A 144,179-nucleotide genomic window follows, 5' to 3' on the forward strand; every position below is an offset into this window, starting at 1 on the left:
AGTCGAAGCAGAGCAAGATAACTTACAGCAGCCAATCCCATTGATGGGCATCTGACAACTTCCCTATCCAAGCAACAGTTCAAGGAGCCGCCTTCGCCCTCCCAGCCCATGTCCATGTTCAAACTTCCCTCTATAAATCCCTGCAGGTGAAGCTCAAAGGAGGCTCAGGGGAGTATAGGTTTGCCAAGCTTGTCCCCTGAGGTTCTTCCACCAACTCCACACTGATGGGACCTCAGGTGTTTCTTTCCTGCCAGCTTGCTGGCACTAAAAACTCCATCTCATGTAAAAGTGGTATTTAATTTTATTTGAAATTTGTAATTACTGAGCTGCATAATTTTATATGTGTAATAGATTCTATGAATTGCTGGAGGCTATTAAATTTCATTACTGTACCAAGAGTCCACAGGGACATTTGTTGAGTGTCAGATCACACCACAAATACCTTGTCTGGTCTCTCTCTCTCCCCCATTTTTTTTACTTAAATTTATATATTTAATCTGTGTAGGTGTGCATGGGAGGTGCACATGCAACAGCTGGGGAGCGGAGGTCAGAGGACAATGTGTGGGAGCTGCCGTTCTCCTTCCACCATGTGGGTCCCATGCCTTGAACTAGGGTCATCCGGCTTGGTGGCAAGCCCTTTACCCGCTGAGCCATCTCTCCAGCTTGTCTCACTACCCTTCTAATCTCCCATTCTATGTTTTATAAACGGGATACTGCTTTTGCCACGGAGGTGCTGCACTACCAGCCCACTCCGGCTCCCTTTTGTTCCACCCGGCTTAACACCAGAATCTTCGCCACCTGCCCTGACCTGGCTTCTCTTCCTACCCGCCTTTGCTCCTGGAGAGGTCGCATCACCAGCCCACTACCCTAGAATACACAGATAAAGAACACACAGATTTATTATTTTAGAACTTGCCGGCTAGATACAATTGCTGGGCACAGGAATCTCCTGCCTGGAAAGTCATGCCCTCATCGATTATTATCTCCGTTTCTCCTCCTGTCCTAAACTTCCGGCTTGTATCAGCTAGCCCCCACCAATCTCCTTGGCCATCCGCCTGTAGCAGAGGCCGCAGGTCATAGCTGCCTGAGACCTCACATGATTGCAGCATTCTACTTCCTCCAAAGCATGGCAGAAAAGCCCTCTTCCTCTTTCCCTGCGTCTCCTTTTCCCCCTGGGACCGGAAGTCCCACCTGTACCTTCCATCCAGCAATTGGCCCTGGACTTCTTTATTGACAAGTCCAGAACCAGTTAGAGAACAAGACCTGCTATAGGCAACACAAACAACTACTTTGAGTGAAAAGGTGGACGTTTTGGTTTTTGTTTTTCCTAGACAATCTTTATGAAGAATTGTTTTTTGAAAAAGTTTTTGAAAATACCTTGCATAGAATGGCTCAAGAGAGTGTCGCCCCTGCAGACTCTCGCCCTGCAGACAGCACTCATAGATTAAGCTTCCACACTGGGGAGACACACCACAAAAGCCCCTGCAGTGGTAGTCTAGAACCCCCGGGAAACCCCTGCTCACTTATCTAAGGTGGAGCCTATGCTTCCATACTCAAACCCATCACCAGCTCCATATTAAGTGTCCCACAGTGCCTGTGTCCTAGCTGTGAGGGAGGCTAGAAAGGTGACCCTCTGCTTTCTGTGGTAGATCCAAAAGACAGAACATGGGTTAACACTCAAGCTTGGAAAACATGCAAAAAAAAAAAAAAAAAAAAAGGGGGGTTGGGGATTTACGCCCAGGGGTAGAGGGCTTGCCAAAAAAGCGCAAAGGCCCTGGGGTCGGGCCCCAAACAAAAAAAAAAAAAAAAAAAAAAAAAAAAAAAAAAAAAAAAGGAGGAGGAAATGTTAAAAGATTAAAATATTTACAATGTATTGCAGAACCATCTCCAGTAAGAAAAATGTCTATATGTCCTCTGTATCTTTCTGGATACACTTGGGAAACATTTGACTTGTCGTAGGGTTGTTATTGCTAGCATCTTGTCCTAAGCAACTTGGAGAGGAAAGGGTGTGTTGGGCTTACGCTCCTAACCATCAAAGGAAGTCAGGACAGGGATCCAAACAGGGCAGAAACTTGGAGACAGGAGCTGATGCAGAAACCATGGAGGAGTGCTGCTCAATGTTTGCTCCACATGGCTTGGTCTGCTTACCTCCCACAAGGAAATGAGCGAAGCCCATCCACGTCAATCAGTAATTAAGAGGATGCCCCACAGGCTTGCCTACAGCCTAACTATACGGAGGCGCTCTCTCAATTGAGGTTCCTTCCTCTCTGATCACTCGCTTATGTCAAGTTGACAGAAAACCAGCCAGGACAATCCCTATTGTGGGGGTGGGGGATAATTCTACCCAGGATGCAAGATGAACATTCCCAAACAAATAGGACCCCCACCTTCTGGTGCTTAAACCATCAAGGGTCCTTGCTGAATTCTGAAGATCTGAATTTAATCCCCAGAACCCAGAGAGTAGAGAGAACTGACTCCCAAAAACTGTTCTCTGACCTCCACACATGTGCCATGTGCAGTCATAGACACACATGAACATGCACACGTAAATGTAAATAAAATAATTATAAATAAATGTAATTATTAATAAATGTATTTATTAATTATAAATAAATATAGTATGTTTTTTAAAAAAAAACTTTAGAAAATGGGGCTGGAGAGATGACTCAGTGGTTAGGAGCAGTGACTGCTCTTCCAGAGGTCCTGAGTTCAAATCTCAGCCACCACATGGTGGCTCACAAGCATCTATAATGGGATCCAATGCCCTCTTCTGGTGTGTCTGAAGACGGCTACAGTGTACTTATATATAATAAATGTCTTTAAAAAAAAACATTAGAAAAACATCAAAACTAAAAATAGAAGCTAAATTCTTCCTGAAGAATGAATAGGCTAAAAAAAGAATAGAAATTTGTCTGCTGATCAGAGTCCTTTGGTCCACCTTCCCTTCCTTTGGTCCACCTTCCTGTCCTTTGGCCCACCTTTCCCATCCTTTGGTCCACCTTCCGTCCTTTGGTCCACCTTCCCTCCTTTGGCCCACCCTTTCCCATCCTTTGGTCCACCCCTTCCCGTCCTTTGGTCCACCCCTTCCCGTCCTTTGGCCCACCCTTTCCCACCTTTGGCCCACCCTTTCCCATCCTTTGGTCCACCCCTTCCCGTCCTTTGGCCCACCCCTTCCCGTCCTTTGGCCCACCCCTTCCCGTCCTTTGGCCCACCCCTTCCCGTCCTTTTGCACAGGGCTAACAGAGCTTCATGAAGGAGGAGTATCTTGTGACGCTGATGAATGTCTTGACAAATGACAAATGTAGACAGGTGTGACGTGTTCTCATGTTTTGATATGTTTATATACACTCAATTTGTTAGAACTCTTCTATGGAGACAAACGTGTACTCCAGAAGCTGAAAAAAAGGGCATAGCGGGGTGCACACCTGTGACCTCAGATACGGGAGAGGCTGAGGCAAGGGGGTTGTAGGTTCAAGGCTCCTCTGAGCTACACAACGAGCTGTGATAAAGTCAGGCCTGTTACTGTCCTTGAGGACTTGCAGTTTCCCTGTTGGTAGTTAGGGCTCATCCAAGCCAGATTCACCTGTAAGGGACAATCAGGTGCTTTACCAACAGGATGGCGGGAGGAGCCTCTGTCCCCACCCCGCCAGCAGAGTCAGTCACACTACAGACTCCGAGTGTTGAGATACGTGGGCCCCGCAGGCACACAAGTATGGAGAAAGATGTACAAGAAACGTCAGAAGTGTAGCCCTAGTTCTCTGGGGAGATCAGATTAACGGGACTTCTCTCAGCTTTGTTTTGTTTTTCCGACTGATCTACCATGTGCACACACTTCCTTGGAGGTTTTGTTGTATGTGTACATGCGTGCATGTGAGCTCACATTAGTGTGAAACTGCACGTGTTAGAGCTGAGGTCAACCGCAGGTGCTGTTCCCCAGGTACCACGTACCTCATTTTGGACGTACGTTTTGTTTGGTTTGGAGAGCACGAGTAGGCTGTGCTGATTGGCCCGGGAGCGCCGGGTATCCTGCTCCCTCCACCTCTCAAGTATCAAACGCCATGACACCACACCCAACCTTTTTACGTAGGCTCTGGGGACTGAACTTGGATCCTCACACTTATGTTCCAGTTTCCTGACTGAACCATCTCCTCGGTCCTTAGTGCTTTTATTTTTATTTAATATTTATTTTTATTGTACGTGTACCAGTTTGTCCGAATGTTATACATGTATGCAGTGCCTACCAAGGCCAGAAGAGGGCGGCAGAGAGACACAGTTTAACAGACCTCCTGGTTCACCAGGGCCTCTGGAAAAGCAGGTGTGCTTAACCCCAAACCTTCTCTCCAGCCGCTCATCTTGCAATTTTTAACCTAACAGTGATCCGTGTTTTTGCTGGCATAAATTTTGTTTGGTTAGCTAAAAAGAGGAGTCAAATTCACTAGCTTTTGTGGCTTGAAATAAAAAACAAATCTAAGTTCAGTAGTGTCTGTGCCACAGAGGGGAGTAGCTGGATTCAGAGGATGAAGTAAGGACACAGATCAGTTTCCTTCCGGGGTGGACGGTGGAGTGGCTCAAAGTTCCGTTGTGCGATTGAGATGCGGAGGGTGGGGATGGAGGTATCAGAGAATGAGAGTGAAAGGAGTAGGGGGAAGGGAGAGCAAAGGAGGGAAAGAGGGAGGCAGGGAAGGACGGAGGGAGGGAGGGAGCGCGCACAGGGGTGAATGTGGAGAGATGGGCGTGCAGTGATAAAGGAGAGACAGAAGAGAGGGGGTGCACACGAACCACTATTTAAAAACCCGGTGCCTGGGGCTGGAGAGATGGCTCGGCAGTGAAGAGGCTGTTCTTACAGAGACCTCCGCGGGAATTTGCACAACTGCAGTATCCATTCACACACTCACATAAATATGCACGAATCTGATTTTGATGTGTGATGAGGGGCTGAGAAAGAGTTCAGTGGACAAAGTGTTTGCCACACAGGAACAGGGACCCGAGTTCCATTCCCGAGTTTGTTTAAAAAAAAAAAAACAAAAAACAAAAAAACCCAGCAGGCTCCCAGTGCTAGAAGCATCCCTAGGCTTGCACTCCCTAAACCTACAAGGAAACCAGGTGCCAATGAAAGACCCTGCTCCAACAGGCGAAGTGGACAGCTCTGAGGGACACCCCTAAAAGCTACAAAATGGCGCACATGCACATACGCAAACATTGTACACAAAAAAATTCATTGATTAAATGTTTGTTGCTTGAAATTTTGTCAAAGCATCTGTCCGTGTATTACATGGGTACTGACAAGGAAGGTAATAAATGATTTCCAGAAAGACTTCTCGAGCCTACTATGATGAAGACTTTTTACACAGCCCACAAATCCGATTCTTAATGATCGGGGACCTAAGTCTCACAAGTCTGCCATGTCGCTAGCATAGGAAGCTTAAGCTTTAAACTGTAACAGATTAAATAGAATGGAACTCAGTAAGACAAGTTAAATTAAGAGAAACTGCCAGGTGTGGTGGTACATGCCTTCAGTCCCATCACTGGGAGGCAGAGGCAGGCACGGTCTACAGAGTGAGTTCAGGACAGCCAGGGGCCAGGGCTATGGAGAGAGACCTTGCCTCAAAAAGCGGGGTGGGGGGGAGAGGGAGGGAGGGAAGGGAGGGAGGGAGGAAGAAAAAGAAAGGTCATTGATTTGATTTGAGTCATTCTCTTTCTGACAGTAGGGAGATTATAATTTGCTTTTTTTTTTTTTTTTTTTTTTGCTGTGGTGCAGCTTGGTACAGATTTTAAAATGGTGTCTCATACAGCATGGTCTGAGTTGAGTCTAAAGAGAAAGGCAAAGAAGCCAGAATAATAATCAAAGGGGTCGGTTGGGGAGGAAGGTGAGAGTTATTGTGTGGTAGGTACTACGGGCTTCAGACTCAGCCTTCTGAAAAGCAAATTGAAAGTCTGTCCTGGAAGTGATTTCAGATGACAAAAGTCCCTGGAAAACGGGACAGAGGCTTGTCCCCAGACCACACGGTCTCTCTTTGTCTCTTCACAAAGGATCTAAGCGGACAAGCGGATAGAATTAATATTTACAATTTATTTCCTTTGAGCGGTAAGGTATATAGAGAAACAACCGCCCAAAGACCTATGGGATTGCAGTTAATTTAAACTTATCTCTTTTGCCTCTGTCATGCCAGCATGCCGGCGGGACTTCCCACGTACTGACGGATTCGGGGTTATGTTATACTTCTTAAAATGGAATTTCACACATAGAAGCCGAAAAATAAAAAATAATGTCTGTGAGGAATTCTCAAAACATGTTCAACAAGAATTGTATCAGAATTCATAGCCCGGGCCATCGTCATTTTTATTATTATTTTTGTAAAAAAAAAAAAAAAAAAAGAAAGAAAGAAAGAAAGAAAGAAAATGTTAAATACACAACTCAATGGCGCCCTCTAGTGAAGTACGCCATGTATACAAAACACTCAGAATTTGACCTATTTCCAGAAAATGCTGTGTCTCGGATTTGCTGCGGATAAAATCGACTGTGCTGAGAATACAGTCCTTTAAATCAGCGTGCTCTTTGTTAGCGCCGCCATTTCCATCAACGGCTCTCCTTTCCGACTTGAGTGAAATTCTGTGGCTTTGCCTTTAAGACATCCTTTTCTTCTCAGGGAACATCAAGCCTTCAACTGCCCATGCTTTCCTTATTCAGTCCCTTTGTTTGGAAATGCTAGCTTGATGACGGAGACACATTTACTGGGCCTGCAACCCTCAACTCCTTCAGGCTCAGGCAGAGCTGCTACGTCATCTTAGGGACTGTCGATGACAACAACTACCAGGTTTAGCCATCTTTAAGCAGAACGGGGGTGTGGAGAGAGTAGAATTCAACGTATTTCAGCAGAGTACCCAGGCCTAGCAACTTCCGTGAGGCCATTAATCTTAAACTCTCTGTTGAACACGGAACGGCCCGCAAAAGTGTAAAGGGAAAGTATCTGAAGCTGCTGTGTTGGCTCTCTCTGGAGCACAGTCAGAAAGTCAACCACACGGGGTTCCCAAAACAGGAGCCAGGGGCACAGAACTTTTCTGTGAGAGGAGAGTTTCCTGGGCTTTCGCCCGGGGTCTACCTGTCCACGTCATGAGCATACGAGCATCTCATCTGTCTGTTTATGTTCCAACATCTGCCTTTAACCTAGAGGAAGACCAGAATCGTGCCACAAGCACAAACTAGCCAAGTAACGAAAACGAAGACCTGCTTGTTAGTAGAGCAAGGCTGACACAGAAGAGAGGAGGTGGGGTCACAATAATGTCCAGAGGGATACAAATGAGGACGGCTGTCCTTACGGAAATCAGTGGGGAGGTTCCTCCAAACACTAAAAATAGATCTTACCGTATGACCCAGTGAGGCTCCTCCTGGGCATAAACCCAAAGGACTCCATGCACTCCCGCAGAGACACTTGGACAGCCAGTGCTACTATTGTCCTGTTCAGAACAGCAAAGACATAGGATCGACCCCAATGGCCATGAACAGACAAGCAGGAATGAAGATGTGATACAGATGTACACAGTGGAATATATATTCAGCAGTAATAGAAAATAAACCCAGGGGCTGGAGAGATGGCTCAGTGGTTAAGAGCACTGACTGCTCTTCCAAAGGTCCTGAGTTCAAATCCCAGCAACCACATGGTGGCTCACAACCATCTGTAATGGGATCTGATGCCCTCTTCTGGAGTGTCTGAAGACAGCTACAGTGTACTCATAAAATAAATAAACAAATCTTTAAAGAGAGAAAGAAAGTAGCGCAAGGCCCTGGGTTCGGTCCCCAGCTTCGAAAAAAAAGAAAAGAAAAAAGAAAGAAAGAAGGAATGAACTCAGGAAAATGGACAGATCTGGAAAGCCCTAAGTGAGGTAGCCCAAATTCAGGATGAAAAAACATACACATTCCCTCATATGCAGGTCTTAGCCTATAATACACATGTGTGCATAGATAAACAATGTGGGCAAAGTCTTGAAAGCTTAGAGAAGAAAGCCAAGAGAGAGTAATGTGAGGTAAAGAGGGAGGTGCAGAGTGGGCAGAAGGATATACGGGACATGAAAGGAGGAGGCTACAGGAGAAGGAGCGCGGCCGGATTGAGAGGAGACAGGAGTCAGAAAGCAGGAGAGATGTTTGGACCTGTGAGATAGCCCGGTGGGTAAAATCACTTACTGCTCCCCATTCCTGGGACCCGAAGGAGAGAACTGGCCCCTGTAGGTTGTCGTCTGATCTCTGCACTTAAGCCATGCTGAGCATGTGCCACCACCCCCTACCGCCTCACCCCCCACCCCCCACACGCAATAAATAAATAACAGAAATCGAGACAGAATCATATGTGGAGCATCCAGGAGGAACCACTGTCTTCGGACGGTGTTTACTGTGCTGCCCGAAGAAAAACTACTGAAGAAAGAAGGGAAAGTCTTCTTTGACTCATTGATTCAGAGATGCGGTTTCCTGGTCAGCAGGGTCCATGGTAGAACAGAATAGCATGGGGCCAGGGTACTTCGGAGGATATGGTGCAGCAGGCCTGTTCACTGATTGTGACCAGAAGGCAGGGGGAGAGACCAAACACAACCTGTATTCATATCCACACCGCGGAGAACCCCTCCCCAACCAGGCCCCCCACTTATGCCCTCTCTCCCTCCCCCCAGCGATCATTCTTCACTCACAAATCAGTGATCCATCGATTGATCGATTGATCGGGTCATAGCTCAATCACGGCAGGCTCAGGGCAGAGCTGATCCCCCCAGCTTAGTCCGACCTGCTGGGGTCTAAGCCCTCAACAAGTATCTTTTGGGGGACACTTCATCTCCAAACACACAGGTAATTTGCCCATGTTGGACCGCGATGGAATGAGAAGGTTCTGGAAGTGATACACATTAGTTACTTTGGTTTTGTTCTGATAAAATACCAGGAGCAAAAGCAACTTAAGGAAGAAAGGGTTGACCTCTGGCTAATGGTTCCAGAGGGAGGGATTCTGTAACAGCAAGGGAGCACAGGAGGAGGAGCTTGAGGCCAGCCTGGCAGGAAGCTAAGGGGCTGGGAGAGGGGGGAGGGGATAACAGAAAGAGAGGTGGGGCTATATACCTTCAAAGCCTGCTCCCAATGCCATACTTCCTTTAATCTCCCTCAAAAGTGCCGCTCACTGGGGGGGCCATAAGTTCCAATATATATGAATCTATGTGGGACATTTCCCATTCAAATATCTTTGGGAGTCCTTTGGCGTCTGCCATGCAAAAACAGCACATTTTGACTGCGCATGCTCGTGAGGCAAGATGGCGTCTGAAAACGTCGGAATGTTTTTGCAAGAGGAGGAGGGAATTCTGGGAGGGAGAGACTGGGGTGGTCTAGTGCAAGGTCATACGCACACAGGGCAGTCACAACAGGGCGCGACAACTTTCTCATCCTTAGCAGATAGCAAAGCTAAGATCAGCGTTGGTGGAGGGTGAGCACGCATCTCGGGTCGAGGTGCCAGGGGTGAAATGCCAGTCAACTACTGTTCTGATTGGTGTTTCTCAACATGAAACAAACCTGAGAACCCACCTGAGAAGAGGGAGCCTCAGCTGAGGGATTACCTCCCTCAGAATGACCTATAGACAAGTCTGTGGGGGCAGTTTCTTGGTTAATGATTGATATGGGAGGGCGCCGCCCACTGTGGACGTTGCTACCCAAGGCAGATGGGTCTGGCTTGTATACGAAAGTAGGTAGAACTTACCCGGAAAGCAAGCCAGTAAGCAGCATCCCTCATGGCCCAGGCTTCCGTTCCTTCTTTGAGCTTGTGTCCTGACTTCCTCCATGATGGACTGTAAACTGAAAGATGAAATAAACTGTTCCTCAGGCCGCTTTTGGTTGTGGTGTTTATTACAGCAGGAGAAGGCAACCCAGGACGACTGCTGCCCACCAAGTTACCATGGCAACCAGGTAACCTATCTGTGCCTCAGTAGCCACAAACGCGAAAGAAAGGAGACCATAGAGGTCCTTATCTCCTAGGGGCAAAACAGGGAATGGGTTAGCACAGAGGAAGGGTTGAACAGAGTGTAAGGCACCTCGAGAGGAACAGGAACACCCTGAAAAGCAGGGGGGTGGGGCGGATCCACATTTATAAAGTCCCCTCCTCTTCTCGTGACACTTGCAGAAATGACTGGGTTGAGATGTCCCAGACCAATGAGGAACCCACGAACCCCATCCTTGTCCCTTAAGGATGCTCTTCATCCTTGTCTCATACACGGAGCCTACTAGATGCCCCAGGGAGCCCCTGACTTCATGAATTAGGGGCCCTCCTGATTTTCAGTTCTAGGAGGCCAGCCTGTGAGTAGACATCTCCCTGATGGATTGAACAGCATCTCTTTCACGTGCAGTACGAGATCATGCCACCAAATGGAGCTAACTATGGGAGTATAGTGGCTATCAGTAACTCCGGACACAAGGCTGCAACATCAAGATTGCAAACTAAAACTTAACCCCTGGCCTGTAGGCCCATGCCAGGTCCTCTTTGACCCATCTGTACACACAACACAACACTCCCTCTGCTGAGGTGGGGGGGGCAACTTAAGACAGTGGAGGTGGTGACTGATGTCTTCGCACTGGTGTGAAAACAGCATTCCACATGCCGGGTGGTCCTCTGGGGTGCCCACACCTACCGGAATCAAGAGTCTGCAAGGCTCTCATATCAACTGGCCTCTCCAACCGATATCCTCGCCTGCCGGCTACACACAGTCGCACTGACGTTTGCTTCCCCGGCTGGGTCTTGCATGCACGAGAACACGCTTCACACCCATTCTTCTGGTGAAGATATAAGACCAGGAGAGATCTGCACGCCAGGAACGTGCTGATAACCACCTAGAGAGTCCTAGAGTCGGGAGAGTCCTTCTCCACCTGTGAGCTCAAGTTCTAAATGACAAATTAACCAAGACCAGAGAACACGTGACAGTTGTATCCTTCTGCACACCCTAGGTGTGGTGGATAATTGCATTGATTGCCCTGAGAAGGACCTGTACTTCTGCTGGTTTCTGTGAGACTGTCTCAAGGGTCCAATGGAACATGGACACTCTGATGTGAATGGATTAATCCTGATGGACTTAGAATGTAACAGCATCATTGGTCCATGATAAAAGCCTGGCTGGAGAAAGTAGGTCACTGGGTTGTTAGGTCACTGGGGAAAGTAGGTCACTGAGGGAAGTAGGTCACTGGGGAAATAGGTCATTGGGGGAAGGCTAGATCCTGCCCCATCCTCTTCCTCTATTCCTCTACCAGGACAGTGCCAGTTGTGAAATACCTTCCCCATGAGAACCATGGACCCTGAGAAACCATGGACCCAGACTGACCTTATCTCCTTTTAAGTTGCTTAGCTACAATGTTTGGTCCCAGGGATGCAGAATCCTGGGTAACTGCTGTGAAACATTCTATCCTGCAGGGAAGCTCCTTAAGGAGAAAGGTAAACAACTCAAAATAAATAGCTTGAGGAAGTCCCTGAAACAGACCAGATTCACTAGGGCCCTCTCTGGCAGAGTAAGCAAAGCTGAGAGTTCCTCTCTGAGGAAGTAAAGCTAAGCTGCAGAGAAGACTCTCAGTGGTGAAAAGCTACAAAGACTCTGAGTACAAAACAGCTGCCAGCTGCGGTTGATAGAGGAGCAAGTGTGAACCCATCCACCCCCAACATGGTATGCAACAGCCTGGCACTGGTGCAGACTCAACCCCCAAACAAGCCGCCCAGTCACACAGTCACCCTGCCTCTGAACAGCGACAGGATGTCCAAGAGGAAGAATGGTCCACTTACTGGATTGGACTTCCTCAAAAGACCTCCATGGTCTATGCTTCTCCCGGAGGCCATGCTGGTCAGGGGCCCACGCTTTGTCAGAGCACTGTGTTGATAGGCAGAGGCCATACTGCCACTGGAAGCAGTGGTCCTTGGCACAGGAGGATGCTGGAGACCAAGTGGATGTTTACAGTCCATGATCTTTCTAGAAACCATGTGGAAGCCTAGGATCGACCGGTGTTCCTGATGACTGTGAACGGCAAGGAAGCTACTTTTGCAATGTTATTAATGATTGCTGAAGCACAGTTGAGAAAGAGGAATGTAAAAGGCTCCTGTGACAACTCCAACCTCCACCCCATCCCCCAAAAAAGCGACAGCCTAGAGAGGAAGCCATCAAGGAGAACTAAAAAAAAAAAGTGTTGGGGATACAGAGGTACAGCTCTCTACAGGTGATGACTTCTGAAGGGGGTGAAGGAGAAAGTCTCAGTTTCCTTTGTAGGGCTGGCCACTAGGAGTTTGACCAGGCCCCAGTGGGTATATAGACAACACAGAATGGACTTGATCTCCTCCTCCTCCTCCTTCCTCCTCTCCTCCTCCTCCTCCTCCTCCTCCCCCTCCTCCTCCTTTTCCTCCTCCTCTTCCTCCTCCCCTTCCCCCTCCTTTTCCTCCTCCTCCTCTTCCTCCTCCTCCTCCTCCTCCTCTTCCTTCTCTTCCTTCACCTCCTCTTCCTCTTGCTCTTTTTTCTCGCCTCCTTCCTTTTATTCCTTGGGGGGGTGGGGCATGTCTTAGAGCTCCCATTGCTGTGAACAGACACCATGACCAAAGCAACTCTTATAAGGACAACATTTAATTGGGGCTGGCTTACAGGTTCAGAGGTTCAGTCCATTATCATCAAAGTGGGAGTGTGGCAGCATCCAGACAGGCGTGGTGCAGGAGGAGCTCAGAGTTCTACATCTTCCTCTGAAGGCTGCTAGAAGACTGGCTTCCAGGCAGCTATATTGAGGGTCTTAAAACCCACGTGCACAGTGACACCCCTACGCCAACAAGGCCACACCTACTCCCAGAGGGCCACACCTTCAAATAATGTCACTCCCTGGGCTGAGCATATACAAACTATCACAGGAACCTTTATAAATGGTTTCTTTTGCAAGAAGTCAGAGCCCAGGAAAACATATTGGAGCAGATGTTGACCTAAAGATACAAAACTCTTGTGATGACCTAGTAATCTGACTACCCAAGAATATGAAATTACATGTCAGAGAGAGATCTGCATGCCCAGGTTCATCCCGTTTGCCCACAGGAGCTGAGCTATGGAATCGTGACACAATACCTGACAGACTAATTAAGAAAGCAACTTTCATTTAGTGAGTTGCCAGGGATTTTGTCCACCATGACGGTGAAGGCATGGCCAAGCAGTTTACATCATGGTTGACTAGGAAGTAAAGTGAGAGACAAGAAATGTTCAGAGGTACTATGTCCTCTGAGGACCCACTCTTGGTGACTATTTTCTCCAGCTCTGTCCCATCTTCTATGTTTCCAGAATACCCCCCAAATAACACCAGCATCTGTAAATAGGGCATTAAAACGAGGAGCCTCTGAGGGGTGTTCCATATTCAAGTGATAGACGGGATCATCCTGAGTCCACTGACAGATAAACAGTAAGGAGCAAGTAATGAAGCCATTTATTGTAGCAGGAATGCCGACCGCGCAGCCGCAAAAGTATCTCCTGCAGGACGACCTAATTGAGGACTCCCTGAGAGACCAAAGATTGCTGATGCAGACAATGCCAGCCAATCGGGAGCAGCTGTTTAGAAGAGATGCTCTCTTGGGACCAATGGGGTGCGGGTGGAGTGTATGAAAGGAGATTGCAGAAGTGTTCAGAGGAGCGTGCTGGAGAGTTTCTCACCTGCTCCCGGAGTCTGTGTCGTTGACTCTGTGCCACCTCACCCCCCAACCCCCAAGGGCAGGTAGGGTCAGACAGCGAGTGGTCCAGGGCATGGGCAACAGTTTATATCGACACAGTAAACATGTAAATAAGTAGATATGACCATAAGAAATCCGTGAGCTTTGTTACTTATGTAAATGTGGCCACTGACATCAAAACACAATCGTGGCCTGGGAAGACCATCACGTAGATACGAGGGCCTGAGCGTGATGCCCACAGCCCATCTTAAAAAGTCAGGCATGGGATACGAGGGTGGGAGAGCTGAGCGCTGAGACCAAGAGCTAAAGCTAGAAAGCTAGGAGATTGAAAGATGCAGACCACCAAGGCACTGTCTCCCCTGTTCTGTTCCACTCCTGTATGAGGAGTCTAATCAGACCTGTGTCTGCCTGGCTCCAGAGTACTCCAGAGGCCTCAGGTAACCGCCTTCCTGTGGCCACGCCCCTCTCCAGGTGGCCAGTGATTTCCGGTCATCAGCGACACAGCAGCCAGGTTGACTGGCACAGGGGCCACCACAATGGGTGTGGCTAGATCAGGGGCTGACCCGGGAACAGGGAACAGTGTTTCGTTGATTATCTGTATGCCAGGAACCCATCTCTCAAGCAGCAGCTCTTCTCCGCTGCCATTCTGGGCTTGTGCTGTTGGAGGAGATGGGGCCCTTCTGTTTGACGGTCGCCTTCCTCATCCTCTTTGCCTCGTGAGGCTCCATGGGGTCACCCAGCGATCCCTGCTGCTCTGACTCCATGCGAGTCCTGGTGCCGGAGTGTGCTGAGTGCTTTACCATTAAACTGCATTTCTCTTTTTTAAAAATAGGGGCGGGGTGGGGGCGGGGAGAAGACAGGGGCGGTGCACGAGCTTCTTATCCCAGTGCTGGGGAGGCAGAGGCAGGCAGATTCCCGGGGCTCTCCGGCCAACCAGCCCTGCCTGGTGAGCCACAAATAACACTAGGTGAGTGACACAGCAAAACCCTGGCCTCAACATGCCTGCACACTTGTGCACATGAATACCCTATACACACATATCCACAAACCCAAACTTCCCAGATTGAACACCTGTGCCTCGCTAAGGGAAGAGCAATCGATCATAGAGCGGGGATGAGCAGGAGTGAGAGGCACAGCCATTTAAGTGAGAAATGGAAGGGTCTTCTTTGGGTTCCAGTCAGAAGGAATCTTGGCCTGAAGGCCCAGAAACATGAGTTTCAGGACCTCCATTCACAAGATGTGACTACTGAGACCCAAGCCATTATGCAAACAATAACAAAACCCAGGTGCTGTGTCAGGAGGAAATGCTTCAGGCGTTCATACAAATAATGCTTTCAAGTTTGAAAAATGAAACCGGGAAGGCAAGAGTTATACTCACAACACTTGACTTTCCCTTAAAAAAAAAAAAAACCAAAACTATTCCAGGAAAAAAAAAAAAACTATTCTCTTGGGTGCAAACAGAAAGGTTAAGAAATATTAGCCGACTATTTATGTATGTGGTTTTCACGTTTCTGCCATAAAACAAGCAAAAAATAGATGCTGCATAAATTAAAAATTAAAAAATTACCATGCTTCCCCCTGAAGTATGTTAAAACATGCCTGAGAGAAGTTGTTTTTAAAGAAATGAAGAATGGGTGTTCACATAGCCGGCCTCTCCGGTCTGTGATTTGTTGAAAGGGAGGAGGAGGGAGGGAGAGAACAGACCACTGCAAAATTTATGACAGGGGAAGGAGAACTTTATGTACTCAAAACGTTCTACCCGGGACCGGTGAGGTGTCTCAGCTGCCGAGCCGGATCCCTGGCACCCATTCGGCGGAAGCGGAGAACTGACCTCCACATAGGTTCCATAGCTATGTGTATGTATGGCGCACACATACACACACCCAGAAAAACAAACGTTTAAATTTACACTTGGTTTGCCATAGATATTAAAATCAAACTGTGCTAAATCACTTCTGATGGGGTAAATGTTTGAATGTCAGTGCTTGAATTTATCCATCACGATGCTAGTTGGGCTGCAGGACAAATTGGCTTTGCAGGAGAGGGACAGGTGAGATGAACATTCCCTTGTGAGTTATGTGAGTGTATCCAAGGCTCCTGGCTCACCCTCCTCTAGCCAGAGAATAGCAACAACGTTTAAGAAGCAAGGCTTTTAGTTTTGTTTTCCCTCTAAGCAGTCAGAGAATAGTAACATTTAAGAAGCACGGAGGTTTTTGTTTTTGTTGTTGTTGTTGTTTTTTTTGAGTTGTTTTATTTTGTATTTTTTAAAAATGATTTTATTTGTATTTATTAATGTGAATATATATATCCACATATATATACACACATACATACCTATAGGGGCCCCTGAAGTCCAGAAGAGGGTGACAGACCCCCTGGAGCGGAGTCACAGGAAGTTGTGAGCATCCTGACACAGCTGCTGGGACCTCGACTCAGGTCCTCTGGCGGATGTCTCTGGTATCTCCCCAAGTTACATCTCTTCCCTTGTTACGATTTTCTGCTCTAATACGGTAGCTGTGTGGCAATCTTGATGCCCATGGATTACAGAAATGCAACTACACTCCCCACCCCAAATCTTAGCCATGATTCAAAGTCCCAAAACAACTTCCTCCGGGTGAGTTTTCATCCTTCCTCCCTAATCCTAATGATCCGAATTGGGTAATAAGGGTCTGTTACTTATTTTTCTAGACACTGTCAAGAAGAAAGCACCTTGAGGAAGTGAGGGGGTAGGGAGGAAGCAAGGGAGGGAGGGAAGAGGAGAAAAGGGAAGGGGAGGGAGGGAGAGGAGAAAGGGTGGGGGTGGGGGGACCCTGACTGAGGCTCATGGTTGAGAGTGCACAGTCATCGGGGAAGGAATGGAGAGGCAGAGGTGGCTCAATGCTGGAGCAACAAGACTTACAAGACAGCCAGTTAAGTCACAAGGTGACTAAGAAGCAGAGACCTCAGATCTTCCTCTATCCAATACAGCCCCCGCCATCCCCAATCAGGTACTTCCTCCAGCACTGTACAGCCCACCTTCCACAGTGACCTCCCCAGTGAGGCACTTCCTCCAATGGGATACAGCCCACCCTCCCCATTGACGTACTTCCTCCAGGAGGGTACAGCCCATCCTCCCTACTGACGCACTTCCTCCAGCAGGGTACAGCCCACCCTCCCCGCCAACGCATTTCCTCTAGCAGGGTACAGCCCACCCTCCCCATTGATGCACTTCCTCCAGGAGGGTACAGCCCACCCACCCCACTGACGCACTTCCTCCAGCAGGGTACAGCCCACCCTCCCCATTGACACACTTCCTCCAGGAGGGTACAGCCCACCCACCCCACTGACGCATTTCCTCCAGGAGGGTACAGCCTACCCTCCCCACCGACACACTTCCTCCAGCAGAGTACAGGCTACCCTCCCCACCGATGTGCTTCCTCCAGCAGGGCACTGGATGCTAAAGGTTCCAGGATCTCCCAAATAGCCACAGGGATTAAGGATTCAGTGTTCAAACACATAGGCACTTGGCATGTGTCACATTCAAACCACAGCAAACGACGGACCACTAATAAGAAATAAAAAGGACACATTTGCTAATATGCTAATATTACGTTAATTTTTTAAAAGTAAAAACCCAGGGCTGGAGAGGTAGTTTGGCAACATAGAGCGCTGGCTGCTCTTCCATAAGACCTGTTTGGCTCCCTGCATCCAGGCCGGCTGTTCACAACCACCTGTAACTCACACCCTCGGCAAGTACCTGCACACGTGTGTGTGTGTGTGTGTGTGTGTGTGTGTGTGTGTGTGTGTGTGTGTGTGTGTGTGTGTGCGCGCGCGCGCGCGCGCGCACGTTTGTGTATATGCCAGTGCAGTTACCTACAGTGGCCAGAAGAGGGCGGTGGATTCTCCGGGAGCAGAAGTTACAGGCCATAGTGTGTTGTCTGACTCAGGTACTGAGAAACAAGCCAGCCAGGCCCTTAGAAAGAACAATCCACACTCTTCATCACTAAGCCATCTCTCCAACCCCCAATTCTTCATTTTTAACTTAAAATGTTTGTGTTGGGGCTGGAGAGATGGTTCAGCAGTTAAGAGCACTGGTTGTTCCTGTGGAGGACCCAGATTAAATCCCCAGAATTCATGTGGCAGCTCACGACCATTCATAACTGCAGTTCCAGGGAACTTGAAGCCTTCTTCAGGTCTCTGAGGGCATTTGGTTCACACGTAGCTGGTAAACCTGCTCGCCGCTCAAACCTGGTGACCTGGTTCGAATCCCAGATCCCACAGTGGAGAAAAAGAACTAACTCCTGAAACTTTTCCCCATCTGCCTTCCACATCCCTGTTGTCACACATGTGAACTTGAACGCTCACACATTGCACACACACAATACACATACACTAACTAAAATGTGCCCCACATAAAATGTGATATACAAACACTGAGGAGGCAGAGGCAGGAGGATGAAAAGCTCAAGGTGGCTGACTCTGTCTTACACACACACACACACACACACACACACACACACACACACACGTAGGAGATTTATGTGTGTGTGAGAATGAGAAAGAATACAACATAGAATTACAGCATGATCCTCCAATGCATGCTACATGCAAACATAGAACTTCTTAAATTTAACATATATTCCTTTTATGAACAGAATTAGACGTGGTGGTTTTTAAATCACATTATGAGCATAGTATGTATATGCTGATACACATTATGAATAAAATAAACAAAAGAAGAAGAAGAGAAGCAAATTACATATGTTACAAAGTAAGATCTCAAATTCTGGGGTCCCAAATCCTCATAACAATGGGCCTTGAACTTATCATTCTTGTCTGCCTCTAGTGTGTGGCAATCTCTGTCCCCTCCCCTCAAAAGCGGGCAGCAGATAAAATAAAAAGATATAGAAATGTTACCAGAGACAGTCGCCAACTGATAGCCTGGGATAACAACAACCGAAGTTCTCAACACTGGGACTTTGGGGAGAACGTGTCATGAATACTTGAACTTAAACCTTTAGTCTCTGAACTTCAAGCTTACTTGTCTTACTTTACTCTGAACTTCAAGCTTACAAGTTACTGGTTACTGTGTCTCTCATCCAAGGACTGTCCCCATCTCGGTGGCTCCCTGAGCCCAGCGGTGCCTCAGGCTTGGAGCTAAACCGTGAAAGGGTTTTAATCCCGGAGCTCACCACAGAGCCACGCTTGGCTCATATTGTCAGTTGCTGGGTGATGGTGGCTCAGAACACTGTCTCTGGCCGAGTAGCATGGCGGGTTTACGGAGTGTACACTACACACGTGTGCATACATTACACATCACGTGTGTACGTTAAAAAAAAATTAGAAAAAGACAGATGAATTCTCCACAGCTGCAGCCCCCAGAACCTATGAGCCTGATTTGCGTACTGAGATGTGAGGTCTCGCGCAGACCCCAGGTCACCAGGCTGTACTCAGAACTTGTGGTGACTGCGTGCATGGCTTTTAGAAGTCACGCACGCCCTTGCTCTCTTGCTCCTGCTCCCTTCTCTCACCATTCCCCTCCCCTACTCTCCATGTGCTCATGGCTGCCCCCACTCCTCCCTCAAGTCCCCTCCCCATGCCCTGAATAAGCTCTATTCTACCTACTAAAAAATAACAGAGTCATTCACATGCCAACTAGCCAAAGTGACTGACTGATTGCTCAGCCCGACTTCTACTCCAGCAGCCTCCAAGGTTCAGAGAACACAGCAGAAGCGCAGTGGAGAGAATGTCAGAGCCAGAGGGTGGAATATCGCTGCTAAGTGAGAGCCGCCCAAGGGTGGAATATCGCTGCTAAACACTGCCTCTGAACCAGGCACCTGCCCTCAGGAACTCAGTTACCATGGTTTCTGCCACAAGACCTAAACAAGAGTAGGACAGTCAATATTCCAGAACAGGAAGGAAGGGGCTCACCAGGTTCTGCCTCCTGCTGACGAGCTGACAGTTGGTGGGAGCCAAGAAAGGAAGAGGTGAGTTTCTTCAGGGGTGTGTGGCTAGCGCCAGGGTGACCATGCCCAGTGAATGGCCCCATACCCAATCATGCACTTACAGCCAGTGCTGATTGGACTCAATGGGTCCTAAAGGAAGGGCAGGGAAGGGAGGGAGGGAAGGAAAACGGGAGGGAAGGGGAAGTTGGAGGGGGTCAGGGGTGAATATGATTAAAATATACTATATACATATATGAAAAATTAAAGGAATAAAGTATTTTTTTTTATGTTCAGCCTTGGGGCTTTAGAGCTGGCTCGGTCGTTAAGAGCACTTCTCGCTCTTTCAGAGGACCCAGGTTCAGTTCCCAGCACCCACGTGGAAGTTCAGAACTTCCTGTAACTCCAGGTCTAAGGGATGCATGAGTGTTCTCTCCCGGTCTCCCCCCGCACTGCATGCATGTGGTGTGCACATACGCGCACATAAGCAAATCACACACAAAAATAAATCTAAAACCAAGTAAGTAGCCATGGAGCTTCAGAGAAACTCGGTAAAGTGCTTGCCAGGTAAGACAAGGTCCGAGTTTGAGCCCAGGAACCTATATAAAGAACCCGGGCTAATAATGTTACCACTGGGGAGGCGGGGACAGGAGGATCTCCAAGGCTTGCCAGCTGATCAGTTTAATGGATCGGTGAAGTCTAGGAAGGGACTCTGTCTCAAACACCCAGGTGGGACAGTGTCTAAGGAACAACACCTGAGGTTGACCTCTGACCAGTGCACACAAATGCACACACACACACACCTACATGGAAATGATGAGTAAATGTTCTGCCTCGGCTGAGGCAGACTCTCTAAGTGTATATATTTAAGATGACGCTTAAGAAATGGAGGGGACCACTTGTGTGCTCTCTCTCTCTCTCTCTACTTAGCTAGACAGACTCCGACAAACAAGGACATCTTGATTCTTATCATGGCCAAAAGAGACCGTTCCAAGGACATATCCACCCCACCCCACCCCACCCCCACCCAGCTCTTAGCCACTGATTTTTAGTCTAAGACAATGTTCTAGAACTTTCTTGAAAATCTCTAAAATATTTTGGGAGCGTGGACCACATAAGAGATCCTGCCAGACATAAACTCTCAAAGAATACATCTCAAAAGAGAGCAGAAACATTGTTTCAGAGGGTGAGCCTTGGCTCTAACCAGGTGGCTGATGCTTTCCGTAAAGCCTTCCCCCAAATTAATGGTTACACATTTTAGGGAGGAAGTGGGCGGATTGCTGTTCTGACTTAGCTAATTTGACCCATCTTCGCTGTTGCAAAATTCTCAGTCTTGCTCAACCATGCCCCGATGCGTATGTGTCAATAAGGCGAGTGTAACTGATTCCCAAAAGGAAAACCACTAATTCTTATGACTGCTGCTTGAACACATCAGGAAGCATCACATGACACTTGGGAGGGATCCAAATGGTTTCATCGAATCCAAGGGAAGGAGAATACTAATTATACATCCCAGGGGTGAGCTGACTATTCACCTAGCAGAACCCCTCTGCTGGAAATAAACGGTCATTGAGGCTTTGACAGAATGTTCCAAAAACACACACTATTTTTGGGACAAGGGAGAGACAGGACTACACACGGGAAGAAGCAGGACATTGGCTTTCTCCAGGAACCAAGGACTGTCACGTGGCTACTGGATTTCCCAAACTCCGGAACCAGGAGAACCAAATGACCTTGGTGCTTGGTGGACTCCGACCCAACGCTTTTATCAAGTGCATCTCTGATGTCATCGGGATTGGAATTACTCATGCAGGCTCCGTCCCAGAAGCAGTCATGTGACCCTGCACAAGTCACTTCCCTCAGCCCTCATGGAGTCTGTCTGTACGATTGAAATCAAGTGGCTGTCATTTTGAAAGAGTATATTCATAGCTAGAAAATGCATAGACCAACCAAAAGGGTCGATAAGGTAACAGAGGATTTAAACAATGGCTGGTCATGTCTAATGGATAAGAAACAACTTAGGGAGGGAAAGGGTTCATTTGACTTACAGTTCCAGGTTTCGGTCTGTCATTTTGGGGAAGTCAAGGCAGGAATGTAAGCATCAGGTACATCCCATTCACTGTTAGGAGCAGACGCAGATGAGTGTTCCACGTAGCCTGCTTGTTTCAGCTAGTTTTCTCTGGTTCTATTCCATTCAGGGGCCATGTCTAGGGGATAAGTCTTTCTAAATCAATTAACAAGACTATCAAGTCAGGCTTGAAGGCACCTCCTCTCTCTCCTCTCTCTCTCTCTCTCTCTCTCTCTCTCTCTCTCTCTCTCTCTCTCTCTCCCTCCCTCCCTCCCTCCCTCCTTATACAAATACCAGTCATATTGGATTAAGGGCACACAGTACCCCCAGTGAGACTGCATCTTAACTTAGATCTCGGTGACACGTGCAAAGATTCTGTTCCAAATAAGGTCACTGTGACAGGCAGTGTTTATTGTTAATTTGACAGAAGTTAGAGTCACCTAGGAAGGGAGTCTCGGTGGAAGTCTGTGTAGATTAGACGTGCCGATGGGCATACCTCCGAAGGGATTTTACTAATCAGATTTTTCCAGTCTGAGGGATTGATTAATCAGGGTCAACTTCGTGAGGAGGTCTCCATGTTAGTGCTGGCTGCTTCATTTCACAGGCAGGGCCTGGATTGAAGGAAAGAGGGAGCTGAGCACCCGAATTCATTGCTCTCTGCTTCCCTTTCTTTAGATTTATTTCAATTGTGATTGTGGATGTGCTCGTGGAGTGCAGGTGATCTTGGGGATCGGAGGCATGGGACCACCTAGGAGTTGACGTTAAAGCTGGTCGTAAGCTGCAAAGGGTGGTTCCAGGGAATCAAACCCAAGTCCTCCTCTGTGAGAGCAGCTCTCGGTCCTAACCGGTGAGTCATCGATCCAGCCTCTGCTTCTTGGCTATACCTGCCACGTGACCTTCTTGACCTCTTGCCACATGACTTCGACTCTAACCCGGAAATGTGAGAATAAGTCATTGCCCCTTTACGTTACCTTTATTACAGTATTTTATCACAGGAGCCAGAAAACAAACCAAGACGCTCACAATCACAGCTAAGAGGGCTGGAAACTCAGTACATCTTCTTTAGGGACGGAGTTACAGACCAAGACACAACAGAAGCTGTCCCTTCAATGCAGTCACACCAATCTCCTAAAGCGTTTCTGGGTAGGGGGTCGTGGACTGGAGATGAAATGTCTCCTACCTGAGTCATGTCTTGGACACTCTGTCCTGAGGTAGTGCAGATGTCATTCAGAGATTGCAGAAACTTCCGGAGGTGGTGTCTCATTGGTGGAAGGAGGGTGCTGGGGACAGGTCCTTGGGGCATATTATTTACTTCCTGCTTCCTCCTCCTGGTCAGCTGGGCTAATCCCTTGTGTCTTCATGAACCAGGTCCATTGTGAACCAGGACCTCAAATAATCCCTTCCCCCTTCAGGTGTTCACATTAGGCAATTTGTACGTGGGAACAGAGAAGTAACAAATACAGAATTCACAGAAGAAAACATAGGGAAGGAATAGGTAACATAGACATGGACGTTAGCAAGCAGTGAGAGCTGGAGGCCCCACTGGACTCTCTTTTACTTTGTTTTTGCTTTTTGGGTTTGTTTGTTTGTTTGTTTTTCCCTTTTTACCTTCTTATTCCAGACCTGGGCTTGTTGGTTTCTCTGTTTGTTTCTTGTCTGTCTGTCTGTCTGTCTGTTTGTTTGCCTTATCTTGAAGCAGACAGGCTAAGATTAAAGAATAGTGTCCAGAGGAAAACAAAGATGGTGGCTGCCACCAGCACCCACTGCAAAGCTCCAAGGACTCTGAGAGATCCACGGATGCTCCAGAGAGCGATGCGGCATCAGCCAAAGAGTCTGCATAGCCCACAGTAGCTCTGGAACAACTAAAGGGGTGGGGAAGGCAAGTCTTGTGGAAAGATGTCTTTAAAAGGTGGTTGGCAGACATGGAGGGCAGGGTGTTATGTGGAGACCAGGAGCTCACACAGAACCTGCCCCCGGAAGCCCTGCCTAGCCGCAGTACCACCCTGACCCTGGGCAACAGCAGAATATCCAAGACAGTCCAGCAACCGCCCAGCGTTCATGTTTCTCCAGAAACCTTGAACTAGACCAAAGACTAGTTGCAATGAATATTTGCGGGTAAAACTGGTGTGTGTGTGTGTGTGTGTGTGTGTGTGTGTGTGTGTGTGTGTGTGTGTGTGTGTGTGTGCGCGTGTGCGTGTGCGTGTGCGTGTGTGTGCGTGCGTGCGTGCGTGCGTGCGTGTGTGTGTGTGTGCGCGCGCGCGCGTGCTCGCATATCTGCCTCAGGCGCTGAACTGAGGAGGCTGCCAGATAAGCAAGCAGCAGCCTGGAAGCCTGGAACTTGCACAGACTCAGCGCCTCCCTTCCCCCCTCTCCCCCAAACTTCTCCCCAGCCACACAGTTGCCCTGGCTCTGAGCAATGATGGGATGCCCAAGATGAAATACCGTTCATTTTCTGCACTGGACCTCCTCAAAAGCCCTCTAAGGTCCGTGCTGGCGCTGAAGGGCCGTGTTGATGTCCGCGGTCTGTACTGACACCGCGGCACATGCTGACACTGGAGACTATGTGGATGGTCGTTGGCATATGCTGACACTGGAGACTATGTGGATGGTCGCTGGCCGTGCTGTGGCCAAAACCCACCCGGAAGTTCACAATCTGTGCTCCCACTGACTATAACAACAAGGAAGCTTCTTTTGCCATGGTGGCTGCAGACTCACGGTTGAGAAAGAGGGACACAGACAGCTTCTGTGACAACCCCTACCCTCACCTACCCCCCAAAAAAGTAACAGCCTGGACTGGAAACCATCAAAGAGAACCCTTAGGAACCGGGATAAGGCTACTACGTGTAACTCTTTGCAGTTGATGGCTCTGGTAGGAACATGGGTGGGGGAAGGGCTCTGTTTTCTTTAAAGAGCTGGCCAATGGGAGTTTGACGGTGCTCCCGTGAATGCATCACCCCACAAATAGACATTTTGTTTTCTTTTTTTTTTTTCCATCTTCTTTTTAGGGGTGGGGAGCTCATGGGGTGGAGGGCAGACCTGGGAGGACCGGGAAGTAAGTTTGATCAGATTGCACCACGTAAAATTCTCAAATAAAAGGTAATAACCATTGAAATGTAAATAAGAAATACCCAATTTAATAAAGATGGAGAAAAATAAAAAAAATTCTCAAATAATAAATTAAAATATCCTGTTAAGAAAAAGAATAGTGCACAGCTGGATTAAAAAAAATTTTTTTAAAGATTTGTTTATATTTCTTTTGTGTGTGACTGTTTTGCCTGCGTGTATATGTGTGCACCGTTTGTGTGTGCACCATTTGTGTGCAGACCCACAGAGGCTGAAAGAGGGCTTCAGTTCCCCCTGGAACTGGAGTTACAGGCAGTTCTGAGCCACCATGCAGGTGCTGGGAACCAAGCCCAGATCCTCCCGAGGAGCAGCAGGAACTCGGAACTGCTGAGCTGTCTACAGCCATTGAGTAAGATTTTGAAGGAAAGAGTAATAGGGGGAGGGAGAGAGAATACAGCAAATCTGCTAACACATGGAAATGAACAAAGGAACTCAGAACAGGCGTCATCATCGGTGATGTTTCAGCTAGGAGGTCGACCTTGTTAAACAAACAAACCAAAAACAAAACAAAACAAAACAAAAAAGCGGGAAAAGAGAATTAAATCAGTGACACGCCCTGTAGCACCGACTTTCTCTTCCAGTGACTGCAGGAGGTAATAACAACCTTCTGTGTCCCACAGCCAAGCAGGAATGCTGACTGGATCTTTGTGTCTTGCTTTCAGGGCAATTTCTGTTTTTACTGTAGGAATTCAGGGACCTCAACTACATAACTTTTAACTACATAAGCAGTCCCAGTACAATAAGACCTCGCTTCAGGTCAGGCGGTGGGCTTCACTCTGAGCTGTTGTTGGTAGCAGGTAGTGACAGCAACCTTTTCAGTCCAGACCTCCTACTCCTGCTAAGGTTTCTCTGTATTCCCAAACAGAGGAAGATACTGGAGTTTATGTTTAAGGGGTTTTTTCCTTTCTTTCTTTTAAAGCAGAGTCTCCCTAGGTAGCTGTGGCTGGCCTGGAACTTTCTGTATAGACCATGTTGGCCTTGGACTCACAGAGACCTGACGGCCTCCTCCATCTGGGTGCTGGGATGAAAGGCATGTGGCACAACTCCTGTCCTGAAACTTAGTACTTTTGATTGATTGATTGATTGATGAGTTGGTTGGTTGGTTGGTTGATTGATCGGGTGGTTGCCTGAATGTGTGTGTGTGTGTGTGTGTGTGTGTGTGTGTGTGTTTGTGTACATTACTGAGTGGGCCTGGAATTACAAACAGTTGTGAGTTGCCACATGGGTGCTGGGAATCTACCCTAAGTCTTCTGGAAGAGCAACGAGGGCTCTTTTATTATTTTATTGTTTTGGGTTTGTTTTGTTATTGTTGTTGTTTGGTTTGGTTCCCTCCCCCTTTAGTTCTTTTGGGTTTTTTTTTTTTTTAGGTTTTTTTATTGTTTTGTTTTTTGAAACAGAGTTTTCTCTTGTAGCCCTAGCTCTCCGGGAAATTGTTTTGTAGCCCATGGTGTCCTAGAACTCTGAGATCTGCTTGCTTCTGCCTCCCAAGTACTGGGATTAAAGGTATGCATCACTATGAGAAAGGACTCTTAAGTACTGAGTCATTTCTCCAGTCCTTTAAAGGTGATCCCCAGGCTTCCCTCAAACTCACAATCCTCTCAGGTCCATCTCTCCAGCAGATCCTACAGGTGTGGGCTGCCACAATTACCTTGAGACTTCATTCTTGCGCATGCGTGTTTGTGTGCACGTGTACATGTGAGTGCTGGTGCCCCTGGAGCCGGAGGAAGATGTTAGATTCCTTGGAGCTGGAGTGACAGGCAGGAACCAAACTCTGATCCACTGGAAGAGCAGCGGATGCTCTCAGCCGCTGAACTCCCTCCAGCCCCGAGTATCCGGGATTTGGTTTCTTCTTTTGTTAACTACTGTAACAAACAGCCCTGAACACGGAGGCTCGAAGCAACGAACATCTGCTATTGTGCTCCAGCCCCAGAGGCCAGAAGTCCAAGATCAGACTCATCTGCCTGAAATCATGGTGTTAGTGGGGATGGTTCCTCCAGGAGCTGCTGGGCTCGATTCAAAGGCAAATCCAAATAACAGACGTTCGTAGATGAGAACTGCTGAAACGTGGGTTCCAGATAGGTTTGTGCTCCCATCCGTAGGGCACTTGTTACCTCATCCCCTCTTAGGTGCCAAAGGCACAAGGCCAGGCGGCTCTGCAGAGTTCCTCCTGGAGCCCTGTAAGCAGTCTGCCTTTCCAGCTTCTACAGGCTGCCTGCGTCTCTCGGCTCCTGGTCCCTCAGCAGCTTCAGATCCTGCACGAAAGCATCTGGCCTTTCCCACTTCACCTCTCCCCTCTTCCCACCTTCCAACCTTCCCTCTTCTGCATCTGTTCACTCATCTCTCTGGCTTTCCTCGATCACCCACAGAGAGCCTTGCGCTGGCACTGAGAGCACTAAGGCGATCTGGAGTGCTCCCTGGAGCCTTCGTTCAGTCACATTTAGCCTTGACCTGGTCCTCTCCTTGTAGCCTCACTGGACACTGGGGTTCCAGGCATGCACAACCATGTCCAGCCTTGCCAAGTTCGTCTGGCCATGTGAGATAATATATTCACCAGTTCCCAGCACACCGACCTTTCTTTCTTCCCTTCTTGGAAGACAGGCAGCAGCAAACTGTCTAAGCTTTAATACCATGGCAGAGGAAGGGCCAGATGTAGATTTCCACCCCTGCACTCCCCAACCCTTCAGTCCTGAATCTTGTCTCCACGGAGCCCAGCCTGCCTCTTAGGCTTCTAAATCTTCAAAGTATATTTTCATTTTCTTTCCATCCTATTTGACTATTTAAACAGAGAAAAGCTGCCCTTTTCCTGTGGGTGATCAATCTGTGAACAGTTGAGTAAACAGCTCTGGGATCCACCATGGCTTCCGTTGCCTGGAGAAGCATCGGGTACCTAGACTTGTAGTCTTTGGCTACTTTGTGGGTTTTTCTTTCTTCCACCCTTCTCCTCTCATTTTCTTCCACCCTTTCAACCCCCTAACACCAAATAGGAAAGAAAAGTGGATAGAGGGGGAAAGGGAGCAATGTTATTGTTACACTACTTCCATTTGATTAGGGGCATCAAGTTCTTTGGGGCAAGTTGGATCTTCACTACCAGGATATCTCATTTCTTCTTCTTCGTCATCTTCATCTTCATCATCTTCTTTGTCTTCCTCCTCTTCTTCCTCCTCCCCCTCCTCTTCCTCCTCCTCCTCCTCTTCCTCCTCCTCTTCCTCCTCCTCCTCTTTCCTCCTCCCTCCTCTTCCTCCTCCTCTCTTCTTCTTCCTCCTCCTCCTCTTCCTCCTCTTCCCCTCCTCCTCCTTGTTTCTCCTCCTTTCCTCCTCCTCCTCCTCTTCCTCTTCCTCTCCCTCCTCCTCCTCTTCTTCCTCTTCTTCTTTCTTTTTTCCACATGACTACTTAACAAAGTGTGACCAACAGCAACAACAGCAAACAACCTAAAAACCACAATTTAAACTCCATGCCCACAATAGAAGGAAGATGCTAATTCTTAAAATTCAAATAGCAAGTGCTGGAGAGATGGCTCAGTGGTTAAGAGTGTTTGCTGTTCTTCCAGAGATCCTGAGTTCACGTCCCAGTGTGTTCCCTTGTTGTGTGGCTTACAATTATCTGTAACTCCAGCTCTAGGGGATGCAACTCCCTCTTGGGCCTCTGAGAACACTTGTACCAACGTGGTGTACATACATATACAGGCACACACACATAAATAGGAACTTCAGGGTGATGCTTGAAACAGTGTCCCAGGGCAGTCACTACTCAGCTGCCCTCTACAGACTGAGGAACTATCTTTAAAAACACAGAATCAAGACAGTGGCTTGCATTTGAATATGTTGAGCTGTTTGCACAGCTGGCGGTGAGTAATTCAGATGAATGGCTGCACAGAGAAGCAAGCAATCCCAAGATGTTTGCTTATGTTAATGCCAAGGAAAACAGAAACTACTACATAAAGCACAGTGACCAGAACACGCTCTGGATCCACTGGTTGCACTGAATACTTGTCTCACAATACCCTGTCATTTCTTCGAAATCTGGGAAAGGAGTGCCTTTTCCTAACATTCAGAGTAACTCTTAGAATCAGGTGTCCTTCAAACGCAGGTGAGGATTGAAACTAAGTTCAAGTGAACAGGATAGAGTCTCTTTGTTTCTCTAAATCAGAACCAAGAAAGGGCCACTCCTATGATGCCACACCTGGAACCTTCTCTGACACCTAGTAATAGAACTGTAAGTTCCCTCCGTTGTATGAAACCAGTTTAAATTTGGGCTTCTCTCTCCAGAGACCAAAAGAATCCTCCCAACCACATCCAAGGCTCAGAGAACTCAACAGAGGAGGGGGGCACAGAAAGATTGTAAGAGAGGAAAGAAGGCACGCAGTATGGCAGATGCAGTGTCTGGGCGTGATATGGGCACTCTTCAAAACACAGCAGCTGTGGTTTCCTGCACAAGACTGGTCCCTTGAACATCTCAACATGGGTATGAGGGAGCTCTTGAGACTCCGCCCCTCCCTGAGGATCTTCAGGCAGTTAAGTTAGGAAGAGGTGTCTTATCCCGTGTTTTATCCACTGGTAAGGGGTACATACTCCTGTGGACAACTTCTCAACCACCTGCTGTAAGCAACACCAGTGAAGGTCACTGGATGTCCCCCATCAATAACATGAGAGAAGGAAAGGGTGGGAAGGACAGATGAGGGTAAATATAGTCAAGCCATATTATATAAAGGTATGAGACATGGAAGTGTCAATGGAGTCCACTAGTAGGTACGGTTGTATACATTAAGTGAAATATTTTAACGATTTTGAGATAGAGTCTCACTGTGTATCCCTGGCCAGTCATAAACTCACACTATAGACCATAGTCTGCCTCCCCCTGCCTCCTAAGTGTGGAATTAAAGGTGCCTACTACTGTGCCTAGCTAGCCAAAATAATAAGAGTAAACATTCAGTTTGTTTCTGTCTTTAAAGACAGAGTTTCTCTGTCAGCCTCGGTGCCCTGGAACTCATTCTGTAAACCCAGCTAGCCTAGGTCTCAGAGATCTTCCTGACTTCAGACTCAGAGATCTTCCTGACTCTGCCTCCTATAAACATCAGGATTAAAGGTAGGTGCCACCACCACCCAACAACAACAAAATAATATTGTTTGCCCTTGTTTTTGCTAATGTTATTAAGCTGTAATATAGTCTTAGATTTTTATAAGCTATAGGTTTGTATAATGATACAACATCTAAAGGTCAGAAAGTTCTAAGTTCTCTTTAATGGAATGTGTTTATAGATTGAAGGGTTTTGTCCTGATGCCAGAAGAGCTTCGATTCAAAATTGTGATTTTTTTAAGGCTCAAACCTAACAGGTTCTACTCTCAAAAGCTACTGTATCAGTTTTAGTCTCATAAAAGCTACTGTAGTTAAGAAACACAAGTTGATAGCCAGTAACCTTATAAAGGATTATATCCTTTAATGTGTTCAAAATTATATTTAAAGTCATGTTGAAAGCTGATGCAATTAACTGTTTAGCTTTAATTAGCCTTCCATGTTATGTTTATTAGATACCATTTAAAACAGATAATTAGGGGCTGGGGATTTAGCTCAGTGGTTAGAGCGCTTACCTAGGAAGCGCAAGGCCCTGGGTTCGGTCCCCAGCTCTGAAAAAAAGAACCAAAAAAAAAAAAAAAAAAACCAGATAATTAGAAATAACACAGATTGTCTATCACAGAAATACTTAGTAGGTACTAGCTCTCAAACCTGTCAGAAATCTGCTAAATATGGCATTAAATGTTTAAACTTACTATGACAGACAGATAGTCCCCAATATCCTAACCTAACAGTGATACACACACACACACACACACACACACACACACACACACACACACATATCCCAAGTTCTCCAAGAAGATATGGGCACAGCCACAAAGGACTCCACCTGGATTGTGATACACCAACCACTGGGAGAGACTGCCTCAATGCCTTGACCACTTCCAGGGCCTGGCCTTAACTGTGGGCAAACAGAGGACATCTGGAGAATTGAATGTCACGTGTTACCTAAGACAAGGTGAGGTCATTTCTTCTGTGTTCCTACCCCACAGAAAATGACCTCTCATCTTCTGGACTGATGGTCAGACAACCTCTGCCCACAGTGAAATGGAGACCACAGGAACCTGGGAGAACTGCCTGGGTAGTGGGCCATGGACCAATATCTGTCATTTTAATTAATATACAGCATGTAGATTATAATTTATCCTTCTCCAGTCTCTGATCACATCGAAGGCTAAGCCAACAATTTGACAACTAGAGAACAGGCAAATAGCTCCTTACCACAAGATAATCCACCATGTAAATTTTTTTTCACTATTCCTTTATCTAAAGAAATTCACTTTGTAGTGACTGCTTCCAATGATCACCTACCTGTGTCTCACGGTAAAAAAAATGGATAGGAAAAAGTGTAGAGTTTATGTAAGGTCTGATGTGAGAGCTTCTACGAAAGTGTTTGAAGGTCTAAGAACATGTCTGAAGTCTAGGAAGATGTTTTGATATTGAGGTGTTATGGAGAATTTATCTTTTTGTAAACTTAAAAACAACAACAAAGAAAAAAAAAACTTGTAAGCTTCAGAAAATCGAATCTGCCTCCCACAGTCAAATGGACTCTGAATGAGTACTGTCAACCAATAGCCTGTTTCCATTCCCACCTGCCTGTTCCTGAGAGTGGGATCTATTCCCCTTTCCCTGGTCCTGGGACCTCCAACCCCTCCCCTAACTACCAAGACCATAGGCCATAGAGAACCAGGACATCGGGCTAGGAACCCAACTCCTCCTGGGTTCAGCTCCATCTGGTAAGAGTTATTTCTCTGTTGGTGAGCTGAGCCAGTTCAAGCCAGAGTAGATTATATGAAGGGCAGGTTTATTGGGAAGTGGTCCCAAGGAAGGAAGCCAAAGAAATCACCATGAGAAAGGAAAGACCAGGAGACAGGGAAGGGAGAGAAAGAGTGTGTGCACAGAGAAGAGAAGAATAGAGAGAAAGAATACAAGAAGACCAAAATGTCTGGATTACATAAGGAGAGCCTCTATGGGAAGAATAGCCCAGCCCCTGGACTGGAGAGTTCAGGGTTGGGGGAAGGGTATGCCAGGCAGGGACTGAAGGACATTGGGAGAACCTGGAGGCCAGGTCTGCTTTGATATGTAACTTCTGTACCTCAGTCCTTTGTCCCAGGGTCTGAAACCAAACAATTATTTAAAAAGATTCCTGGTGACTCCTCTGTTAAGGGCACTTCCAGAGGTCCTGAGGAGAGGCCCAAAGAGAACTAGTGCAGGGCTCTCCATTGGGTACTGTGGCCAAGATCAGCAGAGCTGCTGGAGGTGTTTGTGTTCCAGCAACCAAGGAAAATGGTTCCTAGGCCAAGGAGACTTGGTTGGAACTAGTAATAGATGTCCCAATGTCTGGCTTGATGTTTCCTACTTGTGTCTGTGCCCTCCTAGTTGTGCCCCTTTAAGACATGGGAGATAGCTGCTGAAAATCGCTGTAATCACGCTGATGGCTGCCAACTCCAGCATCACTACTGTGGCAAATGCATGATATTCTACCTGTAGGTCTGACCATTGGAAGGATCCCAAGAATTTCAACATTTGTCAGTGAAAGCACAGAACACGTGCGTCTTAGTTTTTGTGAAGAGACACCATGACCAACGCAACCATTTTAAAGAAAAACATTTAACTGGGGCTGGCTCACCGTTTCAGAGAGTTAGTCCGTTATCATCATGGAGGGATGCCTGGCAACATGCAGGTAGATATGGTGATGGAGGAGCCAAGACTTCTACATCTTTACCTACACCTTGATCCGAAGGCAACAAGGGAGAGACTTGTGTTCCACACTGGGTGGAGCTTAAACATAGGAGACCTCAAAGCCTACCCCCATAGGGACACACTTCCTTCAACAAGGCCACACCTCCTAATAGTGCCACTCCCCATGGGCCAAGGGTTCAAACACTTGAGTCTATGGGAAGCCATTTCTATCAAACCACCATGTTTGCTTGTAGTTTTTTTTAATGAAATGTTTATACTGGATGTCGATGGAAGGGTGGTTCAGAAGTAGGTTATCTTACACAGCCTTCCCATGCTATCCCACCTTTCACCTGATGGTGCTCACTAAAGATATACCGAGGTAGTCAATTAAAGGTACTAACCAAGAAGTGCCCTGACTCACTTAAGGCATCAAATATGATAGGAAAAGATGTGTCTGTGTGGCTGTTAAGGGACAGGTGACTCCATCTTTCTTTTTAGTTAAACAATGTTAGACTTTAATCATATCCTAAGCTAAGCTATTTTTTTCCTTGATAATATTGTGAATTGCACATTGTAAACTGTTTCCATTGTTCTGAGAATGGACTAACCATAAAATGTTTCATGATATGTGTGATGGCTTGCATATGCTCGGCCCAGGGAGTGGAACTATTAAATGGTGTGGCCTTGTTGAAGGAAGTGTGTCACTGTGGGGTGGGCTCGGAGACCCTCCTCCTAACTGTCTGAGGATTCCCAGTTTGTTCCTGGCTTCCTTCAGATGAAGATGTAGAACTCTCAGCTCCTCCTGTCCCATGCCTGCCTGGATGCTGCCATGCTTCCACCTTGATGATAATGGATTGAACCTCTGAACCTGTAAGCCAAACCCAAGTAAATGTCCTTTATAAGTTCATAGAAGTAAAACTTTAAGTAAGGTAGAAATTGGTACCAAGAGTGGGGTATAGCTATGATAGACCTGACCATGCTTTTGTTTGGAAGAATTTGGATTTTGGGACTTTGGATTTGGAAAGCCATGGGATGTTTTAAGTAAGGCTTAATGAGCCATACTAGTAGGAATATGGAAGACTTTGTTGCTATGAGTGATTTGAACTGTGCATACCTGACCCAACAGGTTTCAGTGGAGAAGTATTTCAGTACATGGCCTACAGACTGTTTTTGTGATATTTTGGTGACGAATGTAGCTGCTTTTTGCCTTGTCTGAAGAGTCTACCTGAGGCTAAGGTAAAGAGATTTATATTAATTGCATTGACATCAATCTGCATCTCGATGTCTCACTGGGGGTGGTGGTGGGGGAGTCTCGAAGTAAGTACCACTGACAGAGGGGATGGGGGTCTTACATTTGAGGGCTTGTCTGGGATTTAAGGAAACTCCCACCCCCAAATAACCACCAATTAGACTGATTGGAGAGAAAAAGACCAAGCCCAGCAACAGGCGCCTACTCGTAAATGTTTGTCTGTGTTTGTCTCTCTGTCTTTTGCTTTACTCTGGGCTCAGGAGCACGGTATCATCTGGAAAGCCTCTGGTCTGGTGTGGTTATGACCATGGGGAGTCTGGAGGACGCTTCAGGCTCCCCAGAAGGAGTCGGGAGAATTCTGCTCCTTTTGGAAATGGCAAGACATGGTATCGGCAGAAGTCAACAGAGTCATGCTATAACCTGGTTTCTATGACTGTGGCGGGGCAAACTGTCAATATAACCTGGTTTCTGAGCCCATGGCAGGGGTGAACTGTCTGTGTGTTCATTGTCTTTCTCTGTGTTTGTTGGTGTTGGTTATCTCATTCTGTGTTCTTGGACTTGGACTGACAATATTTTTGGGTATGAGACAGACTGAATCTACTCTATTAAACATCCCGGTTAACCACTGGAGGGAAGTTGGGGAAAGAGGAGAAAACTCGTCAGTAGTAGTATATAAGGGCAGGTTAGTTACTCTCTGCTCCTCCAAATGACCCTCCTTCAGAACACCCATAGGGACCTTTGACTTGCAAGTGATCAAAGCAGTCTTAAAACCAGGAAAGAGTCTTTAAACCAGGATCCCTCAGGCACTCAGACCAAGTGCCCTATATAGTTACCTGGAAGGATCTAGTGGAGAACCCCCTTCCCCTTGGATAAAAGCTTCTATATCTCCAAGATTCTCGCAGGTCCTGGCCATGAAGAAGAAGAGCACCATGACACCAACGAGTCTGTAAAGAACATCCTCCAGGACCCTTCCACAGCACATCTGCTGCTGGTGGATCCTCTACTCCCTTACCCCTTTACCATGACCCTGGTTCCCCCAGCCCCTCCTCAAGGATCAGCCCCTCTGCAGAGATCTCCCTTGAGCCCTCGACCAATGTCCCTTTACCACCCCCCTCCACTTCATCTGGCCCCAGCAAGGAGGGAGGGTAGGGAAAGACTTTCGGAACAGAAAAGGGAAAAGTCTGGGTCATGGGGACCCAGAGCAAAAGGGCCACTTCACCCCATACAACAGTGGCCCTCCCCCTCCGAGCCTACGAACTCATAGATGAGGATGGCAATCAGGCCATGCAATATTGGCCCTTCTCTTTGGCTGACTTATACAACTGGAAGGGCCAACACCGTCCCCCTTTTCAGATAAGCCCAAGGGGCTGGCTAATCTTTTTTGAGACTGTTTTATTTACTTACCAGCCCACTTGGGATGATATACAAAAACTCATGAGTGCTCTTCACAACCAAAGAGCGAGAGAGGATAAGCAGGAAGCCAGAAAGAATGGCCCCTCAGACACGGAGGCACCATCGATTGACCAGGCTGTCATTGATAATGGATTTCCCCTGACTAGACCTGACTGGGACTTTAATACGACAGAAGGTAAGGAGCACATGAAGGTCTGTCACCAGCCTCTGTTAGCAGGTCTTAAGGGGGCCACATGATAAGCCACCAATTTAACCAAGGTATGTGAGATTAAGCAGGGACCAGATGAATCATTCACAATCTTTCTAGAGTGGCTCATGGAGGCATTTCGCCAATATATACCTCATCACCCCAGCCGCGAGGAGCACAAAGCTACTGTGACTATGGCTTTATAGACCAGGCTGGTAGAGAAAGCGGGAAAAAGTTTCAGAGGCTAGAGGAAATGCAGGATAAGTCATTGATGGATTTAGTGCATGTTGTTGAGCAAGTCTACCATAATAGGGAGACAGAGGAGAGGGAGCAGAGAAAGAAAAAGTAGATGAAAGGGAGATGAAAAAAGAAAAGCCACAAGAAAGGAATTTACAGAGAATCTTGGCTATAGTAGTTAGGGAAAGCAGAAAGAGAGACTCTGGCCAAAGAGAGAGAGCAACCCCTTGAAAAGTACCAGTGCGCATATTGCAAGGAAAAGGGCCACTGGGACTGAGAGTACCCTAACTAAACAGAAGCTGGGGGTGGGAAATCCCAGGCCTTGGGGAAAGAACCCCCAAACGGTGAAAGTATTAGCCTTAGGGGAAGACAGCAACTAGGAAGGACAAAGTTCAGACCCCCTCCCTGAACCCAGGGTAACTCTGAGAATGGAGGGGAAACCCACTCAATTCTTGGTGGACACTGGGTCTCAACACTTGGTCCTCCTCCAAGCCAATGGCCTTTGTTTCCAAGAAAAAAAATCTTGGGTCCAAGGAGCCACTGGCACCAAAATGTATTCATGGACTGCCCGAAGAACAGTGGACCTAGGGATGGGGTGGGTATCCCTTTCATTTATGGTCATCCCGGACTGTCCCCACCCTCTATTGGGGTGAGACTTACTCTCCAAGATGGGGGCCCGACGGGGCCGCAACTCACTGGCCCAAAAGGAGAGCCCATACATGTTCTGACTACCAGATCAGATGGTGAGTATAAATTATTTGAAACCACCTTTACTCAGACCCAGGACTTGACATGGTGGTTGGAACCATTCCCAGCAGCCTGGGTGGAAGTGATGGAGATTGGCAAAGCAACTATCATTCCCGCCCAACACCCCGTGGTGGTAGAACTCAAGGCACAGGCCACCCCAGTGCCTCTCAGACAATACCCTATGTCTCAGGAGGCACAAGAAGGGATCAAGTCACACATCTCCAGGCTCCTTCCGCTTAGGTGTTGCATAAGTGCTGTTCAGCCTGGAACACACTGCTCCTGCCGGATAAGAAGCCAGGCCTTAATGATTATCACCCAGTCCAGAACTTATGAGCAGTAAACTGTCAAGTGGCTGACATCCACCCTACTGTGCCTAACCCCTATACTCTGTTGAGTTCTTTGCCACCTTTCAGAATTTGGTACATGGTCTTAGTTTTGAAAGATGCTTCCTTCTATCTGCCCTTGGCACCCCAAAGTCAAGAATGGAAAGACCCAGAGGATGGGACCACCAGTCAGCTGACATGGACTAGATTCTCCACAGGTTAGGATCAATCCAGCCACCTTGCTGCCCGATCCCAACAGCACAAGTGTCAAGAAATACTGGCAGAAGCCATGGGCGGAGGGAAGACCTCTCTGACCGACCCCTGCCGGGAGCCGAGGTTAACTGGTTTACAGATGAGAACAGTTTTCTCCATGAAGGTCAGAGATGAGTGGGTGCTGCCTTGGTGGATGGCACAAATGTCATCTGGGCTGAACCTCTACCTCCAGTATATCGGTGCGAAAAAGCAGAGCTAATTGCCCTCACCAAAGCCTTGGAACTTGGGACTGGCAAGAAAACTGACATCTACATGGCTAGCAGGCATGCCTTTGCCAGCCCATGTCCACAGGGCTGGATACCAAGAGAGAGGACTGCTCACTTCAGAGGGGAAAGAAATAAAAACAAGCAGGAAATCTTGGCTCTCTTGGATGCCCCGATGGAGCCAGCAACTTTATTATTCATTGCCCAGGACATTGGAGGGGAAGAGACTCAGTGCCTCAGGGCAATAATCAGGCAGATCAAGTGGCTCGTGAAGTGACTGTGCAGGAGCCCATCCCAGTTAGGGGCCTACAAGAGACATCCACTAGGGACTGGACTAAGGGATGGTCTCGCTTAGAATATACGGCAGAAGATAAGATCCAAATTGCTGGCCACCCCACCAACTGTGTTACTTAGAGGAGGAAGGACAGTGGTGCACTCAAGAGGGGAAACCTATACTCCCCAGAGAACAAGCAAAAGACTTGCTTGGCCAAATGCACAAATGGGCTTATTTGGGGGTTAATAAGCTCATCTGAGCAGTCAAGGGATCTAAGGTCTATGTAATGGACCTTAGGTTTATAGCCAGAGAGACAGTAGAACAGTGTAAGGTACGTCAGCAAGTAAATGCTTATGCAGCCAAGAGCGAACAGGACAAGAGACCTAGGGGAGAATGACCTGGGGACTATCGGGAGGTTGATATCACAGAAGTTAAGCCAGGAAAATACGGTTACAAATACCTCCTAGTGTTTGTAGACTCTTTCTCTGGATGGGTTGAGGCTTTCCTCACCAAGCAGCTAAGAAGATATTAGAAGAAATCTTCCTGAGGTTCAGAGTAAGGTGATTAGATCGGACAATGGTCCTGCTTTTGTTTATAGGGTAAGTCAGGGATTGGAGAGATATTGGGGACTAATTGGAAACTCAATTGTTCATACATACTGTCCCCAGAGCTCAGGGCAGGTAGAGAGAACGAACAGAACCCTAAAAGAGACCTTAACTAAATTGACCTTGGAGACTGGCGCTGACTGGGTGGTGCTCCTTCCCCTGGCCCCGTTCTGAACCCAGATCGCCCTGTACCATTTTAACCTGACCTCTTTTGAGATCCTGTTTGGTACTCCAACTCCCTTGATGTCCACTGGGCCCTCCCTGGAGGCATCCCAACTCACTGATAAGAACCTCTTCTTGAGGCTCCAAGCCCTTCAGTCAGTACAACACGAGATTTGGCCCAAACTGTCAGCCTTATGCTCCAGGAATGCCAGAGACCCCTCACCATTCCCAGTCTGGTGATTGGGTCTATCTCTGGAGGTATCCGGCACAGTTGCTGGAACCCCGGTGGAAGGGACCCTACCTGGTGCTGTTAACCTCTCCCATATCTCTCAAGGTGGAAGGTATTTCAGCATGGGTCCCATGTGAAACCTGCAGACACCCACTCCCCGGGGACTCCCCCACTGGTCAGTACAGGAGAGGGACAATCCAAGCTTAAGGTCGATCGGCCCTGATCATGTCCGCCTGGTGGTACCTCTGGATTTTGATTCCTTCCCCCATCCTATGCAGCCTCCATGTGCCCATCTGTCCAACCTGGACTGTGGTTTCCACTGGAACTGGAGATGAGGCCGCCTCCCTGACAGCCTCCAAACACCTCAATACCTGGTGGCCCGACCTCACTTTTGACTTGTGCCAGCTGGTGGCAAGACTTGACTCATGGGACATCCCCACCCATGACAGGAATGCTGGCAGAAGCAAACAGCCCATGTGGGAGAAAGAGGGCTCTGTGCTGGGATGGGGGATGATAGGATGTGCACAGAGTTATCGCCTCCGCCCCCCCCCCATTTATGTTTGCCCTTGAGATAGACGAAGCCAGGCAGAAGTTCACCAGTGTGCAGGTCCAGACCAGTTTTTTTTTTCTTTTTTTCGGAGCTGGGGACCGAACCCAGGACCTTGCGCTTGCTAGGCAAGCGCTCTACCACTGAGCTAAATCCCCATCCCCCAGACCAGTTTTTATTGAGCCACCTGGGGATTCAAACCTTGGGACTTGATCAGAGTAAAAAGAGATTATACTACTGGGGGACCCTACTAGGGTGTCCCCCTGGTAGGTATTGGGACACCCCCTGTGCAAACGCCACCTGTAACCCCATAATAACCAGATTCACTCAGAAAGGCAAAGAAGCAATGGGATGGCTAAAGAGAAAAACTTGGGGACTCAGGTTGTACAAATTGGGGTATGATGATGGCCAAGGGGAACTCCTTCCCTTGGCAAACCACCCTCATATCCACCCTGTTAGGACCCCTAATTGTTCTCCTGCTATTGTTGTCCTTTGGACCCTGTGTATTAAACAAGATTATAGGCCTTTATTTTTTTTTTCTTTTTTTCGGAGCTGGGGACCGAACCCGGGGCCTTGCTTGCTAGGCAAGTGCTCTACCACTGAGCTAAATCCCCCCAACCCTGATTATAGGCCTTTATAAAAGAGAGATTAGGTGCAGTACAGCGGATGGTCCTGTGCCAACAATATGAGACCCTAAGGACAGAACTGAAGAATATGAGTTAGTTACTAGAGACCCCTGAGTGTAGCTCCAAGATTGGAGCTTGTACAAGAAAAGGGGGGGGGGGGCGGAATAAAGGACCCTAGGGCTTTTGTCAGACTTATACCCACCCACCTCGGGCAAGGCAAGGCTAAGCCAGGTTCTGGCTTCCTGCCTTGGGTCAAGGCTAGGCCACGTTCCATTCTCCACCCACAGGAACATTCTTGAGTAGAAAATTCTCAGAATGTACTGACACTTGCCAACCAACAAATTTAATGGTTAATTTGTTTAGCCAATAAATTTGAACTGTATCATTGTCAATGTAACCTGTGCCCCTAAAAAGTATAAAAACTGCTCGTAATAGCCATTTGGGGTCACCTTCTAGTCACTCACCCTGAGAGACTAATGGAAGGTGGACCCTGATGTACCGAAAAAAATAAACCTCCTGCCTTTGCATCGATTTGCTATTGGTGTCTCATTTGGGGCATCTCAAAGTAAGTACCACTGACCCAGGGTAGGGGTCTTACACCAGGAGACAGGCGTGCAGATCTCTGAGTTCAAGGTCATTCTATAGAGCAAGATTCGGGACAGCCAAGCTTAGGTAGTGAAGGAGTTGGAAAAGAGGAAGTTAGTGATAATGTCATAGAACAAGGGGGCATGTTCCAGCTCCTGCAAGCAGCAGAACTTGACAGCTTCGGCCATGTGGAAGAGGAGAAGACTATTTGGACACTTATGCTGGTCAGCTGGAGCTAAGAAATTAGCGGTGATTAAGAACAGACAGGCATCACTGACATGAATTCTTCTGGGAAGTGTTTTCTGAGAGCACAAAGAGGCCGCATTCAAGAGATAGCCAACGTTGTACCTTGTGCTGCAGCTGCACTTGGTTATGTGTAAGACTCACCCAGGTAGTTCTGGCTTTGAAGGCATGAAGGGGTCATGACGAGCAGCTGAGGCTGGGCACTGTGAGGGGCCATGGAAGGCCATTAGTGAAAAGGACAGCCTCGGTTGCAGTTGACGGTTCAGGACTGAAGGGGTCACGCAAAGGAGTTGAGGTTTGGCACCATGAAGAGAGACTACAAGAAGCTAGTGGTGAATTCTACTTGCAGCAGAAGACCCCAGCATATTGGAGATGCTAGCACCATGGGACGACCCCTAAGAACAGCAGCAGCAGTGGAATGGAGTCAACAAAAGCCTAGAGTGCTACAGAGGGCAGAGCTGGAGAAGTGATGCCAGCCCTTTGGAGGAGCCCAGAAGATCATGTGTGGATCCCAGACCTTGAAACAAGAAGTTGTAACATTGAAGTTGCCTTGGAGACCCCAAGATGTTCTAGATGCCAGAGCCACGTGGGCTATCTGCTGAGGAAAGCTGCTAACAGGGAGTGGAACCAGCCCAGGAGAAAGGTGTTTGTTGCAGTCAACAAAGATGAAAAAGGAGTTGGAGATCTGAAGACCACTTTGACGTCAGACATGGAGATGCAGAGTTTGGAGTTTGCCCAGCTGATTGTCTGTCTTGACTTGGGGATTACAGTTAAGTGATTGGATGGCTCTCAGAAGAGACTTTGAACTTTTAACATTGTTGAAATGCTATGGACTATGGGGACTTTGGAAGTTGGATTAAATGTACTCTTATTATGCTATGTTTAAGGTATGGCCCCCTTATGCATGTCTTTTTTTTTTTTTTTTTTTTTTTTTTTTTTTTTTTTTTTTTTTTTTTTTCGAGCTCGGGGACTGAACCCAGGGCCTTGTGTTTGCTAGGCAAGCGCTACCACTGAGCTAAATCCCCAACCCCTTATGCATGTCTTTAAACAAGCATATGGAGGCCAGGGAGTGGGATGTGATGGTTTGCATATGCTTGGCCCAGGGAATGGCAATATTAGGAGGTGTGGCCTTGTTGGAGGAGGTGTGTCACTGTGGGGTGGGCTTGGAGACCCTCCTCCTAGCTGCCTGAGGATGTCAGTCTGTTCCTGACTTCCTCCAGATGAAGATGTAGGACTCTCAGCTCCTCCTGCACCATGCCTGCCTGGATGCTGTCATGTTCCTGCCTTGATGATAATGGACTGAACCTCTGAACCTGTAAGCCAGCCCCAGTTAAATTGTCCTTATAGAGTTGCCTTGGCCATGGTATCTCTTCACAGCAGTAAAACCCTGACTAAGACAATATGTTAATGGCCTGACTATCAACCCATAACATATTCCTTTTCCATGATCATAGAAAATAACTGCAAAATTCTGAGGTTGTTTTGTTTTGTTTTTAATCACTTTCTTGTTTTCCATTAAAAGGCCTTTGTTTCTCATCTGGGCCACTTCGTATTTCTGCCAAGGGAGGGTGTAAGTCTGGCCCGACTGTGAAAATAAAATTTTGCCCTGAAACATCTGCGTCAGCTCCTGGTTTTCGACATCGTTAACAGTGTCCACGGGAACCAGACTGAGTTCACACACAAGCCTCTGGCACACAGAGTGAGACATGATGGTGCCCACCTGTAAGCTCAGCCCCCTGGGGACAGTGAGGCAGAAAGATCGCAAGTTTGAGGTTAACCGGGACTATGCAGTGAGATGGTATCTCAGAAATAACCAAGGCCAAATAATAATAATAATAATAATAATAATAATAACCAATCTAGCACTTGGCAACTAGAAGTTCCTGCATTATCAATTCATTTTTTTTTTTTTTTTTGGTTCTTTTTTTTTTGCTGGGACCGAACCCAGGACCTTCAGGCAAGTTACCACTGAGCCAAATCCCCAACCCCTATCAATTTTTTAAATTTTTTTATGTTTCTATTTTTTTTTTTTTGGTTCTTTTTTCGAAGCTGGGACCGAACCCCATATGTTTCCTATTTTAAGAGAGCAACACGGGGGTTGGGGATTTAGCTCAGTGGTAGAGCCTGGGACAAGGCCCTGTTGGTCCCCAGCTCCAAAAAAAAAAGAACAAAAAAAAAACAAAACAAAAAAAACGCAGCAGTTGTGGCTCACAGCTGTGCAATGTGTTAAGCTGGGGCAGGAGGATCGACTCGGAAGCCAATCTGGGCTACACCTTTAAATAGGCTGGAAAGCTTGCTCAGTGCTTTAGGGCTTGCAGAGAAAGTTGGAGGTGTGGAGAGGTCCCATTTGTAAATCCAGCTGGAAGGGTAAAGTCCTGAGATCCCACAAAGCAACCTGCAGGATGTCCTCCGACCTCCAGGGGTGAGAGACTGGGAAAGCGAAATATAACTCCTCCCTCAACTTTAGAAGCAAACCTAGATTAACCCGGTAGTGTTTCCCTGGCCTCACTGTCACGCAAAAAAGCACAGGTGTAGTCATTTGGTTTAAAAAAAATTCCTGAATATGCACATGTCCTTTTGTGTACCTCTAAAACAGCTTTAAGGCACAAATAAGAAACAAGGGGAACTGGTCTCAGTGATTGGTTCCTGGGAGAGAATCCCAGGTTCCAGTGTACGATACGGACTGGGAGGGGAATGGGGGTGGAGCTGAGAAAGGTTGGAGAAGAAATGTCCTCTCACTGTGTGCCCCAAGGTAAAGTTTAGATGTTTCCATATTCCTTTATTTATACAAAAGAGAGAAACAAACTTGCGTGTGCCGGCTTTGTGTGAAGTTATCCCAGTGAGCACTCAGAAAGCCACAGGTGTGTCGCCGCCCTGAGTTTGGTGCGAGGTGGACCTCCAGGCCGGCTCTCAGGAAAATGAGTGATTTGGGGCCTGCCTCCCAGTCTCCAGCAAGTTCGGTCTTGATCCCATTTCAGAGGCTTAACCAGGATTTTAAGTTTCAAGTGTGTCTTTGCCGACATTTATGTCTATGTAGAAGATTACAAGCCTTTGCTAAACATTAGCAAATCCATGTTAGAAAAGGGATTCCCCTTGGCCCCCGTTCAAGACTCCGGGTGGAGTCGCCTGGGGCGTTGTCTGGACCCTGCTCCCTCCAGGAGCCTTGGCGTTCTGTCCCAGGACATCTGGGTGGCATCTGAACACGTGTGGCCTTGGAAAGTTCCTGGGAGAGAGAAACCCCCATGCAGGTAAGACCACCTGTGGCGTGGTCTAAGTGCAAAGGCAAAATGGAGAATCCGGCGGTGCACCGGGACCTCCTCCAGCTGTGTCCCACAGGGTCTGGGAGGGACAAGAGAAGCCACTCAGAGAATGGCAATCCTCTGGAGGCTGAGAACTGATATCGGGTGATGAGATAACCCAGAGACAATGACAGCCGGGAGCCACCGCCCTCCCCTAGAATTTTATATTTGCCCTGGGTTCTATGGAGATAGGGCCCTCAAAGGTAGGTGCATAATTTCTAGTGCAAATGATGTAACACCCCCTTACTATAAAGACATTACATATGTTAGTACTCCTAACACTTCTTGGGCCTGTGCCTCAGGGATCACAACCTATATGTTTAAAAGTTCTAAAAGACAGTCGTGACTTTTCTGTGTTAGTTCAGATAGTAACTAGACTGTTAACACCATCCTTATAAAGATGTACTGAACTATAGGATCCTGATGCTAGAGACTAGCGACTAGACAGAGAGAGAGAAAAACAAATCAAAGATGGTTTAAAGACTAGTTAAACCCAGTCCCCTTGGTTGACTACCCTAGTTTCTACCCTAATGGGACCTCTAATAATTCTTTTGTTACTTCTAACCTTTGGACCATATATATTAAATAGGCTGGTGACTTTTATTAGAGAAAAATTAGCGCCCAATTATTAGTGTTGAGACAATCTTGCCCTCCTAGATTCAAGTTCCATGATTAGAACTTGGCAAAAAGAAAATGGGAGAATGAAAGATCCTCGCTTGATATTAGTACAGCCATTTCTTAAGAATGAGAATGTTTAAGGCTTGCCTTAGCCCCTAGACGTTAGGCAATAAGCAGAAAGTACAGAAAAAAGCACATTCCCACCCACTCTCTAGGAAGCTGCCTGACCATAAGAACAGATGGTATATAGAACATAGTTTACTGGGGCAATTACCAGACAGGAAACATCTCCGGGAAACTGACTGACCACTATAGATTGTGCCCCAAGATGAGAAAACCTATATCAAGTTAGATGTCCTTGGTACTGACATAGCTATAGCCTTGTCCTGGGAACTCCAGGAGGAGAAACATCTGCCTAGTTATCCTTGGCACCGAAATAGCTGAGCTAATGAAACTGTGTAATCTTAAATGACTATTTAAGCTGTTGTCCTCCTGCGTGAGGAACGTGTCCAGCTCCAATGCATTGGCATCCCAAAGTAAACCTCTTGTCTTACATCAAGACCGAGTCCCGTGTGTTCGTGGGGTGGTAGGTGTCCTCAGGACTGGAGTCTCCTCTGTCTGAGGGTCTTTCACCCGGACCTCCGGACAGCAGAAAGTACTCTAAAGAGCGTTACGCGCTCATCCCTGCCTCAACATCACCCCTTTCTAGTTCCTCCTTTTTTTTTTTTTTTTTTCCGAGTGGGACATTGCGGACTAGGCAAGCGCTCTACCACTGGCTAAATCCCCAACCCCTAGTTCCTCCTTTTTTATATTGAACAAAAGGGAGGAACGTTAGTAACCGGACATCTCCCACTTGTCCCAGTGACCCTGTGACGGCAGATTACATCATTCCTCCTCTGCGCATGCGCCACATCCCCTAAAAGGCGGTCCTTCTTCCCTCCTCTTTTTTTTCCCTCCACCCTTGCTCACCTCCGCCCTTCCCAGAGGCGACCACTCCATGCCCCTCCCCAATAAACCTCTCAGAGTGGTATCTGACCATTGGAGTGACTTTGTGGCCCATGGACTGTGACTTTGATCTTAACAGTAGAAATGAGATGGGACAGTGGCCCCAACCTTATACTTTGGAACTCGAGGACCTTCAGGGTAAGTAATCTCAAGGTTAGGGCTAAAGTCAGTTCTTCAGTGCAGGATCCTCTGGAGCAAAAAAATACTTGTAGGCTACCTAATGTGGGTGCTGAGACCAGAACTCATTCTCTGCGAGAGCAACACATACTCGGAACTACTGAGCCTTCTTCCCAGCTTACCATCCCCAAGCAATTATAACAAGCGCTCCATGCTGGATGAAATTCGAAGCTCCATACAGCAGGACTCCGATGACTTCTCCCATCCACTCCATCACTAATCTCTTTTTTAAATTATTTATTTATTGTATACGTGGATGCTTGGGTCTGTTTCGACTAAGTGAGCTGGCAGGAAATCAGGCTTCGTGACGTGGGCCCTACTCACGCTCAGCCATCTCACCAGCTCAGGGCATCCCTACCCGGGTGTTGGATGCTACTGGATCAGCCCTAGGGGGTCACCCTGCATCTGGGGCTCCACTCTCCCAGGTCGGCAGCGCATTCTCTTGGCATCTGTGGAGGAACGAGGGTCTCCAGGAAGGCAAGGTGCAAAGGCGCAAAGCGACCACAGAGTCCCTAGCATGCCTGGGATAAAAGGGTGGAGGGATCGGAGAGCTCGGGCCTTTCTGCCCAGGACCCTTCTCGGTTCCCCGGGAGAGCACAGCCTGGGAGCGGGTTTGGGTGAATGGGGCCAGCGCCCTCTAGGTAGCGGAAGTGGCGCTAGCTGTACATCCGTCCCCGCCTCGCAGAGTTAGGAGAAGACAGGCTGGTGCGGGAAAAATGCAAGGGAAAAGTCTTTGCATCATGTAGAGCACGCAGTGGGGCTCCGGGAGTGGCGCCCCAGCGTCTGGGGCCATGAACTTGAGTGGAGATGGAGAAAGCTTTTCCGGATCGGTGCAAAGTAAGTGCCGGGCAGGAGCGGCTGGGGCCTGGCCGGGACACAGCCAGCAGGCCCGGGGCCCGGGGGGCCGGATCGGGGTGACGGCGCACCTTGCAGTCCCGCCCCCCCGCCAGCCCTGTCCGTGTGCCAGGCCCGGAGCCTTCTCGAACTCCTGCGGTACCCCCAGGGAGGTAGAACCAGGGGAGACCACGCGGTGTAGTGTAGAGACTGTCACCACCTTCTGTGCCTGCTGGGTGGAGTTTGGAGCTCGTTAGAGAGGAGGAGAAAGTGGGGTGACCCAGGCCGACTGGTAGGGAAACTTCTGCCTCAGTGGCCCATGTTGGAGCATCCCTAACGGGTTTGCCGGCAGGTTTGCAAAGCCATTCCCCGCACTCAGGGTATGTAATAATGTGAGTGGGAAAGACCAGGCTGGGGTGTCTTGCACTGAGTTTGGGGTTCTGTTATTTTCTTGACATCATATAAACTATTGGTATCTCCATGTGCCTTTGTTCCCCAACGTATGGGCCACGGACTGAACCGTGGGGACGGCCACCTGGGGCACCAGCATGTGTGTTAATTAGGCTGTTGGGTCCAACCCCTGTAGGTCTCCAAGGGTGGGGCTCGGGATCTCAGGTCTCCTGCTGCCTGGAAGCCCCCAGAAGTTTGAAAAGCCGTGGACAAGGTTCACAAACACCTGAGTTAGTTTCCTAACTGCGGATATTAGAGCCATTGGCTCCCCAAACTTGCCTGGGTGTCTTCTGAACTCTGAACCCCAGTCCCCACCTCATGTGTCTCAGTGTCTTCCAGTGGCTATGGACTTAAGGTTGTGTTTAAAGAGGGACGACCCCACCAGATGACTTACCCTGGGATGGGAAATCGGCCCCTACATCAGATAATTTCATCTATAGTGATCCTAAGGAGAGATCTGCCTTGTCCCTGTTTTTGCAGATGGGAAACCCAGGGGTAAAGAGTGACAATTTCAGGGTGCTAAGGAAAGGATTCAAGGATTCTGGAATTTTCCCATAGTTATAAAATGTCTGCAGAAGGGGTTGGGGATTTAGCTCAGTGGTAGAGCGCTTACCTAGGAAGCGCAAGGCCCTGGGTTCGGTCCCCAGCTCCGGGAAAAAAAAAAAAATGTCTGCAGAAGCTCCCAGTATTGTACCTGCGTGCACATGAAAAAGCAAAGGAGGGCACGGGCGGCCTTTTCCCGCTCCCTTTGTGGTGCGTGTGCTGAAGGAGTTCACACACGAGAACCACCCTTGCGCCTAGTGGGTCTCAAGGTGATAGGAAGCATTTGGAAATGTGGTTGGAATGGAGGTAGTTTTCATAACGACTTTTCTGTGGGGCAGGAGACCCCGTGTACATTGCTGGAGAATGTACGTGGAGTCCAGAGCACAACCTCTGGGTTCTTCATGCACCAGGCTCTCCCTGGCCTGGAGCTTGCGGAGAAGGCTAGGCCACGTGACCAGCAAGCCCTGGGACCCTCCCGCTTCCTCCTCCCCTGTGCTGAGATTACAAACAGTCCTCACACCCAGCTTTTTACAGGAGTTCTAAGGATTGAACTCAGGGCCTGGTGTTGCAAGGCAAGCAATCTTCCCGTAAAACAACCCCCCCACCCCCCGCCCGGGGCCCTCAGTGAAGTCCTAGGAGCAGAACTGCCCCGGGCCATGACTCCCATCTTGGGACACAACTGCTAGGATGGAATTTGGAGTAGGTTTGCAAGAAGAAACAACTTAGACAGCCATGAAGCTTGTCTGTTTGGAATTAATCTGTAACTTTTCCTTTGTCCCATGAAGTCCCAGGAGGCACCACGGTGCTGGTAGAGCTGACACCGGACATCCACATCTGCGGCCTCTGTAAACAGCAGTTCAGCAATCTCGATGCCTTTGTAGCCCACAAGCAGAGCGGCTGCCAACTGACCACCACGCCCGTCACAGCCCCCAGCACGGTCCAGTTTGTGTCAGAAGAGACAGTGCCTGCCACCCCGACCCAGGCTACCACAGCGACCATCAGTTCAGAGACTCAGACTATCACAGGTACAGCGGGAGCAGGGACGGGAAGGGATGCACAGAGCGGGCTGGCTACATCCCCCACCTCTTTGGGCCTGTTAGGAAGGCCTGCTCAGGGTCCCTCAGTCACCAATTAATCATTGTTATTGAGGTGTTGAGACAGTGTTTCTCCATGTAGCCCTGGCTGGCCTTGAACTCAGAGATCTGCCTGCCTCTGCCTCCCGATAGCTAGGATGCATTGTTTTTAACCAGCACCTCTGGGAAACAGCTGCCAGACAACGTCTAGAAGCTGCTAGTTCAGATCATGCGAGAGGTGAGAATTATCACGTGTAAGCAGAACCCAGGCCAGGTTTCTTTCTTTCTTTTTCTTTTCTTATATTTATTTATCTAGTGTGTGTGAGTACACTGTAGCTGTCCTCAGACACACCAGAAGAGAGCATCAGATCCCACTATAGATGGTTGTGAGCCACCATGTGGTTGCTGGGAATTGAACTCAGGACCTCTGGAAGAGCAGTCAGTGATCTTAACCACTGAGCCATCTCTCAAGCCCCAAGGTTTCTAAGCCAAACCTTGGATGCTGAACAGGTCCTCAAAGAAGTCTGGGGTGGGGTGTGCCCATGAGCCCTGCGTAGGTATCAGTGTGTGACAAATGACATTGGTGTGTGACAAATGACATCGGTGTGTGACAAAACAAAACCATTGTGTGGGTTTCAGGTTTTATCTTGATTTTTAAGTCTGTGAATGAACATCTGCCTCCCCTTACATCGGCTCTCTCCGTAAACTACAGAGGTTTCAAAGCTTCTGTAGGCCACTCTAGGCGTTGACTATAGTGGTCTAGAGGGGCGGGCATAAGCATGTTATCCCAGTGTTGACAGATGGAGCTAAGAGGACCAGGATGTCAAGGTCATCTCTGACTACATAGTGAATTCGGGGCCAGGCTGGGGCAAATTAATTAAGAAAAAAAAAATGTACAGAATGGAGCCATAAAGAGTTTGGGGTCTGGGGCTGGAGAGATGCCTCAGTGGTTAGGGCTGCTGGCTGCTTTCACAGATCGCCCACTATGGGCTGCTTACAAACGCCTGTAACTCCAGCTCCTGGGGAATCCAATCCCCTCTCCCAGACTTTGAGGGCATCTGCACACACGTGTGCCTACACACACACTGACACGTGGGTATGCATAAATAAAAGTAAAGTAAATCTTTTACGTTCCAGAGTGCATGTTATCCACACAGTGACAGATACACATACCTACACACACTTAACACCTATATAACCTGCATAAAATGAACAGACGGCAGCTTTAAAAATGTAAAGTACAGGTCTCCGATATGGTGGGTGCTGTAGGTCTTAGATGGTACAATCCTTCTTGATTGGACTACCCTCCCCAGAGGAAGAGAATCATAAATGTGACTGCAATTGAGGTGACTTTCTCTCCAGAAAAAAACAAGTCTAAAGATGAGCATGCTAAGAAAGAGTTTGTAGCTCAGGAATATAAGCATCCTTCCTATATAAAGAACATCTAAAAACCAACAAAAGTGGAAGAAAAGAAGCGAGTGGAAGAGTCATTAAAAAACAGCAGATAGGGCTTGGGGATTTGGCTCAGTGGTAGAGCGCTTGCCTAGCAAGCGCAATGCCCTGGGTTCGGTCCCCAGCTCCGAAAAAAGAATAGAAAAACAAACAAACAAACAAAAAAAAACAACAAAAAAAAACCCAGCAGATAACATACAAGGGTGTGCTGAGCACATGGTGGGCGGCACAGGATAAGAACAAGGCAGATTAAAACTAGGCATATGGGCTGGAGAGGTGGCTCAGTGGTTAAGAGCACTGGCTGTTCTTCCAGAGGTCCTGAGTTCAATTCCCAGCAACCACATGGTGGTTCACAACCATCTGTGATGGGATCGATGTCCCGTTCTGGTGTGTCTGAAGACAGCTAATTATATACATAAAATAAATAAATCTTAAAAAAAAAAACCCACTAGGCATATGTGTTCTGCATATGAAAACCCCTATGCCCTGGACCATTTTGTGATATCTTTTACATTTTAATTCTTAAATTTAAAGTCTCAAGTCTCAAAATTTACTGGAATGCTAGTTAGAAGAGACGGCTCAGAGGGTAAAGGTGCCTGCCAACAAGCATGATGACTTACATTTGATCTTGGCAAAAGGGAAGACCCCAGTCCCAACCTCCACGTACTGTGTGTGTGTGTGTGTGTGTGTGTGTGTGTGTGTGTGTGTGTGCATGCACGCATGCACATACATGTGCACCAGCACATGCATACACACACAAATAAATATGAAAGAAGTAAGTGATAAAATATACTTAAATACCTCTAACAAGTCTGTTTCTAAGTATCCTGTAAAACACGAGAGCGAGTGAAAGCTGTTCCTTACAGTGTAGACAGAGCAGAAAGTCAGGGTGTGATATGTAACCATTAGGAGAGAGACCGATAAACTATGCCAGCCATGCCCACAGTACCTGAGCCTCAGAAAGGCGACCAGGTCCGTGTGAACAGCAGGACAGGTGTGTACTCAGGTTAACAATGTTGATAAAAGCTTCCAGAACAGGAAGCGAAATCAATGAACGCCTAGGGGGGTTATTAGGGCAAAGCAGGGACTGTGGTAAAGTGAGAAAATCATACACAAAGCGGATGTTCTTTATGTCTGCCCAGCATATGCCCCAACATGAATGTTATATCACACACGCAGAGGCAAGAGGACACTATGGTTCTCTCCACCATGTGAGTCTCGGGGATTGAACTCGGGTCATCAGGCTTGACCGCAGGCATCTTTACCAGCTGAACCATCTCAACAGCCCAAATGATCAAATTTTTGAGAGTTCACTGGCTAAACAAAAATACACTAATAAGCCTGGCCAAGTCTACAGGCTTCTAGCTTACTCTCAGAGAACAGTTACCAGCTCGATCCACTCAAGCTGAGGAGTAACCAGCTTCCACTTTATAAACTATTCGTGTTCTGTTTAAAACTTGGGGCATAAGGGCTGGAGAGATAGCTGGGTGGTTAAGAGCACTGGCTGCTCTTGCAGAGGACCTGAGTTCAATGCCAGCACCCACACGGTGGCTCACAATTGTCTGAACCTAGTTCCAGGGGATCCATAGCCTCCCTCTGGCTTTCCGAAGGCATTGCACAAACACGGCACACATCGTACACTGAGGCATCCACACACACATTTGGTGCCATGGTGGAATTTCACGAGTATTTTTTATGCTCCCGACATATATGCACAGATAGTTTTTGGGGTAGCTTTTAGTACACGCAAATAAATTTTCAAGGAAGTGATCAAGAAAATGGAGAGACAGGAAGTCACCTGGAGGTGGCCCCCAGAGACGTGCTATGACCTGTTTGTATCTCAGCTAGACAAGGAGAAACTGCCTGTGGGGAGAGGCATGACCAGGAAGACCCCACAGATCCAGGGCTGCCCTCAACTGAGTGCTTTGTCCTGTCTCCTCAAGGGCATCTCCCTGAAGAGATTTTGACCTCCTGACCTCAAAACACAGAGCCCCAGGAAGAGTTGAAAAACCCAAATTGTGGGGGACTCCACCTCGTGGAGGCTCTGGGCTTTTATACTGCCAGAGGCCTTTGCAACTCTGACTTCTGCCCCCGTTCATCTGCGCCCTCTGCTGGAAATGCCTTTCCCAGCTTTGCCTGCCTGGTGCTACCTGTTGACAAGTGACAGTCTGCACACACAGGCTCTGGCTTCCCTAGCACATGCATACGCTTCTGCAGCAGGGTGAACTCCTTGCGGTTTCTCCAGTGAACCCCATTTCTTAGCACCCTAGTGCCCTGGCAGGAGGTCCTCTGCCGGGGACTTAGCTAACGCTTATGCTTATATCTGAGCTTTCTGAGCTTAGCTTGGAGGCATTCTCTCAAAGAGCATTACACACACACACACACACACACACACACACACACACACACACACAGAGATACACACATGTACACAGATACACATGCATGCATGGATACACACACATGTACACCTACACACATGCACACATATATATACATGCACACATTCATACCTACACACACACAGATACACACATGTACACATACACACATGCATGGATACACACACATGCACACATACACACATGCACACATACATATACATGCACACACATGCACACGCATGCTTCCTCAGACCAGGTTATTTCCCCTGATGAAATGATCACTAGAGAAGCGGAGTCCAGGTCTACCCATGTCTGCCTCAAAAAGTCAAGGTTACAATCCTAGACTCTGCATACCCAGCACCAACAGTGACAGTGACCTCTGGTAGGAGAATTTGTTACTTGTTGAGTCCAAAGAGCTTAAATGTCCCACCCATAGGAAGCTGACCCCACAACCAAATAGCAGGTTTCTCTTCACCTCCTCTCTGCCTGCGGGTGCCCTGTGGGTTTGCACAACAGCCAGCCCTGGGATCCTCTTGGCACCCAGTTCAGGAATGGTGTAGATGTAATGTCTTAGCCCCGGAGACCCTAAGTCTCGTATCCCACCACAGTCTGACGGCTCTGACCACAGCCAGATCTCTTCATGACTGGGCTGCCACAGGAACTCTGTAATCGTCCACCAGAGAGCAGGAATGGTTGCGGAGGTCCGTGAGCCGTACAAGGTGCAGAGTCGAACATTGCTAACCTCAAGTGTCTGCCTGACTTAGCTGCCCCTCTCCAGACAACCAAATAGGCAGAATCCTGCTTGCCTTTCTCGGCCACAGTCTCTGGACTCCACACTGACCACCCCGCCACCAGTTTGGACTTAACTGCCAGTTCTGAGATCCACTTGTAGATCAGAGTCCTTGGGGAACTTATTAGATACCAGCACCCAGGAAGCACCTCAGAAGGAATCAGGATTTCTGGGGCAGAGATTCCAACACCAGTGTGATAACCCCCCAGGGGACCCAAGTCTCTGGCACTTGGCCCGAGGCCTCAAGACCATAGCTCCTGATGACTCCATGTCTGATACTGCCCTTGATGGAGCCAGGCCTTCTCTCAGGCAGCCCTATGGAAAGTGATGACTGCGCTAGCAGCCTTCCACACCTCATCTCTAACCCTCACAGCCACCCCAGAGACAGGGAAGGGAAAAGCCCCATTTCCCAGATGGAGAAACTGAGGCCAGGGCCAGCAAAATGCCCTGTAGGGAAAGGCACCCTGCCGTATAAAGCCTGACAACCTTAACTCAATCCTGTGGAGGATCCACATGGTTGAAGGAGAAAACAAATTCCCACAAGCTGACCTCTGACCTCTCCATACGGGCTATAGCGCCCACATAAATAAAGACAAAGAAACTGAGATCGGGGAGGTGAGGCCTTACTCCTCACCGCTCACTCTTTTCCTATGTTTCTGCCTGAAGGTGACTCAGTGATCCCAGGTGACTAGCACTATCCCCAGAATGACCCCAGCTGGTGCCTGGCCTTCCCCTCCCCACCCCACCTCATCGTTCAGAGCAGCAATGGCCGTAGAAAATGGGTGGCCTCTGGAAAGAGAGAGAAGATACTCTAACGTCATAGCTATCACATCACCATGTCTCCCACTGGGATGCTCCTGAGAGGGATGGGAGGCACTTCAAAGAAGCCCGACTCTGAGACCCACGCTTGCCTTTCAAGAGGGTCGTAGGCATCGCATGAGCTGGCCTGGAGAGGCTGCACACACACTGCCCTACTCATCCCCACCCTGGGGGCTTTTCCACCACCACGGGAGCCTCCCCATTAGGACAGCTGTGGGACCGAAAGTGGAAGGTCACGTTAGAAAGCCCCACCAACCTGGTTTGAATCCCATGAATCAGGGAAATCCTCAGTCCCACAAATGGGCACTGTGACCCCTTTTGATCCTGAGCATGGTGACAGTTGAGAGGTCAGTGCATGGTTTCAAGTCCAGCTCAGGCCGACTTTAGTGGCTGGAGTACTGGTCAACCCACAGCCACCACAGTTGTTCCTTCAGCTTGGTTGACTTTATGGGGTACACATAGAGGTGATCCCATTGACAGGAAAGGAAACTGAGGCCAGTGTCGTAGTTAGGGTCACTATTGCAATGAAACACCACGACCAAAGCAACTTGGAGAGGAAAGGATTGCTTGGGCTTACACTTCCACATCACAGTTTATCCTCAAAGGAAGTCAGGACAGGAACTCAAGCAGGGCAGGAACCTGGAGGCAGGAGCTGATGCAGAGGCCATGGAGGGGTGCTGCTTACTGGCTTGCTCTCCATGGCTTGCTCAGCCTGCTTTCTTATAGAACAGCGATTCTCAACCCGTGGGTCACGACCCCTTTGGGGATTGAACAGCATTTACAGGGATCACCTAAGACCACCAGCAAACACATATTTACATTTGCTATTCATAACTGGCAAAGTTACAGTTATGAAGTAGCAGTGAAAATAATCTTATGGTCGGGGGTCACCACAACGTGAGGCCACGTATCAAAGGGTCGCAGTGTTGAGAGCCACTGTTATAGGACCTAGGATGAGCGGGGCCCTGTCCCATCATTCTGAAATTAGGGAAATGCCCAACAGGCTTGCCTATAGCCCAGTCTTAAATGGAAACATCTTCTCAGTTGAGGCTCCTTCCTCTGATGACCCTAGCTTGTCTCAAGCTGACACAAAACTTGCCAGCACAGTTGACCCCTTGTCAGCTTGACGACATCACTTTTCAGTTAGAACCTGTCATTTACCACTGATCCCCAAGATGACACGCTAATATTAATATCACAATATTAAACATAAATAACTTTAAAACTCCTGTAGTCCTTATACATTCAAACACAACAAATGTTCCGTCCAGTCTCTTTAAAATGACCAGTTTCATTTAAAAAAAAAAAAATCCCAAGTTGCTTTTAAAAGTTACGTCTTTCAGCTGTGGGCTCCTGTAAAAATCAAAGCTCAGTTGATAACTTTAGGAGGGAAGAACCAGTCACAATCAGAACCCAGCAAAACCAAACTCCCACGGCGTCAGCTACTCGGCGTTCAGTAATCTGGGGTTCACTCACGATCTGACCTCTCCCCGGGGTTCCGGGTGCTTCTCCAGTTCCGCCCTCCGCAGCACACGCAGCTTGTCTTGCAGGCTCCGACCGGCTCCACTCCATTGCTGCTGGTCTTGGTAGTCATCCCACGGCAATGGCATCTCCAGAACTGCTGGGGCCCTTGCAGCATCTGGGCTGCACTTTCAGCTGGAACCTCTCCTGGAGCCTCTTCAGGGAATCCAGCCCGGCCAGACAGTGCCAGGCCTCAGCTGCTCTCCATGAGCCCTTTCTACCTTCAGAACAAGGACCCTCTGGTGACTCTTCCACAACCAAGTCCAGCTGCCAACACGGAGTACAACCTTGGCCCTGTCTGGAGCACAGCTTCCCTGTGCTGACTTTCAACAAACACGGCCCAGAAGAGGTTACCTCAATGATGCTGGCTACTTGTTAATCACCAGCGACCAGCAGCTGCTATCCCGGCAAAGCCAGGTTTCACTCTCGTGGTTCTGGTCTCTTGTTGATCACAGCTGATTCTTCAGCCCCAGCTGACCAGAGACCACAGATTCTTCACACAAATGGCCTGCTAGAGTCTTTGCTTCCCTGTGAGACGTCACGAGCCAGGCCTCCACCATCTGCACGGCTCTGAACAGTATCCTCCAAGTTTCCACAGAAAGCTCACCGAGCTCAACACTGATGGCTTTTCTAGGCCAAAGCTCCAAAGTTCTTTCACATTTCTCCCCAAAAACACAGTCAGGTCTGTCACAGCAGTACCCACTATCGTAGTACTGATTTATCTTGGGGTTCCTAATTCTGCCATCACAAAACACCATGACCAAAGCAACTCAGGGAGTAACAGGTTTATTTGGCTTTCACTTCCACATCAATGTTCATCACAGAAGGACGACAGGACAGGAACTCAAGCAGAGGAACCTGGAGGCAGGAGCTGGTGCAGAAGTCGCGGTGTATACCCAGACGGGTGGAAGAGGTTGTTCCAAGCAGTGGCTTTCATACCCAGTAGGTGTCATTTGAATGCTTTTTAGAACCCAGATCCATGGAGACTCCCGCAAATGTCTCATTCAGTAGGTCTGGGATTCAGGCTGAGAATCTGCCATGGTCATGAGTCCTAAGGGCTCCACTACTGCCAGCTAGGACTGGTCCCCACACATGCTCCTGTGGGCTGGAACGCACGGTCCGGTGAGCCGCCCGAAGAGACTGGTCTTGACGAGGGAACAGTGGCTGTCAGAACCCGGCAGCTGATTTTAAGCCGTCGGACATCTCAGGACGTTTTCCCACTGAGGACGGTGGAGGCTGGGTTTGCTCACTGAAAGCCATCAGAAGTCAGGTGCCGTCTGACGTGAGTCAGTGACAGTCCCGAGGAATGCTAGGAAGGTGCAGGTGGGCACTCCTGGGCGAGCCAGGGATCAGGGTGTGCGTTTAAGAAGCGTGATAAGAGGAAGAATCTGAAGTGATGCATGCTGTCGTTAAACCTGGTTCTTCCTGCCAGCCCCATGCCCCCAGAAATAAGACTCAGACTCAAAACACATTTACAGAGACCTCGGCCATATAGCTAGGCTCTATTCTGAATAGATCATAGCCAAAATAACCCAATTATTTTAACCGACGTTCTGCCCCATGATACCTGTGCTCAGGTACCCTACGTCCCTCTCGTCACCTCTTCCGTGACCCTCCTGCCTTTTCTCCCACAATTCTCCCCTCCCAGATGTCCCACCTCTCTTTCCTCCCTAAGCCATTGGCTACTGGCTTTCTAACGGACAGGTGATGCATCCATCCAATACACAGGATGTTCTCTGTTCAGGTGGATGGCGATGGGTGATTCCTAGGTGCACAGTCTTGTTTCTCATTCGTTCATGTGCGCGTGTGTGTGCCTGTGTGGGTTTAGACCGTGTGCGCACCCCTAGAGTTACGGATGGTTGTGAGCTGCCTCATGGTTGATGAGCACCAAACCAGGTCCTCGGCGAGAACAGCCAGGGCTCTTAATCACGGGGCCACCTCTCCATCCGCTCTCACGATTAATTTTAAAGGGGTTCATGTGGGCTCTATGTGGGTTACAGGTCTTTCCCCGGGAGGAACCCAGAATGGGATGCTGTGGGCACCAGAGGTGAGGGTGGGCACCAGAGGTGAGGGCGGGGAGTTTGATGCAATTTAAAGACAAAAATCAAGCCAGGGCAGCTGCCCTTCAAGAAAAGACTCTGGAGAACGAGGAGGAGGAGGAGGAGGAGGAAGAAGAGGAAGAAGAGGAAGAAGAGGAGGAGGAGGAGGAGGAAACCACATGTTAAAACCAACATGTAAGGGGCTGGAGGGATGGCTCAGTGGTTAAGAGCCCTTTCTGCCCTTACAGAGGATCATAGTTCAAGTCTCAGCACCCACGTGGTGGTTCACAGCCATCTGTAATTTTCCATCCCAAGGGATCCAATGCCTTCTTCTGACCCACAAGAGTGCCAAGCATGCACATGATACCCAGACAGACACACGTTCGGGCCAAACACTCATATGCAGAGAGTATAAATAAGTCTTCTTTAAGAAGGAGGGTTCAGGACACCACACTGCTCTGGGGTCGGGACATCTCCTTAGACCCCTCCTTGCTGTGACAGTTCCTTGGGCTTCATCGTCAGTGACCTGGGTGGGTTCTGGGGTGGAGGATTCTGCCGCCGTCTTCTCAGCTGGGTCTGTGGTTTTGGAGGGAAATGACCTGTGCTGAAGACTGCTTTGGCAGAGCAGAGCCCAGGCGGAACAGCAGGTCTGGGTGATTTAAAAGACTGGGAGCGTGGCTGCTGCCCGTGTGAGGTCCGAGGCTTGGAGCAGGCAGAGATGGCGCTCAAGACCATCCCCTGTCGCTCCGCCTTGCCTGTTCCTAATGAACACAGATTGCATCCACTCTCATTTGGAACTAGGCCTCCCATAGCAAGCGCGGTCTCAGTAAAGGAGACCAGACCTTTGCAAGCCCTAAACTAAGGACAGAGTTCACAAAGTGAGCACTAATATAAACATCATATATAATATATGTTTATAGTATATAAATATATAACTATGTGTAATATGTATACTATATTCTATAGGACATGCATGTACATATTATATAGATAAATATTGCATACATAATATATAATTACATATATGCAAAAAATTCAAGGCTACTTCTGTCTTTTTTTTTTATAATGATATCTTATTTCATGGTTTGGCTTGTGTTTATTTTTTTTTTTTTTTTTCGTTTCCTTTCACCTCCAAATCTCAGCAAGACTCCAGGGATGCCTTCGTCATACTCAGGAGAGGTTTGAGAGAAGTCTGAGACCCTTAGGAAAGTGCCTTGTACATCCGCCTACAGATAACAATGTCTGTCTGAGCTCAGCTTTAAGGACATTTACTGCCAAGAGATCTGAAGCCAGGGCTTGGGAGATGGCTCAGCTCTTAAGGGTACTTGCTGCTAAATCATGAGGGCAGGAGTTTGGACCCCAGCACACTGCAACTCTTAGCAATGTCCTCTGGCCTCTGCAGACACACAGGTACACACACACCACACCACACACACACACACACACGCACACACACATGCACACACACACATGCACACACACATACACCAACACACACACACACACACCAACCACACACACACACCACCACACATACACACCACCACACCACACACACACACACCAACCACACATACACACCACCACACCATACATACACCATACACACACACACACACACACACACACACCACACAGGGCCATCTTAACTGTCGAGCCATTTCTCCAGCTCAGGCACTTGATTTTCAGATGAGAAAGGAAGTTCTCACAGAGGTTCCCTTGTGCCTCATGAGCTGGAGTGAATTATGTCTGTCTGTCTGTGGAAATTCACAAGCACTGTGCTCTTCAGTTGCAGCTCCCGAATTCGTCTTTGAACATGGCTACCAAACTTACCTGCCCACGGAAAGCACCGACGACCAGACAGCCACCGTGATCGCTCTCCCCACCAAGACACGCACCAAAAAACCCACAGCACCCCCTGCTCAGAAGAAACTCGGCTGCTGCTATCCAGGTAAAGGGGGAGCCACCCATCGCATGTGCAGAAAAGGGTTCTTCTTAGGACTAGTTTTAGTAGTGGGGAGACTGAGGGCTGACCGCACAGACCAAGCAGACCCAGAATTCACTATCTAGCTCTGGTGGGCTCTGAACTCATGATTGTCCTGCACGGCTTCCAGGTGTCGGAATCAGAGCCAGCATGCCTGGTGTGTGTGACAGTTCTTCTGTTCTTCTCTGACCGTTTATGAATGCTTTGCCTGCACACAGCCTACGCCCTGAGTGTGTCTGGTGCCCACTGGGTTAGAAGAGGGCATCAGTGCCCAGCATTAGAGTCATAGGTGGTTGGTTGTGAGCCTCTGAGTGGGTGCTGGTAACAGGACCTGGGTGCTATGGAGGAGCAGCCAGTGTTCTAACTGCCGTGCCAGCCCCCCGTACCCTGCTTCTCCCAAGTCTCCTGTAAACATTCGTCTGTCTCATTGTTTAAGTGTGAGTCCATACGTCCCTCTGCTGGCACCGTATGGTTTTTGAGGTTGTACCAGAGCGATGCCGTCCTGTGTCGGGCACAGGGCATCGTGTCTGTGTTGCTAGCTGTCTCCACGTGAGGGAAGTCTCTGCCACCTCGGTTCCCTCTGAACATCGCCTTCCCTTGGATTTTCCAGGTTGCCAGTTCAAGACGGCCTACGGCATGAAGGACATGGAGCGGCACCTGAAGATCCACACCGGTGAGCGGCAGGACATTAGCTAGGCTACCCTGAACGCCCAGCCAGTGAGGAGCGGGAACCTAGAGATGTGGGACATGAGACAAGGCCCAAGCCTCACAGAGAGCAAAGGAGCGTGGGTGCAAGGCGAATTTAGATACTGTTTGTATGTGTGATTTGGGCCGAAACATCTCTAAGGCAATAAAAACCCAGCAGTGGGTAAGTAAGCGCTCAGCCAGAAGGCAGGGAACTGCCACGCCGCCACGTGAGAACTGATCTGCCCTGTGTAGTTCATTAGCATCAGATGCAGATGGCTTCCATGCTGGAGATGAGGTAAACGTCTGTGTCTGCAAATCACGTTGAGAGAGAGAGAGAGAGAGAGAGAGAGCGCGATTGAGATTGATTTGTTTTTTTCAGTGCTGGGACCAAAGCAGAACATGCTTTGTTCTGGTTGGTTCTATTTGATTTGTTGTTGATGTTGGTTGTTTGTTTTAGAAAAGAGCTCACTGTGTAGCTCAGGCTAGACTAGAACTCACTGTATAGCCTAGGCTTGCTTCTGACTCTTCATACCTTGCCTCGTGGGGGTCAGGAAGAGTAGTTTCCATGCATCTGCTTTCTTTACCTGTGATGCAAAGGAGGCATATACTATTTGTAGTATCAAAAGGGGAGCATAATGTGGCTTATTTTAGAACAGAAGAAAGGGCTAGAAAGATGGCTCAGCAGCCAAAGGAGCTTGCCACCAAGCCTGATGACATGAGTTCGAGCCCAGGGGCCTACAGGGTAGAAGGAGAGAACTGATTTTAGAACATTGTTCTCCGACCTTTGTGACCCACCTGCTCAAGTGTGAGTGAGCACACACAAAACACACACACACACACACACACACACACACACACATTTTTAGGGTAATCAAACTTTTAAAGGAGAGAGGCACATGAATGCATAGAAAAGGGGAAATGAAGATTGGGCTATTTTCATTTCCTTCATATAGTCTTCCTTTTTAGATCCTCAGGGGATTGCTCTCAGGGAACCCCCACCCACCCTGATGTGTTTATAAAAAGATAAAGAGAGGGGGATATGTTCTATGTTGTCAGGTCTGGGGGAAGAGGGTGCCTCCCGGAGAGACCAGCCACACGGCAGTATAGTATAGAATAGAGTTTATTCAGGGCATGGGGAGGGGAGTTAAGAGGGCAGTAGAGGCAGAGAAAAGCAGAGAGAGAGAGAGTAGAGAAGTAGAAGCCAGCCATGAGCATGTGGAGGGAAGTGGGGGAAGAGGATGAGGAGAGAGTGGGAGCAGGAAGGGAAGAGCAAGAGAGAGAGGAGGGGGAAAGCAGCCCCTTTTATAGGGAGTCAGGCACACCTGGCTGTTGCCAGGTAACTGAGGGGCGGAGCTTAGACAAAATGCTCACACCCCCTCTCCCTAAAGATGCCAGAAACTAAAGATGTTCACATCCTTAGAGAAGATGAAGCAGTGTCTGCACAGTGCCCACATTCGTCCTCCCAGACACCTCACAACTCTGCCCACGGCTGACCCTTCCCACCAGAATGCCAACCCCACACAGAGAGCCCCTGCTCGGTCCTCTCTGTACGGTTATCGCTTATGCTTCAAATATCATCCGACCCGCAGCCGGTCGGATGCACAGAGGCCGGCCCTGTAGGTACAGAGACCAGCTTTCGAGTTGTCACGGGCTCCAGATACTTTGCATAGAGAGAGAATTGCGGATGGGCAACTTCAGAGGAAGTCTGAGAGGTACCTGGTCACGTGACACGGGGTGTAAATTTGAAGGGGAAGTGCGCAGAAGTGAGGGATGACGGGTCCCCTCGTGTTTCATCGGCTGTGGCAGCGGGGTCACCACTCCTGTCCGCTAGAACTCACCCCGTCAGGTCACATGGATTCGTGCTACTTACTCAAATATTAACTTCCGTAAGCAAGCAGTCACTCTCCCCCCTATAGGCCCATTAATTAAAGTATACTCATTGCTCATGACAGTTGGGGAAACTAGATTAGAATATAAATGAAGATATATATATATATATATATTCATTTAATGATGTTAGAGACATCCAACCAATGCCATGGGAGAGAGGGAGGAGGGAGGGAGGGGGGAGGGAGGGAGGGAGGGAGGGAGGAAAGCTGATTTGTTTGGGCTCATGGCTTGGGGATACAGCCCATGGCGGCAGGAGGCAGGGCTGCTGGTCACATGGCAACCACAGTCAGGAAGCAGAGAGCAGTGGATGCTGTGCTCAGCCCGATTTCTTCCTGTTTATTTAGGTGAGGACCCCAGCCCCTCACATGGTGCCATACTTAGTCAGGGTTCCTCTCAGTTAAACTGCTCTATACATGACAGCCTCAGGGGTGTGCCTACTAGTTTCTCCTAAGTCGACCGTAAAGGTGAACCCTCGCACGGTACAACAACCTTAGATTTCGTCTATACATCTGAGGACACCGCTGCCCAGCGGGACCATGGGCCCGAGGGTGCCTCTACTGGCCACTTTAAGGAGGGTCAATTATTACCCACGGGTTGGTGGCAGGGAGGCACCCAAGTGGTTCCTCACCAGCAGAGCCACTGAAAACCAGTCAGCAGGACCAGCAGGGAATCCTCGCTGGGCGAACAGACAAGGCCATAGGCATAGGGAACGCCAGGCAGCTGGTAGTGCTGAGAGACGACCCAGCCGGGAATCTGTAATCTGGCTGCTAACAATTTCAGTAAAATGATTTTATTTTGCGATGTTGAGGGTCAAACCCACAAGTGCTCTACCCACTGAGTTATATCCCCAGCTCATAAAATTATGTATCCTTGGTTTTTTTTTTTTGTTTGGTTTGGTTGGCTGTGATAGGCTTTCTCTGTAGCTCTGGCTGTCCTGGAACTTGCTGTGTACAAGACCAGGCTGGTTTGCAACTCAGAGATCTGTCTGCCTCTGTCAGATATATTCTTTAAATAAATAAATAAATAAATAAATAAATAAATAAAAAAAATTACACTGTAGCCGTCTTCAGACACACCAGAAGAGGGCATCAGATCCCATTGCAGATGGTTGTGAGCCACTATGTGGTTGCTGGGAATTGAACTCACGACCTCAGGAAGAGCAGTCGGTGCTCTTAACCGCTGAGCCATCTCTCCACCAGCTAGTCCTAACTTTATAAAGAATATGAAACAAAACAATCTTCAGACAGGACATTGAAAGAGTGAAGTGTCTAAATGGATGTGAGGGGCTGGGGGCGTGGCTCGGGGCGTGGCTCGGGCGGTACATCGCCAGGGCTACATGGTGAGATCCTGTCTTTCTGAAAAAGGAAAAAAAAATCAAAATTAATTAGATCATAGAAGTTGAGATTGGTGGACAGAACATTTACACCAGACACCCTAAGGTTTAGGGAACATGGAGTATTGGCGGCAGAAATAACATCCAAGCCAGAAAGAAAGTGAGCAGAAAGGCTGCGACGTTATTTTAAAGGCTGGGGTGGTGAGGCACGCCTCTAACCAGCACTCCGGAACTGGAGGCGGGGAAGTTAAGGCCAGCCTGAGTTACATAGCAAGTTTGAGGCCAGCCTGAGCTACAGGATCCGTCTGGAAACAACAAAATATTTCTGTTTATTTATTTAGTTGCTGTGTTCTTTTAATTAATAAGGAATTCCCATTCGTCTTAGAAGAAAAGAGTTTGAAAATTCTAATAAGCAATGCAGCTTAGCCACCACCCTGCCCCGTGCCCGTGAGGTTTCTAAACAACCCCTGGGGGCTGCAGATTAGTCCTCTTCCAAGGCGCTGGGAAGCAAATGTTAACCTCTCAATCTTGTTTCCCTGGCCGCGGCTCGCGCGCGCACCCAAGGTGACAAACCCCACAAGTGCGAGGTGTGCGGGAAGTGCTTCAGCCGGAAGGACAAGCTGAAGACGCACATGCGCTGCCACACGGGCGTCAAGCCCTACAAGTGCAAGACGTGCGACTACGCGGCGGCCGACAGCAGCAGCCTCAACAAACACCTGCGCATCCACTCGGACGAGCGACCCTTCAAGTGCCAGATCTGTCCCTACGCCAGCCGCAACTCCAGCCAGCTCACCGTGCACCTGCGCTCGCACACAGGTAAGCAGCGCCGCGCCTCCCGCGGGCCCCCGCAGCGGCGGCAGAGGGGGAGGAGCTGGGGCTGTGGCCTGGTGGGTAGAGCACTTACCCAGCATGCACAGGGCCGCATCCTCAGCACCACTTTAAAGGCACACAACTGTAAACGCAACACTGGCGAGGTGGAGGCAAGAGGATGGGGAGTTTTAGACCGATCTGGGCTGTGCGAGTACCTAATCTCATTTTTTAAAAAAATATTTTTAAAGCTATTTTTTAAAAATATAAATTTTATAATATAATATAAATATAAAAATATCTTTAAAATATAAATTATTATTTTTAATTCATGGCCTGGACGTGTGATAAGCCCTGGATGCCATCCCCAGTGCCACATAAACCAGGCATGATCTACATCGAGGTAGAGGCAGGGGGGCTGGAGAGATGGCTCAGCGGTTAAGAGCACAGACTGCTCTTCCAGAGGTCCTGAGTTCAAATCCTAGCAACTACATGGTGGCTCACAACCATCTGTAATGGGATCCAATGCTCCCTTCTGGTGTGTCTGAAGACAGATACAGTATATATAATATAAAATTGATCTTTAAAAGAAAAAGAGGTAGAGGCAGGAGGAGCATCCTCAGCCGCTTACCAAGTTCAAGGCTAACCTGGGTTGTAGGAAACCCTGTCTCTAAAAACTACATTTTTAAAAACCACTCTGTTATTGTTATTGTTGTTGTTGTTGCCGCCATTTTAAATCAGAGGTTGGGGATGTGGCCCCGTTGGTGGAATTCCTACCTAGCATGTGTGAAGCCCCAAGTTCAGTCCCCAGCGTGTTACCTCCGTACTCAGAGGAGAGACAGAGGCAGAGGATCAGGAGTTCAAGGTCTTCCTTAGCTGCATACAGAGGGCAAAGTCAGCCCGGGCTCCCTGAGACCCTGTCTCAAAGAAACAATTTTAAAGGAGCTGAGGCGGTCGCTCTTCCTCTTTGACCTCACTGCCCCGGGAACGCTGGAGCAGTTGTCAGGTTGATAGGTTTCTGTGTGTTTTTATGTAACTGTAAAGTGTGGGGTTGAGGGACTGTAGTCCGGTGAAATAGATACAAACAATGCGCTCTTATTAATCGTCTGCATTACAGTTCGGTAATTTTTAGATGATGCCCGGGCACATTCAGTATAGTGCCCTTTGGTTGCCAAGCATTCAGCAAGGGCTGAGGACGTGACTCTGTGTCGACACTTGCCTGCATGTGAGAGGCCCTGGGCTCAGCTCTGCAAAAACGTGTACACACACAGCCCAGCCGGCAGAGCCAGAGGCTCAGATTATGGGATAGCGTTTCTTTTGGCTTATGTATCGGTAAGCTAATGATACAGCGGTGCCTCGTAACAACCATGTCTGGACATTAATCACATGCCTGAGGTCAGCAGGGGCTACTACTGACCTTGGCTCAGATCGGCCCCGCACGTGAGAAGACTGGGCGTCTGCCGACCCCTGCTGGGGAGCAGCAGAATTGCAGGTTTGGCAGCTGTGTGCTGGCCTGAGTGACCAGGCCGTGCTCCATCTGTCCCTGATCCTCCTCTCAGGCCTGTGGCTGGCCCAGGCTTGGCTTCATCATGATCACCACACCAGCAGGCAAGCCCAGTGTGGAAGGCCAAGGAAGCCTCTGATGGCATGGCGTTCACAAGCAGCACATGGGCAGCCAGAGCGAGTCACAGGTGTCAGGGATGGAACGGAGCTCAGCCATGGGGAAGGCCACCACCAGGTTCCATGGCCAAGGGCAGGGACGTGAGAGGGGTGGAGATTTGGAGCCATTCATGCTTTCAGCAGTCATAGTCCACACCATCAGGTTCAGCTCCGACATTCACACACCATCTCCAGGGCCCCGTAAATCTCAGGCAGCCATAGGATCAGGCCAAGGGATGGGGATTGGCTGAGCTCCTCGAGTCTCGTTCTGATAGGCTCTGTCACCTGAGCCCTGGCACTGACGGAGATCCTGCTCTTAGCAAGCGGGGGATGAGAGCTCTGCTATGACTGCTTCCCAGAACACCTGTTATCTCGTGGCATATCCCCCCCCCGCCAGGGTTTCTGGGGGGTGGTCTAGCTCTGGCTCATAACTCCTCCCACTCGGGACTTGCCTTCCGGTTACATGCCTTAGGAGGGATCAGTCTCTTCCTGCTTGCTGCCTGCGGAAGGGGGTGCGCTGAGGGACATGCATGCAGGGGGCCAGAGACAGGCCTTTTTCCGGTTTTGTTTTAGTGTAGGCTTGTGTCCCTTTGCTACTGGAGCCGTCTTTAAACTTTTGAGTTTCCTGAGCTGGTAATAGTGGCCCACACTTTTAATCCCAGCACTCAGGAAGCAGAGGCAGGCGCTTCTCCGAGTTTGAGGCCAGCCTGGTCTAATGAGCAAGTGTCGGGACAGCCTGTGCTACATAGAGAAACCCTGTCATGAAGAAAGAAAGGAAAGAAGAAAAAAAAAACCACTTTGAGTTTCCTGTATATTTGTATGATTTAAAACTAGAGGGGGCATCTTTCTTGCTAGACTCAGTTGTTGACATTTCCTCTAACAGCAACCTCCTCCTGGCGCCGGCTTAATTCTCTTGGAGATTTGGCCAGAATCTTACAATTCCCCTTTCTTATGTGGTCTTCATCAGAGGACATGATCTTGGTTCCCATGCTTTTGTCTTACTTTGAAAAGCTAGTTAGAGGACCTGGAGAGATGGCTCAGAGGTTGAGAGCGCTGGCTGCTCTTGCAGAAGTCCTGAGTTCGATTCCAGCATCTACATGGAGGCTTACAACCATCTCTGACAATACCCTCTTGTGGTGTGCGTATATGCAGACAAAACACCCATATAGAGAAAATATAGGTAAAACACATACCTAAATAAGTCTTTTTTTAAAAGGAAGCTAGTTAAAGGAGCTGGAGAGATGGCCCGGTGGTTACGGGCAATCGCTGTTCTTCTAGAGGTCCAAGGTCCAGAACCCCCAGCTTACACAAGCCACCTGTGACTGTAGCTTTGAGAGATCCAGAGCCCTGAGCTCCACGGGCTGGTATGTACACATGCGTGCACACTCGTGTAAAAACTTGTTTTGTTTTGTTTGGAAACAAGGTCTCACCGTGCAGATCCGCTGGTCTCTGCCTCCCAAGTTCTGGGACCAAAGGTGTGAGGCACCACGCCGGACTAAAGTAAATTTTTAAAGGCCCAGTAGGAGATTTTCACAGATGCTGGCTGGAGATGGACGGACTATGTCTAGAAAACCGTTCTGTTTCCTCCAAACTGGAACGGGAAGATTAAGAGTCCAGCGCTGGGGCTAAGGAGATGGCTCGCTAGCTAAAGAACTTGCTGTGCTGTGGACAAGGATGGTGGCCTGACTGTAACTGCAGACTTGGGAGGAGGGGTTGGGAAATCCCTGGGGCAGGTTGACTAACCACATGGGTAAGCGTCAAGCTCATGGAGAGACCCTGCCTCAGTAAATTAATCAGGAAACTGACAGAGGAAGACATCAGCCTCTGGCCTCCGAGTGCGCGCTCTCTCTCTCTCTCTCTCTCTCTCTCTCTCTCTCTCTCTCACACACACACACACACACACACACACACACACACACACACAAGAGAAATAAAATATATGATATATGCTGCAAAGGAAGATGAAAACAGAGATCAGAGTTAACCATGGCTACACAGTAGTACCCAATCTCACACAACACCATCAAGGGTCCATTTTGGCTTACCTGGTTGAAGTCATTCCTCTTAGTGGCATCTTTAGATGCCGGAAAGTTGTCTCTCCTAACCGGTGAAATGCGTGCCAGGAGTGTCATCCTCGTGAAATGTTAGTTTTGCTTTTTTTTTTTTTTTTTTTCTTTTTTTTTTCTTTTTTCTTTTTTTCAGAGCTGGGGACCGAACCCAGGGCCTTGTGCTTGCTAGGCAAGCGCTCTACCACTGAGCTAAATCCCCAACCCCTCGTTTTGTTTTCTATCTGCACGTGACACTTGTACAACTTTAAGTTGGCAGTACTGTGTTTCAGCCGCAGGTCTATCTGATGCTTTATTCCAGGCCACTGGTCATCCTAGCAGAAAGTTGTGAAAGATCCATCGGTTTAAACGCGCCCAGCAACGTTTCTTAAACCCTGCTCCGGGGTGCCAGAGGTGGGGGGTGCAGTCACTGGCTACTGAAGAGCTTTGCCCACTACACCTCATTTAAGAAATAAAATTCTATCTAAGAGGTGGTGGTGCACATCTTTAGTCCCAGCGCTTGGGAGGCAGAGGCAGAAGGATCTCTGTGAGAACAACCTGGTCTACACAGAGAAACCCTGTCCAAAAAAAGAACCCAAACAAACAAAAGCAAAGAAAAAATAAAAACATTTAGGGCTAGAGAGATGGCTCAGTGGGTGAAAACGCTCACTCACTTCTTGATAACATGAGTTCAGTCCTCAGGACCTTTGTGGTAAAAAGAGAGGCTGGCTCCCAGAACTTGTCCTCTGAGACACACACACACACACACACACACACACACACACACACACACACACACTAAATCAATCAATTAGTAAATAAACAATAATTATAAACACTGGGATGTAATTAGAAGACAGATATTTACAGGGTCAGAGTGATGGCACTTAGGGGCACTGCCCTTGCAGATGCCCCAAGGTTTGAGCCGCAACATGCACATGACAGCATGCATATGATGTCCCTCCACCACGTAACTTCAGGCCTGGGGATCTGTGAGCACAGCACACGTGTGCCACACAGACATGCATTCGAGCAAAACGCAAAATAGTCAAAGTAATTTTTTAAAATGTTGGAAGTAAAAAATGGTAGGGGGGCACAGTAGTGTATGCCTGTAATCTCAGCACTTGGGGGCATGGAAACAGGAGTTCATGGTCACCTTCAGCTACATAGGGAGTTAGAGGCTAGCCTGGGCTACAAGAAATCTTGTCTCAAAAAAAAAACAAAAACCAACTTTAGAAATCGATGTTAAACTCTTCAACCTGGCTGTGAGATTTGATTATCAGTTGCCCCCCGCCCCGGGTTTTTGTCCCTAGTGGAATTGATAAAAAGAAGAAAAGGAGAAAAGGAAATGTTTGTCCTTCTAGTTTGAGCACATGGTGTGAACTTGTCGCCCAAGGCAATCGTTGTGGGTTTGTGAAAACCTGTCTGGAAGAATCCGTTGTTCCGAGTCCCGCCACTAGGTGGCGGCTTACTCACCGCCGAGGAACACGTTGGCAGCTACGATCCTTTCAATGGTTTTGTTTTTAATCCCCGTCTCGGTGTAATCGGTTTCTTCTGGATTCCTGTTGCTTTATTTTAGCTTATTTGTGCTATTTTATCTTCCTGTAGAAGGGTTCTGTGAGTTTTGTCAAACTTTCAAAAGGGGTCGCGGGGGATGGGGGGGGGCACGAGGACCTGAGTTCGATTCCCAGAACTCACATAAAAAGCAGGGCCTAGTGACAGACAGTGAGGGCAGAGTCAGGAAGATTCCAAAGGCTCACTGTTGGTCAGCCTAGCCTACTTGGTGCGCCCCTGCCCAGGCCAGTGGAAAAACCCTATCTCAAGAAACACCAAGTAGGGCCTGCAGGTGGCGACACGCGCCTTTCGTCCCAGCACTCCGGAGGCAGAGGAAGGTACATCTGGAGTTCAATGCGAGCCGGATTACACAAAGAAACGTTACCTCTGAAAGAAAAACACACAGGCACACAAAGTAGCCGGCTCCTGGGCAACAGGACTGACCTTCGGGCCGCCACATACACCTGCACACCTACATTTTTATTGATTAAAAAGACTACTTAGGAAATACATTGAGCTGGAAGGGCCAGAGAGCTGCAGACACAGCAGTTCATCTACACATCGTTGATGTTCGTTTTCTCCCAGTTGCCGTGTGAACATTATAACCCAAGGCAATTGAGGGAAGGAAGGGCTTACCCATCCGTCCCAGGTCGCTGAGGAAAGTCGGGGTAGGAACCGAAGCAGAAACCACTAGGGCTGCGACTGGCTGGCAGTGTCTCTGCTGGCTTTTTTATACTGCTCAGACTCGCCCGTCTAGGGATGGTGATGCCGACAGGGCTGGCCCTCCTGCATTAATCCTCACTCAAGACGTTCCTCACAGGCATGGCCACACCAGTCTGATGGAGGCAGGTCTTCAGGTGAGGGTCCCAGGTGTCTCTGGGTTATGTCAAGTTGATGGTTAAAAAGTAAGCAAGAAAATGGCCAGGTTTAAACAACTGTGCTGCCCAGCCTGGGTGAGCCCTGGCTTCAGCCTTCGGCACAGGCCCTAACCCCACAAGCTTTATTTATGAAACCAGCAGTGGCCAGGATTTGGGCCACGGACTGGTGCTTCCTTAGCTTGCCCGAGGTTAGTGGCATTCAACAATGTAAATATTGTTTCGTTCCGGCATCTTGGTCTTCTGAAATTGAGTTGTATCGATCCCTGCGGCCTCTGGCTGAGTGCGTTAGGCAGCTCGGGGCAACGTTGGCCTTTTACCCAGGACTGAAGCATGATCGTGGTCTCGGAAGCCGCAGAGTGAGTGTGGGCTACAAACCCATGGCCTGGCTTGGAACCAAGCCCTCCCACACGCTGCTAGGTGACCGTGAACGTGTTATGTGTGCGGTCTCAGGACCTGAGTCATCTGTAGAGTACTGCTCAGAGGACCTTGCCAGCAGGGACAAGACCACCCTGTATCCTGCTTGGCACAGCTCATACCATCCCAGAACCAACCTAAGACCCTAACTGGCTATTAACTCACTTGCCTAAACAATCCACATAGTCCGAGGGAAATGCCTCAGCTGGTGAGATCCTTGACTCCACGTAAAAATGTCACACGTGGGGGTTGGGGATTTAGCTCAGTGGTAGAGCGCTTGCCTAGGAAGCGCAAGGCCCTGGGTTCGGTCCCCAGCTCCGGAAAAAAAAGAACAAAAAAAAAAAAAAAAAATGTCAGTCGTGGGACATAGCTGTGATACCATTGCTGGGTTAGCAAAGACAGGCAGATCTCCGGGGCTCAGCGGCCAGCCAGGCCCAGTTAGTGACTCCAGACCACTGAGAGACCCTGCCTCAAGGGAGGGGACAGCATTCCTGAGGGTGGCCCCTGAGGCTGTCCTTAGACCTACACACACACACACACACACACACACACACACACACACACACACACACACGTGTGCTGCGTAGACCCAGAAGTGCACACATAAGCGCACTGCACAGGAGAAAGCCCTTGCTTGATGATCGCTGCCTTCAATAATTCGGACCTGGCACGGGTTGAGTGAATAATTTGGGATATCACATCCACTCGGATGTTTGCAATTTCACTCTCCCTTCCCGTTCTTCAACAAACACAAATTCAAAAATCCCCAAGCTGAGCAGCTGGATTCTGTGGCTTCTCCCCAAGTAGAGAACACAGCTGGCAGTAAATGAAAAGTAAATCTTGTGCAATAAACACGTCTCTATTAATAAAAATCTGCAAGAATTATCCTCGGGTGTAGCCATCGTGGGGAGCGTGGAGGGGAACGTCATGATTGCAGCTGGCACTGACCTGTTGGAAATGTGTTACTAAGTCTCAGTTCAATCAGAACTCAGAAGGATAAAGTTACCCAACTGTCAGTCCCCAGCTAGCAAACTGTCTGTCTTCTTTTTTTTTTTTTTTTTTTTTTTTTCCGAGCTGGGGACCGAACCCAGGGCCTTGCGCTTGCTAGACAAGCGCTCTACCACTGAGCTAAATCCTCAACCCAAAACTGTCTTAACTTGACTATGAGAAGGGGCTGGAGAGGTGGCTCAGTGGTTAGGGCCTGGGTTCAATTCCTAACACATACAGCAGGCAGCTCGCAGGAGATCCAGACTCTCTTCTGGCCCCTAAGGAAAATTAGAAATGTGGTCATTTTTTAAAAACAACTCTAAGGAAGCCAACGTGTCTTTAATCCCAGCACTAGGAGCCAACCTGGTCTACAGAGTGAGTTCCAGGACTGCATAGATCCTGTGCAAAAAAAAAAAAAAAAAAAAAAAAAAAAAAAAGTTACACAGAGTAGATTTGTACATCCTACCTACGACATTTAAATGGCTCTTTTCGAAATCCCTTTCTTTTCCTTCTGGGTTTTCTAGGGGCGGGGGTGTGCCGGCACTCGGTGATGGCTCAGGTTTGGGGACTGAAGAGAATCCCAAGGGCTGCTGGGAGCTGCAGCGAGGAAGGGGCCACCTTCCTGCCTTGGTATAAGCCATTTTCTGGTGTGCGCTTTGGGGGGATCCTCTGTGGTTGTTAACCTGCCTGTTCTTATGGAAACTCACCTTGTGTTGACAGGGGACGCCCCCTTCCAGTGCTGGCTCTGTAGTGCCAAGTTCAAAATCAGCTCGGACTTGAAAAGGCACATGCGCGTGCACTCGGGGGAGAAGCCTTTCAAGTGCGATTTCTGCAATGTCCGCTGTACCATGAAGGGGAACCTCAAGTCGCACATCCGCATCAAGCACAGTGGGAATAACTTCAAGTGTCCGCACTGCGACTTCCTGGGTGACAGCAAATCCACCCTGCGGAAACACAGCCGCCTGCACCAGTCCGAGCACCCGGAGAAGTGCGCGGAGTGCAGCTACTCGTGTTCCAGCAAGGCGGCGCTGCGCGTGCACGAGCGCATCCACTGCACCGAGCGCCCGTTCAAGTGCAGCTACTGCAGCTTCGATACCAAGCAACCCAGCAACCTGAGCAAGCACATGAAGAAGTTCCACGCGGACACGCTCAAGAATGAGGCTCCGGAGAGGAAGGACAGCGGCAGGCAGAGCAGCCGGCAAGTGGCCAAGCTGGATGCCAAGAAGACGTTCCACTGTGACATCTGTGACGCCTCGTTCATGCGGGAGGACTCGCTCCGCAGCCACAAAAGGCAGCACAGTGAGTACCACAGTAAGAACTCAGATGTGACAGTAGTACAGCTTCACCTTGAGCCCAGCAAGCAGCCGGCTGAGCCCCTCACCGTAGAGCATCTCCAGGTCCCCCTCCAGTCCAGCCAGGTGTCCCAGTTCAACGAGGGGAGCGTCAAGATCATCGTGGGGCATCAGGTGCCTCAGACGAACGCCATCGTCCAAGCGGCTGCAGCTGCCGTCAACATTGTGCCCCCCACCCTGGTAGCCCAGACCCCAGAGGAGATCCCGGGGAATGGCCGGCTACAGATCCTTCGCCAGGTTAGTCTCATCGCTCCCCCTCAGTCCTCCGGGTGTCCCAGCGAAGCAGCTGCCCTGAGTCAGCCGACTGTCCTGCTGACCACCCATGATCAGACGGCGGGGGCCGCCCTGCAGCAGGCCCTGATCCCCACCTCCCCAACTGAGACCCAGGAAGGCACCGGAAACCCGACGTTCATTGCCAGTTCTGGCATCACGTGCACGGACTTCGAAGGCCTTAACGCTCTGATTCAGGACGGAACTACGGAAGTGACTGTGGTGAGCGACGGGGACCAGAGCATCGCAGTGGCCACCACGGCACCCTCCATATTCTCTTCCCAGCAGGAGCTGCCTAAGCAGACTTACTCCATCATCCACGGGGCGGCGCACCCTGCCCTGCTCTGCCCAGCTGATTCCATACCGGATTAGTATGGAGGGAGGGGTGACGGACAAGAGAAACTACAAGAGAAGTACTGTAAGAGGCCCCGGTCCCTCACAATAAATTGTATTTTATACAGTTTATGTAATTTTTTTAACAGGGTAACAAGGTGGAGACCATCCTCCTTCAAGCTCTTGTGTCTTAATGGTTACCAAGGCTGACTCCAGTAAGGATTCAGCAGGGACTGGATACGTTTGTTTGTTTTTCCATGTTTCGGATTTAATTTTTTTTCAACTGGAATAAAGGTGTTTGGTTTGGGTTTTCCACCGTATTCAGTTTGTACAGTATAGTTTGTATGTACTTTTTTAGCTTCTTGGGCACCCCTTTCCAGAATTACACACACACACACACACACACACATACACACACAGACATGTGTGTGTGTATGTCTGTGTGTGTGTGACTGGATTTGTGAGAGAGATTGTGTGTGTCTCTGTATGTGTGTAAGAGAGAAACTATGTGTGTATGCGTGCCTGTCTGTGACTGTGTGTGTGCGCGTGTGTGCACATCAGTGCAGGGGCTCACAGAGGCCAGAGAGGGTGTCAGATCCTCCTGGAGCTGAAGTTACCAGTGATTCTGAGCTGGCTTGGGTGCTGGGACACAAACCCGGGGCGCCTGCAGGAGCAGCGCAGGAACCCGAGCAGCGCAGGAACTGTTAACTGATGAACCACCTCTCCGGCTCTGTGCTTCGTTACAGAATCAGAGGGAACTCGAACAGAAGGGGCTTGGCTCCTCTCAGAAACACCTCCCTCCTTCACGGATACCTAAAGCCACCCAAACTGCTGTGTCTTTATTTTTGTTTTTGAGACAAAGTCTCGCTCTGTAGGCCAGGAGGATTCGCCTTCTGCCTGCTGGGCTTATGGGTTTACGAGCCCGAGTGCCGCGCCCCACATCTGGCTCCTGCCCACTTGAAACTTCGGACTTGAGGGTCCTGACGTTTCTGCTTGGATTTAATGGGATGTAGGATCCTAATAAGACTTGACAGGGCTTTCTCAGACATGGTTTCTTAAATGTCTATTTCTACTCAAGCTAAGGTCTGAATAAGACCTTGCTCAAAAGCGAAAGGAGAAATTCTAACCCGTCCCTTTTGAATTGGTCATTAGGTGGCGCCAAAGAGCAAGCCAGAACGCCCAACAAAAGTCTAGGAATATCTTTCCGGTTTCCAGTGTCTGCCAGGATTGACAGACGAATGTCTTAGAATGTTGTAGGACCGCTTCATCGTGTCTTGGGCACAACCGCCTACCTTCATTCTTCAGTAACATGAATTAATTTAATGAAAGTGGTCATGTAAGCATCTCACTCTTCTATGAAGAGATGATTTCTGCTTTGGGTAATAAACTGTAATAAACTGGGCTGATTCGAAACAATAGTTAAAAACCCTGAGGTTGTAGGCTCAGTCAGCAAGAGTGCGTGCCTAATGTGCAGGAAGCCCTGAGTTCCATCAGCCACACCCCGAACCCCGTGGTGCACGCTTGTAAAATCCCAGCAGTCTGGGATTAAAGGCAGGAGGATCCGAAGTTCAAGGTTAACCTCAACTCTGTAGCAAGTTGAAGGCCAAACGGGGTTACACAAGGGGGAGGGGGTAGTGTTCAGGGGTCACGCTGAGGTCTTTGGGAAATGCAAATTTCAAGTCCCTGGAGAACCCCGCCTTCCGAGTCTGTCTCTGTCCTCTGGTTTCTTGAACCCTGTATCTTATTCTTACTACATTACTGTCTCCGCTGTCTGCCAGAAATTCTCTATTTTCATGTGAGCAGGAATAGTGACTCGCTCACTCCAACTTGGGTAAAATACAGAAAGTCCCACAGCATACAGGGTTTGGAATCTGTTTGCTTACTTGGACCTCTCAAAGCTTCCCTCACCGCCACACCTGTGGACTTCTATGGCTTGCCTTTCCCCTGCCGGTCCAGCCTCATTGCTGTTTCCGTTTTAGGGAATCGTTTAGAGGAACTGCAGTCTGGGGGCTAGAGCTGTGTTCCCTGGTTTTTAAGTAGCTCAAATTTAGGAAGGCACATTTTGTTTCTGCTCTCTAATGTTAATGGTTTGGGTCTGAGAATGTGACCCGGAAAACATGTGGGGTTTGTAATTATTTATTTTGTGTGTATGTAGGTGGGGTGCCATGGCCATTATATAGACCAGACTAGCCTCAAACTCACATGCTCTACCCGCCTCTGTCTCCTGAGTGCTGGGATTAAAGGTGTGTGCACCACCACCTCCGGCTTTATTCATTTTTACTTTATATGTGTTTTGCCTGCATGCACAGCTGTGCGCCATGTGCATGCAGTACCTGTGAAGACCAGAAGAGGGCGCTGCATCACCTGGAACTGGAGTTATTGATGGCTGTGAGCCCCCCATGTGGTGTTGGGAACTAAATTAGGGTCCTCTGCAAAAGCACTAAGTACACTCAGCCACTGAACCACCTCTCCGGCCCCCAAATCTGTCTTCTATACCAAAGTGTTTCCAAAGTATTTCCCGGCACAGTGTATATGCCCACTAAAATCAATACAATTCGCAATTATTTTTCTATTTCAGTCACGGAAAGTATTATAGTGTAGGAAGAGGAGAGGTTGATTACCCACAGTCAGAATGGTAACTAATTCCTGAGTTAGTTACTGTTCGTTGCTCCCTTGCACACATTTTCTTTTTTTTTTTTTTTTCTTTTTTTTTTTTTCCGGGGCTGGGGACCGAACCCAGGGCCTTGCGCTTGCTAGGCAAGCGCTCTACCACTGAGCTAAATCCCCAACCCCACACATTTTTTTTCTTAACTGATTTATATTTATGTTGTGTTTGTTTTGCGTATGTTTGTATACCGCGTGCATGCAGTACCCATGGGGGCCAGAAGAGGGCATCGGATCCCCTGAGACTGGAGTTATAAGTGATTGCAAGCCGCCATTTGGGTGCCGGGAACTCCACCCAGGTCCTCCAAAAGAGAAACCAGAGCTCTTAACTTCTGAGCCACCTCTCCAGCCAGACGCATTTCCTCTTATTATCTGGAGAAAAGAGTTTACAGCTTTGGAGCCTGGGGCTTATGGAGGCTAAGAGAGAGCAGGGGCATAGCTCAGTGGTAGAGTCCTTGCCTAGCATGTACAAGGTCCTGGGTTTAACCCCCACCAGCATCAAATACACACACACACACACACACACACACACACACACACACACACACATGCATGCATGCAAGTAAAGTGTATGTCAAACCAGCCCTGACCCACAATGAGCCTCTGTAAGTATTAACTCTTTTCATCCCAGTAGGCATGACCACTCTGTCATTGCTATCCGTCCTGTTCCCTCAGGCCAAGGGTGATTAGGTCACCTTCTCAAACCTGTCGAGAGCCCACGAGATATTTCTAGGATTCAGCAGCAGATGAGTGGGCGCCTTAGTCTGTTTAGTTTATCACCAATTGCCATAGATGGGGTGCTTACAGACAACAGAAAGGCGTCTCTTGTCATCCTGACGACCAGGAAGTCGGAGGCTGAAGCACCAGATGCAGATGTCAGTCTCTGAGCAAGAATCGTTTTCTCACAGAGATCTTCCAGCTTCATCCTCACCTGGTATTTCTGAAGTCTCTCGTTTATTTATTTTTAAATGATATTTTTATTTATTCCTTGGAAATTCCACGCACATTTAAAATGTGCCCTAAATATATCCACCACCACCCCCACCCCGGAGTTTCCTATAAAGGAATCTACCCAGTTGGGCCCCACCCTGGTAACATAAACATTTCCTTCTCAACATATGATTTTGAAGGAAAACAGACATTTAGATCAAGACAGATGGGACAGAAGGGAAGGCAGTTTAATAACGACACTGAGCCATCGAACCAGCCAAGCAGAGTGCCGCCCACCCCGTGACTGCTCCCGACGCTGTCCCTAAGCTAAGACCGTTCCTTTCTGATCTGTTAGAGTCTGCTGTGTGGGAGACGGGGGTGGTAAGGGTGCATTTTTTGTGTTCGTTGTTTTTGAGACAAGGTCTCAGGTAGCCCAGGTTGGCTTTCAATTCTCTGTGTAGCCAGGGATAACCCTGAACTCATGATCCCCACGACCCACATCTCCAAGTGCTGAGCTCACCGCTGTGAGGCGCGCGCCCAGGCCACCGACTGGGCTACAGACCCAGCCCACGCAGCCACTTTTAAAAACTCTTTATTATGGTCTGGCAGTTTGGGGTACATGCATGCTACAGTGTGCGTGTGGAGCTCAGAGGACACCTTTGTGGGGTTGGTTCTCCCCTTCCACTGTGGGTTTCCTGGGGTTTGGGAGGCAAACATTTTTTTTTCTAAGCTCCTAACTATCAAGCCATCCCTCCCCACCCCTACCCCCATTCCCCACCCCGATTAATTTCTTTTTCATTTAAAAATAATGCACGGATGTGAATGTGAACTGGTAAAGCGGAGTTAGAAGCGAGTTTCACACCTCCTAGGAAGGCTGAGCGGGATCCCATGACCCGGCCGATCCGTACCAATATGACACTCTTGGGATCTTGTTAAAAAATGAGATTTTGATCTCAGCGCTTCTCCTATCACCTGGGGAGCTGGTTCAGCGCAAACTCTGGGTACGGAGAAGCTTCTACCCACGGACCACGAAACCTGTGCAGGATCGCACATCCCTGCATCGCTCTTAATTACCGAGCCGGAGAGCAAGCGCCCTTTGGCAGGGCACGGCGCCCAGCGCGGCGCAGTCACACACTGGATTATGGGGGAGAATGAAAACAGACTTGGCTGCCTGTGGCAACATGTTGGCTCACAGACTTCCAGATTCCAGGGAAGAAGAGGCACTCAGTGAAAGAGGCAAGACTGTGCAGTGTGTGTCCTTAGGTAAGGAAATCTGTAAGTAAAGCTTGCCCTCCCCACCCCCTCCCCCCAAATAAGAGGTGGCGGAAGAGGCTGGCAAAGGCGGGAGAAGCTGATGGATTTGTTGAATCCAAGAATGCGCCACACCTCAAGGTAGGAGGCATAGCCAAGGAGGTTTAGTTTTGTTGTTTGACTCGGGGCAAGGGTTGCCCTGAACTGGCCCAGCTATCATTTTACGTGCACACCAAATTTTATTGTTTAAACTTTTGAAAAGTGTAGGGCCTAAAGAGATGGCTCTCGGGGGGACCTGAGTTCAGTTCCCAGGACCCATATTGTGTTTCTCCCCACACTACCTGTAACTTTAGCCCCAAGGACTCTGGCACCTTCTCCTGGCCTCCCAGAAAACCTGCATTTGTGTCCACATACCCTACATAGACATAGAGACACATAGACACACAGTTAAAAATAAATATTTTTTAATTAAAATTTTTTAAAAAGTATTTCCTGTGTGTGGATGTTTTGCCTGTGCATATGTTTGTCCTGCACGTACACTCAGTGCCCGTAGGGGACAGGACAGACAAGGGCATCAGATCTCCTATAGGTGGAGTCAAAGATGGTGAGAGTAACCACGTGGGTGCCGGGTAATTGAACACCGGTTCTCTAGAAGAACAGCCCAAGCTCCTAACCAGTGAGCCATCTCTCCAGCCACGCCTACCTTTTAAACAGTTCTTTTTAAAAACCTAAGAGATTGTGAAAAGATCTATCCCAACATGTCAGTCAGTCAGCCACACCTCCACTGTGCTTTTTTTTTTTTTTTTTTTCTGTCCTCATCCCCAGGCCCGAGTCACAGGACACCCCTCGGGCCTCTCCTGACTTTTGAAGTGTCTCTAATATGTGGGATGCTTCATACCCTATTACATGTGTGTTGATATGTACAGTCATGGTGGCATCCCGCGTCTCTTGTCCTTTGGCTTTTCCATTTGACCACAACCTGAAGTGAACAAAGAAACCCGTTGTGTGTGTGTGTGTGTGTGTGTGTGTGTGTGTGTGTGTGTGTGTGTGTTCTCATAAATGTATATGGGCTTCAGCTGGTGCAGAAATATGTGAATTCTGCAACTAGGAAGATTAATGTCGCCCCATGCTTCAAGTGTGTTTCCCTGGAAAGACAGTGTCTTGTCTCCTTAGAGAGTGCTTACTACTGTCATAGATAAGTGTAACACACACCCCAGCGTTATCAATAACTAGTAACATGTAGATCACTGCCTCAGTAGCAGACATTGTTTGTGCCCCACACATAAGGTTGCTCATCATGGTCCCCCGACTGTAACAACACTGCCATTTCATTGAGGGAATGTGGGAAGCAAGTGGCGTCTTTCAAAGGATCGAGTAGGGGCTGGAGAGGCGGCCCAGTGTGTTGGGTTGGGAGTGAAAGCTGAGCAAACTGGCTTCAGGTCCAGAAGCTTAAAAATGAAAGTTTTATTTTCTGAGCACTCAGGGAGGTGGTCAGTTCTGGGTCTGAACGATGCCCCTGAAGGGAAATTGTACAACACGTTTAAAGGACGGGACCAGATAGTAAAGGGTGGGCTGAGGGGAGCTGTGGTGTTTTCCGGGTGTATTTTAGCACTATGGGTTAATCAAGGGAGTACCCAATGGAGACTGGGCCATATCCAGGGATGGCTTTAGAGTCCATAATTCATTCTCCTAGACATTAGGTGTGGAGCTCAGAGTGATTAGGGGGCCGAAGGAGTGGGTCAGCTATATGTGGTTAATTCGGGCAATTGGCTATATATTTTTATAACATACGCACCTTGGTTTAGATAACAGAAATTTCTATATTCTTTACTGGTTAACAGACAATTAAGAAGACATTTGGAGAAGTGGGATAGGTGTTCATTCCTAGGCCTGGGAACAGAACTTGTTGGACCCCACCAGGAAGATGGAGAAGTTGTCCCTGAGATGTCTGGACCCAGACAACTGTTTACCACAGAAGCCGTTCAGCTGTAGGGAAGTCCCCAGCTCCCCTAGGGCCTGGGACCTTGGATTTAGTTTCTCCCTATGACTAAGAATAACTTTCTTTTGCTTGTTCCCAACAAGCGGTAGGTGAGCCTGTTCTGCAAGCATGAGGTCCCCAGCACCCACTAAAAAGCCAGTAGCTGCAACCCCAACATTGGGGGTGAGACAGATTGGCCAATGAGGATGGTGGTTTGTTTGGTTTGGTTTATCGAGAGACCCTGTCTCAAGACAGGATTATCAAGGGTGATAAAGGAAGACACTGGGCATCCTGTTCTAGCTCCAAGTGCTCCTGAGGGAGCGTGTATAGTTACACACTAATGTGTGTGCAACACACACACACACACACACACACACACACACACACACACACCCCTGAATCAGACGTCCATTGTTTAACTTGGATTTTGAAAAGCCATAGGGTCCCATCATTTCACTCTGACCAGCTGCTCATCCCAGAGAAGATGGCTTGACTTTCTGTTTGAAGGAAGCGGGCAGCCTGAGAGCCCTGAGGAGGAAGGCGATGGGTCTTTCCAGAATGAGGAAGTAACTTCTGAAGTGGTCCAGAGTACAGAAATTCGGGCTTGGGAAGGGAAAAGCAGAGTGTCACCTTACGGAGGACACCCCCCGCCCCCAAAGCCTAGGTGTCATCTCAAAACCTTCAGGGCTTCCAAGCGACTTCCTCTTCAGTTGAATTTGCAAAAGTCCCTAAGGTTCAAAACTTACCAGCTTCTGCCTGGCCTCGGTGGGGAAGAGCAGGGCCTTGCTCCTTTGAGAACCTGAGCTCAGATGCAAACATGGACGTGCTCCACACACAAACCTGTAACTGCAGCCTTGGGGAGATCAGGGAGGAGACACGGGTGGACTGTTGCTGGCTGGCTTAGCCCCGAGTTCAGTGAAGGCCGGGTGTCCAGTAAATAAGGCAGAAAATGGGGCTGGAGAGATGGCTCAGTGGTTAAGAGCACTGACTGCTCTTCCAGAGGTTCTGAGTTCAAATCCCAGCGACCACTTGGTGGCTCACAACCATCTGTAATGGGATCTGATGCCCTCTTCTGGTGTGTCTGAAGACAGCTACAGTGTACTTCTACATAATTACATAATAAATAAATAAATAAATAAATAAATAAATAAATAAATAAATAAGGCAGAAAATGGCAGAGCGGGACACCCGATGTACTCCTCTGACCTCTGAACAGTTGTGCACATATATCCCCATGTGGGGAGGCACCACACACACTCACACGCACTCAAAAATGATCGGCTAGATTTAAACACACAAGAAACAGTCGATGTGAAAACCGCACGGGTAAACACCCATGGCTCCTGAACACAGGCCCTGGGGATTCTTTCCCACAATTTTTAGTCATGGCCCTTGAAATCAAGTCATGAAAACTTGGCAGTAAACTTGGTAATAAGATATAGATGAGGGGGTTGGGGATTTAGCTCAGTGGTAGAGCGCTTGCCTAGCAAGCGCAAGGCCCTGTTGGTCCCCAGCTCCAAAACAAACAAACAAACAAACAAAAAAAAAAAAAAAACAAACCAAGATATAGATGAACAGAGGGGTAGGTCTTTGAACAGGTGTCAAGCCACCTTGTAATCCCAGCACTGAGCCCTGAGGCAGGGGGATGGCTGTATGTTCCAAGACACCCGGGGATAGATAGGGAGATTCTATCAGAAGAGAGAGGAGAGGGGAAAAGATAGGAAAAAAGGAAGAAAGGCAGACAGACAGACATGACTGACAAACAGACAAACAGACATGCTAGAACTTTAATTAGGTACTTTGTAAAACAATATGGCCTAAATACTAGGTGTGGCCACACACACCCTTAAATCTTTTGTTATTTTTATTTTATGTATACGACCGTTTCTCCTGCACCTGTCTGTGCACCAGAGTTGCTGGTACCCAAGGAGGTCAGCCGGTGTCATCAGATCCCTGGTACTGCAGTTACAGGGGGTCATGAGCCATCAGTAGGTGCTGGGTACTGAGCCCAGGTCCTCTGGAAAAGTGTGCAGTGCTCTTAACTCCTAAGCCGTCTCTCCAGCCCCAGCATTACTTATACACCCAGCCTAAGTGAATTGGTCCCCGGGAAACCAAAGGGAACTTTTATCTTGTCACTCAGGAATCAGAGGCAGACAGATCTCATCGAATTCGATCAAGGTGAACCTGGTTTCGATGGGGAGCTCCAGCCCAGCCAGGGCTAGATAGTAAGAACCTGTCTCAATAAATAAAGAAATGGACACTAATCAGTCCTTGCCCTGGTGTTGGTGGAAAACGTGATTTCCATTTCATTCTTGGAATCATATAAGCAGGGGAAATGCAAATTATGGTGGCAACGAGAGACCTTTGCATCGAAATGGTTCCCAGAATTAAGGCAGTTGGTAACACTGTGTGGGGGGGAGATGATGTCAGGTCAGTCTCCTCTCCCATGCTGGGATGGAGGGAGATCGGTGTGATCCCTTCTTGTCCTCTGTTCCAACATCCATGGTGCTTGCAATCACTCAGAAGAAACCAGGACACTCCTGGGGAAGATCCCGAGGGCTTGCAAGCCTGGTCCACAGCAGCACAGCTGTCCAGAAGAACAAAGAATACATTATGGTATTTTCTTTTTTATAAAAAGAGATTTATTTATTTCTATTTATTATATGAGTACAGTGCAGCTGTCCTCAGACACACCAGAAGAGGGCGTCAGATCCCATTACAGAGGCTGTGAGCCACCTTGTGGTTGCTGGGAATTGAACTCTGGACCTCTGGAAGAGCAGTCAGTGCTCTTAACCACTGAGCCACCTCTCCAGCCCAATTATGGTATTGTCATCCCATGATTATCCTACAGACCTCAAAGTGGATGAACCGTGACAATAATCTGAGGGATCCAGCAGGACATGGGGGCGCACGCCTTTAGTCACAGCGCTCAGGAGGCAGAGGCAGGCAGATCTCTGAGTCTGAAGCCAGCCTGGCCTACAGAGAGAGCGGCAGGCCAGCCAGGACTACACAGAGATATAACCCTGTCTTGAAAAACCAAGACGACAACAACAAAACAAAAACAAAACAAGAAAAGAAAGGAAAGAAAGAAAAAAGAGAGAAAGAACCTTACAATGTTCAGTAAGGATGAGAAAGGGATTCTTCGGTCCTGTGACATGTTCTGGCTGCTGATGGGCTAGCCTGTGGTCAAGTTTAATGTGATGTCAAGCATCTCTGACGTCACCTTCAATGTACTCTTTCTCACGTTTCTCAGAGTGAGTTTCTGTTCCCAGCTTCTTCTTGATCCTGAGACAGTCTGGGAGACACTAAACCAGAGCATGTATGTGTGTTTGAATGTCTGTGTACAGGGCTGGGAGCAGGGGTCAGGGGTCAGCAGGTACCCAGTAGTCACCATCCTGACAACCTGACTTGGATTCCTAGAACCCACATGGTAGAAGGAAAGAACTGACTTCCATAGGTTTTCTTCTGACCCCCCCCCACACACACACACATGCAAACTACATAAATTAATGTGCAAAAAAATATTGAGACAGGATCTCATTTTTGGCCTAGCTGGCCTAGAACTCACAATGTAGGTAGGTTGGCCTTGAATTCAGAGATTCTCCTCCCTCTGCCTTCTAAGTGCTGGGATTAAATAAAGGCATGCACCGTTATATCCAATCTGTAAAATCATGTAAAGGTATGGAGAGATGGCTCAGCAGTTCAGAGCATGCCCAGTTCTTCCACAGGACCAGAGTTCGGTTCCCAGCACCTACATCAGACGGATAACTCAGGACTCCTTGTGACACCAGCTCCAGGGGAGCCAACACCTCTAGCTTCTAGAGACATCTGCACTCAAACGCCCACAAGATGCGCACACATACTCAGAATTTAAAATAAAACCTTTCAACAACTTTTAAATCATTCTGCATAGGTGCGGCCGCACACATATACCACGGAAAACTTTCTTTAGAAATATGTCTCTGAGTTTAACCTTGTGACTTCACCCAGCATTACCTACAGATGCCTAAATAGATTGACAACTGAGAAGCCAAAGGAAAGCTGGAGATATGTTTTGATATGTTAGCACTGACTGTTCTCCCAGAGGTCCTGAGTTCAATTCCCAGCAACCACATGGTGTGGCTCACAACCATCTGTAATGGGACCCGATGCCCTCTTCTGGTGTGTCTGTACAGTGCACTCATATACAAATAAATAAGAAATAAGAAAAGCCACCCCCAGCTTTACGCGTCACATCACACACACACACACACACACACACACACACACACACACACACACACACACACACACACACACACACACACACACACACACACACACACACACACACACCCCCCATACACTACACCTAAAGACCTGGCCTTAAGCACTTATCTACCTTGACTTAAAATACAGACTCTCAGGTCCCCACCGCAAGAGTTCGCAGCTGAGCACCGCTGGGTCTTTCTGCGCCGTGGCCGCCACGTGACTCTCAGGTTTGGGCAGGCTTGGGGCACAGCCCTGCTTAAGTAACTTCCCAATCTGCAAAAAGTAAACACCTTAGGGGGACTAGGTGGCTTTGCCGATCCATGTTGGACCTCGTTCAGAAGGAGGGGTCCCCCTCTGGTCTCCGCAAGGTCCCAGCTAGTCTGAGCACGAAAAATCAATTAAGCAAAAACCCCCGGGATGGGACCGCGCCTCAGTCACACAGTGGGTGGGGCCTGCGCCCAGGCTGGCCCCAAAGGCCTCTCCTGTGTGGTCCTAGACCTTGAGTCCTGGGGCAGGAACGGAAGGCGGGATAAAAGAGCAAAGTCACAGGGTTGAGTTCTCTCCGGCTGAGCCATCTTGCCAGCCCAAACCTACTTCTTTTTTTTTTTTTTTTTTTTTAACTGACTGCAGGAAAAGAGTGGAGCAAACTGGAGACACCTAGTTCTTAAATTGTGTACTCGGATGCGCAGGTGAGAAGACGCGCCACGAGCCCAGGCCCTTCACCACCTTCGCCTGCGCAGGAGAAAATCCTGCGAGTTTTTGCGAGAAATATCCCAGCACCGCCGTCCCAGGCTGGACCAATTAAGAGAGAATGTAAAAGCTCTCCAGCCCGCGTGGCAGCGGCCACGGCCTCACGTGGGAGCTCGTTAGAAATACAGACGTTCGGGCCCCACCCCAGACTCCTGAGTCAGAATCTGCATTTTAACGAGCTCCCCAGCGACTCGGGGAGCACATTAAAGTGGGAAGAGGGCTGGCGCTTCTGCAATTTTAATGAGCCAACGAATCACCTGGGATCTCGTTAAAATGCAGACAGGGTTTCGCCGACCTGAGCGTGCGCGCGCATCACCTGGGGAGCTTGTTAAAATGCAGATTCTGCTGTGGCGGGGCCGGGGTGGAGCCGGAGCTCGTGCGTGGGAGCGGGGTTCCCGGGACCCCTGAGGTCCTGGCTGCCGCCCAAGCGGCTGTCAGGACACTTGATAAATCGCCCTACCGGGCTGACGGGCGGCAGGGCTGGGACATGCGCGATTCGGCCCGGTGTGGGGGTGTGCCTCCAAAGTCGGGAAACGCGCGCTGTTCAGGAGGCCACTCTTGGGGACCCTCCGGGAGCCATGTCGCGGCGCAAGCAAGCCAAACCCCAGCACCTGCGCTCTCAGGAGCCTCAGCCCGAGCGCAACGAGCCTGGAGGAGTGGCCCCGCGCGCAGCGGGGGAGCCGAGTGAGTAGCCCCGGGACACCAGGGACAGTGGCTTGGACATCCCCAGTTTCTCTGGTGTACTCCCCACCCAGGAAATTGTGTAGATGTCGGGTCTGGACGAGGGAAGGGGCACGTGTAATGGTGCTGGAAGCTTCTAGTCTTGGGACTTAGGGACTGCTTCTCTGATGACCCCCAATACTCCCCAGCCCCTGGACCTCCCCAACGTGTGTCAGATCTAGGAAGGGGAGGTTGGAGTGCGTGGAATGGTGCAAGCCGCTTTCAGTTCCAGCCCAAAGTCCTGAGGACAGCTACTCTGTCCCTAACCCTATACCCCGGTAGGTGTCAGATGAAGAGGGTACGTGGAATGGTGCGCGAAGCTTCCAGCTCCAGTCCTGGGACTTGGAGGCAGTTGTTCTGATGTCCCTGTCCCCGGACTCTCATTAGTGTCAGATCTGGGAAGGGCGTGGGAGGGAGATCTGTACGATGGTATGCAAAGCTTCCAGCTCCAAGAGATGCAGACCTGGGCGGGTCAGCGGGTCTTTGTGAATTACGCGTGCGTGTGTCAATTACACCCTCCGCGGGGTGGCTGCTACTCTCCGGGAAAGCGGGAAAGCGCTTAGAGCGGCCAGTTCGCCTCCCACGCGGCCGAGGGATGCTTGGAGCCCAGAGGCTGTCTGCGGGGTGCTAGCATCTGGGCTCTCATTCCGCTGCGTTGCCGGCCAGATGAACATGCTGGGGACACACTTGCGCTTTTATAAGTAATATCCAGGGAGGGACGAAGCAGGAGGCAAGGACAAGACATCAGTTCTTTACCCCCACCCCCAAAAAAGAGGCAGAAAAAGCTTTAGGACCGATGTGGGATGGGTTTCATGTGCGTTAACCACCTCCCAGAGAGGGAACCTTCCAGGGACCTGAAGGATGAATGAGAGGGTGAATGACTCGGGGAACAGGGTTGTAAGGCTATAAGGTCAGGGCTGCGCAGCTGAGGCCTGCCGGAAGTTGAGGTGCCTCTGGGAAGCTCGTGGAGCCACAGGGGATGGGGTGAGGGGAACCGCAAGTTTGGAACTAGGAAGCTCTGGCTCTCCCTTCCTACCGTGGACCAGTGGGAGCCCAGTTGGGAGCCGTGAAGTAACGCCGCCCCCTCGGAGTACCTTAGGTCACGTGCCCCCTTCCCACTGGATAATGTCCCAAGTCTAAAGAGCCTGGGGAAGGGGGAACCTTTACCATCTACTCTCAGGTCACCGCAGGTATCTGCCCTCAGGATGATTGGCCTTTCTAAAGCACCTCCCCTTGGATTTTCTCTAACTTTGGACTTTGTAGTTCCTCAGGTCCCCTTTCTGAGGGTAGAGGGTGGGGAGAGGGTTTTAAAATGAACTTTATGCTCCTCTCCACCTGCTGCTTCCCAGCAGGAGGGGATAGGGCGGGGTACTCTTTGCTTTTCTGGTCTCAAACTCCATTTCCATCTCCCATCAACCTCTGGGCAGAGTCTCCTGTGGGCTCCATATCTCCCCTTTGAGGTGGTGGGGAGGAGTGGTTTGAGGGCTCTTCTAAAATAATTTATATTCGTAAACCTAGAAAGGGTGTTGTGGGGTCCACTTAATTCCGACATAATTCAAACACCAGGTCAATGCAGAGGACAAAAAAATGTATGGTAATCAGGGCACTACTGATCAATCAGGGCACTACTGATCAATCGGTGCACTACTGACCAATCAGGGCACTACTGATCAATCGGTGCACTACTGACCAATCAGGGACACAGAACAGACAAGGGAACTGAACTACTCCAACCCTGAAGGGATGTTGCAGAGCATATTTAAAGGATAAAACCATAAAGTGAGAGGGGGCAGAGAAGTAGCATTGTCCGGTCATATTTTGACATTAGGGGTTGAGCAAGGGAGTGTCCATCAATCAGGTTAGGAGTGTGTCCTAGGAACGTGAACTTAGTTTGACCCCGCCAGCAAGATGGAGAAGCCGTTCTTGAGATGGCTGGACTCAGACAACTGTTTCTTTACAAGAGGAGCTGTTCAGCTATTGGGAAGTCCCCAGCTCCCCTAGGGCCTGGGACCTAGAATTTAGTTTCTCCCCATGATTAGTGGAGTCTGAAAGTGAAATGGTAGCATTTAGGATAAATTCTTTTGCTTGTTGCCAACAAGGGTACCATAAACCAGCCACCATGAAGTCTAGGTGTCACAGGCCTAGCAAAAGCTGAGTAAGTTAGAGGGCCCTCCCTGCCTGGGGCAGAAGCAGAACACTGCAGGAAAGAATTCCAAATAACCCAGGCTAGAGTTCAAAGTCTAGTGTGGTAAGCAGGCTGTTATCCACCCCTGCAGACAGCGCTGGGGGAGGCAGAGACAAGAGGATCACGGTGCTCACCGGCCAGCCTGTCTAGCCAAACTGGGGAGCTCCAGTTCCGTTGGAGACCCTGTCTCAAAAAAATGAGATGGAGAATGACTACAGAAGACACAGTCATCAACCTCTGGCTTCCACATGTGTGTACCCCTTCACACACATGAACACACATGTACACACTGCACACCTTCATACAAAAACACATGTATATACTGTGCACACCTTCACACATGAACACATGTGTGCATTGTGTGCCCATCTTCACACACATGAACACGCATGTACATTGTGTACATACTTTCACACCCATGAACACATGCTCATTGTGTCCGCACTTTCACACACATAAACACACATGTGCATTGTGCGTGCACCTTTACACACATGAACACATGTGTGCATGCACACAAAGCCATGTGGGTTCTCCATACTCTTCTGTATCAGGAAGTTACACCCAGTTACACGCAGACCCACTACTCAGGTTCTGCTCAGGGCCAACCATGTTTTCTCCTCCCCACAAACTCTTCTCCCACTGCTTTAATTGTGTTTGCACCAAAATGTGGTGCCATTCAGCTTGGACGCATGTCGACATCCACCCCCAATCTAAAACCCAACACAGGATGTCCCACCATCTCAGGTGGCTTTCGTGGCATGTTTGATTCAGGAATCAAGGCCCCCATGTGTCAGGTCTCAGCTCGTGGTGGTCTCTGGTATCTCTCTCCATCTCCTTTCTTCCCAGCCGTTTGTTGAAATGTTTTATCCTGGAGAGCGAAATGCCTCAGGGGTGGCCTCATGATTGAGCTGAAGCAAAGCTGCGCCCTAGTCAAGCGAGCCTAGGCATTGCAGGATGGCTGTGGGGGCGGGCGAGATGGCTCCGTGCATGAGGGCGCATGCTGCCAACCCTGACGGTCCTCATTCAACCCCCAGGATCCGCACGGTGGGAGGCGAGAACCAACTCCCACAGGTTATCCTCTGACTTATCCATGAACCCCCGCATATGTGCGTGCACACGTGTGCACACACACACACATACACAATGTAAAATAATACTAACAGTCAATGATAACAAGGCAGATTGGTGCCTTCAGTATTCTGTCATAACTAACGAGAGTTCTTGGGCCATCGAGTCTGCTTGAGTTCATTGTAACTGACAACATAACTCAAATACCAGGTCAGTGTAGGTGACAAAAACTCGTTGTAATCAAGCCACTACTAATCAATCAGGGCCACAGAACTACGACCTTGAAGGGACGTAGTACGACATATTCAAAGGATGAAACCGTAAGGAGCCTGAGAGCCGGATGGGGTGCAGCATTGTCCGGTCACATTTTGACATGAGGAATTGAGCAAGGGAGTTTTCGCCCATCAGGATATGAGCAGGTTCCCGGACCTGGGACTATGAACTGAGTTTGACCCTGCCAGCAAGATGGAGAAGTTGTTGTCCCTGCGACGGCTGGACTTAGACAACTGTTCTCTTATAATAGAAGCTGTTCATCTGTAGGGAAGTCCCCAGCTCCTCTAGAGCCTAAGACCTTGAATTTAGTTTCTCCCTATGATTAAATGGAGTCTGAGAAGGAACTGGTAGTGCTTGGTGTAAAAGTAACTTTAATCCGCTGGTGTAATTGTCATCTCTGAGGTTTACTGCCTCTGCCTGCTAATCTAGGTCTGATCCTGGACGCTTCTAGCCTCCGTGCCATCTAATCTAGGCCTAGAATGTTTTCAGCCTCTGAGGCTTGCTGCCGAATAAGCTCACAGCTTTCTAGTTCTTTCTGAGCTCTGGCTGGTTGGTTCAACTCAACTGTTCTGGTTCAAACTCCTCTCCACACTGATTTATTCAATCTGGCTTTTCTCTCCACCTCTGAATTGCTCTCTGCCTGGCCTCGAACTAAAGCAACCTTTTCTAATCTTCAGGCTCCTTCTCATTCTCTGGCTTGCTCTTGTCTTTACCTGTGACTGTCTAGTTTTTTCTGTCTTCAATCTGTCTCTCTGTAAACCTGCCCCCTTCTCCCTCTCTGAGCTGCACTGCTCTCTCTCTCTCTCTCTCTCTCTCTCTCTCTCTCTCTCTTCTCTCTTTCTTTTTTTTTCGAGCTGGGGACCAACCCAGGGCCTTGCACTTGCTAGGCAAGCGCTCTACCACTGAGCTAAATCCCAACCCCCTGCTCTCTCTTTCGACTCCAGAGTACTGCTCTCCACAAACTCTATTGTATTCTGTCTGTCTCTCCTTAGGTAGCTTCCCTTTCCTCTCTCTTCTGAGAGTTAGGCAGATCCTATACTGTCAAATCTCTCTGATTTGTCACTTTGCCATTCAATCAGACATCACTTTCAAACACGGGTGCTTCCTTCCACAAACTAATTTGCCTTCATTGTTTGGGATTAAAGGTGTGTACAAAGGACTGTCTGTATTCCTGCCCGAGGGATTAAAGATGTGTGCTAAGGCTGAGCGACACCACAACTAGAAACAGCCTCAAATATCCTATAACAATGTAGAATAAATTTCTTTTGCTTGTTCCCAACAGGGCTTTCCCCCTCCCCATTTTTTTTTTTTTTTTTTTTTTTTTTTTTTTTTTTTTTTTTTTTTTGGAGCTGGGGACCAACCCAGGGCCTTGGGCTTGCTAGGCAAGCGCTCTACTACTGAGCTAAATCCCCAACCCCTCCTCCCCATTTTCTTATAATTCCTGTTTATTATTTGTTACAAAAATAATAAGTCAGCGGTGAATAGGCTTTTCCAGACAGGGTTTTTTGTGTAGCCCTGGCTGTCCTGGAGCTTACTCTGTAGACGAGACTAGCCTTTGTCGCGCCCACCTCGGCTGGCAAGGAAGACGCAACACGGTCGGATTCTTCTCAACAGCCTTTATTGCAGGACCACCTCTTTGCTGATACAGGGACCTGGAGCGCCAAAAGCGCTCGCCTTATATACACAACAGGCTGTGGTCGTACTACGTGTCCTTCAGGGATTGGCGGAGCATGAATCGCCTCATTAGCATAGTACCACCCCGGCCAGACTGATGTCAGGTGCAAAACCTGCGCATGTGCAGTACTGCTGTGTACCACAGGAGGGCGCCGGATCACCTCATTATCCTACAGCCGCCCTGGCAAGGGGACAAGCCTGCGCATACGTGATAAGTTGTTTACACAGACGGGACTGGATGTCGGTGCCATCTTTGCTCTACCGCGCCGCTCCCCACAAACCTTAAACTCAAATTCATTTGCCTCTGCTTTCCAGTGCTGGGGTTAAATGAGTGTCCTAGTACTGCCCAGCTGGGAAGCTTTTTAAACTGCATCATTAGGGGAGGCAGAGGCAGGCAGATCTCTGTGAGTTCGAGGTCAGTCCTGTCTATGTAGTGAGTTCTAGGACAGCCAGAGTTACACCGTGAGACCTTCTCTCACGACAAAGAAAAAAGAAAGACTGCATCTTTAGCTGCTAGAGAGATGGCTTTGGTGGTTAGGAGCATTTGCTCCTCTTGCAGGGCGCTGGGCTCAGCTCCTAATACCCACACGGAGGCTCGCAACTGTGATTCCAGTTCCAGGAGATCTGCAGTCCCCTTCTGGCCTGTCAGCTCCGCACGCACTCGGTACAAGCATACGTGTGTGCTCATAGACAGAAAATAAAAACGAACTTATCCTTTACAAACTAAAAGGGGAAGAAAGCTACATCTTTGAGAATTGGTGGCGCATGGCGTAGTACTTGGGAATCAGAGGCAGGAGGATTACTACAATTTGAAGACCAGAGTTGATCTAGGCTGTTTGGGATCGAGGTTTCGTTGTTGTTGTTGTTGTTGTTGTTGTCGCTGCCGCCGCCGCCTCCTCCTCCTCCTCCTCCCCCTCCTCCTTCGAAACAGGCTTTGGATCCGGTTGGGTTGGGTTGGTTTTGGGTTTTTTTTGGTTTAGTTTCATTTTTTGTTTTGTTGTTTTTTTTGACACAGGGTTTCTCTGTGTAGCCCTAGCTGTCCTGGAACTCCTGCTATAGACCAGACTAGCCTTGAACTCAGAGATTTGCCTGCCTCTGCCTCCCCCGAGTCCTGAGATTGAAGGTGTGCAGCACCTCCGCCAGGCAGCAACAGCTTCTTCCTTTTTTTTTTTTCTTTTTTCTTTTTTTTCGGAGCTGGGGACCGAACCCAGGGCCTTGCACTTGCTAGGCAAGCGCTCTACCGCTGAGCTCAGCAACAGCTTCTTATGTAGCCAAGGCTAGCCTTGGATTCACTTTGTAGCCAAGAATGATCTTGACCTTTTTTTTTTTCACATTCTTTTTTTTGGAGCTGGGGACCGAACCCAGGGCCTTGCGTTTGCTAGGCAAGCGCTCTACCACTGAGCTAAATCCCCAACCCCGACCATGACCTTCTAATCTAGCCTCTACTCCCCAAGTGCTGGGATGGGGCGCCTGCACCACCAGGCCTGGTTTATGCACAGAGAAGGATTGGCCCCAGAGCTTCCTGCATGTTAGACAAGCACTCTGCCAACTGAGTCCAAACCCCAACTCTGACTTTAAGGATTCGTTTTATTTTTCTATGTGTACGTGTACTTATGTGACTGTGTACGAGCCCGGGGGTGCAGGTGTATGCGGAGGCCAGCGGATTCACGGATTCCTTCATGCAGGGCAGGCAGTTGTAAGTGCCAGACCGGGGTGCTGGGAGCACAGCTTCAGTCCTCCGCAAGCTCATCTAGAACTGTCTCTCCAGCCCCCGGTTCTCATATTTTAAAGTACTTTTTGGGAAACTGGCAAAAATGAAAGCATCTCAAAGCTACATCCTCACCGCGACAGCGGTTGCTCAGCAACCAAGCCAAACTTCCTGTCTCCATTTCAGCCTCCGCTCTTGAAAACGCCGCCCAGAAACCAGCGGGCCTCCCTGCTGAAGACAGCGATGCCCAGCAGCCCGCTGCGGTCGCTCTGCCCCCCTCCGAAGCAAAGGAGCGAACGGCCACCCTTGGAGAAAGGACTTTTAACTGCTGCTATCCAGGTAAAGGAGGATCACGGTGGAAGGAGCCCATCCCTGCCTCGTCCCGGTGCAGGGAGACTCTGCACCTGTATTACCCTCCGAGGTCACTCACAGGATTGAAGCATGTCCTCTTGAGGGGTGGGGAGGTGGGGTGCTGTGAGCCCTGCACCGACAGAGCTCCTCGAGAGACTGTAACTGAGTTCTCAGCTGCTCTTCAAACTTTGGGTGGATTCATGCTTTGATAAAACCATTTCAAGTCGAAACCTCACTAAGTAAAAAATGCAGAGGTGGGGGTGGTACACATCTAGAATGTCAGCACTCAGGAGGCAGAGGCAGGAGGATTACTGCAAGTCTGACGACCACCTGGATGAGGTAGTGAGTTCCAGTCTTGCCAGATGCTGTAAGGAAAGAAAGAAGGCAAGTGTGAGGGGCCCAGGACATATCCCAGCGGCAAGGCGCTCGCTGAGGGTGCTACAAGTTCTGGGTTTCATCCCTCGCACTGCCAGGCGGAAGGAAAATGCAAGATGCACCCGAAACCCTCAGTTCACCACGTGCGGAACACCACGTGCGGACACCAGCTCCAGACTGCGGCCGAGCAGAGCCACCTAACTGGAAGCCCGCTCTGCGATAAGTGCTGCCCTTTGCTGTCCTTTGTTGGCAGTATATGGAAAGCAGGAAAGGAAGGCACGGGTAGGCTTCCGGTTAGACGTAACCATGGCGATTCTGGGGCTGAGCAGTTAAGGGCAAGCTTTTCGTTTCTCTTCTAGGCTGCCATTTCAAAACCGTCCATGGCATGAAAGACTTGGACCCGACATTTAAGAATCCACACAGGTATGTGTCCATTCACGGGGGGGGACAGACAGACAGACACAGAGACACACAGACAGAGACAAAGAGAGACAGAGACAAACAGACACAGACAGAGACATACAGACAGAGACAAAGAGAGAGACAGACACAGACAGAGACAAGAGAGACAAAGAGACAGAGATAGAGTCTTTCTGCCCAATGGCTACTTTAGTGGGTGGGCTTGGAGGAGGAAGGGAAGGGGATGTGAGGGTGTCCTTGACAAAATGTCCCTTGTCAGCCAATTACAGAGGATGGAAGGAGGGTCTGGGTCTGACTCACTGGCGTGCCCGACATTTTGGCACAGTTGGCAGAGTATTGTCTATTAAGTTCACGGTCCAGAATCACAGGCTCCAATCACCAGGGCGTGGGGAGCATCTCAGAATGTTTTCAGTTGGTCCCAGTTCTTAGCTCTCCCCCGCTGTATGCTCAAGGCCCTGGGATGGACGCAGCTGACTCTGAACCGGACTCAGTTAACTTCAGTCCAAGCCCTCCCAGCCACTGTCACTCCCCTTTGTCCAAGTATGGCTCTACGGTGGTGAAGAAAGAGCAAAGAGTGGTGCCCCAAGTCCCAAAACAGCTCCTGCCTGTCTCTTTAAAGTATGAACCCTCTGAGAGCCTCTCTGGGCCAGAGCGTAGTCCATTTGCTGCTAATGAAGCAAAGTTGGGTGAGCAGGCTCTAGGACAAAAGCCTCCAGAGTCTGACCAAACAGTTTTGTTTTGTTTTTTTAAGATTTATTTATTTATTATATATGAGTACACTGTCGCTATCTTCAGACACACCAGAAGAGGGCATCAGATCCCATCACAGATGGTTGTGAGCCACCATGTGGTTGCTGGGAATTGAACTCAGGACCTCTAGAAGGGCAGTCAGTGCTCTTAACCACTGCGCCGTCTCTCCAGCCCAGCACATTTAAACCCAGTAAAGCTTTGAAAAGAAAGTCTCCACAGTTATCCCAATGAAGCTTCCGTTATCCCTTGCAAAGTGCACCTCTACAAAGCAGCTCCGATCCTTACCATAAGAATGAGTTCTACTGGGGTTGGGGATTTAGCTCAGTGGTAGAGCGCTTGCCTAGCAAGCTCAAGGCCCTGGGTTCGGTCCCCAGCTCCGAAACAAAGAAAAAAAAAAAAAAAGAATGAGTTCTACTGACTGATAATCGAGGCTCAGGAATCTGGGCCTGGGGAGGAGGGCTTTGTAGTAAACAGAAGGAAGGGTTCTATCTATGGAGGATGCAAAGTCCACAGAGCCTCTTTCCTAAGGAAGGGTTCTGTTCACTGAGAGACAAAGGTCAGGATTGGGACCAGCACTGGCTCCACTGAATAGGGAAAGATCGCCAGGTTGTCAGACAGTGCCCTCTCCAGCCTTCTGGGTGAACATTTCTTCCTTTGGGGAGGAAAAAAAAAAGCCAGCACCTTTAACAGTCCTGCATGTACACCTGCAGGCCAGAAGAGGGCACCAGATCTCATCACAGATGGTTGTGAGCCACCATGTGGTTGCTGGGATCTGAACTCAGGACCTCTGGAAGAGCAGTCAGTGCTCTAACCACTGAGCCACCTCTCCAGCCCCAGTTCTGCTCTTTCTAATGCTTTCTGTGAGTTATGCCTCCTACATTAAATATAACCTGGTTGTCTCATGCACTGCTTTTAGAGGCAGTTGGTTGGTCTCAGTCTGTGAATCCCTCCAGTGGAGACCGGAGATACCTACAGCGCCCTTCCCTCGGCCTGTGGCCCAGGAGCACGCCCCTTCCGATCTAGTGAGAGGAGTAGAGATTTAATGATGTTGCCCTAGCATCTGGAGGGGCAAGGCATGGCTCCAGAGCTGGTGGCCACTGATCGGCTTACCTATGGAGCTACAGCATAGAGGTCACAAATCCTTCTGGACCTCTGCTGGTCTCTACTGTCAATGGATGGGCAGGGAGCTACAGAAGGCCAAAGGATGAAGGAAAGTCGGCCTTCTCCTTTTAATGAGGAAGATCATACCACACCTCAGCAGGTGAGGCAGCCAGGCATCCCTGAAAACATTCAGGGGTCAGGACGATGGGACACTGACAACTCAAGGCCAGTAAATATAGCCATGATTGCTTGAGCACACTGAGCTCGCTCCTGAGCTGGAGGTGCGCTGCCGCCCTCTAGTGGGCAAAAGAAAACTACAACCAAAATCGATTGGCCCTGGGTGTTCGTTGCACCAAGGGTGACCTAGAGAGGTGGACACTCTCGCCTTGTTTAACTGTTTGATACAAGCATGCTGGGAATACAGGAAGCTGGGGAAGGTCCTATCCTTGAGATAATGGGACAGGGCTGCTTCCCTGAGTTTGTGGCATCTGGTTTAGCTCTTGGCATCTCTTAACTGACAGAGAGTAAGTAGGAGAGGACAGGGCATGGTGGTGGACTCCTATAACCCAGCACTCAGAGACTGAGGTAAGAAAATCAAGAGTTCAACACTTCGGTTTTGCAGTGGTGGCACGTGACTTTCATCCAGCACTTGAGAGCAGAGGCAGTGGGTCTCGGAGCTCTAGAGATACCCCCGCTCCCCACCTCCGGTCTATAGACGACAGCCAGGGCTACAGAGAGAGGGGGAGGGGAGGGAGGGAAGGAGGGGGGAGGAGGAGGAAGAGAAGGAAGAGGAGGAAGAGGAGGAGAAGGAGAAGAAGAAAAGGAAAAGAAGAAGAAGAGGAGAAGAGAATGTGTTAGTTAGTTAGCTAGTTAGTTAGTTAGTTCAATGCCTCACCTACAGTAAGAATTTGAGCTGTGTGGTAGTGGTCCACAACTTTCATCCCAGCACTTGGGAGGAGGCAGAAGAGGCAGGTGGATCTCTATAAGTTCAAGGCCACCCTGATCTATAGATCGAGTTCCTGGACAGCCAGGGCTACACAAGAAACCCTGTCTTGAAAAACAAAAGCAAAGGAATTTGAGGACGGCCTGCTCTACGTGAGACCCTGCAACGGGGGAACAGGGGACTTAGCAAGTAAAAAAGGCAGTTGCCACCAAGCTGACAATGTAGTGGGAGGAGAGAACTGGCTCCCACAAATCGTCCTTTAACCTCCACATGTATACCATGATACACACACACACACACACACACACACACACACACACACACACACACACACGAGGGGGCCATGAAAATAAATGAATGTAATTTTTTAAAATGAAAAAAAGCTAGGAAGTCCCAGGGGGCTTACAGAATCCCTCCCTCAGGGGACCCGGCCAATGGTGGCCTAACACTAGAATGCCAAGTAGCTGTGAAACCTTCATTGAGGAACTCTAAAGCCCTCTGTTTCCGTTACTTTTCTGTTGCTGTGATGAATCAGGACCAAGGTAACTTATAGAAGGCTCTATTTGGGCTTACAATGTCAAAGGGATCAGAGTCTGCCCTGACAGGTCAGCAGCAGACATAGGGGCTGGAACAGGAAGCTGAGAATCCTCAACCCCGGCGTGAAGCAGAGCACACACTGCAAACAGCATAGGGGTTTAATCCCAGAGCCAGCCTCCAGGGCTGCTCTCCTCCAGCAAGGCGGCACCGCCTAACCCTCCCCCAGCTAACACCACTGCCCACAGGTGACCAAGTGTTCTCACGCAAACCCCCACGCCCTCTTGATGAGCTTATGTTCTCTTGTCCTTTCTATGTTAGAAATTAAAGCCGAAACATTAAATACTCATTTTACAACAACCCCAGGCCCATCATCTTAATATGGCAGCATACGGAGCAGTAACAAGGCAAAAGCTGATGGGAGCATAACTCACACCTTGGAGCATCCCTCTGCTGGGAAGGACCCATCAGCAGGTTCCGATATCTGTGTCTGCACACGGTCCCTTGCCATGTGTCTTGTTGCTTGGGGTTGACTCAGGTGTGATAACAGTCTTGCGCGTGCGAGGCAAGTACTCTACAAGTGAGCTACATGCCCAGCCACGACTATGGTGGCTGATTCTCTTTCCTTTTCCTTTTCTGATCCATATTGTTTCTTACAGCATCTTGAAGTGTGCAGAGCAACTCACGTATATTTCTAGTCCCTCTTCCCACAGCCTCTCCAGCTCTGGGTGTCCCAAATGAAAGGTGCATATTGTCACGGGCAAGCCTGCATGGGCTCGGCAGCCTCACTGAATTCCTTAGTTGACGTGTTGCGGGATATCTGACCGTGCTCTGAACACCAAGATTGTACTATTTACTGAAAATGCCTGTTTCTCCTTGCAATGTGTCTCAGCCCTCAGCACATACATGTGATTCCAAACAACGAAGGTAAAATTAGTTTGTAGAAGAAAGCGCCCATTTTGAAAGTGATGTCCAGTTGAGTGGCAGACAAAGTGGCGGATCAGAGAAGGACCTGAGAGAGCAGGATGTCCTCAGCTCTCAGGAGAAGAGAGAGGCAAGAGCAGTGCTGACAAAGGAGAAGGGGGCAGTTTTGCCAGGAGAGCTCTACGGAGATGGGTTTGCAGAGAGAACGAACACAGGTGAAGACAGAGGAGCCAGAGAATGAGAAGGAGCCATTAGATTAGAACAGATTGCCAGAGTTAGTGAGGCCGAGAGAGTCAGGAGAGGCTGAGAGAGAGAAGCCAGATTGAATCAGTCAGCTTGGAGAGGAGTTTGAGCCAGGCAGAGCTCAGAAGGAGCTAGAAAAGGTGAGCTTGTTCAGCAGCAAGTCTGAGGCTGAAAACATTCTGGGCTTAGATCAGATTGTATGGGGCTTGAAGCTTCCAGGACCAGGCCTAGGTTATCAGACAGAGGCAGTGAGCCTCCAGGAGGACTCTATCTACAGGGTAAAAAAGTTACACTTTGGGCTGGAGAGATGGCTCAGCAGTTAAGGGCACTGACTGCTCTTCCAGAGGTCCTGAGTTCAACTCCCAGCAACCACATGGTGGCTCACAACCATCTGTAATGGGATCTGGTGTCATCTTCTGGCCTGCAGGCATACATGCAGGCAGAAAGCTGTATGATGTATACATAATAAATAAATAAATAAATAAATAAATAATTAAAAAAAAAGTTACACTTTACAATAGCATGCCCTCTTGGTGGTGTACGTTCATGCTTTTGAGGCAGGGTATCATGTCTCCCGAGCTGGCTTCCAACTGTGTAGTGAAGAGTGGCCTTGGATGCTTGATTTTGTCTCTTCCTCCCGCAGGCTAGGATCTCAGGAGTCCACCACCATCATGCCTGGTTTTTAATAGATTGTGATGATGATGGTGATGGTGATGAGGTGGTAGTGATGATAGTGATGATGATGATAATGATGGTGGTGGTGGTGATGATGATGATAATGATGGTGATGATGGTGATGATAATGATGGTGATGATGATGATGATTACTAAAAAGGGCCAATGAGATTACTTAGTGGGTAGACTCTTGGTGATCAAGCCTGCCAACCTTTTTGATCTGTGGGACCCACAGTGGATTGAGAGAAAATACCTCCAAAAGTTATCCTCTTGACCCCACAACACACCTATGTCATAAGAGTGCTCTCTCTATCTCTCTCTCTCTGTCTCTCTGTCTGTCTCTCTCTGTCTCTGTCTCTCTCTCTTTCTCTGTCTCTGTCTCTCTCTGTCTCTCTCTCTCTCTCTCTCTCTGTCTCTCTCTCTCTCTCTCTCTCTCTCTCTGTGTGTCTAATAAAAGTCCAAAGGTACATAGCTCCAGTCCAGATAGGATATAAAGGCTGGTATTACGGTGATGCACATTTTTAATCCCAGCACTTGGGAGACAGAGGCAGGTGGATGTAGATCTATGAGTTCAAGGCCAGCCTGGTCTACACAGAGAGTTCCACAACAGCCAGGATAAACAGTAAGACCCCGTCAGGAAAGAGCGAAGGAAGGAAAAGCATAAAGGCTCTTGGCACTCAGGAAGAAGGAAGCAGAAGCATCAGCCCCAAGTTCAAGGACAATGTAGGCTACACGAGGAGGCCCAGGGTAGAGATTGGGAGTGGTAAAAGGTGGTTCTCTAAGTATTTCTTCATCCAGGAACCAGAAGCTTGTCCCCTACACCTGTCTCTTCTTACCTTGATTACTTCTGAGGACAGTTCTTTGTCCCAGATGGGATTTAGCCTCTCATTTGTGCTTAATCTGTCTCTCAGAATTCCTTAATGGTGAAGCCATCCAAGCACAGTTCTCTCTTTGTTCCCCACTCTGACTTTTGGCTCTCTCCTCTATGTGTGGCCGTTGGATGGAGGGGGGAGGGCATCTGCTTATACTATCACCCCGTGATGGTTAGTATAACGGTCAACTTGACAATCTAGAGTTGACCGGGAGATAAGCCTCTGGGTGTGTCTTTAGAGCATTGTCTCGTGGAGCTAACCAAGGTGGGAAGACATGCCCACTGTGGGAGGCACCATTCCCTAGGTAGGATCCTGGACTCTTTCAAATAGAGAAAGCAGCTGAGCAGCAGCAGACATCCATTCCTCTGTTTCCTGATCGTGGATGCAACTAAACCTGAGAACTATGAGCCAAAAACCAAAACCCTCTCTCCTTTAAGTTACTGTGTCCTGGTATTTTATCAGCAACGGGAAAGGAAACCAAGATGTCGCCCTGGCCTCAAAAGCCTGTAACCTTGACTGCGTTTGTGTTTGAAGGCGACAAGCCACACAAGTGCGAGTTCTGTGACAAGTGCTTCAGCCGAAAGGACAACCTGACCATGCACATGCGCTGCCACACGAGCGTGAAGCCGCACAAGTGCCACCTGTGCGACTACGCGGCCGTGGACAGCAGCAGCCTCAAGAAACACCTGCGCATCCACTCGGACGAGCGGCCCTACAAGTGCCAGATGTGCCCCTACGCCAGCCGCAACTCCAGCCAGCTCACCGTGCATCTGCGCTCGCACACAGGTAAGCCCCTCACCCAGAGGCCCCCTGCTTCACTTTTCCTATTACTCGCCCACGCTTCCTGAGGACATGAGCAACCGCCAAGAGTTGCTGGTAGAAATAAAGTAATTTGTAGTCTGGCCCAATCTGGTTTGTTTGGGTCTTCTTTGCCACAAGGACAGTTTTCAGTAGAACCAATGTAACATCTGTTATCTAAGTGATAACCACATAGAATACCAGTGGGGATGGGAACCCATCACAGCAGCCACGTGTCAAAGCATACATCTCAAATAAAAGTGGCCAGCCAAGTAGATGTCTCTAGTGTTTTGGCTTACTCTCTGCTCTCCCGACTTCATTCAGGAACATAACAAAGTCAGCTGGGTGCGGTTGCAAACGACACGTCTTCTTCTGCAAGGCTTTCCTTCCCTTCTTTGTGGGACTCCGCAAAACTAATGTTAGCCAGATTATCCTCTGCACACCTATTCACACTCGAGGAGGTGGAGTGTTGAGGCACTCATAATGAGACACAAGCATTTCAAAAAGCTCGTAGAAGACGGCAAGCCAATGGAAACGTGTTGGCATTTTAAACTGAGTTAAGGGCTGGGGAAACATAGCTGAATTAATAGAGAAATTGCTTAACATGCACGGAGCCACTAGTCCCACCGCTAGATTCACACCTGTAGTCCCCACACATGGGAGCTAAAAGCAGTGGGGATCAGAGGTGAAGACCAAGGTCAGGCTGGGATTCATGAGATCCTGTGTCACAAAGTACTTGACTTTGAACATATAATTTTATAGCCAGCAAAAACCACAGGCAAGAGTAAGGCAGTAGGTCTGATCAGAGGCTCCAGACTTTGAGTTAAGAAAGCTGTATTCCAGTAGACAGAAGGAGCTAGACACGGTCCTGGGAGCCAGCCTTCCCTGCAGGTGTCTGAGTAACCTGAGAACTGTGCACTTGGAACTGAGATACAGATATCAAAGGCCACACTGAGCTCAGGGAAGAAGCCAGTGCCCAGGGGCAAGGCTGCTCAGCCTGTTCAGTTCCAGGTAAAGCCATCCATCCAGGTGTCTCCTGTTTAGGGTAGTCACCGCCGCCCCTGTACTCCAGCCAAGGATCCCAGAAATTAAAAAAAAAAAAAAAAGGCCTAGAGGATGAAAAAAACAAATTAGAATAGTCTAGGAAGAAAATTAATTGATAAAGAAAGGATGGAAGGTTGGCAGTCAAAGGCGGGCAATAGTGCTACATACCCTTTAATCCCATGTTTTAGGAGGTGGACGCAGGCCGACTTTCGACTTCGAGGCCAGCCTACTCTATCATAAGAATCAGTTCCAGGACAGCCAGGGCTACACAGAGAAACCCCATCAAAAACCAAAAAAGAAGAGAAGAGGGGAAAGGAAAGGGAAGGAAGGAAAGAGACTTTTTTAAAGATTGATTGATTGATTGATTGATTGATTTAATGTATATAAGTACACTGTAGCTGTCTTCAGACACACCAGAAGAGGGCATCAGATCCTATTACAAATGGCCGTGAGCCACCACGTAGTTGCTGGGAATTGAACTCAGGACCTCTGGAAGAGCAGTCAGTGCTCTTAACCGATGAGCCATCTCTCCAGCCCTTCACATCAGCTTTTTTACCATTGTACCAGGCATCCCGACTGAGATCCTGTAGGTACATCACCCACTGAGCCATCATCTCTCTAGGCTGTTTTTGTTTTGTTTTGTTTAACGTTTTATTTTGGCTCTCTGAGATAAGATCTCACTTAGTAGTTCAGAGTGACCTCAAACTCACAGTGATCCTCCAGCCTCAATCCCCTGATTGCTGGGATCACAGACATGAGCCATCATGCCTGGTAAGAATGAAAAGGTGCCAGGCAGTGAGGGCCACTCACCTTTAATTCCTTTAATTAACTCAGGAGGAAGAGGCAGGCAGATCTTTGAGTTGAAGGCCAGCCTGGTCTAAATAGCGAGTTCACTGGCGGCCAGCTACACAGTGAGACCCTATCTCAGGGGTGAGGGGAGTGGAGGGGGCTGGGAAGAAGAGTGAAAATATACTTGAATGTACGCATGGTAAAGAGACTCCCGACAGTTGGAGAGTTGGTGGGAAGAGAAGGGATATTCAAAAGAAACTCGCATTCTGGTGTGGGCTGCTGTTCACCTTAGCCGGTAACGTTGGAAAAAAAAAAAAAATCAGGTCGTTGCCATGGATACACAGCTGCTAGGTAGGTCGAGCAAAAATGACTTGTGAACTTTAAGCCAGTCGATAATGACTGTAAAATAGCCTCCCCCCTCCCCCAATCACCAAATTACCAAAACCTGTGCAGGGCCTTCAGAGAGAAGACTAAAAACTGAGCCGCCAAAGAAAGTTGTGCCTCTTCACTAATTATCCCCGAAGATGCTTGGTGCCACCCCTGTACGGTAACTTTGTAGGTAACTTCCTCTCTGAGTCAGGCAGAGTGCTGTTCGCCCAGTACTTAGGAGGCAGGAGCAGGTGGACCTCTGTGAGTTCGAGGCCACCCAGATCTACACAGTGAGTTTTGGACAGCCAGAGCTCCATAGTGAGACTCTGTCTCGGCGAGAAAAAGGAAAAGATTCAAAAGAGTCAGTGTGCGCTTAGAAAATTTAAAATGGTTAATACATGTTGAATGACTGTTGTACAGCAAGACGATAATAAGCATCTCTGTACGCTTTTGAGGTTACGGTTTTCAAGATTTATTTATGTTTATTTCACGTGTGTGGGAAGTTTGCCTGCGTGTCTGTCTGTCTGTCAGTTCGCCACATGTGTGCAGTACCCGCGGAGGCCAGAAGAGGGCATCAGATCCTCAGCCACTGGAGTTACAGGCGGTTGCGAGTTGCCGTGTGGCTTCTGGGAACTGAGCATGGGTTCTCTGCCAGACCAACCAGTGCTTTAACCACTGAGCCATCTTACCAGCCAGATGTCTTTAAATCTTATTTGGAGAACTCATATGCAACATGGAGTGCATTTCTAGAACTCCAGTGTCATTGAGTGTGGGCTTGCTGGGTGGAGGGATCGGTACATGAGTTTGGGCCCCGCCACTTGAGCCCTCTGAGCACCAGCTACCCCGTCTATGAAATGGGCTGACAGTATGAGTCAGTATACATGGTAAGTGTTGTCCTTATCAGGAAGTTATAAACCAGAGTTCAAAAGACCCACCTGTCTCCTGGCCGGGTATGTGGTACGCATCTAGTGGAGAATTCTGTTGCCTGCCCCCTCTAATGTAATCACGCCTTCCGTTGCTAGGGGACACCCCCTTCCAGTGCTGGCTCTGTAGCGCCAAATTCAAAATCAGCTCGGACTTGAAGCGGCACATGATCGTGCATTCGGGAGAGAAGCCTTTCAAGTGCGAGTTCTGTGACGTCCGTTGCACCATGAAGGCGAACCTCAAGTCCCACATCCGCATCAAGCACACCTTCAAGTGTCTGCACTGTGCCTTCCAGGGCCGGGACCGGGCCGACCTGCTGGAGCACAGTCGCCTGCATCAGGCCGACCACCCTGAGAAATGTCCCGAGTGTAGCTACTCCTGTTCCAGCCCAGCCGCCCTGCGTGTGCACAGCCGAGTCCACTGCAAGGACCGGCCCTTCAAATGTGACTTCTGCAGCTTTGATACAAAGCGGCCCAGCAGCCTGGCCAAACACATCGACAAGGTGCACAGGGAACGGGCCAAGACGGAGAACAGGGCCCCGCAGGGTAAGGACGGGCCCAGGGAAAGTGGCCCCCACCACATGACCAACATCGTCACCCAGAAGGCCTTCGGATGTGACAAGTGCGGTGCCTCCTTTGCCAGGGATGACTCTCTGAGGTGTCATCAGAAGCAGCACAGTGACTGGGGCGAGAACAAGAACTCAAACCTGGTCTCTTTCCCCTTGGAAGGCATTGCTTCCGGGCAGCTTGGACCCCTGGTCTCTGTGGAGCAGCTGGAGAGCACTCTGGAGCCCAGCCATGACCTCTAGAGAAGCATGGGCGGTCTCTCAGGAATCTGAAAAACGTCGATGCCAGCCCTGCACACTGACACCACAAGGAGGACCTCACCTTCTCTTCTAAAGCAGCCCCGACCTCCCCAGCCTCCAGCAATGGAGCGGCTAACCCACGAGGGCATAGGTGTCAAAGCAAGGCCGCGGGGACAATTGCCTACCCCCAGTTCCTTCTCTACGAGCATTCCCTTAGCACACTGTGGCCTCCTCCGCCATCCAAAGGTTGAGTCTACTTAAGCACAACTCCACCTCCTCGGGGAAAGTCACTGCCTGTGAGTTGAGACTGGGAAAGGGACTCGTCTCTGGAGGAGTTACTAAGCTGGCGAGCCCACAACACTGCATCCGCACTGAGCTGTGTGGGGGCGAAGAAAGGAGTCCGTGCTCTGACAGGGTGTGTGGTAAAACCCTGTCTTAACCTGGGCAGTGGCTGCTAGTGTCAGCTTATATATAATTTGTGTGGTTTCTTTTCTCTGTTTTTTGTTTTTTCAATAAAAAAGTGAACTTTTCTCTTGAGGGATGTGAGCCTCTTTACAGTTGTCCGTAGACCAGCTGTGGTAGGTTTCCGTCCCTTCCCAGCCCAGTCAGTAACTTGATGGCAAAGGCTCCTACCTAGAATTTCCCCCGGGAATTAGTCTCCCAGTGAAGCGAAACGCAGATTGAACTGATGGTGGCGCCAAAGATCAAGGGAGCCCTAACTCAGCCGCCTCTGGTTGTTGCAGAATTTGAAATGCAAACTGAGAAAGAAAAGTCTGGGGCCCAGTGAGTCCTGGGCAGGCTTCCGGGGTGTGTAGTGAGCTTTCACGTGATTCCAAGCTCCTAGCGTTGGCTCGCTACAGCGCAGCTGAAACCTAACCTAATCCTCCAGTCAGATCCGTTACTCTGTTACAAAGCCTCGAAGCTCCAGAAACCAGATTGAGCTGTCAGTCTTCCAGAACTTTGTATTTTCTTCATGGGCCTATTTGCTTCAAACACTGCCCTTGTTTAATATAAATATTTGTGCGAGCTGGGCAGAGTGGTGTACTTCTATAATCCCTACATTTGGGAGGTGAGGGCAGGAAGATCAGGAGTTCAAGACCAACCCTGACTATGTAAATCCTTGCCTCAAAAACAAAACAAAACTGGGCCTCATTAGCTACATGGTTGGGCTTCTGGAATTGGTCTAAATAGATCTGGTGGTGGGAAAAGGGGACAGGATGAGAATTTTCTGTAGACTGAAGAACACTTAGGAAACACTAAGAGATGGGCTGAGGGTGTGGCTCAGTGGTAGAGCCACTGCTAGAATCCCCCAGTGAGGGGCTAGCCTGTGGCTCAGTGAGGGGCTGAGGTGTGGCTCATGGTGAATCCCCTGCCTAGAGTCCCCCAGTAAGGGGTTGGGGTGTGGCTCAGTGGTGGAGCCCTGCCTAACCTGAAGTAGCTTGTTCTAGGACAGTGACACTGTGATTGAAATGCATTCTGCGGCAGCACACTGACGGACACTGTGGAAGAAGATGACAAGGTCAAAAGGTGCAGACTCCGGTCAGGGAATTCCTCCGCGCTCTCATGTGCTGTGATTGTCTCCCCCAGGTTGCTGTTGTGTGAGCATCCAGGCCACCATGCAGATTCTGTTTCTCTCTCACACCCTTTGTTGTGAATCTCATCTGCATTTCTGGAAACAAAAGGTGGTGGACTTTTTAAACCACAAATCATAGAAGGAAAACATGCAGCCACCTTCCACCAAATGGGAAAAAGGTCAGACTTTTCAAAGACATTTGGGGCTAAGGGCTGTGTGGATTGCAAGGTCCTTAGCCCAACCTGATATCACTTAGCAAGCTTGGCTTTGTCTTTCTCTCTGAGACAGGATCTCAGAGGAGAGCCCTCACTATAGAGATCAGGCTGGCCTTGAACTCACAGATCCACACCTAGCCACACCCCCACCCTATCCTCAACCCCACCCCCTGAATGCTGGGATCAAAGGTGTGCACCACCACCTCGGGCTCACTTAGCAAGACTGGATTCACGGAATGCAGAGGGAGCAGAAAGTTTGGGGTCCGCCGTTGAGTGCTTTAGGCGCTGGGGGCCTGTGAAGGCTCCCTTACAACCACTCGGCTCTGCAATTGGTTTTCAGGTTTTTAAATTTCCTTTTTATATGTGCAGTGTTTTGCCTGCGTGTACGTCTCCATCACGAGTGTGCCAGGTGCCTACGGAGGTCAGGAAGCATCAGATCCCCTAAAACTGGGGCTATGGATGGCTGTGAGCTGCCACATGGGTGCTGGGAACCGAACCCACGGCCTCTACGAGAGCGCCAAGTGTTCTAAACCACTGACCTGTCTCTCCAGGCCCAGCTCTGAGACCAAGGACGAGCTGGTCATCTTGGAGGCAGGTAATTAATTCCCTGCATTCCAACCAAGTTCATCGTTACATAGCGAGACTGAGGCCAGCCTGGGGTACCGGAGACGTCTTTTTCCTATGTACGTGCTCCTGCATATCCACAGTCCTAGCATTAGGTGGGAGGGGGGCGAGTTCAAGGCCATCCTGGGCTACAGAATGAGGCCCTGTTTACTGCGGAGAGAAATACAAAGGCGGCCTGTAGAGCCTTGGAAGCGCTTGGGGAAGAGTGGCTTTGTGGCAGCATTCATGGAGGGGCCAGACGTCATGGTGGAGGACTGGCTTCCTCTTGTCTTATTTGCCTCAGCTGTGAAGTCTTCCGAGGCAGAGCTGGTAGTGAGCAAACCCTCCTTTGCTCAGGGTTTCCGACGTCCAAGAAGGAAGCTGCCTCAACTCTTTCTTGGTGTCAGCAGGACAGGGTGACACAGACGCTTCGAGCTTTGGGTTGTTCTGGCTGCCCCTGTGCTCTCAGATCTTCTGAGAGCCGGAACCCGGAGAGGTTAACATCAGGTGAAGGTGTTAAGGGGCAGCAGCCAGGCTCTAAAAGGAATATTGGCTGCAGGTCAAATGTTTTGGGGGTTTTTCCTTTCTCTCCTCCCTCCCTTCTTTCCCCATTTCTTTTTTAGACATTCGTGCATGTCCTAGATCTCGGGCTGGCTTCTAATTCACTGTATGGCCAAGGAAGGCCTTGTACTCATGATCCTCCAGCCTCTGTCTCCTGAATGCTGACATATTACAGGCAAACAGTCTACTGACTGAGTCACATCCCAAGCCCCGAGTGTGAGTCCAGACCCACCATGGGCATCTTTCTTCAGAAGTCATCCAGGCTCACTCCTGGCTTTTTGGTTTCCGGAAGCCGTCTTAGCCCAGCCTTGATCTCCCCATGTAGCTGAGGGCAGTCTTGAACACCTGACTCTCCTGCCTCCACTCCTTAATACACACACACACCCCATCAGACTTTATCTTTATTTATCACATTTGTGAGAGACAGAGAGTATGTCACTTGAACACAGGGCCACAGTGGCCAGAAGAAGGCCTCAGATCTCTCGGGGATGGGGTCTCAGGCATTGTGAGTCTGACATGGGTGCTGAGAACTGAACCTGGGTCCTTTGGAAGAGTGTGCTAGGTAACCACTGGGTGGCCTCTCCAGCACTGTACTTTTGGCTTCTTTGGGCTCTGGGGACAGAGCTTGGGTCCCCAGACTTGTGCAGTGTCACTTCTAACCAAGCCATCAGTGGTACTTTGCATATGCTTATCCCATGAGCAGTGGCACCATTAGGAGACGTGGCCTTGTTAAGGGAAGTGTGTCACATGGAGGCGGGGCTTTGAGGTCTCACGTATGTGCTCAAATCTGACCTGTGGAATCTGAGCTCCTTCTCCTGCACCATGCCTGCCTGGACACTGCCATGCTCCAGCCATGATAATGGACTGAACCTCTGAAACTGTAAACCAGCCCCAATTAAATGCTGTCCTTATAAGAGTTGCCTTGGTCATGGTGTCTGCTCACAATAATAAAACCCTAAGTGAGACACCATCTTTCCGGCCCCTAATTTTGTTTTTTGTGGTTTTTGTTTTTTTGGTTTTTTTTCTTTTTTTCGGAGCTAGGGACCGAACCCAGGGCCTTGAGCTTGCTAGGCAAGCGCTCTACCACTGAGCTAAATCCCCAACCCCTAATTTTGTTTTTTAACAGGTTTGTAGTAATCACTGGGATTTCAGCCCCACTTTTACCATGTGCTTGAGACAGGGCACAACCCACTTTCCAGCCCTTCCCTTCTCTTACTCACAGGGGGCGCACTATTACCCACTTACCATTGCTTTCAGTCCCTGCCCAGGGCTTCCCAGTGTCTCTAGTTACAGCAGCAGTTTCTCCCCACACCCCTTACTGTCTCTGTGTGTCTGAGGACAACTTTCAAGAGTTGACTCCTCCCACCACGGGATTCCAGGGCCTGAAATCAGGCTTAGCTGCAAGCTCCCTCAGAGCTGAGCCATCTCACCAGCCCCCAATGCCTTTGTTTTAGCCTCCATGAGGCAAGCATGAGAGTGGTCCTTGGAGTGACAGATCTGGGGAGTAGTCACAAAACGACCCCAAAGAAACTTATGGAGAATGTGTGTTCAGCACGTCCAGTGTAGCACTCAGGTAATGGGAGCAACTGTGGTCAGCTTGGCGGGGGCGGGGATCGGCCACACCTACCAGGCTGGATCCTGTTCCATCCTGTTCATCTCCTAGCTAAACCTAAACTGGCAGGGCCCTTTGACCAGCAGCTGGTTTCCCTCAGGCTCTGAGGATCCCTGCTCTGCTCTGGAAGCCACCTGCTGTGATAAGCTGGTTGAGAAACCCTGCCTCCAGAGAGTTTACCTCTGGCTGGGGGCTCTCTGTCTGCCTTCTTCCTGTTCTGCATCTCCAACACCAGGGCTTGGCTCTCAGCTAGAAAGTTGCTCTTCAGTATTTGCTTGCTTCCATCGATCTCACGGCCATTATGCTGCAAAGGATGCTGGGAGACAGCTCCCTGTGATGCCCCTGGAAAGAGACTCTGGATGGATGGGTGTTATCTACACTCTGAGGGCAATGTGGGCTTGTCAAGGTTGGAAATGGCCTTTCCTTTGTGTATCTGGGAGTCCGTGTGCACGTGGCCGACCTGGGTGAGGCTTGTGCACCTGGAAACCAGAGGTCAACCCTTATTCCTCAGCTGTTATCTGTCCATCCTAGCATCTCTTATCCGCTAACACTGGGGGGAGACAGTATGTACCACCTCGTGGGTGTGGAAGTCATAGGGCCACTTCCGAGAGTTGATTTTCTCTCCCCACTCTACAGGTCTGGGGATTGAACTCAGGACATCCGGCTTAGCCGCAAGTTCCTTTCCCAGCTGAGTCCTCTCACCTGCCCCATCTGTACTTGTTCTTACCTCCAGATATGGAGGCAAACGTGATTTGGGTTTCATTGATGACTTTTGTAGCCATCAGCAGAAAAATGTAAGAATCAAATTCTGTATGACAAGGAGGTGGGCCTGCAGCCCCTGCAACTCGTTCCTGTAGGCTCTCCATACCCTCAGCTCCCTGAGCAGGAATTCTCTTTCTCCTGTCATCCAGCTCTGCTTCTGGGTTGGCTGCCGTAGGCATTTCACACGTCAGTGTCAACCTTGTAGGGATGCACAGCCTGCCCTGCTCATGGCCTTGAGCAGACAGCACCTCCTGATCTGAATATAACCTGGTAAGGAACCCAGCACATCAGGGGAACTTGTAGTTTGGCCTCTGGTGTCTGTGTGATCTGTGGTTGGATATAACAAAACTCTCCTGTGCTGAACAGCATGGGTGTGCAGGGCTGGACCTGACGTCGGAGGGATAGGCTGCTTGTTTTGGTTTTGTCTTTTGAGAGACAGGGTTTCCCTGAGTAGCCTTGGATATCCTGGAACTTGCTTTGTAGACCATGCTGGCCTAGAACTCGGATCCTATCACCTCAGCCTCCCAAGTGCTGGAACTAAAGGCCTTTATCACGACTGCCCAGCTAAGATGAACTGCTTCTTAGACCAGAAAGTGAGCTGTCCAAAGCCAGGTAAGAAGCTGGAATTACAATTCCCCGGGGAGCAGAAGCAGGAGGTTTTCTGTGAGTTCCAGGCCAGGCAAGACTATCTGGATAGACCCTGTCTAAAAATAAGACAGCTGTGTGTGTTGGGGGTGGGGTGAGGCGGAGAGTCTAAAGTACTGAGTTTATTAAAGTTTCTAACTTCGGTCTGGCAAGATGGTTCAGTGGGTAGAGATGCTCGTTGCCAATGCCAACAACCACCATTCAATCCTTGGGACCCACATAGGGGAAGAAGAGAGCCAGTATCCCCAGATTGTCCCCTGATCTCCACAAGTGCCCCACCATAAAATGTAATCAATCAATCATTTGTTGTTATTGTTCTTTCTAGCCAGGTGTGGTGGGACACACCCTTAATCCCAGCACCCTGCAGGGAAAAGCACATCTCAGTGAGTTCAAGGCCAGCCTGCCGTGCATACTGAACTCTAGGCCAGCCAGGGCTACATAGTGAGACCCTGATCTCCAAAAAAGGCCAAACAAAACCACAAAGTAAAGAACACACACAGAGCAAACTATTTGCACTAAAAAAAAGGCTGTGGAAATGGGTGTGAACAAGGGCCACACAGCACTGTGCAGGGGACACCCGAGGTGAGAATAGAAGGAGCTACGTTATGATGTCACACTGTGGGTAGTGGCCACAGGAGCCTTACAGAAACAGTAGACCCCTCTGTATTAACATTGAGAGGGGCTTAAAGGCAATGGTCAGGCAGGGAGGAGAAACAAAAACAAACACCACTGCCGTGGCCCTGAACTCCCCGGAGAGGACAATTTCTCATAGTTTGTCATTTTTATTTTTTCTACATTTCATGTGTTCAGTGTTAGTGCATGTGTGCCATGGGATACGTGTGAAGGTCAGAGGTCAGCTGGTGGTCAGTTCTCTCCTTCCACCACATGGGTCTGGGGATCAAACTTGGGTCATGAGGCTTGGAAGCAAGAGACTGATGGCTGAGCCTCCTCCCCAACCGCCACACCCTTATGCTCTAAGATACGGAGATGTGACCTGAGCTCAGTAGTAGAGTGTTTGCCTGGACTCAGTCCCCAAAATTGTGTGTGTGTGTGTGTGTGTCTGAGCATTGAGTTAAAAGTTATAAAATAGGGGCTGGGGAGATGGCTCAGTGGTTCAGAGCACTCACTGCTCTTCCTGAGGTCCTGAGTTCAATTCCCAGCAGCCACATGGTGGCTCGCAACCATCTGTAAGTGGATCCCATGCCCTCTTCTGGTGTGTCTGAAGACAGCTACAGTGTACTCATATACATAAAATAAATATATCTATTAAAAAAGGTGGAAGTTTAATGATGGTTATTTCTGGTAAAGTGAAGCAGATGCAGAGAGAGAACTTTTTAAAAACTCTTTCTGGGGCTGAAGCACTGACTGGGGGTTGGGGATTTAGCTCAGTGGTAGAGCGTTTGCTTATCAAGCGCAAGGCCCTAGGTTCGGTCCCCAGCTCCAGAAAAAAAGAAAAAAAAAAAGCACTGACTGCTCTTCCAGAGGTCCTGAGTTCAATTCCCAGCAACCACCTGGTGGCTCACACCCATCTGTAATGGGATCTGATGCCCTCTTCTGGTGTGTCTGAAGACAGTGTACTCATACACATAAAATAAATGAACCTGATTTAAAAAAAAACAAAAAACAACAAAAAAAAAACCTTTATGTTTGGATGGGGTCCACGCGCTCATGAGAGCAGGTGCCTGTGAGGTGAGAGGCATCAGATTCCCCAGAGCTGGAGTTACGGGCCATTGTGAAGCGCCTCATGTGGGTTCACTGTAGGAGCAGTCAGCGTTCACTTACCTATGGAGTGACAATTCTGTCATCTCTCAAACGCCCTCGCTGAATGCAGAGTTCAGCCACACTAAGGGCCCAGAGGCCCTCCCATCTCCGCACACCCAGCGCTGGGTTACCAATTGGTTCTGGTATGCCTTGCTTTTTATGAATGCTGGCATCAAACTCGGGTGCATCCCTCCAGCCCCCTAGTCTTTGATATATAATTTAAAAGGATGCTGCATTTGTTTCGTCCGAATGCAGAAAGCTCTCCCTGTAGATATGATTATTTCCTCAGCTGGTTTCCCCACGATTAAATCACTAGGCCAAAGGGCAAGGCTCTGCACTTGCTTGTGGCTCCTTCCCAGAGCTTGAGGCCTCCCCGTCTCCTGCGTGCTCCCAGTGGGCACCATTTGGTTAACTTCTCTGCCAGTTTAAACACAGCGATTATCACCGTAGCGTTACCAAGGCACGGAGTGTTCTGTTGTAAGACGATGTTGGGGGTGGGAGTGTCTCACAGAGGTGAGGTTGCCCTGGAATTCACTGTATAGATGAGGCTAGCCCTGGACTGTGATTTTCCTGTCTTTGCCTCTGAACTGCTGTAGCTGCTGGCGTGTGCCACCGTGCCCAGCAGGTGTATGCCTAGTAAGGTTCCCAATGAGGTGTCAATAGACAGCTGTGGAAGCCACCAGCCCTCAGTCTAGTGATACAGTAAGCTTTCTAAACGTCAACTCGTTTGAAACTTTGTCACTTTAGTGCAAACCATTATAGTAACAACTGTCCGAAGGGCAGGCTATTAAAATGTTAGGCTTCTCACACCAAGAGCGTTGGGAATTTATCCTCCGTCCCTTGATCTGCTCAAATCCACATAAAATACCACTTGTCTGCAGATCCCAGGACTCAGCAAATGCTAATGGGACCTGCTAATGGGACAGGATGCTCCCCGTGACCGGAAGCTGCCAGCACAGTCGGATTTTGGTAATGTTCCTACTTGAAAGGAACCATTTCTCATTGATTACCTCTCATGGCTCTTCAGACTCCCACATTTCAATGTGGTTTCAACTGTGGGACAAGACAGGGATCCGGAAGGACTGTGAGAGCTGGGAACCACAGTCAAATAAACGCAGACAGATCTGCAGACCAAGCTCATTGTGTCAGATACATAATTCTTATGATTACTGTTGTATCTCATTATTTTGAGATAGTATCCTGATGTAGCATCTGTTGGCCTGGAACTCCCTATGTAGATCAGCCTATCCCGTGCATCCTGAGTGATGGGACTAAAGATATAACAGGGTCACGCATGCTAGGCAAACACTCTGCCCGCTACGCCACATGGCCTCCTAAGGCATCACCCAATGCTCACTCCGTGTCTAGCCTCCTATTTCCTTGGCCAGGCACCAAGTTGAGGACTCTGATGGGGAAGGTTCTTGTGAGATTAGCGGCCAGTTCTCCACCTCGCATTAAGGTGTCACTCAGCGACCTAGGCCGTGCACACCTAGCTGAGTGTGTGGTCAGGAGGGACAGGAGGAAATGACCCAGTGTTATGACAGAGCTCCCGTGTCCCCTCGTGCCTGGTAGACAAAAGGACAAGTGTGCTGATGTGCCCCACCTGCTCTGCCGGCTGGTCTGGCACACCTGATCCTCGGAAGCCCTGGAACTTTCCTAAGTTGGGCCACTCAGATAACCTCTTCCTGTGGTTACTGATGTCACACCCCCACCACCCTGTGTACCCAGCCTGCTGCATACCCAGCAACGTCACTGGGACTCTAAGTGGACTCCAGAGAAGTGTCCCATCGTAGTTCTGCCCTTATGCTTGTAGGATGGTGCAGTGGTAAATTAGTGAACTATAAATAAATAGAACATGTTGGGTGCTCTTCCAGACGATCTGGGTTCAGTTCACAGCACCCACATAATGGCTCTTAACCACCCATGACTCTGGCTCCAGGGGATCAGAGATCTCTGGTCTCCTCTGCAGGCAGACATGAGTGTGTCCGTGTGTGTACGTGCACGTGTGCCCACACCATTTGTATGCCTGTGCCCAAGGAGGCCAGTAGAGAGCATCGGATCCCCTGGAATGGAGTTACAATTGTGAACACCATGTGGGTGCTGGGATACAAGCCCAGGTCCTCTGCAAGGGCAGCCAGGGCTCTTAACCACGGAGCACCTCTCCGGCCCCAGGTTTTATTTTATACTGTTAATTTCTTGTTTGGGCTTCTGTGGTTTGGTTTTCTTGGTGACCTAGACTTTATATTTAGACCCTGCACCCCCCATGCACAAGGCAAGCATTTGAACGCTAAGCTACATCCCAGCCATCTCTTTCTTTAAACTGGAAATGGGATTTCCTTGACTTGCCCACCTGACCTTCAACCCACTTGGAGTTGGCCTGATACCATCTTCTGGCCTCTGAGGCACTGGGCACACACGAAGCACAGGAAAAACACCACACACATAAATCAACAAAAATGTTTTTAAAAGGGGTGGGGATTTAGCTCAGTGGTAGAGCGCTTGCCTAGCAAGCACAAGGCCCTGGGTTTGATCCCCAGCTCAAAAAAAAAAAAAAAAAAAAAAAAGAAAGAAAAAGTGGCCCTAGACAATTTCAGTCTTTTGGGCTTTATCTCTGCATCTTGGGATCTAAAATTAGGGGATTAGGGGGAGGGTGGTTTTTTTTTAAGATTTATTTATTTATAATATACAAGTACACTGTAGCTGTCTTCAGACACACCAGAAGAGGGCATCAGATCCCATTACAGATGGTTGTGAGCCACCATGTGGTTGCTGGGAATTGAACTCATGACCTCTGGAAGAGCAGTCAGTGCTCCTAACCACTGAGCCATCTCTCCAGCCCCTAAAATAGTTTTAATGAGGCACCCGGTAGGGGCCCCTCTTCCAGCTTGGGTATACCCAACTTGGAGGATCACCCCTCTGAAGCAAAGGCCTCAAAGGTTTTTCATTTCTGTTAACTGTGTCAACTGTTTTTTTTTTTTCTTCAGTTTATCCTCTTCTAGCTTTTAAATTTTTCTTTTTCTTTTCTTTCTTTCTTTGGTTTTTTTTTTTTTTTTTTGGGGGACAGAGGTAAAAGAAGTTTGGCTGCCTTGGATGAGTTTCCTTGGAAACAATTAAATATGGCTACCCGTAGGTGTTTCACAGTTCACATCTCAGGGAGAAAGAACAGGATGTGGCCGGCCAGGGTCTGCACCCACACCCTGTAGCAGTTCCTCAGCCCCACCAGGATGCCAGCTGAGGAATGGCAGGGATACTAGACATTCTGACTGGGGGCTGGAGAGATGGCTCAGTGGTTAGAGCACTGACTGCTCTTCCAAAGGTCCTGAGTTCAAATCCCAGCAACCACATGGTGGTTCATAACCATCTGTAAGGAGATCTGATGCCCTTTTCTGGTGTCTGAAGACAGCTACAGTGTACTTATATATAATAAATATAATAAATAAATCTTTAAAAAAAACATTCTGACTCCTACTCTTTGGTGGGTGGAGGGAGGGGACTGTCTTCAAGGAAAGGCTGCTCTGTGGCTCCCTGCGTGACCTGTCCAGAGTTCAGATCCTTCCCTTACAGAGCCAGGCCTGGAGGATGGCTTCCGGGACAAACCCCACTCCAGAAGTATTTCTGTTTGTAGGATGGGCACCCCGCCCCGCCCATCCCCACTTTTCAGACATTGGACTTTTCAGACATTCCTGAATTGTTAAGAATTCCAATTCTTTCATCGACGCCCTCCCCACTTAGAACACCACGTCACGATTGGTGGGATTTCCCCCCAAAGAAACTGGCGGTTAAAGGCTGTGCAAACATGGGTCTTATCTAGAACAGAAATAGCCAGGGTTCTTATTTTTGAATCTGTAAAACTCCCTTGGCTGGAGTCGGAACACAGCTGAGCTTGGTGGGAAAGTAAATTCTCCAGATCCGTGATGTAAATCCCCCACTGTAATAATTTTATATTATTACCAAAAGACAAACAAATAAACAAAAAACCCAGCTCGTTTGTGTTTAAAGAGGAACGCCAGAGCAAGCTGTCAGGAATGGAGAACACCTTGACTAGCCTTCTCCAGTCAGCACCGAAGCATCATTAAATGGCGTTGGGGCTGATGTTGTTTGTTTTTCGCATTTCACGTTTATCTTATTAACTTGTATGTGTGTGAGTGAGGGTGCACATGCCAGGCACATGTGGCTGTCGGGTGAGAACTCACAGGAGTTAGGGCTCCCGAGTCTTCAGGCGGCTGCTAAACTTCTTTAACTACTGAGTCATTTGCCAGCCCTGTTTTCATTTTTGTTTTGATTTATTGTTTCCTCTTTTTGTCTTTTTTTTTGAGACTGGGTCTTGCTATGTAGACCAGGCTAGCCTAAAATTTGTAGCAATCCTCCTGCCTCAGCCTCCTAAATTTAGCGGTAACAAACATGGGCTACCACACCCCAGCAAGCTCGATTTAAAAAAAAAAAAAGAGTACCTGACCCTAGAGGCTGCAGGTGTGGCTGCTGTGTCACATGTCCACCTGTAGGTGGCAGAGAAGAGAGGCTATGTCGTGTTCAGTGTTCTGACCTATGAACACCTGATGGATTAGGAGTCTAATATACCCTGGAAAAAGGGGTCCTGAAGTGGTCACTTGTCCAGCTCCAGGCAAGCCCAGACAGGCTCCCAAGATGGGGAGCAAGCTGGAGACCAGAAGAACCCTATCTGGGACTTCAGGTCTGGGCAGGAAGACTGAGTCCGGGACAGACGACCCTCACAAGAGGCCATTGGGCAGGATGGGAGGGGAGAAGCCTGAGATGACTAGCAGTTCAGATCCAGTGCTTTGAACTGGTCCACCCCAACATCTACCCCATGAAGGGGCCTAACCTCCAGATCCAAAACTACAGGGTCTCCATGGCACAGAGCAACAGGATATCCCAGAGGAGTCCCAGTAAGGATCCAGTATTAACAGAATAGCAGAAGCCAGAGGCCTCCTACCAGACAGAGGTACACTCACATCAGACACAGACTTGCCTGTACCCGGAACTCACCTCGTGGTAGTCCCTGCCCTTGGGGGTTGGAGGTGAGAAACTGCACCAAGCTCCTCTAATACCCTCTACCCATTGGTCCCAAGAAAGCATCAGCAATCCTTGGTCTCTCAGGCAGCCCTCAGTTAGGTCCTCCTGCGGGAGATGCTTTTGCGGCTGGCCCCTGGCCTTTCCAAGATATTATTACCCACCATTGACTACCAGCCCTCAAAGAGAAATCACTCTGGGGCTGTGTCACACAAAGGGGAGACAAGGAACAGCCTACAAGGTGGTCTCATGGTAGTCGCTCGGATCTCTGCCATCCAAGCTTTGATCACTTCCTTAGGGGCCACAATTGGGATTTTTGAGAGCCATCAGCACCTGGAGGGTTGCTTTGTTTATGGAGCACTGCCTGGAGATACGCTGTGTGGGACACTTAAACACAGTAATTATTAGTGTGACCACTCCTCCCATCATAGCGTAAGTGGCTATTCATGAGAGGTCAATATTGTCCCACACTTTTCCCAAGCATCTAAAGAGAGCACAGATAATCTGGTCACACTGAGGTTGGCTATGTTCTCCATTACAGTACAGAATAGTTAAGGAATTAGTCTGACCAGGTACCTTTAAGATATTGAGCCAACTGTTGTGGGGCTTCAGTGGTGTTGTGTACCTGGTAAGGGGTTAGGCAGATTGAGTGAAACCTGGGGACGCATGGCAATAGAGCCATGTCCCTAACAAGGGCCACCTCTTCTGCCAGTAAGTCAATCGGTTGTTGTAAAATGTGGGTGCCATGATAAAGATGTTGATTTAGTACCCACTGTGCCTGCAGCACCTCAGCTGACTTAGAGACTGCAGCATTGACAGTCTCTGCCATAGTATCTGTCTGGGTCAAGGCAGCAGCAGGTGCTGTCACCCGGCAATGCCTGCAATGGTGGCCTCAGTGATGGCAGCTGTGATTCCAAAGTCCCTCTTTCCCCAGTGTAGGGTTGTGAGTGAGTCTGGGCCATCAGAGTGAGGGCATGAAAGTGAGTGGTATTTACCACAGGAGTCCAAAGAGCAGCTGCTTCCCTCAGCAGGATAGCCACCGTGGTGGTCAGCTTACAGGTTCATTAAGGCAGTCAAGGCTGTCTGTGACAATGGAGATATTGGTGATCAGGAAGAAAAGGGGGATCGGACACAGACTGGGGTGGCTTTCCAGCCAATATGGCTGCCAGTGGTCAGAGTCATGGGGGATGCCCCAATTCACATTTTTGCCAACCAGTTTACGTGGAAATATATCTCATTAAAGAGACAGCCACCTTTTAAGAGAGTAAGTAGGGCATAAATCAAGACAATTAGAGGGGCTACATGAATCCCAATTGCTCATAATGGGGTCATATTGGAATCTAACGGGTCCCTGTTAACATATTGGAAGCCTCGGGTGAGGTGAACCTCCACAGCCAAGTGTGAGGTGAGGTGACCATATCGGGTGGTCCCCGGTGGATTTTACACCTAGTGCGGGCTGGCCGTGTTCCCAAGGGAAAGGAAGTCCCATGAAAGTGGGTATTTGAGGGGCCCTTGGACGGTGAGGCAGGGGTGAACGTGATACACTTAGGGGAGATTTGCAATCAGTCAGGGGAACGGGAAGTGCCATTTCTAACATGGTGCCACAGGTTAGACACGTGAAAGTCCCCCATGATCATATTGTGTAGTTGGATACAAGGGCTGACAGAGGAGACACTGGCGGTAAGGCAGAGACCTTCCTCGTGGGCCTCATGCCTTCTATTGTCGTGAAGTGGTGACTAAGTCCATGAAGAGCAAACCCAAACTCACACCGGAAGAGAGAAAGACAAGGTAGGCTTGGGAGTTAACGGCCACAGGTAAAAGAACGGGGGTGGGGGGGTGTCAGGAGCACCAGGTCAGGAGCTCATTGGCTCTCTTGGGGCCAATTAATTAAATTAATTAATTTAAAAATTAATAAAACAGTACATACATTACATCTACATATCCTGGTCTTCTGGCTCACGGCACCCTGGTCTGTGGCCAGTAGGCAGGGCAAAAGTAACAGTAAGGTTATATTCCAAATGAACCCTAGCCCGGTCCTCAGCCAAGTCATGATATGCAGACTTCCAATTAGGAAACACGGTGGGGGTCGAGCGCCACCTTAAGGAGATTATCGAAATTGCAATAGGTCTGGAGGTGCTTGGTCCATTGCTTCAGTACCTGTGCAATGTAAGGGGAATCTGGGCAGAATCGTTGGCAGCTTCTCTGATTAGTGCCAAGTCTGCCAGAGAGTGGGAAACCAGGGCCTAGTCGCCACATCAGGACCAAGACTGACAGGGAAAGACTCACAATATACCCAAGGAGAATGAGCTCCCCACCCCCGGGAAGAGGAAGTCCAATACGAGGGACAGGCATAGCAGGAGGGACCACCACAGGAGTGACCGCTGGAAGGCAAAGTCCCCCTAAATCATGGAGTAAGCTGGCGATACCTCCAATGGGGCAGCAGCCGATGGGCTAGTGAGTGAGGGACCTAGGACCGCAGGGCCGGGGGACAGTTTGGAGCCTGATGGAGGGCTGGAACAGAGGCGCCCTCATCCTCATCACGGAAATCAACCTGTTTGCTAGGAGAAGTGGGACGGGGTCTGTAATAGGTGAGTATTAGCCTGATCCTGTTCCGGGCAGCCACCACTTCCTCTGGGGAAGAATTCTTAAGACTGGCAGATTTAGGACTGCAAGGAGAATGGGGACTAGGAACAAGGGGGAGGAGTAATCCCAGAATGTACCTCGCACTTTCAGGCAAGGAAGAGAACAGGCTTCCAGGGGTCAGGGTCCCACAGGTTCTCTGGGGACATGCAGGGGGCCAAAATAGTAGCTTCCTCAAATTGACCCAGGTTGTGAGTCTTAACCTTGAGACCAGGTAACCAGGGGGGTTTTAAGAGCCCTAATATGTGGTTCCCTGATGGTGGCGGGGAGAGAGCCCATGATGACGATGATCACGGGGGACTCCCTCAGGTGCAGCTCAAAAGCCTGGATGATGTCCAGGAAGAGAAAGGCGTTAGGGAGCCGATCCATGGTACCACCAGGGAAACCAGCCCTTATGTTAGGTACCAGGATGAATCCAGACTGAAAGGGAAAGTGACAGAGACAAAGAAGACAGAAAAGATGGCCGCCGCACGCTCACCAAGACCAAGGCGGAGGAGACAGGAAAGATGGCCGCCGCACGCTCACTGAAGCATACTCACGGCAGCATGCTCACTGCACCGTGCTCACCACCACAGGTACACCTAGACAAAAGCCAAGAAGAAAGAAACGATGGCCCCGGCACACTCACCCAAAGACAAAGAAAACAGAAAAGATCGCCCTCACACGCCACCCTCAGACTAAACCGAGACCAAAGGCGAGGTCACTGGGACAGACAGACAGACAGAAAAGACAAAGAAGATAGAAATGAGGTCCACACGGTCACCTTCACGGGTCCCACAACATACAACACTAAGGGCCAATTCACCAAAGAAGCAACTGAAGCGGGCACAACACCAGCACCACGAGAAGAGCCGATCGGGTGGAACCAGCAGCAACAGGCAGAAACAAGGTCCCAGAAAAGGAGGTTCAGAAGCAGCCACCACAAAGTGAGGAGGATGAGGTAGCCCAATCAACCTTGTCAGGCGCCACATGCTGACCCTACCTTTGTGGGTGGGAGGTAAGGTGGCGCAGAGTCCCGACACACACTCGGGCAGCAGGGGAGAAATGCGAGCTTCTCTGAACACTGCTGCAAGCGCCTTTAATACTCCCCTTCCGCGTCCCCCATTGGTCCCAAGAGAGCATCTCTTCTAAACAGCAGCTCCCGATTGGCTGGCACTGTCTGCATCAGCAATCCTCCGTCTCTCAGGCTGTCCCCAACTAGGTCCTCCTGCATGAGATGCTTTTGCGCCTGCGCAGCTCCCAGCAGTTACACAGAGGTGGCGCTTGCTGCCGTTCCCGGTACAACAGACCTGCACTCAAATCAATAAACAATCAAAACAGTAAAAGAAATGAAGCTGGGGGCTGGCTCAGCGGTTAAGAGCACTGACTGCTCTTCCAGAGGTCCTGAGTTCAAATCCCAGCAACCACATGGTGGCTCATGACCATCTGTAATGAGATCTGATGCTCCCTTCTGGTGCATCTGAGGACAGCTACAACACACTCATACATAAAATATATAATTCTTTAAAGAAAGAGAGAAAGAAACGAAGCTGGTCATGGTGGTCCGTGGCGGCGGCGGCGGCGGCGGCAGCAGCAGCAGGAGTAGTAATATGGACGAATGCTACATGCTGGTCAGTGCAGGTGTCGGTGCAGAGGCATCGGATCCTCTGGAGCAGGAGTTCTGGCAACTGTGAACTGTACCCAGTGTGGTTGCCGAGAGCTAAACTCAGGACCTCTGAAAGAGGAGTCTGTGTTCTTAACCACTGAGCCACCTCTCCAGCCCTCTGTGAGTGTCAGGAATCTAACTCCAAGTCCTCACCCTTGGGTGGCAGGTACTAAGTGATCTCCAAGCCCCTCCGGCTGGCTTTTTTTTCTCCTTTTCTTTTCCTTCAGCTCAGACTGGAATACTGGGTGGCGCTCACCCCTTAGCACCCATCCAGGCTGACGTTCAGAAGGATCTACAGTTGCAGAGGGCAGAGCCATGGCTTTAAGTGGTCCAAACTGGCTTCAGACAACCTTTGACTGGAGCTGTCCCTCTTGGTGACATTTTCCCCACATGGGGTGACTGAAGCCCCATTTCTTTGAAAATGGAATTTGAGAATATGGAGGCTTATTCTCGCTAAACTGGTGAGTAGGGGCCAGAAACCAGAGGAGGCCTCAGGTGCCCAAAAGGCTGGGAGGTACCTGGAGTCTTCTGACTGACCCTGCCATCCCGGTCATTGCTCCAATTCCAGTGAAATATGGATTAAAAAATGTGGCATCCGGGGTTGGGGATTTAGCTCAGCGGTAGAGCGCTTGCCTAGGCGCCAAGGCCCTGGGTTGGTCCCCAGCTCGAAAAAAAAAAAAAAAAATGTGGCATCCAGGGGTTGGGGATTTAGCTCAGCGGTAGAGCACTTGCCTAGCATGCGCAAGGCCCTGGGTTCGGTCCCCAGCTCCGAAAAAAAGCAAAAAAAAAAAAAAGAAAATGTAGCATCCAGCATTAGAGACATAGATTTAAGAGAGGGGAGGAGACCGAAGCACAACAAGTCTGCAGAGCGAGTCCAAGCAGCTGGTCAAAGCGACCGTTTAAAATCCGTTCCGTGGAATGGCAAAATGGCTCAGTGGTATAGGTGCTTCCTGGGTTGCTGTCAAGGCTGGTGACCTGAGTTTAGTTCTCAGGACCCACATGGAAGGAGAAGAGAATTGACTCCCGGAAGTTATCCTCTGACCTCCACACACATGCCAAGGCACGGGCCTACCCTTCCCCTTCCCCCCCCCAAAAAAAAACTAAAAAAGAACACTAAGTCGTTTTTCTTGCACAGTTGAGAACATCAAGTGCCTGTTTATAGCATGAATACGTGGCATGCTCCTTTTGTTCTTTTGTTTTAGAGTGGTTTGTTCTTACTTCCCTTTTAATTCCTAAAGATCACACTCATTCATATTTATTGGCTTAAGGAGGTGGGCACTGGCAGGTGTGTGGCATTCAGAGGGCCCCCTGCTGGAGCAGGTTCTCTGCTCTACGCTCTACCGTGTGTCCCGTGGACAGAGCATAGGTTTGAAAGCAAGCCCCTTCACCTGCTGAGCCATCGGGATCACCTTATTTATTTAGAGATACAAAGTCTTCTGTAGCCCAGGCTAGCCTCAGACTGGCTGTGTAGCTGAGGACGGCCCTGAACTTTTGATCCTCCTGCCTCTACCTTCAGAGCGCCAGGTTTTCAGTTGTGTGACACCTCAGCCAGCTTAATGTTCAGTTCTCAGGCGGAGCAAGATGGAAGATGTATCTAAAAAAAGAAACAGGGGCATGGAGACGTATAAGAAAGTGCAGAGGCTGCCACTTGTGGGTGACTGCTTGATTAGAATATATACATATGTATACATATATAAACACACACATAGTTTCTGCAGTGATGGGTATTGAGCACAGCCTATTCTACCCTTAAGTTATTCCCCCACCCCACCCCTGCCCGACTCTTTTAAACTGCGCAACTGTGTCTCCCTATGTGGTCCAAGCTGTCTTTTGAACTTTCAATCCTCCTGCCTCAGCTTCAGCCGAGAGTACAAGCTGAACCACCAGACTCAGCACTGCCTCTTCTTTCTTCCCACCTTCCCCTCCACTCCCGTCTTGAGCTTTTTTTTTTTTTTTTTTCCGAGCTGGGGACCGAACCCAGGGCCTTGCGCTTCCTAGGCAAGCGCTCTACCACTGAGCTAAATCCCCCAACCCCGTCGTTTGAGCTTTTTAAGAGGTGTGTGTGTGTGTGTGTGTGTGTGTGTGTGTGTGTGTGTGTGTGTGTGTGTGTGTGTGTGTGGCCCTGAGGTGCCTGTGGAATCCAGGCAGGGCGCCATATCCCACAGAGCTACAGGCAGTTGAGAGCTTGTGGGTGTAGGCAGTGGGAACCAAACTTGGGCTTGTGATTTCCGTTGGATCCCGTGGACGGAATGCAAAGGAAGAACCCTCCTCCAGAACTCCAGTACTCAAAACACTGAGGCAGGAGGATCACAAGTCCCAGGCTACGCTACCCTGGGCTACTGCGATGATGACTCCTTGCCAACTTGACTGGATCTGGAATCAAGCCACAAAAGAGCTGCTGAGGACCCCTGTGAGGGGTTTTCTCAGTCCGTCCGTTTCACTGAAGTGGGAAGACCCACCAGCGATGTGGGTGGCGCCTCCCAGTGGCAGCCCAGAGAACGGAAGCCTGAGCTGGTCAACCTCTGCTCCCGTACTGCTACTGCAACGCTGCCGGTCTGGATGACGTCAGCCATCCAATGTGGACTGAAGACCAGCGACTCTCCAGGAATCCTCTGTGCCTTCAGGCTGACACTTGATGAGGCCATCCTTGTGGATTGAGCAGCTTCAGGGTTCTCGGCCTCTTCAGTAGGGGACAGCCATTGTTTGGGAGGGGGGATCCTAGGCGGTATTACGTAAGCCGATTGAATCGCCCCCCTTAATACAGTCTCTCCTATTGGCTAGCACAGCCACATAGCAAAACCCTGAATACCAAAAAAAAAAAAAAAAAAAAAACAAGCAAGGAAACAAAAGGCTCTGCTCTGGAGTGTTCCTTGTGTTCCGCAGACAGAGGCTGGTTTCCAGTTTTTGTCTCCAGCTTAGCGCTCCATGTTTGCATTCTCCACCGTTTGATTGATGGCTCTCTGGGTAAACAGCAGAGGTGCTTGCTTAGGGGAGGGAGGCTTACTAACGTACAGCGAGGTTCACATAGGGCCTATCACTCCTACAAGCCCTGCCCTGGGTCACCCTGAAGGCCCTCCTCCTTCATGCTCCCCCAGAATCCTTCCTGCTGCACTCTCCCCACTTCTACTCTCCAACCCGAGCTTTAGGAAGGTGGATCAGGGGCTGGAGAGATGGCCCAGCGGTTAAGAGCGCCGACTGCTCTTCCAGAGGTCCTGAGTTCAATTCTCAGCAACCACATGGTGGCTCACAACCATCTGTAAAAGATTCTGGTGTATCTCAAGACAGCTACAGTGTACTTATATATAACAAATGAGTAAATCTTTCTAAAAAAAAAAAAAAAAGGAAAGGGAAGGAAGGTGGATCAGTCCGTGAAGTGGACCTGTGAAAGTCGGGGTACACACATACCCACCCTGTAATCCTAGCACCAAGAAACATGCAGATTCTGAGGCCCACCGGCCAGCCAGTATAGCCACATCTATGGACTCCAGGTTCAGTGAGGGACTCTGAAAGGATAAGGACTGAAAGTCAAGTCTGGTGGCTCTGGCCTTTAGTCCCGGTCCTCAGCGGGGCAGAGACAGGAGGATCTCTGCGAATTTAAGGCCAACCTGGCCTACTCTACAGAGTGAGTTCCAGGACAGCCAAGAAGACACAAACTGGGTCTCAAAAAACCAATCAACCGGGCTGGAGAGATGGCTCAGCGGTTAAGAGCACCCGACTACTCTTCCAGAGGTCCTGAGTTCAATTCCCAGCAACCACATGGTGGCTCACGACCATCTGTGATGAGATCTGATGCCCTCTTCTGGTGTGTCTGAAGACAGATACAGTGTACATATATATAATAAATGAATAAATCTTTAAAAAAAAAAACCAACCAACCAAAATTTCCTGTATGTGCTGCACATGTATGCAGTGCCTAAAGACCAGGAGAGGGCATCAGGTCCCCTGGAGTAGGAGTCACCAGAAGCTGTGAACTGCCTGACAGGGGTACTGGAAACTGAGCCCTAAGACCTGGAGAGGTGGCTCAGTGGTTAAGCTCTTCTAGAGGTCCTGAGTTCAATTCCTTCTCATGCAACCACACCTCGTGACCATCTGTAATAGGATCCAATGCCTTCTGGTGTGTCTGGAGACTACACTACAATAAAATCTAAAAAGGAAGAAAAAAGCCAAATTCCAGTCCTTTCAGTAGACTTTTGACCACTAAGCTGGTTGCTTGTTTGTTTTTTGAGACTCATGTGTTCCAGGCTACCCTCAAACTTACATTGTACCCATGGACGAATTTGAACTCCTGATCCTTTTGCCTGTACTTCCCAGGTGCTGGGGTTACAGTCCTTTACCCCCACGCTAACAGCTTCGTGTGCGTGCGTGCGTGCGTGCCTACGTGCCTGTGTGCGCGTGCGTGCATGTTTGCCTGCAGGTCTTACATGCATGTCGTACCCACGATGATCAGAAAAGAGCATGGAATCCCCTGGAACTGATGGGACCCAAATCCAGGTCCTCTGGAAGAACAGCCAGAGCTCGTAACAGCTGAGCCGTCCCTCCAGCCCCAGCTTCCATTTCTGAAAACAATCAAATAACTCTGCAGGTTCCTTTGCAGTTTTTGTCAGATTCCCTCTCAAGTAACCAGCGTTAGCTTCTGTATTCTTCTAGCTTGAATGTTTATTTCAAACCGGGCGGGGGGAGGGGAAGGGGTTGAAAATTGTTCCCTTCTTGATAAGATAAAAATAAAAAGAAGTTAGCAGAATTGTCAGAAGTGAGCTGTCACGAAAGAAGGGAAGGGCCGTCCTTTTGACCGCTCGTCTCAAAGCTCTTGCTGTAGGCCGAGGAGACCCCGTGCCTCTGATAAGTTGCCCATGCTGGAGAAGACGCCAACAGAAACCGGTGACCCCAGAGCTTTGGATAAAGTGTCTGAGGAGTGGGCAGTGAGCCAAGGAGCCCTAGATGAAATGGTGGAGGGTGGCGTGTCATCTAAACGTGCCTTTCTTGGTGACAAATGGCACCACGGATTGAGACGGGACCATCAGCTTCTCCAAAGAAGCTTGACACGTGGCGACCGGAGGCTGGACACACTGCAAGTCAAAGCCTGGTCCAGAAACCTGAGATGCCTAAATGTGCCACACCTGGGTCAGTCTATGAAACCACTCTCTCCTGGCCAGGTGCCCTTTGGAAGGGGTGGTTCCTGTCCCATCCCAGCCGGTTCCTAGGGATGCACATTCCTTGTGCTCTCCCGGCAGCCGGCCCTCCATACGCATGGTGTTTTTTCTTCAATTCCAAATGGAATAAACTGGATGGCTGTGGCACAGGCCTTTAATCCCAGCACTCAGGAGGCAAGGCAGACGAATCTCTAAGTTCGAGACCAGCCTGGTCTACATGGCAAGTTCCAGGACAGCCAGGGCTATGTGGAAAAAAACAACACTGCCTGGAAAACAAACAAAAAACAGCAGCAGAATGGACTAACTGGACCCGGCAGAGAATGTGTAAGATACATGTGTAAGGTCAGACAAGATGGTTCAGTGGGTAGGGCATTTGCTTCCTGATGAACTCACGATATATGTGCAAAGAAATACTACCTAAATCTTGAAGTGGTTTTGGGGAAAACTAGCCATTTTTTTAATTAGATTTTTTTTAAAAAAACATTCATCTATTTTTAATTTATGGGTGTGATTTTTTTTTTCAAGTCAGGGTTTCTCTGTATAGCCCTGGCTGTCCTGAAATTTGCTCTGTAGACCAGGCTGGCCTCAAACTCAAGGATCCACCTCACTCTGCCTCCCGTGCTGGGATGGAATGCGTGTATCACTACTGCCCAGCACATGTGAATATTTTTTTTTTGGTTCTTTTTTTTTTTTTTTTTTTTTTCGAGCTGGGGACCGAACCCAGGGCCTTGCGCTTCCTAGGCAAGCGCTCTACCACTGAGCTAAATCCCCAACCACACATGTGAATATTTTATCTGCGTGTATTTCTGTGGACCATGTGTGCTCCTGGTGCCCACAGAGGTCAGAAGAGGGTCGCTGATGGCTTGGAACTGGGGTTCCAGACAGCCGTGTGCTGGGAATAGAACTCAGGTCCTGGTGGGGGCGGGATGCAGGGGACTCTGCCTCTCTCCAGCGCCCCCTGTATTTGTTTGTTTGTTTGGAGGGGTGGGGTGCACCCTGGTGTACACGTAGAGATCTGAGGACAACTTGCAGAGACTGGTTCTCTCTTTCTGTTGTGTTGATCCTGGGCTTGAACTCAGTTCTTCCACCTTGGCGGCAGACACCTTTAACCCACTGAGACCCTCACTGTGTTTTCCAAAAAACATTCTCCTTATGCTGAAGTTCAGCTGACAAGCGTGCCTTCTCACTCCAGTGTCTGGCAGACTTCCTTGAGTATGAATCACGTAAGCTATCCCTCCACAGTCAGCACTGGCTGAGGTAAAATGATTCAACTTTCAAGTAAAAACCAGGGCTTGGGAGCGTTTGCATTTGTCATCACAAGCTCACAGCTCCAAGACACTCACGGATTCCTTTTCTTTATTTTTGAAACGTTTTTAGGTTTATGTGCATGTGCGTGTACCTGAATGTACATGTGTGCCATAGGCATGCAGATGCTTTTGGAAGTCAGAAGAGGGCACCAGGTCCCCTGGAACTGGTGGCTTACAACCATCTGGGTGCTAGGAACTGATCCTAGGGCAGCCAGTGCTCTTAGCCACGGAGCCATCTCTCTAGTGCTTACCCATACACTTTAAGGGAGTGTACAGAGAGGAGTATTTTTAACGTCTGATAATCAAATATGCCAATAACTGGATGATCTACATAAAACAGTTTTCCAGTCATTTCCACATGACCAAAGGTGTAAGATCGTGCCTGGGCAAGAGACGTGTTCAGAATGCCAGGTGGTAATCATTTTTTTTCTAGACAGGATTCTTTGTTTAGCCCTGGCTATCCCGGAACTCACTCTGTAGACCAGGCTGGCCTCGAACTTGGGAGATATAACTGCTTCTACCTCCAGACTGCTGGGATTAAAGACATACACCATGCCAGCCGCTTGGCTGACAATCAGTTTTTATTTTACTCTTAGTACTGGAGATGCAACCCTGGACCACGCTTATTATGTTAGGCAGGGGCTCAACCACTGAGCCACACACCCGATCCCCAGAAGGGAGAGATGATGGATAGGCAAGCAGATGATAGATAGATAGATAGATAGATAGATAGATAGATAGATGGATGACAGACAGATAATAGACAGACAGACAGATAGATGATAGATGATAGATATAGATAGATGATAGATAGATGATAGATAGATAGATAGACAGATGGATGACAGACAGATAATAGACAGACAGACAGATAGATGATAGATAGATAGATAGATAGATAGATAGATAGATAGATAGATGGATGGATGACAGACAGATAATAGACAGACAGATAGATGATAGATAGATGATAGATATAGATAGATGATAGATAGATAGATAGATAGATAGATAGGTAGATAGATGACAGATGACAGATTTGTGTGGATGGGATATGGGATGTGGATGTAAGATGTGTGTATGTGTATGCCTGTGTGCGTGTGTGCACAGGTGCATGACTGCGTATGTGCAGGAGTATGTGGAGGCAGAAGTTAAAATCGGTGATTGGTCAATGAAGATCCATCACTCCTTACTTTATTCATTGACCCCAGAGCTCACCCCTCTGGCTTGGCTAGCTGGCCACCCCTCCTCAGAGATCGTGTTTCTATATCCTGAACACAGGCGTGGTGGCCACTGTCCCACTTTGTGTGGGGGGTCCTGGAGACCCCAAGTCCAGCCTTCATGCCTAAGAGGTTTTATTCACTCAGCAACCTGCCCAGCCCAACATGCATTCTTTCTTTTATGGCTTTTGCTGATGATCAAAGCCACAGACACCCATAAATATTTTTATTTCCCATATGTGTATGCACGTGGGTTTGTGCGCCACGGGTGCACGTGGAAGCCAGCACTCTCTGCACCATGTGGGCCTCGGGAACAGAATGCAGGCCGTCATCTGGGCTCCTTCACCTCTTGAGCCAGCCCCACCTGTCCAACCCATCTTCAACCCCCAAGGACACCGAGAGCCGCCAAGATGAGATTTTAATGTGGAGAAGTCACCAGGACGACAGTGACCTGTGCAGCCCTCATTGGCAGCACTATTAAAGTCCCAACAGCCCTTTCCACAGCCTTGCTGTGTAGCCCAGGCTAGCACTGGCCTCGCTGTGTAGTACACGCTGGCCTTAACATCACGACTTGCCTGCTTCAGCCTCCTGCGTGCTAGGCTGAGGTGGCAGGTGTGTGCCACAATGGTGCAACTGTTCTGTGCACTGTGCAGCGCCGTCTATTCAAGCCGTGTCCCACCGCCCCCCAGGCATCTTACTGTGTCTGCATTTCTTCATACAAGACTCTATGTAAAACCGACCAAGAAACAGGTCGATCTAGGAAGTGATCTACCTGCCCCGCTACGTGTGTGTGTGTGTGTGTGTGTGTGTGTGTGTGTGTGTGTGTGTGTGTGCAGGCAAGTTTCCATGTGTGAAGGCCAAGGTTGACGTCAGGACTTACCCTTGGTCTTCTCTCCCATCTAACTCATTGAAGCAGGGTCTGTCGATCAAATCCAGAGTTTGCTGACAGAAGCCAGCTTGCTCTGAGGACCCGGTTTCTGCTTTCTGAGGCAGGAACTGCTGGTGGAATGAATGAATGAATTGATTAATTAATAATTAATGTTTGTGTGTGTGTGTATTGTGTGTGTGTACACTGTAGACATTCATGTGGCTTTCAGGAACCTGACTCCAATCCTCTTGCTTACACAGTGAGTGTTTTACCACCAAGCCTTCACCCCGGCCATCTCCCCCTCCTCAAGAGCCCACGGCTCAGTCTAAGAGAACCTGGGATTTAAGGACACCTAAGAGCTGCCCAACGATCACAGGGTTTCCTTGAGTTGGCAAGTATGTCCTGGAACGAAGTAGCCTCCCTGTTTACACAATAGTGTAAATCTATAAAATGCCACTAATCTAGGGGCTGGAGAGATGGCTCAGTGGTTAAGAGCACTGACTGCTCTTCCAGAGGTCCTGAGTTCAAATCCCAGCACGCACATGGTGGCTCACGACCATCAGTAACTCCCGTTCTAGAGGATCCAATACCCTCTTCTGACCTCCACAGGTTCTGCATGCATATAATACATAGACACACATGCAGGTAAAACACATAAAATATAAATAAAATAAGGCCCTCACACTCAGGCTGGGAGGTGTGGTTCACTGGCAGAGTGCTTGGCTAACATGCACAAGGCCTGGGCTTTGAACTCCCACTGCAAAAAAGGAAAAAAAAAAAAGATTTAACTTTTACCTTATATGTTTTATATCACAATGAGCAGACTAGAGGGTCCCGGGAGAGTTTCCCGGAGTAACAAGGTGACTCCTCACAGCCTGATTCCCCACCACAAGGAATCCCCATCTGCTGGAGAAGGTTCTAAAAGCACTTCCTCCTGGGCCAGTGGGGACATGCTGGCCTCCATGTCTACTTCCCCCTGGTCTGAAAGCTGAAGATTGCCCTAAAAAAATGTCTGATGGGAAAGTGTCTCAAAGCTGGCCCTGGGTGTGCAGATGCCACCATAACTAAACCGTGTCACCACCCCCAGCTCCACCCCCACCAGATAATTCTCCAAGATTTCCAGCAAGACCATGTCTCCTTAGCCCTTCACAGAATATTTAATGATGGGCCAAAGCCATTCAAAGACCTGTTACTCTGTTACTACTGTACTCCCGTTAGCCAAGACCCTGTAAAATCCAGTGGTTTCTTCCAAAGCACGGGCCCAGGCCAAAAAAAAAAAAAAAAAAAAAAAAAAAAAAAAGCAAAAGCCGCTAAATCATCTCAAATCCCCAACTGCCCAAGATCCCCTCTGAGAAACACACCCATAAATATGCGTGACTCTGTTGCCATCCACACCGGAAACAATCCTGCTGTTGCCTATTTTACTACGAACGGGTCAGAAAGACAGCAGCGAGGATTTTTGGAACCAGGCAAAGATGTGTGTTTCCTTCTCTCTGGAACCCCTTGCCAAAGGCAGCCACAGGACAAATTAGGGACAAGTCCACGGGGATAGGGCCCGAAGCTCGGCCAGAGAGCCTGACTGTGGCCGGGGAAACCCAAAGATGGGAAGAAAGCATTGGAGACGCAGCCCCTGCCTCCCGCTCCTCCCCCACTCAGGTTAGAACTATCAACAACATTCCTGCCCACTGTAATCAAATACTTACGCAAAAAGCTATGGAATGCGCAATAATTTGTCAGGCATCCTTTTAGCCCAGTCCACTGGAGCAAACTCTGCCCGGGCCCCTTGACCCTCCGAGAGGGTGCCCTTTGACCTTACTTGGACCTCTTTTATGCAGAGCTTCACTCTGACCAGATGGCTAAACTATCAAAGGATTTTATGAGTCAAAACTACTGCTTTCTCAATTCACAAGTTGTGTATTTCCATCCGTGTTTGTGTGACCCATCTAGGAGAAGCTTTAAATTGAAAACACAAGAGGGGGGGCCCTGCAGCTGGGGCCGGCCTCCCCGTATTGTGTGTGAGCTCGGGGGTTAGGGCTGTTTGCAAAGAAAACAGCTGATACACAGATGAGGACAATTTCAGCTAAATATTTAAAATAGCCATCAAGAAAGGAATGATTGATTATTTTTTTCCCTCCTCTGGTTCCTCCCATCATCTTTTGTCGAGCTTTAGGCAAACATCGCTCTTGCACAAATCAAAACCGCACCCTTTCTTCCTTGTGGCGGAGGCTGGTGGGCAAAATACAAAAATTATAAGATTGAGGCTGAGACATGGCTTTGCAGATAAAGGAGCCTGCTGCCAAGCCTGATGACCCAAGTTCGAATCCCAGGACCCACAGGGTGGAAGAAGACAAGTAGCTCCTGAAAGTTATCCTCTGGGTCGCAAGTGCGTGCACATGCACGCGCGCACAAACACATGCACGATAAATAAATATTGATACAGGGGTTGGGGATTTAGCTCAGTGGTAGAGTGCTTGCCTAGCAGGCACAAGGCCCCGGTTCGGTCCCCAGCTCCGAAAAAATAAATAAATAAATAAATAAATAAATAAATAAATAAATAAATAAATATTGATATAAAAATATTTCACAACTGGAGAGGTGGCTCATTGGATTTACTTGCTGGTTTTGTAGGTTTGCCCTAGGTTTGAGTCCTAGCATCCACATGATGGCTCAAAAGCATCTGAGACTCTCGTTCTAGGGAATCTGGTGGACTCTTCTAGACTCTGTGCACCAGTACTGCATGAGAGGAATAGACAAGTGCACACGCATACTCGCAAACACACACAGTTATATGTATGTATATTACACACACACACACACACACACACACACACGCACACACACACACAGTAAAAAGAAAAGGTTTCTGGCTTTGTTCAGCATCTGAAGCTGTGTGTGTGTGTGTGTGTGTGTGTGTGTGTGTGTGTTTGCACATGCACGTGTGTGCATGAGCAATGCACAGAGTAGGGCCAGAGGACAGTATGTGCATGCGTGGGCCAGAGGACAATGTCAGGTGTCATCCTTAACCACTTCTCCTTGTTATTATTACAGACTCTCACTGTGTAATCCTGGAGACCAGGATGGCCTCAAACTCAGAGATCTGCCTCCCTCAGCCTCCCGAGTGCTGGGATCATAGGTGTACAAAACCTTGTGGTTTTGAGATGTGGCCTGTCGCTAAGCTCATGGACTGTGGTATCCGGTTTTATATCAACCTGACCCAAGCTGGAGGGAGCTCTTTGGGGAGAAGGAAGCTCACCTGAGAAGACGCCCTACCAGACTGGCCTGTAGGGGGAGCCTCTGGAGCATTTACTTGTCAATGATTACTGTGGGAGGGCACAGCCCACTTGGTGGGGGAGCCATCCCTGAGCAGGTGGTCCTGGATGGGCAAGCCAGGAGCAGCAAGCCAGTAAGCAGTATCCTCTGCGTCAACTCCTGCCTCCCGGTTCCTGCCCCAGCCCCGCCTCTCCATCTCCATTCCCCAATTGCGAACATCATGGCTTCGCTGTAAACTATGGGCACTATGGAAGCAGGGAACAGAGGTGGCTTCCTTCTAACGCTTCTAATCCATCCAGGGTTTGACTCGGGCTCTCGTGCTATCCTGACTACATTAGAGAAGCCCCTTAGGCGTCAGAGGGATCCCCAGGTCCTGGAATCACTTAGAAGCAGAGGACCCACACTTGTGATGGTGTAGAGAAAGATGCTTTGCCCACTCTCAGCCTGTGACGGGGGACCGGATAGTGCTAACTGCAGGGGACACCAGCTCCATGGAGTTGTGGTTTCAGGAGGATCTGTGATTGGCTCACGCTCTGTTGTGACCGGCATGAAATGCCTCTCAGCGTGTTTGGGGGAGTTGTGTGTTTGAGGGGGAGGGAGGGGTTAGTGTCTGTGTGTTGGGGGGTGAGTGTGGAGGTGTGTGAGTGGGTGTGAATATGGGGGGTTTGGGGGTGGATGTGAGTGGGGGTGGGGGTGTGACTATGTGTGTGTGTGTGTGTGTGTGTGTGTGTGTGTGTGTGTGTGTTGTCTGCATGTGTGCATCTGTGCACCATATGCATGCCTAAGACATCAGACGAGAGTGTCCGATCCCCTGGGACTGGAGTTAGATCCATCACGGGCTGCCACGTAGATGCTGGGATTCTAACTCCAGTCCTCTGGAAAAGCAGCCAGTGCTCTCAACCGTGCTCAAGCCGTCCTCCGGCCCTCAGATCCTGTCTTTAAAAAGGAGAGACAACAGGGCTAGAGAAATGGCTCAGTAGCTAAGAGAAGTTGTTCTTCCAAAGTACAGGGGTTCAATTCCCAGCACCTGAATGGCACCTCACAAACTATGTGACTCCAGTTCCGGGGGTCCCAGCACCTCACACAAGACATACATGCAGGCCAAATCCCCCCAGTGGGAAGCAGGGCTGGGAACGTGACTCGGTCAGAAAAGAACTTGCTATGCATGAAGGCCGGACTCTAGTCCTCAGGACCCACATTAAGGACAAAAACAATCAAACAGAAAACCTGGGAACATAATCCAGGCAGGAATGACCTGCAGGTATCTTGGTCCCTGACCTTAAACTTTTGACCCTTCAGCCTACACTTCTGGCGTGCTATCCTAGGATCATATGTGTGTGCCACCATGCCTGGTCTAGGACCATGGGTGTGTGCCACCATGCTTGGTCTATGACCATAGGTATGTGCCACCATGCTTGGTCTAGGACCATGGGTGTGTGCCACCATGCTCGGTCTAGGACCATAGGTGTGTGTCACCATGCCTGGTCTATGCTTTGTTGGGCATGGGACCCAGGGCTCCAAGAATGTTTGCCAGGAGTTCTACCAAGGGAGCTGCAACCCAGCCCTCCATGGACTGTTTCTAGCTGTGAAGGAGGAAGGAGTTGCATCACCTCTTGGAAAACGGATACAACTGAGAGGGAGCAAACTGCTCCAGTGTTGGAAATAGGGACGACACCTGTGGCTCCTGGCTTTCACAGTCCCTATGTGGCTGTGACACGGAAGTGGCAGTCAGAGGCATGGGGATTCTGAGTTCAAGCCCAGCCTGATCTACAGAGCGAGTTCTAGGACAGCCAGGCCTGCATGGAGAAAGCCATTTGCAATTCTGATCTTGCCTCAGCTTCTCAATGCCTTGCGTGTTTTCTGGAGCCAGAGACATGCTCGGCTGTTAGGAGCACTGGCCTCTCTGGCTTGGCTCCCAGAACCCATATGTAGGCCTAAAACCGTCTGTAACTTTGGGGGAATCTGACGCCCTCTTCTGACCTCCAAGGGCACCAGGCTCCAACATGGTGCCCAGACATACATGCAGGTGAACATGAATTCTCATGAAATAAAATAAATATTTAAAAACCAAAATTTGTTTTCTTTTTACATGGATTGAATGTAAATCTGTGAGTGTGCCCAGAAAGACCCCTGCCGGCCATGACATAGAAGTGGGAGTCAGAAGACAGCTTGTGGGAACCGGTTCCCTGTCCTCCTGTCATTCAGGTATCGGATCAAATTTAAGTTGTCAGTCATGGCAGCAGCGACGTCACCTCATGAGCCATCTCCACGTCCCCATTCCAGTGTTAACGGAGGTCCTCTGAGTCACTCAGGATCTGAGGGCACGGATGCTCATGAAGCTGTTATCTTAGAATATGTGTGTGTGTGTGTGTGTGTGTGTGTGTATAGAATATATGTGTGCAATTCTCATATATATGTATACATATACATGCATGAAAATGTGTACATACACATACATATATACATATAGGCATATGTGCATATGCATATACACACATATATGCATATATACACATACATGAGAATGTGTACCTACATACACATACATATATACATATAGGCAATATGCACATATATACATATACACATCACACACACATGGTTTCATGTAGTTACAGCTGGCAAATTTTTAAGTAGCTGAGTGGGGTTTTTTTTTTTGTTTTTTTAAAGATTTATTTATTTATATAAGTACACTGTAGCTGTCCTCAAACACACCAGAAGAGGGCATCAGATCCCATTACAGATGGTTGTGAGCCAGCATGTGGTTGCTGGGAATTGAACTCAGGACCTCTGGAAGAGCAGTCGGTGCTCTTAACCGCTGAGCCATCTCTCCAGCCCCTGAGTGTTGTTTTTTTTTAACAACATTTCAACTGTTCGATTTTACGAACGAAGACTCAAGAGCTCAATGCTGGGGTGAGAGCCTGCTAGCTAAGAAAGTCCAAGAAAGCACCCAGCTGACCTTCTTCCTCAGTCAGTGTCCCAGAAGCAATGCCCCATCCCTTATATCCTAGCAAAAACATCTCCTACAAAGCAAATGTCCCTCCCTTCCACTTCCTGTGTGTCTATCTGTTGTCCCTCCCTTCCACTTCCTGTGTGTCTATCTGTTGTCCCCCTTCCACTTCCTGTGTGTCTCTATCTGTTCTCCTGACTCCCTCTTACTCTCCCTGTTTTTTTCCTTAATGATCCTATGCCCACTTCCGGTCACCTGGTTGCTCGTCCCACCTCCTGACCTATGGTTGACTATATGGAATCCTGTTCACAATACTCAAGCAGAAAGTTCTTGAATTAAAGGTGGATGCTACGGCTGAGCCACACCATGACTTAAAACAGGTTCTTCCGGGGTTGGGGATTTAGCTCAGTGGTAGAGCGCTTGCCTAGGAAGCGCAAGGCCCTGGGTTCGGTCCCCAGCTCTGAAAAAAAGAACCAAAAAAAAACCAGGTTCTTCCAGGAAATAACACAGCCTCAGGCTTCACAGGGTGATCACAGCCGAGGGTGAACAGAGTTGCTTGTCCTGCTACCTCCAGCTTGGCTGCGAGGATCACTGGTGCGCACCCTCGTGCCTGGTGTACGCAGTGCTGAGGGTCAAACCCAGGGCTTTGTGCGTGCTAAGCTAACACTGGACCAACTGAACTACGAACCCAGCACCACACCGCACTCACCCCATCTCTCGGACTTTTGAAGCCCAGGAGAATTTTATGAGCTTGGAGAAGGCAATCTGAGCTGACTCGGTGATAGCGTGGGGCCCTCCTTGAGCCTCCATAGTGGTAACAGAATCCTTCAATTTTCCTCTGCATTTATGCTTGGGGAGTCATCTGGGTGTCTGCCTTGAAAACAGTACACCTCCCACCACAGCCAAGCCATTCTGCCATCACAGCCACCAAAGATCTTTTTAAATACAGAGAGAATGGAGCCCTGAATCACCAGGTACGTTCCAAAATGAGAGCTGAGGGCCCCACTGTTAAAAACAAAACACATCGTGCCCATAGCTGTTTATTTTAACTTCCAACAGTCCCTTCATGATGCTGGGAACTGAACCAGAGCCTTGAGCGTTCTGGGCAAGCACTCCACTGAGGAGCTGCCCTCTGCAGCCCCTGTGGTGTCTCACGTACCGGTCTAAATCCACGGAACCCACCTTTCATGTCACAAGCTTCTATGACTACCCATTCTATGACTATGAAGGCCCAGGAGCTTTTAGAGTTTCTGACTCCCGAAAGATAGCCTCCTTGTTAGCCAGTGAGAGGTGAGAGGGGCTACCCTCAGGTCATACTATAAAATGGTACCTGCCACCCCGGGGCATCCCTGCAGGCCTTGGCTCGAACACTTTGGGCTGGCAGATGAACCATGGAACAGCTGGGACCTGACCGCCAGGGTTTCAGCTTCAAGGCTAAGCCGGAGGCCTTCTGTACTGTTGCTGGGATCTGACATACCCCTGAGGGTGTGGGGTTGAGGGGCAGCTGGCCAGGGGACCTCAGGTGTGCCTCTCAGGTCCTGTCACAGTTTTCTGGTGGAACCATCAGTTTCACCCTCAGGATCATCTGGTGTAATGGTCTGAATACGCTGGGCCTAGCGGGTGACACTATTAGTGGGTGTAGCCCCATTGGAGTGGGTGTGTCCTTGTTGTGGTGGGTGTGTCCTTGTTGTGGTGGGTGTGCCACTGTGGACGAGGGCTTTAAGACCCTCATCCCAGCTGCCTTGAAGACAGTCTTCTCCTAGCAGCCTTCAGATGAAGACGTAGAACTCTCAACTCCTCCTTCACCATGCCTGCCTGGACACCACCATGTTTCCACCTTGATGATAATGGACTGAACCTCTGAACCTGTAAGCCAGCCCCCATTAACTGTTGTCCTTTATAAGAGTTGCCTTGGTCATGGTGTCTGTTCTGACTGAAACATCTACATCTGAGGGGGAATTAAGCAAACAGGAGAGGCCGTCTCCTTTTCTTCTTTCTGTCTTAAAAACCATGTTTTGTGAAACACTCAGCTTTGACTGTTCTCGGAGTTTCTGGACTTAATCTGACAATCTCGTTAGCAGTTTCTCTCGTCAGAGCCCACTGGTTTAATTTAGCAAGAACTGGAATTTTTTTTTTTCTTAAATAGACCAATAGGAGGCTGACAAGAAAGCTCAATGGGTAAAGGCACTTACTGCCAAGTCTGACCTGAGTTTGATTCAGGGGACTCTGTGGTAGAAGGAAGGAACTAATTGAGCACACTGTCCTCTGGCCTCCACAATGGCCCTGTGGAACATGCATGGTCAGACACTTGTTCTGGACACCCAGGCTGGCCTAGAACTTGCCAGGTAGCTGAGGATGACCTTGAACTCCTGCTCCTCTGGCCCCCTCTTCCTAAGTGCTGGGATTACAGGCGCGCACAACAATGCCCAGTTTAGGCAGTGCTGGGTCTCGAACCCGTGCGTTGCACATGCTAGACAAGCCCTCCACCAACTGAGCCACACCCACAGCTCTTTTGAGTATCTTTTTTTTTTTTTTTTTTTCGGAGCTGGGGACCGAACCCAGGGCCTCAAGCGCCCTACCACTGAGCTAAATCCCCAACCCCGCTTTTGAGTATCTTAAGAGTGATTGAAAGCTTCTGTGCTGGAGAGTTGCACCCACCCATTGCCGGCATGGTGTGGGATGATGTCACAGGTGAGGCCGGCAAAAGAGAGAAGGAGGCCTGTCATTGGACGAGAAGGAAGGATGGGCGGGAGAAAAGTTTGAAGGAAGAGGAGGAGATGGAAACGGGAGAGAGGAAGGGGAGAAGCCGCAGAGGAGACAATATGGAAGCTGACATTAAGATTCCACGCTGGGGGTTGGGGATTTAGCTCAGTGGTAGAGCACTTGCCTAGCAAGCGCAAGGCCCTGGGTTCGGTCCCCAGCTCCGAAAAAAAGAAAAGAAAAAAAAAATATTCCACGCTGTACCTTTACAGGTTGTTATTAATGTTCTTAAGGGATGGATGTGTACAGGACTTTGTGTGTTTAGGTGGGCAATTATATCTTATCAACTGGATCAGAGGTTATTGTGTTGTGTGTGCTTTCATGTAGTGATTTAAGTGTGAGAGAGTATGCGGCGGCTAGAGACACTGGACCACCACGGAGTTGGGATGTGCGTTTCTGGCATGGTGGCAGCCTGCCTTGGGAACTGGACAGGTAGGGAGATTGCTGCCAGGCTCAGAGAGAGGCCTTGGGTAGTGTGATACGGGATGGAGCAAAGCGGGTGAGAGGCTTTGCTGACTGAGATGAAGATGTCTAGCAGATATCTTGGGGCACCGTAGTGACGGACCTAGTGGGGGATAAAAAGACTTTTATTTTTTTAAACTTTTGCAACAACAGCATGGGACCTGTGACAAATTGAATAATGAGAGGCCATCACAGAAAGCAGTTCTATGCACAGAGAGTAAGAAGGAAAAAACCACCTGGTGGAATTCAAAGAGGGAGACAAGCTTAAAACCCCACTTAAGGCCTCTCCTTAAGATTCAATAAACGTTTAGCTGCAGCAAAAAAAAAAAAAAAACAAAAAAACCCACTTAAGTAAATCTGCTCTTCACTGAGACACGGCGGCGTGCCGTGAGAACTACCAAGTTTCTGTTACTGTCCTCTTCAACAGGGTTAACAGAGTGGGGGAGGGGCCAAAGTGGCTTTAAGGACAGTCCTTTTCTTTTTCCCCCAAAGATTTATTTATTTCATATATGTGAGTATACTGTCACTGTCTTCAGACACACCAGAAGAGGGCATCAGATCTCATTACGGATGGTTGTGAGCCACCATGTGGTTGCTGGGAATTGAACTCAGGACCTCTGGAAGAGCAGTCATTGTTCCTAACCACTGAGCCATCTCTCCAGACCAAGGACAGTCCTTTTCTGTTTGGTTGGGCTGCTTTGGCTTGGCCTCGAACACATCAAGCCATCCTCCTGTCTCTGCCTCCCGTGTGCTGGTTTCTAGGGGGTGCGGCACAATCCCTTTGAGAAAAATCCTTTTTCACTCAACTTTGGAAACCTAAGGCTTCAAGTTTCAGGTGAAGGAGAATCGTCAGTTGTAGCATATTCTATCATAAGTCAGCGTTCAGTATCATGTTGGAATTGTGCCTATATCCCCCACCCCCACAAAAAAAATCTAATTTTTTGGATTTTCAGATTGCATTGACAAGGAAATTGGTGCAATGAGGTATATTTTAAATACCCATTTAACCCAAAAAGACATTATTTATGTATCACTCTCTGTACATGCTTCTGTATGTGTTTGCACAAGTTTATAGGCACTGCATCTGTGCAGGAACCCTTGGAGGCCACAAGAGGGCGTAAGATCGGCTGGCACTGGAGTTGCAGGTACTTGTGAGCCACCATGTGGCACCCGGAACCAAACCGGGAACCAAACCTCTGCAAGGGCAGCACACCTGCAACATCAGCTTGGGAGGTGGGGGATGGGGTGGAGGCAGGAGGATGATGAGTTGGACACCAGCCTGGCCCTTCTCTATCTTCAAAAACCAACCAAACAAACTATATAGACAGACAAATAGATCCACATACTTAGAGATAAAGTCCGGTAGGGGGTTTTGTTTGGTTAGCTTTGCTTTTGAGACACAGGTCTCACTACAGAAGTCTGGCTGTCCCTGGCACTCCCTTTGTGGACTTCTGCTCCCCGGTGCTGAGGTTCAAGACCTGTGCCACGGTGCCCAGCAGGGTCAGAAGTCAGGGATGGTAATCAGGAGTCTATATAAGGGGCTGGAGAGATGGCTCGACTGTTAAGCCCCTTGTTGCTCTTGCAGAGGACTCGGGCTCAGGTCCCCAGCACCCATGGGATCCAACGCCTTCTGGATGCTGAAGACACTGCCCTCAAGAACACACCTTACACTTAGATACATACATACATATATATTACATATATATATAAAACATATTTTATATATATATATAAAACATAATTAAAACGTTTTAAATTTTAAAAAAGGGAGAGAATCTAGAAAGACTTTTTTCCTTTTAAAGTATATAAATATCACTAGAAAAACTGAATTCATTGTTGGTTGTATAATTAATTATTATTAATATAATAATAATTCACAAAGTTGTTCTCTGACACCCACGTGTGTGCCATCCCCCTGCCCCTCTCCTCATCACCCCCCCACCATGAATCATAATAATAAAAAACATAGTTTAATTTTTTTAAACTTTGCTTTTTAACTTGTAGCCAAGTTGGGTATGGTAGCACACGCCTTTAATCTCAGCACTTTGGAGGCAGGGGCAGGCAAATTTCTGGGAATTCCAGGCCAGCCTGGTCTATCTACATAGTGAGTTCCAGGCCATCCAGGGCTACATAGTGAGACCGAGACCGCAAAATAAAATTTAAAAAAAAATGAAATAGTAAGACTATCATATTAAAAAAAAAAAAAGCATCGGCAGCCAGTAAAAATTTTAACCAAGCACCTTAGTTTGATATTAGTACATTTACATTTATTGTACAACAGAATATGCCATGCTCAGGCTTCTTTCTTTGCATGAGTCCGGAAGCTTTGAGCATCAAATTTTAAGCATGCGGTCGTTTCTTTTTAATCTTTAGTACATATTAGAAACCCTACTCATCCAGAATACCTCTACCACCTTCCCGCACCCTATACCAAAAAATATTAAACCATTTGAAACTTACAGAGAAAATGACCAGACACGGCTGCTTAGTGCTGGCAACTGCTGCTGCATCCAGGATCCCAGGTACTGTCTGTTTGAAAACTCCCTGACAAACGTCTTATCAGATCAACAAGGATTTCTGTCCAAGAAAATAAAATTCCCCATTTCTTATCCAAACAAGAGGCGTCAGTCCTTGGTGGCTGTGACTGGCAGAGAGTCCCGGTGTGTCTGTGAGGATAAGGAGAGATAAAATGTATCAAAGGGGCCTTGAGCTGCGGATGCTCTGCAGGCCTGACTCCCAGAACATCCCTGCTGTGACTGACAGGGGATTAGGTCCTGGGGAGGGCCATAAACAGTGAATGGAGGGACTTGGAGGCCCAGCACCTGGAGGCCAGGCCTGGCCCAAGGGAGGCTTTGGGTGTTATGAGAGGCTGGGCTCATCCCACAACTGTTCTCACAGCCCCTCTGGCTTTTCTCTTGAATAAACAGGATTGAAAACTCAGTAAGGACTTTGTTTGTTTGTTTGTGTTTCATGCGTAGGGGCCAGGGACACTGAAGACTGGGAATTCCACAGTCCGCCACCCCTGCCAGCCCGGGGGTGAGGTCTCCGATAACTGAACCCCGGGAGTAAACCTTCTTTGGGTTTGATCCTAATAAATCCAGGGTAAGCAGACATCCGAGGCGCTTGCTGTTGTTTGTTTTAGCGTGTGTAAGCACCTGTAAGATGACCTTTAAATACTTACCGGAAGAACATGTGGTGTGCCGGTTATCCCAGGCCTTCAAAGTCAAAGGCAAGAGGACGGCTACGAGTTCAAGGCCAGCCTGGTCTACTGTGAAGGCTACCTACACAATGTGAGATGAGACCTTGTCTCAAATAAGCCAAAAATAAAACTAAACAATCTTTTTTTTTTAAGATTTATTCATCTATTATATATAAGTACACTATAGCTGCCTTCAGATACACCAGAAGAGGGCATCGGATCTCTTTACAGATGGTTGTGAGCCACCATGTGGTTGCTGGGAATTGAATTCATGACCTCTGGAAGAGCAATCGGGTGCTCTTAACCACTGAGCCATCTCTCCAGCCCAAAACTAGACAATCTTACAGCAGCTAATGGCTCAGACGCTAGAAGCACTCGCCACAGGCGCAAAGCCTGATGGGTAAAAGCCTGGCCACCTAGGCACAAAGCCTGATGGGTAAAAGAACTCACCACACAGGCGCAAAGCCGGACGGGTAGAAGCCTGACCCATATAGGCACAAGGCCCGATGACCTGAATTCAATACCCAGAACCCACATGAATGAAGTAGGAGAACATGGCCAGCACAGAGTTGTCCTCTGACCTCCACACTTAGCTCTGGCGCCTATGTGCGTGGGTAAATGCATACGCAGTACTAATAATAGATGAAATAAAATAAATAATATCATAAGAAAAAAGGACATAGAGTAACTGAAGCGTAGAGACCTATACCTCACCCACTAAAACCCTGTCCACTGACACTGTTTTATCTCAAATTTTGAAAGCTTATTCCTTGGGGATTTCTTATTTCTTTTAGGTCCTGAGTTTCATGGACATGACCTCACTCTGTCACTAAGGACATAAGGTAACAGTGTCCTCACTTCTAAATGAGATTCTACAGACACACACACATACAGATGGACAGATACACACACACGTATACATAC

At 48.9% G+C, this 144,179-nt stretch overlaps 1 protein-coding gene and 1 non-coding gene across 2 annotated transcripts; both read left to right on the forward strand.

Annotated features, from left to right (window-relative positions):
- Nucleotides 1–46,235: 46,235 nt before the first annotated feature.
- On the forward strand, nucleotides 46,236–105,559 carry Zfp64 (ZFP64 zinc finger protein). The gene is given in 10 exon segments (XM_032904733.1): nucleotides 46,236–46,391; nucleotides 48,167–48,406; nucleotides 59,249–59,410; nucleotides 60,054–60,116; nucleotides 63,918–64,169; nucleotides 93,294–93,446; nucleotides 94,193–94,233; nucleotides 94,235–94,256; nucleotides 100,830–101,081; nucleotides 104,318–105,559. Coding segments are annotated over 10 exon segments (1,941 nt in total). The 5' UTR covers nucleotides 46,236–46,345; the 3' UTR covers nucleotides 105,028–105,559.
- An 11,647-nt stretch (nucleotides 105,560–117,206) lies between these two features.
- On the forward strand, nucleotides 117,207–117,333 carry LOC116902593. Its single transcript, XR_004388183.1, has one exon. It is a non-coding gene; the product is annotated as a small nucleolar RNA SNORA17 (small nucleolar RNA).
- Nucleotides 117,334–144,179: the final 26,846 nt, after the last annotated feature.

Source organism: Rattus rattus, chromosome 5 (genome assembly GCF_011064425.1).
Source record: "Rattus rattus isolate New Zealand chromosome 5, Rrattus_CSIRO_v1, whole genome shotgun sequence".
Lineage (NCBI taxonomy): Eukaryota > Metazoa > Chordata > Mammalia > Rodentia > Muridae > Rattus > Rattus rattus.